Here is a 128744-nt window from a genome sequence, read left to right on the forward strand (position 1 = left end):
GAGAAATAACATTTTTATATATAGTCTCCCTGACATTTAAGAAATGATGTATCTTTCCTCTCAAGTTTTCCGTTGTATTCTGTACCAATATTTGAAGTTTATACTTAAAATTAATTGATAATTTCTTTTGTTACTATTGTATATATGATCTTTTCTTCCAGTATCTCTTCTAAGTGGTTTCTATATAAAGTTTATTCATCGGTATATCAGTCAGAGTTCTTCAGAGAAACAGAACCAAAAGGATATGTATAGACATGAAAGAGTTTTATTTTGGGAATTCAGTTCAGTTCAGCTCAGTCACTCAGCCATGTCCAACTCTTTGCGACCCCATGGACTGCAGCATGCCAGGCTTCCTGTTCATCACCAACTCCTGGAGCTTGCTCAAACTCATGTCCATTGAGTCAATGATGCCATCCAACCATCTTATCCTCTGTTGTCCTCTTCTCCTCCTGCCCTCAATCTTTCCCAGCATCAGGGTCTTTTCTAATCAGTCAGTTTTCACATAGCTCCACTGGAATTCCATCACCCCCACTAGCTTTGTTCCCATAGTGATGCTTCCTAAGGCCCACTTGACTTCGCATTCCGGGATGTCTGGCTCTAGATGAATGATCACACCATCGTGGTTATCTGGGTCATGAAGATCTTTCTTGTACAGTTCTGTGTATTCTTGCCACTTTTTCTTAATATCTTCTGCTTATGTTAGGTCCATACCATTTCTGTCCTTTATTGTGCCAATCTTTGCAAGAAATGTTCCCTCGGTATCTCAAATTTTCTTGAAGAGATCTCTAATCTTTCCCATTCTATTGCTTCCCTCTATTTCTTTGCATTGATCACTGAGGAAGGTTTTCTTGTCTCTCCTTGCTATTCTTTGGAACTCTGCATTCAAATGGGAATATCTTTCCTTTTCTCTTCTGCCTTTTGCTTCTCTTCTTTCCTCAGCTATTTGTAAGGCCTCCTCAGATAACCATTTTGTCTTTTTGCATTTCTTTTCTTAGGAATGGTCTTGATCACTGCCTACTGTACAATGTCACAAACCTCCATCCATAGTTCTTCAGGCACTCTATCAGATCTAATCCCTTAAATCTATTTGTCACTTCCACTGTATAATCGTAAGGGATTTGATTTAGGTCATAACTAAGTGGTCTAGTGGTTTTCCCCACTTTCTTCAATTTAAGTCTGAATTTGACAATAAGGAGTTCATGATCTGAGCCACAGTCAGCTCCTGGTCTTGTTTTTGCTGACTATATAGAGCTTCTCCATCTTTGGCTGCAAAGAATATAATCAATCTGATTTCGGTGCTGGCCATCTGGTGATGTCCATGTGTAGAGTCTTCTCTTGTGTTGTTGAAAGAGGGTGTTTGCTATGACCAGTGCATTCTCTTGGCAAAACTCTATTAGCCTTTGCCCTGCTTCATTCTGTACTCCAAGGCCAAATTTGCCTGTTACTCCAAGTATATCTTAACTTCCTACTTTTGCATTCCACTCCCCTATGATGAAAAGGACATCTTTTGGGGGTTTTAGTTCTAGACGGCCTTATAGGTCTTCATAGAAACATCCAACTTCAGCTTCATCAGCATTACTGGTTGGGGCAGAGACTTGGATTACTGTGATATTTGGTTTGTCTTGGAAGCAAACAAGGATCATTCTGTCATTTTTTAGAATGCACCCAAGTATTGTATTTTGGACTCTTTTGTTGACTATGAATGCTATTCCATTTCTTCTAAGGTATTCTTGCCCACATTAGTAGATACAATGGTCATCTGAATTAAATCTGCCAATTCCAGTCCATTTTAGTTTACTGATTCCTAAAATGTCAATGTTCACTCTTGCCATCTCTTGCTTGACCACTTTCAATTTGCCTTGATTCATGGACCTAACATTCCAGGTTTCTATGTAATATTGTTCTTTACAGCATCAGACTCTACTTCCATCACCTGTCACATCCACAGCTGGGTGTTGTTTTCACTTTGGCTCTTGCTCTTGATTCTTTCTGGAGTTATTTCTCCACTTTTCTCCAGTAGCATAATTGGGCACCTACCGACCTAGGGCTTTCATCTTTCAGTGTCCTACCTTTTTGCCTTTTTATACTGTTCATGGGGTTCTCAAGGCAAGAATACTGAAGTGGTTTGCTATTCCTTTCTCCAGTGGACCATGTTTTGTCAGAACTCTCCACCAGCACCTGTCCATCTTTGGTGGCCCTGCGTGGCATGCTTCATAGTTTCACTGAGTTAGACAAGGCTGTGGTCCATGTGGTCAGTTTGATTAGTCTTCTGTGATTGTGGTTTTCATTCTGTCTGCCCCCTGACTGATAAGGATAAGAGGTTTACGGAAGCTTCCTGATGGGAGAGACTGACTGTGGGACAAACTGGGTCATGTTCTGATGGGTGGGGCCGTGCTCAGTAAATCTTTAATTAAATTTTCAGTTGATGGGCGGGGCTGTGTTCCCTCCCTGTTGTTTGGCCTAAAGCCAAACTATGGTGAAGTTAATGAAGATAATGGTGACCTCCTTCAAAAGGTCCCATGTATACACTGCTGTACTCAGTGCCCCAGACCCTGCAGCAGGCCACCACCAACCCACACCTCTGCTGGAGACTCCTGGACACGCACAGGCAAGTCTGGGTCAGCCTCTTGTGGGATCACTGCTCCTTTCTCCTGGTGCATGTGAAGTTTTCTTTGTGCCCTCCAAGAGTCTGTTTCCCCAGTCCTGTGTAAGTTCTATAATCAAATCCCACTGGCCCCCAAATTCAAATTCCCTGGGGGTTCTCAATCCCTTTGTCAGATCCCTAGGTTGGGAAATTTGTTGTGGGTCGCAGAACTTTCTGACCAGTGCGAGAGCTTATTTGGTGTAATTGTTCTGCAGTTTGTGGAAACAGTGAGAGACTTTATTTGGGGGGGGGGGCTCCAAAATCACTGCGATGGTGACTGCAGCCATGAAATTAAAAGACACTTGCTCCTTGGAAGAAAAGCTATGACCAACCTAGACAGCATATTAAAAGCAGAGACATTACTTTGCTGACAAAGGCCCATCTAGTCAAAGCTATGGTTTTTCCAGTAGTCATGTACGAATGTGAGATGGACCATAAAGAAAGCTGAGTGCTTAAGAATTGATGGTTTTGAACTGTGGTGTTGGATAAGACTCTTGAGAACCCCTTGGGCTGTGAGGAGATCCAACCAGTCAATCCTAAAGGAAATCAATCCTGAATATTCACTGGAATGACTGATGTTGAAGCTGAAGCTCCAATACTCTGGCCACCTGATGCGAAGAACTGACTCAATGGAAAAGACCTTGATGCTGAAAAAGATTGAAGGCAGGAGGAGAAGGGGACAACAGAGGATGAGATGGTTGGATGGCATCATCAACTCAATGGACATGAGTTTGAGCAAGCTCTGGGAGTTGGTGATGGACAGGGAATTCTGGCATGCTGCAGTCCATGGGGTCGCAAAGAGTCAGACACAACTGAGCAACTGAACTGAACTGAACTGATATCTATAACCATGAGTCCAGCTATGAAAAAGAGAAAAGCACTAATAAATGCAACAACACAGATGAAAATCAACTAATTACACTGAATGAAAGAAGCCGGGAATAAAATACTATCTATTACATAATTTCAATATATGAAATTCTGGAACAGTCAAAAGTCATCTATACTGACAGAAAGGAGATCAGTGTTGCTTGGGGAGTGGGAGCGGGAAAGGGGAGTTGAACTGGGAAGGGGAACAAGAGAACTTTTTCAGGTGATAAACATATTCTAGAACCTCTGGTTTCTAGTCTGCCATGTAAGAAGCTTGGAGGTTACCGCTCCATTCTAACATGAAGCAAAAACCTGAACAAACTGAAAGATCGATACCTCTTCTTAGATTCATCAGAGAAGTGAGGTTACAGAGCAACAGAAACCTCCATGGGAACCAGAATAGGAAAACTAAATAGAAATTGATGGGTTTCTTGTGGATAAATCTGAAAGTTAAAAACTACAGAGGGACCCCGTAATGGATGGGGGTGGAGGGGGTTGGAGTGAAGGGGGAAGCAACACACTTTTTTGAGTTTTATCTCCTGGAATTCTCACAGTGAGTATCACAGAGAAATCCCCTAATCCTTATGGCATCGGGAGGAGGAAAGGAACCATTTTGGAGTACACCAGAGCATTGTATGTTTTTAAGAATAAGGCCTTCCCTCATAGGAAACCACTGAGCCAGAGTCTAACCTGCAGGGTTCTATCACAGTCTAACAGACATGGGTGAAGGTAAGTACACAACTCTAGCTCACTCTAGCCAGCCTTTCCCACCTAAGGGGGTTTGGGGATGAGAAGCACTGGTGAAGTTCATAGTCCAAAGACACAGGCTCACCAAAAATCTGAACTCTTGTCATAGGTCTACAAAACACTTTCCCTCCCACTATGCCTCACCACCCTATTGCTAAAGGTCTATTCTCAGCAATTCCTTTCACCTAGTGAATCATGTCCACCTTTCAACAAAAAGATTACAAGGCATAAGAAAAGACAAAACCCACAATTTTAAGAGAGAAGCAAGCACCAAGAGGGACTTCCCTGGTGGCCCAGTGGTTAAGACTCCATGCTTCTGCTGCAGGGGGCGTGGGTTCGATCCCTGGTCAGGGAACAAAGATCCTGCATGCCATTTGGTGCAGCCAAAAAATAAAACTGAAAAAAAAAATCAAAACAGAGTTACATATGCCAGAGACATTGGAATTACCAGACTGAGAGGTTTAAACAGCTGACTAAAATGCTAAGGGCTCAATGAATAAAGTAGACAGCATGCAAGAACAGATCAGCAATGCAAATAGAGATGGGAATTATAAGAAAGAAAGCCCAAAATGCAAGAGATCAAAAACAATGTAACAGATATGAAGAGTGCCTTTGACAGGGTATATGAGTTGAATGGACATGGCAGAGGAAAGACATTCTGATTTAGAGACTGTTGTTGTTCCGTCACTCAGTCATGTCCAACTCTTGCAACCCCATGGACTGTAGCCCGCCAGGTTTCCCTGTCCCTCACTGTCTCCTGGAATTTGCTGAAACTCTTGTCCATTGAGTCGACGATGCCATCCTACCATCTATCCTCTTGTTGCCCCCTTCTCCTCTTGCTCTCAGTCTTTCTCAGCATCAGGGTCTTTTCCAATGAGCAGGTTCTTTGCATCAGGTGGCCAAAGTATTGACAGATTTAACAAATAAAAACACAGGATCCCTGTTCAATTTGAATTTCACATAAACAAAACTATGCATAGGATATGTTATTATTGTTCAGCCACCAAGTCGTGTCCAACTCTTTAAGACCACATAGACTGCAGCACACCAGGCTTCCCTGTCCGTCACCATCTCCCAGAGTTTGTCCAAGTTCATGTCCATTGCATCAGTGATGCTCATCCTCTATCGCCATCTTCTTCTGTCTTCAATCTTTCCCAGCACCAGGGTCTTTTCCAATGATTTGGCTCTTTGCATTAGGTGGCCAAAGTATTGGAGCTTCAGCTTCAGCATTAGTCTTCCAATGGGTATTCAGGGTTGATTTCCCTTAGGATTGACTGGTTTGATCTCAATAGAAACTTCCAGAACTGAAAAACAAAAAGAAAAAATCCCTAGAATATATAAGATCTGCTGGACAACTGCAAAAGGAGTAACAGATACATAATGGAAATATCAGAAGGAGAAGAAGCAGAAAAAGTTGTTACTTTTTTCAAGGCAATATTTGAAGCTATAATGAGAAAATTGCCTCCAATTAATGACAGATACCAAAATGCAGATCCAAAATCTAAAAGAATGTCAGCATGATAAATATGAAAAAAATAATCCACAATCCATATTGTATTCAAACTTCAGAAAATTAAATATAAAGAAAATATTTTTGAAAGAAGTAAGAGAGAAAAAAACCCACCTTACTTACAGAGGAGCAAAGATAAGAATTTCATCATACTTCTCAGAAACCATGCTAGCAAAAAGAGAATGGATGAAATCTTTAAAGTATTAACAGGAGAAACCCACAAAGCTAGAAGCATGTACCCTGCAAAATTATCCTCTGTAAGTGAAGAAGAAATAAAGACTTCTCAGACAAGCAAAAATTTAAGGAATTGGTTGCCAGTAGAACTGCCTTGCAAGAAATGCCAAAAGTTCCTTAGAGAAGAGGGAAAATATATAGATCAGAAAACTGTATCTTTTGTGCCCAGAAAGACCATAAAAGAAGAAATGAGTGTGGGTAAAATAAAATTTTTATTATTCTTATTCATATTGAGCTAACAGATAACAGTTTGTTCAAAATGATAATATCAATGATGTACTTGATTTTATAAATAATAATATATACAAGTATATATTTATGCATGCTTATGTTTCAGGGAAATGAATGATAGCAATGATATAAGGAATAGGAAGGAAGAATTAAGATTATTTTGTTCTTACAATGTATTGACTGTTCTTATAATGTATTCACTACTTGTGAAGTGTTATAGTGTTATTTGAAAACAGACTTGGATTAGTTATAAACATATTTTGCAAATCTAAGGTAACTATTAATGAAAGTAAAATAAGAAATATAATGGATATACTAAAAAAGAAGAGAAAATGGAATAATACAAAATGCTTGATTAAAACAAAAGAATAAAAAGGTGTAGAAGACAAAATTAGGAACAAAGAAAAAGGACTACAGATAGAAAATTGTGACAAATGTGAAAGCTATTAATCCCATTACATAATAATCACTTGAATATCAATAGACTGTAGTAGCGTAGTGAAGTCACTCAGTCATGTCCTGACTCTTTGTGACCCCATGGACTGTAGCCTACAAGGCTCCTCTGTCCATGGGATTTTCCAGGCAAGAGTACTGGAGTGGGTTACCATTTCCTTCTCCAGGGGATCATCCCAACCCTGGGATCGAACCCAGGTCTCCCACACTGTAGGCAGCCGCTTTTACTGTCTGAGTCACCAGGGAAGTCACACAATACACCAATTAAAAGAGATCATAACAACATACAAAAATCAGTATGCTTCTAAACACTAACAAGAAATTATTTTAAAAGGTAATTAAGAAAACAATCTTACTTACAACGGCATCAAAAAAATAAAATGCTTAGGAATAACTTTAACCAAGAAGATGAAAGACTTGTACACTGAAAACTATAAAACACTGATGAAAGGAAGCAGACACAAATAAATGGAAACACATCTTGTGTACATGGATTGGAAGAATTCATATTTTTTAAATGTCCGTATTATTCAAGATAATCTATAAGTTCAATGCAACTTTTTTCAAAATATCAATGGCATTTTTTTTTTCAGGAATAGAGAAACAATCCTAAAATTCATATAGAACCACAAAAGTCCTCAAAGACCCAAAGCAATTTTGAGCAAGAACAAAAAAACTGGAGGCCTTACACTTCTTGATTTTGAGATATCAGTATATTACAAAGCTACAGGAATCAAGCAGTATGGTAGCAGCATTAAGAAAGACATACAGACAAATGAAACAGAATTGAGAGTCCAGAAATGATAATCTCTTCTAATAAGTGATGTTGGACAAACTGGATATTCACATGCAAAAGAATGAAACTGAATCCTGTCTTATACCATATACAAAATCCAACTAAAAATGAATTCAAGACTTAAATACAAGACCCAAAACCACGAAACTCCTGGAAAAAAAGAAAAACATAGGAAAAAGGTTTTCTTGAAATTGATCTTAGTGGTTATTTCTTGGATATGACACCAACAGCACAGACAACAGAAGTGAAAGTACACATGGGGGATTCTACCAAACTAAGAAGCTCTGAGGGGCGCAAGAAAAACCAACAGTGAAAGACAACCAATTCTACAGAGTGACAGAAGACATTTGCAAACCACATATCTAATAAAGGGTTAATAACTGAGCTATCAGGGAAGCCCATACAACTTAATAGCAGAATAATAATAACAACTAACTGATGCTAAAATGAGATGCCAGAATTTTGTCAAAGAAAGAGATAAACCTCTCCTTATTTACAGATGACATGATTGTCTGTTGAGAAACGCTGAAAGCATAAACCAATAAAAGTTTCCTAGAACTGATAATTATATTAAGGTTGCAGGATACAAAGTTAACATTAAAATGTCAATACTTTACAACATGCCATCAATGACAAGTAAATTTTGAAATTAAAATACAATACTGCTTATCTTAACACCCCACAAGAGTAAATACTTCAGTATAGACCAAACAAAATATGTTTAAGAGCTTTATGAAGAAAACTACAAGATTCTGGTAAAACATAAAACTAAATAAGTGAAGGACTATGAGGTTTCCTGGGTGGCTCAGATGGTAAAGAATCTGCCTGCAATGCAGGAGACCCAGGTTCGATCCCTGGGTTGTGAAGATACCCTAGAGAAGGGAATGCCAATCCACTCCAGTATTCTTGCCTGGAGAATTCCAAGGACAGAGGAACCTGGTGGGCTACAGTCTACTGGGTGGTAAAGAGTAGGACATGATTGAGTGACTAACACTTTCACTTTTATCCCATGTTCATGGATATGAAGACCTAATACTGTCAAGATATCAGTTCTTTCAAACTTGATCTATATACTCTACGCAATCTCAAGGAAAATCTCAGTAAATAATTTTGTGGATTTTGACAAACTGATTCTAAAGTTTTTACGGAGAGGCAAGAGACCCAATAGCCAACACAATCTTGAAGAAGAAGGACAAAGTTGGAGGACTGACACTACCCAACTTCAATACTTACTGTAAAACTATGGAAATCAAGACTGTGGTATAACCAAAACAATAAATCAGTAAAACAGAATAAAGAGCCCAGAAATAAACTCATATAAAGACAACTGATATTTGACAAAAGTAGCAAAGGTAATACAGTGGAGTAAAGATGGTTTCAGCAAATAACACTGGAACTACTGGACATCCACATGCGAATAAATGAACCCAGACCCAGACCTGACTTTTCACAAAATTAATTCAAAATGGATCACAGACTGAAATGTAAAATGCAAAGCTCCTAGACAATAACATAGGAGAAAATCTAGATAATCTTGGCTATAGTGATGACTTTTTTGGATACAAACCAAAGACAGAATCCATGAAAGAAAGAGACAAGCTGGGCTCATTATAATTAAACTTTCTGGCTCTGCAAAACACTATGTTAAGGGAATGAGAAGGCAAGCCACAGACTGGGAGAAAATATTTGCACAAGATATACCTGAAAGGAACTATTATTCAAATTATACAAAGAACTCTTAAAACTCAACAATAAGAAAACAAACAACCTGATTTTAAAATAGACCAAAGACCTTAATAGATCTCTCTCCAAAGAGGATAAACAGATGGCAAGTAAGCATATCAAAAGATACTCCACAACATATATCATTAGGGAAATGCACATTAAAACAACGAGATACTGCTATATACCTCCTAGAATGGTCAAAATTCAGAACACTGACAACACTAAATGCTGGTAAGAATGTGGAGCTGTGGGAACTCTCATGCCCTGCTGGTGGAATTCAAAATGGTACAGCTACTTCGGAAAATAATTTGGCAGTTTCTTACAAAACTAAACATATTTTTCTTATATGATCCAATAATTGTGCTCCTTGGTATTAACCCAAACAAATTGAAAAGCTATGGCCACACAAGAGCTTGCACACAAATGTGTATAATACCTCTATTCATAACTGTCAAAACTTGGAAGCAACCAAGACGTCTTTCAGTGGGTGAATGGATGAGTAAACTGTGGTACGTTCAGAGGATGGAATATTATTCAGTGCTAAAAAGAAATAAGATACCAAGCCATGAAAAGACATAAAAGAAACTTAAATGTATATTACTAAGTGAAAGAAAGTAAAAGTGAAAGTTGCTCAGTCGTGTCTGACTTTTTACGACACCTTGGACTATATGGTCCATGGAATTCTCCAGGGCAGAATACTGGTGTGGGTGGCTTTTCCCTTCTCCAGGTGATCTTCCCAACCCAGGGATTGAACCCAGGTCTCCCGCATTGTGGGCAGATTCTTTACCAGCTGAGCCACAAAGGAAGACCTAAGTGAAAGAAGCCAGTCTTAAAAGCTTATATACTGTATGATTCCAACTATGCAACACTCTGGAAAAGGAACAACTATGGAGACTCAAAAGGCCAGTGACCTTCAGGGGTCTGGGGGCAGGGAGGATGATTAGCGAGAACACAGAGGACTTATTTATTTTTCAAGTCATTTTTTTAAGTTTTAATCTTTAAATTATAAACATAGCATATGAACACATTTATTAGAAAAACTCAATCATTACCAAATATATAGCAGAAAAGTGAAAAGCCATTTGCAAATCTCAGGCTCTGCCTTATATACAGACATCAAGCAGTTTGATGGGTTTGCAAGTTTTCATTTTTACAATAATTTTTTAATAGTAAATATATGCTAATAGTTCAAAATTCAAAAGTTACCAAGTAGTTAATAGGAAAAATTGTCTCTTTCCCTGTTTTCAGCAATTAAATTCCCTCCGTTGAAGAAAATCTTACTAACAGTATATATATTTGGGGGCTTTTTAAAAAACTTTTTATTTTATAATGGGACATGACTGAACGACTGGACTGAACTGAAGGTGATCCCTGGAGAAGGCAATGTCATCCCACTCTAGTACTCTCGCCTGGAAAATCCCATGGACGGAGCAGCCTGGTAGGCTGCAGTCCAGGGGGTCGCTAAGAATCAAACACGACTGAGCGACTTCACTTTCACTTTCACTTTCATGCATTGGAGAAGGCAATGGCAACCTGCTCCAGTGTTCTTGCCTGGAGAATCCCAGGGACGGGGGAGCCTGGTGGGCTGCTGTCTATGGGGTCGCACAGAGTCGGACACGACTGAAGCGACTCAGCAGCAGCATAGTGATCGCTGGCGGCTCAGTGGTAAAGAACCCACCCGCCTGCCAATGTAGGAGACCCAGGTTCAATCCCTGAGTCACTGAGATCCAGTGGAGGACGAAGGATCCCCTGGAAGAGGGAATGGCAACCCACTCCAGTATTCTTGCCCGGGAAATCCCACGGACAGAGAAGCCTGGCTGGTTACAGTCCATGGGGTCTCAAAAGAGTTGGACATGACTTAGCGACTAAGCAACACTTGTGGTTTTTAAAAACTTTTTATTTTATATTGAAGTATAGGTAATTAACAATATTGTGTTAGTTTCAAGAGTACAGCAAAGGAGTTTTAGAGCAGTGAAACTAGTCTGCAAAATGCTATAGTGGTGAATACGTGTTAGGTTGTTGTTGTTGTTCAGTCCCTAAGTCATGTCTGACTCTTTGGGACCTCACGGATTATAGCTTGCCAGGCTCCTCTGTTCATGGGATTTTCCAGGCAAGAGTACTGGAGTAGTCAATCCCTGGGTCAGGAAGATCCCCTGGAGTAGGATACATGTTATGCATTTGACCAAACCCACAGAATGTACAACATCAAGAGTGAGCCCTAATATAAACTTTGGGTGATAAGGGTCTGTGAATGTAGGTATATCAAGTGCAACAGATGCACTGTTCTGGTGGGAGATGCTAATGGTAGGAGAGGCTATGCATGTGTGGGGATAGGGGAACACCAGAAATTTATATATTTTCCTCTCAATTTTACTGGGAACCTAAAACTGCTCTTAAAAATAAAAATATTCTATATCTTGATATGGTGATGGTTACATGAGTGTATGTACTTGCCAAAATGCCACTTTAAATGTGGAGAAGGAAATGGCAACCCACTCCAGTATTCTTGCCTGGAGAATCCCATGCAGGCTATAGTCCATGGGGTAGCAAAGAGTCGGACACAACTGAAGCAACTTGGCAGGCACACATGCACGTACTTTAAGTGAGGACACTTTTTCTTTTATGTAAATTATATTTAATAAAGTCCATTCTTGATGAGATGACAGATTACACTGGCCTCTGTCTGCAGAACAAAGTAAAGGATAATTAAAAAAAAAAAAACTGCAGTAGGAGGATAGGTGAGAGATAAAATCATTCAAACTCTGGCCACGGAAACAGAGTATATTTAGAAGTAAAATCAGCAAGACGTGGTGACTAGCTGAGGGTGAGTGACAGACGTGTCAAGGACAATTCCCAGCTGTCTAACCTGAGTGATCAGGTAGAGAGTGGTGGGTGGGCTGTTCTCGCTGAGCTCAGGAGCTGCAGGGGAGAAGCAGACTGGGCTGGAAAATCACAGCTTCTGTTTTGGATTAGATGGATATGATGGGCCTGTGAGCCATCTCCAAAGATGTTGATTCCGTGAGGCTGAATGCAACAGAGCCTCTTGTCTCAGGAGAAATTGAGATTCACGATATAAGACATAAGAAGACCAGACCCCATGGAAGTACCCTAGGCTCTTACTGGCTGGGAGCCCCTTTGGAGCGAGGTAGTCTCTCCCTTCTCTTGGTTTTTCTGTCATCTCGGATGGATGAGCAAGCTGACCTTTCTGAGTCATCTGGCAAATTCCAACAGCATCCTCATCTGAGACTCTCTGGCCTCCAATGGGCAAGATCTGAAGACAAGCTTCGTTTGGATTGGAGAAAAGCGTAGTGGAATTCTAACACTTAGAAAGCCAGGGAAAAGAAGGCTAAGGCCCAGATACCTACTCTAGCAGATAAAAAGCATATGCTGAGCCTCTAGCAAACTTCACTTCTACAAATAACACCACCGCCTTGGGGAACAGCAGAGACATTTGACCAGGCGGCAGCTGTGCAGAGAGTGCTATTTAAAGACACAGCTTTTGCAGCCCAAGGACTCTGGGCTTAAGATTTGATTGGAAGGCGGAGAGAAGACTGAGGAAAGAACCAGATTTGGGGAAAAACATCACCAGGTGGTTGGCTGCTGATATGAACTCTGAATATGTTAAATGAGCTCATTTTAATAAAATCATGTCTATCCATCTCTTTCTGAGTAAATTAAATGTGTTAATTCACAGAAAGCACTCGGAACAGTGTCCAGCTCATGGTGCTTATTGAAAGAAAACTGTCCTTATTACCATCATTATCTCCCCATCTACCTACCTACATATATTTGCTCAGAGATGGAGAAATACTCATCTATAATGATATGTTACTGCTAAGTGGTAGGATTTAGAGTGATTCTGTTTCTAACTCTCTTCTTTATAAGTTTCTGTAATCCTTGAACTCTTTATAACAAACACATATATTTTGTAAAACCCACAAGTCATTATTCTGGGGGCGGAGGGAAGTGAAGGCTCTGGAGTCAGACTTCCTAGGTTTTAACCTCAACTCCACTGATTAATCGCTGTGTAACCTTGAGCAAATTATTTAGCTCCTCTGAGTCTGGTTTCTCCTCTATAAAAGGAGGTAATGATATTAGTTACTTCATTTCGTGGCTATGGGAATGAAATGAGATAATCTAGGTAGAACTTGGCATGGTACCTGGCAGCAAATAAGAGGGAGATAAATAATGACTGTTATTACCAGTGGTAGAAGTGGTCCTGGCTGTGTTATTTCCTACTGGGGCAAGGCTGATGTTCTACTTACCTCAGTGTTCTTGGCCTGAAGTAGTCATTCTGGAGACAGTTGGCAGTTTAACTAGGGCCACCTCAGGCATCGGCCTGGGAACATTTTCTGTCAAGGTAGAAAAGAGAGTGAAGAGACCTCAAGCACCTTTCCCTTCTTGGTCAAGAGCTATGTCTTTTCTGGTGATTGAGAAGTACAAGTTATTTCTCCAAAACTCTTGAGACTCTCCCAAGAGAGGAGGTCCTGAGAGAATCCACCTTTGGTTTCATATTCTCCCATATGATGGCTGGCCAGAAGCCAGGAACACTGCTCTCCATCACTTTATGCTCTTCTTCATGGGCTGTAGGCAAGTCATTTTCATGAGAATTTCTAATAATATAAAACCTCAAGGGAACAATTATGGGGGAACTGCTGCCATTTTCCATTGACTGTGTGTGAGCATGTTGGGGAATTGCGTTCATTGTTATGTCTAAAGCAATCCTTCAATATACAGATGACCAATGGGCACATGAATTCCAGCTGATCTATTTAAAATCCTAAATGATGATGCTGTTAAAGTGCTGCACTCAATATGTCAGCAAATTTGGAAAAGTCAGCAATGGCCACAGGACTAAAAAGGTCAGTTTCCATTTCAATCTCAAAGAAAGGCAGTGCCAAAGAATGTTCAAACTGTCATACAATTGTGCTCATTACACATGCTAGCAGGGTTATGCTCAAAATCCTTCAAGGTAGGCTTCAACAATATGTGAACTGAGAATCCAGATGTACAAACTGGATTTAGAAAAGGTAGAAGAACCAGAGATCAAATTGCCAGCACCTATCGGATCATAGCAAAACCAATGGAATTCCAAAAACAACATCTACTTTTGCTTCACTGAATACTCAAAAGCCTTTAATTGGGTGGATCATGGCAAACTGTGGAAAATTCTTAAAGAGATGAGAACACCAGACTATCTCACCTGCCTCCTAAGAGACCTGTATGCAGGACAAGAACCAACAGTTAGAACTGGACGTGGAACAACAGACTCGTTCAAAATTGGGAAAGGAGTATGTCAAGGCTGTATATTGTCACCTCCCTTATTTAACATATATGCAGAGTCAGTCACTCAGTCAGTTCAGTCGCTCAGTTGTGTCCAACTCTTTGCGACCCCATGAACTGCAGCACACCAGGCCTCCCTGTCCATCACCAACTCCAAAGAGTTCACTCAAACTCACGTCCATCGAGTCACTGATGCCATCCAGCCAACTCATCCTCTGTAGTCCCCTTCTCCTCCTGCCCCCAATCCCCCCCAGCATCAGGGTCTTTTCCAATGAGTCAACTCTTCCCATGAGGTGGCCAAAGTACTAGAGTTTCAGCTTTAGCATCATTCCTTCCAAAGAACATCCAGGACTGATCTCCTTTAGAATGGACTGGTTGGATCAAGAGTCTTCTCCAACACCACAGTTCAAAAGCATCAATTCTTCGGGGCTCAGCTTTCTTCACAGTCCAACCCTCACATCCATATATGACCACTGGAAAAACCACAGCCTTGACTAGAGGGACCTTTGTTGGCAAAGTAATGTCTCTGCTTTTGAATATGCTATCTAGGTTGGTCATAACTTTCCTTCCAAAGAGTGTCTTTTAATTTCATATACAGAGTACATTATGCAAAATGCTGGGCTGGATGAATCACAAGCTGGAATCAAGATTGCTGGGAGAAATATCAACAACCTCAGATATGCAGATGATACCACTCCAATGACAGAAAGTGAAGAGGAACTAAAGAGCCTCTTGATGAAAGTGAAAGGGGAGAGTGAAAAAGCTGGCTTAAAACTCAACATTCAAAAAACCATGATCATGGCATCTGGTCCCATCACTTCATGGCAAATATACAGGAAAAAAGTGGAAACAGTGACAGATTTTACTTTCTTGGGCTCCAAAATTGCTGTGGATGGTGACTGTAGCCACAAAATTAAAAGCTGAAACTCCAGTACTTTGGCCACCTCAGGCGAAGAGTTGATTCATTGGAAAAGACTTTGATGCTGGGAGGGATTGGGGGCAGGATAAGAAGGGGACGACCGAGGATGAGATGGCTGGATGGCATCACGGACTCAGTGGACACGAGTCTGAGTGAACTCCGGGAGTTGGTGATAGACAGGGAGGCCTGGTGTGCTGCAATTCATGGGGTCGCAAAGAGTCGGACATGACTGAGCGACGGAACTGAACTGAACTTCTTGGAAGAAAAGCCATGACCAACCTAGACGGCATATTAAAAAGCAGAGACATCACTTAGCAGACAAAGGTCCATATCGTCAAAACTCCCCCCCCCTTTTTTTTTACATTTTTCCTGTGGGCATCCCTTGTGGCTCAGCTGGTAAAGAATTTGCCTGCAATGCAGGAGACCTGGGTTTGATTCCTGGGTTGGGAAGATCCCTTGGAGACGGGAAAGGCTACCCACTCCAGTAGTGGGGTCACAAAGTGTTGGACACAACTGAGCGACTTTCATTTTCATGCTTTTCCTGTAGTCATGTACAGATGCGAGAGTTGGACCATAAAGAAGGCTGAGTATTGAAGAATTGATGCTTTTGAACTATGGTGCTGGAGAAAACTCTTGAGAGTCCCTTGGACTGCGAAGAGATCAAACCAGTCATTCTTAAAGGAAATCAACCCTGAATATTCATTGGAAGGACTGATATTGAGGCTTCAATACTCTGGCCACCTGATGTAAAGTGCTGACTCATTGGAAAAGACCCTGACGCCGGGAAAAATGGAAAGCAGGAGGAGAAGGGGGCAACAGAGGATAAGATGGTTGGATGGCATCAGTATCAGTTATTAGTTCAGTCACTCAGTCGTGTCCAACTCTTTGTGACACCATGGACTGCAGCATGCCAGGCTTCCCTGTCCATCACCAACTCCCAGAGCTTACTCAAACTCATGTCCATCAAGTCGGTGATGCCACCCAACCATCTCATCCTCTGATGGGGTCACAAAGAATCAGACATGACTGAGCAACTAAGCACGCATACATGCACTCCTATGTTCACAGGAGCAGCATTTACAATAACCAAACATGAAAACAATCTAAATGTCCATTGACAGATGAATGGATAAAGAAGATGTGGTGTATATGTGTGTATACACACCACACACACACACACACACACACGTACCAATGGAATACTGAAAGAAAGTTAAAGTGTTACTCAGTCATGTCCAGCTCTTTTCCACTCCATGGACTATAGCCTACCACGCTCCTCTGTCCATAGAATTCTCCAGGCAAGAATACTGGAGTGGGTTCCCATGTCCTTCTCTATCCAATTGAATATTACTTCACTATAAATAAGAATGAAATAATGCCTTTTGCAGCAACATGGATGGATCTAGAGATTATCATACTAAGCAGAGTAAGTCAGAAAGAGAAAGACAAATTCCATATGCTATCACTTGTATGTGGAATCTAAAATATGACACAAATAAACTTTCTATGAAACAGAAACAGAAAGAGACTCACAGACATAGAGAACAGACTCGTGGGTGCCGAGCAGTGGAGTGGGGGTAGGGGTAGGGATTGGGAGTTTTGGATTAGCAGATGCAAACTATTACATACAGAGTGGATAAACAACAAGGTCCTACTATAACGCATGGGAAACTGTACTCATTTTCCTATAATTAACCATTAATGGAAAAGAATATGAAAAAGAATATGCATCAATATTCATAACTGAATCTCTGCTGTACAGCAGAAATTAAGACAACATTGTAAATCAACTATTCTTCAATAAAATTTAAAAAAATAAGCAAACCTTTAGATGGAAAGAGTTCTTTCTATATTTTCTATCAGTTCAGTCACTCAGTCATGTCTGACTCTTTGCAACCCCATGAATCACAGCACACCAGGCCTCCCTGTCCATCACCATCTCCCGGAGTTCACTCAGACTCACGTCCATTGAGTCCGTGATGCCATCCAGCCATCTCATCCTCTGTCGTCCCCTTCTCCTCCTGCCCTCAATCCCTCCCAGCATCAGAGTCTTTTCCAATGAGTCAACTCTTCCCATGAGGTGGCCAAAGTACTGGAGCTTCAGCTTTAGCATCATTCCTTCCAAAGAAATCCCAGGGTTGATCTCCTTCAGAATGGACTGGTTGGAGCTCCTTGCAGTCCAAGGGACTCTCAAGAGTCTTCTCCAACACCACAGTTCAAACGCATCAATTCTTTGGCGCTCAGCCTTCTTCACAGTCCAACTCTCACATCCATACATGACCACAGGAAAAACCATAGCCTTGACTAGACGGACCTTAGTTGGAAAAGTAATGTCCCTGCTTTTGAATATACTATCTAGGTTGGTCATAACTTTTCTTCCAAGGAGTAAGCGTCTTTTAATTTCATGGCTGCAGTCACCATCTGCAGTGATTTTGGAGCCCCCCAAAATAAAGTCTGACACTGTTTCCACTGTTTCCCCATCTATTTCCCATGAAGTGATGGGACCGGATGACATGATCTTCATTTACTGAATGTTGAGCTTTAAGCCAACTTTTTCACTCTCCTCTTTCACTTTCATCAAGAGGCTTTTTAGCTCCTCTTCACTTTTACAACAAATGCATACTCCTTAAAATAAGAAAGAAAAACTTATTTAAAACATCATCCTATTCCATATAACCATAATCCCAGGAATTCAACATATCCACATTTCTCTTGCTTTCTTCTTCTTGTCTCTGTAGGATTCAGTCTTAAATAGTGAACATAGATTGTGTCTGCACTTATTCCTGTTGCTTGAGAATAATAAACCTCAAGCCAGCCACATTTCCATACAGTAACTTGACAATAACACTGCTCTTTAAAAATTTGACTGATTGGATAGATATTTCAACAGCACCTACTATGCGTCAAGCACCACTCTATGTGTTTGTTAAATCTGACAATGTGGTATTGAGTGCTCCCCCCAAAGGAGAATGCAGAGATCGTGAAAATACGTGATTAGGAGACACAATAGCTATAGGTGTGAGTCTAATGATTACAAAAGTGACTGTCATGTACAGTAAATTTGACTCTTAATGTGATAGTGCCATACGACTATATTAATGAAAGTGACTAAGTGGGCAGTAACAAGGACTCTGTACACCCAGTTGTGTGTGTTAGTCTCTCCGACCGGTCCAGCACTTTGCGACCCCATGGACTGTAGCCACCCAGGCTCCTCTGTCTATGGAGTTCTCCAGGAAGAATACTGGAACGGGGAGCCATTCCCTTCTCCAGGGGGCATCTTCCCGACCCAGGGATCTAACCGGGGTCTCCTGCACTGCAAGCAGATTCCTTACTGTCTGAGCCACCAGGGAAGCTCACTTATCCAGCTGGGGTCTGCTGAGTGATAATGATGGTGAAAACAACTGAAAGGGTGGCAGCTGAGCACACATTCCAATCGCTACACTGCACAGGAACTGTTGGAAGTTTGTGGTCACCGAGTGGGGAGGTCGCATACTGGACAGTGACTGCAGAAGATAATGAACTGGATGGCAACAACAACGCAAATGACAGTTTTGCCCAGTAGATTGAATTTATGATTAAAAAGGTGATGGGAGTGGGTCCAACAATGACATCCTTCAGAACGACTGAATATTGACACTGGGAGGGAAGAGCTGTAACCAAAGCGGGAACTCGGGCTTGTACTGAGACAACTAGATTCGAGCAGCATGACTGGCAGTGAAAGAAAGATTTGCTGCCTGTCAGTGACAGAATGACACTATGGGGTCCAGTGGGCCAGCATCCATGTGACTTAAGTTATCTGACAGTTTGGATATGATTTCATCTGTCCGGCTGCGTGAAGGTGGCAAGAGGAGCCCCCAACTGGAATGCGTAGGGTGCGACAGCATGTTAACAGAAAAACAGAGCAAAAGCAAAGCTATCACTTCACCCCAAACCCATGCATCCTAAAATGGCCTCTTAGGCGTTTGGGGACGCGGCTCGGGTCACGTCTCTGTCTTGCAAGTGAACTTGTTGTCTTTGGAAAAGTGGAAAGAAACCTTTGGTACCTAATGCTCTCCGTGGTTTGAAATGAGAGAACCTTAGCGCGGCCTCACCCAGGCTAGTGGAAACCCGTTAGAATTTCCTCAGAAAGTGTAGGGAGGGGAACGAAGGGTCAAGGGTCAGAGGTCGGAGAAGGGGTTAGCAACCGGCGGGTCCGAGCGTGTCTGTATTGGTAGAGAGCACGCGCGCGCGTGACGCAGGCCACGCCCCCCGGAAGGCCCACCCCTCCCCCAGCACGTGACTGTGGCGCGCGAGGCAGGCCGGGCTGCCCCCTCCCCCTCTTCATACGCCTTCAGCGCCGGCCTCAAGATGGCCGCCCTCTGGCGTCTCTAGCGCTGTTGAATGGAGAAAGCTTTATTGTTCCCTTCGGGTAGGAGTGTTCGTGTCCTCTATGGCGCTGTCAATAAAGAACGGCAGTTTGAATCGGTCCTGAACAGGTAACCATAGAAACGGGGCCGGGACTCCGCGTTGGAGACCCCTTTTGCGGCTGAGGGCCGGGAGGCGCCCCAAACGAGGGGCGCGCAGAGACCCTTCGGCCTGGCGAAGCCCGCTGCGCCCTGCCGAGTGTCCCAGCCGTCTGTTCCCGCCCCGGGGGGAACTTGGAACTCCCCTACCGCACCCCCGGAGCGGCCCACACTCCTGAGCGCAGGCTCCGCTCTCGTCTCCGGCCGAGGGGTATGCCCCGGGGTCCCAACCGGGATGCTCGTCCGGGCCTAGGCCCCGCTTGGGGCCCGCCCTCTGCCGGGGACTTGCCCTCGCCCAGCATTGCCGACTGCTCGGCGCGATCGGAGGCCTACTCGCAGCTGCTCCTCGCACTTCCCCCCCCCCCCCGCCCCCCTAAAATCCCTACGCCTACCCCGGCCTCGCAAACTGTGGCCTTGGCCCAAAGCCACCACTCCGCTCCCCCCCCCCCTTTTTTTTGTCTGCCGGGAGCTAAGAAGGTTTTACTTTTTTTTTTTTAACTGGTTGAAGGAGAAAGTATTTCGCATAACTTGTGACAGTTAACAGGAAATCAAATTCCAGTGTCCATCAGTGAAGTTTTCTTGGCACACAGCCTTGTTCGTGGTTTCTATATTTGTGCATGGCCGCTTTCCTCGTGGAAGAGCGAATTTGAGTAGTTGCAAGACTTAAATCTGATGGCTGTGATGCTTTGATCCCCAAAGCCGACGCGGTCTTTGGTCTTTCGCAGCAGTGTGGCAGGCCCAGCTGTAGACACAAGTAGGCTGGGTCAGCGTGTCCTTCAGGCTTCAGGGACTCCTCAGGCCCCTTCTCACGCGAGTGGGAAACTCGAGTTACTGCCCTGTGTACCCCAGAGCTCTGTAGTTAACCACACACTCTGGCTTCCATTACTTCTGGTTTTATTGGTTTATTATTCCAAATGGAATTGTTTCCCCTCCTTAGAATAACAGTACCATCTACTGAGCACCTGCAGCAAGCCAGATGCTTATTTATATTAATGCACAGTGCTTTTGTGCCAGCAACTTGTGTCCGTCCATGTGTCCGTTTTGCGTGAGTTGAAAGCCCAGGTTCTGAGAGGTTAAGCTGTTTTAGAGCCTAAATAGATTACGGGTCTGGCAAGTTGCTCCTGGGAGCCACCTGCCTAGGAACCCATGTCATTCTGTTTGGATTTTATTCTTTTAGATCTGTCCACCTGGCACTATTGGTTTTTCCTTGGAGTGGAAGCCAATGGTTTGTGGATTTTAATTACAACCTCAAAATGAAAATTTCCTCTTACTTGGCTAAACCATCAAACTTCTGCTGCACCCCCACTTTCTAATTTAGACTTTGTTCTTTTATAGGAGTTGTTCCCAAACCCAACTATTCATCACTAGTTTAACTAACAAGTAGATTCAGAGTACCCCATGCTTGTATGCATGCATCTGTTAAGCATTCAGTATTTGTGGAGTGCCTACAAAATACTAGCAATGATTCAGACTCCTGGAAATAGAAATACAATGGTGAACAAGATCAATGTCATCTCTGCCCTTCCGTGGAAATAAATTCTGTAGAGGCTTGGACAGATGGCATACAGGCAATCAAAGATAATTTCATATACAGCTGTCATAGCATCTTTATAGTAAAATTAGTAGTTAATTTTATTGAGTGATTCCTGTGTGCCAAGGACTGCATTATGTGCTTTATTTCCATAGCCTATCATTTACTCCTCACACCAACACTATGGCATAGGTTGTATTAATAGTCCTATTTTAAAGATAAGGAAACAGAGTCAGAAGAGACGTCCAAGGTTACATAGCTAATGCCTAAGGGAGCTGGGATCTAAACCTAAACTGATCACACTAACCGCCCTGCATTAGCCATCTGTTTATTATCTTTCCTACTGCTTGGGAGGTCTTCAGGGGCAGGTACCACACTTTGCTTGTTTTTACATCAGCTGCTAGCCAGTGCCCACAACCTGGCATTTAGTAAATATTAAATAAATGCAGGTCATTCATTGAGCAAATATTTGAGTGTCTGCTGTTTACCGGACAGCACTGCGACTGGGATTACCAGGATGGAACATGGACCTAACACAGTGAAGGGGTAGCCGAGCTCTTCCAGGCTGCGGCAGCTGCTGTAACGGAAGCAGAGCCGTGCTGGCTTGGGAGACCGCCTGTCGCCAGAGGTGTCCCTTTTGGGTAGTTTAGGCTGAAACTCGTGCAGTGACCAGGATCCAGTTCAGAAGAAGGGAAAGGGGAAGGAGTTGAGAGGAAGAACTTTTCAGCAGTTCCAGCACTGTGAGATGGCAACAACTTGGAGAGTACAGGGCTGAAAGAAGTCAGTGACTGTGCTGTGTTCCACAGTCCTGTGCTCTGAGTCCTGGCCCTGTTCCCAGCTTTATTGCTGAAAAAGGGACATCTCTTGGGCCAGTTGCAAGTCATCATCTTATCTGATACATGTGGATAATGGATAATGGTACCAGAGGGCTCTTGTGTGTTTTTTGTTACACATGTTGCTGAATTCCAGTTAGAGTAGTCAAGTTTGGCCCCAAATGGAAACTTACTTAAAGTGCTGGAAAGTGAAAGTGTTAGTGGCTCAGTCCTGTCCAACTCTTTGTAACCGCATGGGCTGTACTCCACTGGCCCTTCTATCCATGGAATTCTCCAGGCAAGAATACTGGAGTGGTTAGCCATTCCCTTCTCCAGGGGATCTTCCTGATCCAGGGATCAAACCTGGGTCTCCTGCATTGCAGGCAGATTCTTTATGGTCTGAGCCACCAGAGAAGCTCACTCAAAGTGCTAAATAATAATAATTCAGAAGTGCGTTAGAGTTGAATTTGAGGGTGTGTTTGTGCGTGGGTGTATGTGTGGATGTTTTTATCTTTGGGGGTGGGGACAGGTCTCGTTTTTTTCTTAATGTTTATGTTAAGAGGGCAACATTTCCAAATGGGATTTAATTTATTTTAATAAAATTGCACAGCTGTCTGTAGAGTGTATTTCATCATTTTGGTGTTTTAAGCTTGAAAATATTTGCATTCCTTCGTTCTAAGAAAATGATAGGCTTCTTGTAGTTGGTAGTAGTTTTAGAATTTGTTTGCAAATAATTTGGGGTTTCCTCTAAAAGTTTTCAAAATAATGTTGCATACTGTGAGCAGAATGTTGAATGCTTTAAAGCAGGTAGACTTTTTGCACAGGTAAAGACACATGATGATGTTTGGGCTCATAAACATGAAAATTGACAGAGGCAGTAGTAAATCAGACAGAGTATATAGGAAGACCAGCAATGTCGAGTTGTACTTTTAAACTCTCTCCAGTAAGCATACTGCATAAGTCCCCAGAAGATGTGACCCAGCCCAGCAAATGGAGCAGGGAACCCAGCAGAGAGTGGCATGTTAATGCAGTGTTAACCAGCAAGCCCTGAATTAAACTGCTATTTTAGGTTTGGGTGGGACCTTCGCATTTAAACGCTTGCAGTTTTCCTCTGTGATTTGGGTCTGTTGGGTTTCAGTAAAGAGTAGGTGGTAACACTATTTGAAGGATAATATAAAACTGCAGGAAAAGCCGGGGCACACCAATTTGTTTTTCAATCTATTTTATTTCAGTTCAAAGCATCATTGCAGACAGGCAGTGCAGGGAAACACGCCACACTTGGGCAATACTCACCTGCTTTTGGAGATTGAGGAAGACTGAGTATAACCAAAGTGTGGCTTGTTTTCTTGGGCTATCTGTCTGCAAAGATGCTTTGAACTGAAATAAAATAGATTGAAAAACAAATTGGTGTGCCCTGTTGCCTCGTACTGAGTATTTACATTACCCTTCTGGAGTACTGCCTGTGCCAGCACCCTGGGGGGAGGCGGTGACCCTTCAGCCTCTTTCAACTCTTCAAGAGCATGAGCTCTTTGATTTTCACAAGGAAATTGAATTGGGATATGTGGTTTTCTGGATCTCCAATAGCCTGCCTTCTAAAGCCATCATCCTAATAATGTGGAGAAAGCAAGCTCTAACCACAGAGAGGAAAGAATTAAATATTAAGGGCATTTAAATTCAGAGATGAGGTTGTCACTTCCTTTAAGTTGTGCAGAGGGTGCGGTATTTCATTCACACAGAGTGCAGTTTTAAGACTCCTACAGCTCTCTAGGGAGAGAAGGGTAGGGAAAGAAAACTATCTTTCCTAACATTGCCCTGATGATGTTATTTAACTGCATATCCTCAAAATCATGACATCAAGTATTTCATTTCCATAGATAAAGTAAATATGTTACTGCTGATCTGCATCAACTTGTTAATCTGGGGTAGATGGTCAGGTTGCAGGGGACCTATGAAGCCTTTGAATTTGCCTGCAGACTTGTGTAAATGCCATTTTTATTTCTGGGAAAAGAGCCTGTTACAGGCATAGTGCGGAGATACGGCAGGTTCAGTTCTAGATCATCGCAATAAAGTGAGTCACATAAATTGTTTGATTTCTCAATTTTTCAATTTTGATTCTTAATTTCTCAAACATGACATGTAAAAGCTATGTTCACACTGTACTAGTCTGTTAATTGTGTAATAGCATTATGTCTAAAAAAAAGTACATACTTTAATTTTTAAAAAACTTTATTGTTAAAAAATGCTAACCATCATCTGACAATGCATGATTGCCACAAACCTTCAAATTGTAAAAAATGCACTCTCTTTGGACCACAATAAAATGAGGTATGCTTGTACTTTAGTCAGATCGCAGGGGGTGGGTCCTAGACCCCTCCAAAGTTCAGAGCCGACGATGAACATACAATCCACCACTGAACTGAAACAGCGAGGAGAATCCCCCTAAAACCAGAACTTTCTGTTTTTCTTTGCCCTTGACCTAAAAGATGGAAAAGTATCTTTTCTGGCTTTGTTTGCTGTCTAAACCGGTTGAACATAGTTGAGTGTTTGTGCAGAAGCCTTTACCCAGCGAAGTGCTTCAGACGTGCCTTAGCGATCCTTGCCGTTGTTTCACGTGAGCCTGGTGAGTGGGGACGTGTGGTCTCGGCTGCCTGGTAAGCAGATAAAACAGTTGTTTCTTCCGACAGGTGCAGGGAAGAGCACAGAAACCCAGTGCTTTGTCTCTAGGCATCAACTTTCTGCGTATAGAGTCAGTTCCTCAGGGTTAGAAAGCAGGGATAAAGGGGAGAGAAGAGGAGAAGGGTAGACTCAGAGAGGCAGCACGAGGGGAGAGGGTGCCGCCCTGCATTTGTCCTGGGGCTCCTCTGACAGCAGAGCTGCTGCTTTGAAACCAGACTCTTCTCAGACTTTAGCTACTGTTAGGGCCTCTGAAAAAGTCAACTTGTAGACGTGTTTTCTGGTTTCATTAGTACCCAAAGCGGGGTGGGGAACAGGGAAGAAGGAAATACCTTTTACATCTTTATGTTCTGTGTGTTCATGCTCAGTCGTGATGACTCTGCGACCCCATGGACTGCAGCCGGCCAGGCTCCTCTGTCCGTGGGATTCTCCAGGCCTGAATGCTGGAGTGGGTTGCCATTTCCTCCTCCAGGGGATCTTCCCAACCCGGAGATCAAACCCGCATCTCCTGCATTGGCAGGTGGATTCTTTTACCACTGAGCCTCCTGGGAAAGCCCATCTGTATGTTAGGATACATATTCATTTAATGGGACCTTAGTAGAAAACAGTTTAAGCCAGAGTTTGGGCCATGTAGTGTTTACCAATTAGTTGCTTACTTTTAAACATCAGAGATTTTATGTCTGTGACCCCTGAAGGTGTTTGCGTAAGTGACCTCTGCTGTAACTAGAATCTGATTCTGGGACATACCATAGAGTATGTTTTGTGAAGGAAAAGACCCAGGAGTGTTGAGGGAGATTAGAAACAAAGGATCACAAGGCTAAATAGCTTTTTAGGCTCCAGATACTGGTTGGTTGACTTTTTAAAAAATATAAAATTGTAAGTGAACAGTATATGGTTCTGTTTCTGACTTTGAGAAAATTTTACTGCAGGTAATTAACTCTCCAGTTTCACCTGTTTCCCATCCTTCTAGGACTGTGGCCTCACAGTTGGGTCTTTTCTTCTTGACTTCCTTAGCTCCCTGCCCCCATGAGGGGCTCAACAGCAATGACCTTGCTGTTTTTCTTTCACCTGCCACTTCTCTTGGGTTCCCCGTCTCCATGGATGGCACCACAGGGTTGCCAGAGGTAGAAACCCGGGAGTCGGCCAGGGTTCCTCCCCTTCTCTTCAACTCTCCATCTCCTTCTACTCCCCATCCACAAATGGCACCCACTTGTTTACACTACAAACCCATTGAAGCCCCCTTTCTCTTTGGGCCAGAGCTGCTGTAATCGCTTGTCTTGAATTACTGCCACAACAGTATTCTAGCTGGCCGGCCAACTCCCCAGCTTTGTTCTCTCCAGCCTATCTGTACACTGTTGCTCGGGATCTTTATAAAGCACAGATCTGAACATGTTACTCTCCAGGCTGAAACTCCTCTGCACTGTTCCTTGGCATGGCTTCGGCTGCCCTCAAACCCTGGCTGTGCCTGTCTCAAGCCTCAACTCTTAGCACTGTCTCCACTCACCTCTCACCTTTCTACTTGAGTGTCAGTCATTAACACTCAGTGGGCCATGCTCTGGGGCTTTGAGGCTATTCATTCACTCTGGATTTCTCTGGTCACGTTATTAACCAGGCAAGTAGCAATGCTGTTATCTGTACTGACCATTAGATTGCTGAATGTTTTCCTTTTCTCTGTGATTTCTTTTGTCCTTTGAATATACACTATTTGAGATGAATGGTCAAACACTGTCCCAAAGTCCCTTGATATAATTATTTTCTCTATGTGGTTATGCCACCAACTTGATAATCAGACTGATTTTTGTTTTAAAATATAAGAATTGCCTTTTAAATTTTAATTTTGTGTTTTTAACTGTGAAAACCACGTACATGGTTCCAAAATCAGAACTATATAACAAGGGACATTCACTGAAGTTTTTATTTCATGCCTGACCCTTCTTTTCTTTTTCTGTTAAGTCTTGCTGCCAGAGTTTTTGGGGTTTTGTCAATCTGATATGTAAGTAATAATATTTCAGTATACTTTTAATTTGTTTTCTCCTTTTATGAGTTCAGAATATCTGCCCAATGTCTGTGGTATAAGTTACAAAATATTTTTTCCGGTTTGTCACGTGCCTGGCTTTTACATATGTTGTGTTATTGCTATAAAGTTTTACATCTTTATATAGTGCTAATTATCCTACAGTGTATTACTTTAGATTTTGAGTCAGAGTTAGGAAGTTTGCCCCACTCTTAATTTATGAGGAATTCATTAATGTTTTCTTCTAGAAAAATATATGGTTTCACCTTTTTTAAAAAAACATCTAAGAGTCTGATCCATTTGGAATTTATCTTGGCATTTGGTTTGAGGAAGGGTCGAATTTTATATTTTTTCCAATGGCCAGCCATTTATTGTAACACTACCTATTAAAGGCTCTTATTCTTTCTTCACTGACTTGAGATGCTGTCTTTAGCAGACACTACTAAACTCTTATGTGCATTTGGGTTTCCTCCTGGATTTCTTGTTTTGTTCCATTGGTTTGATTGTCAATTAATACGCCATTACAAAGCTATCTTAATTTTAGTGGCTTGAAATTTGTTTTGATATCTGGAGGGATTAGTTTTTCCTTTTTAGAGTTTTCCTGGCTGTTTTGCTTGTTTATTCTGCCATATGAGCTTCATAATAAGTTTGTCTAATTTCCAGATGAAACACTTGGTGGTATTTTTATTGAGATTATGTTTTAATTTATAAAGTAGCTTAGGGAGTACTGACATCTTTATGAAGTTGAAATTTTCTATCCAAGGATCATGGTCCATCTTTCTATTTTCTCAAGACTAATTTTGTGATTTTTCAAGAGCATTTTATGTTTTTTGCTTATATAAATTTTGTTTGCTTCTTGCTCAGTTGATTATACTTTTCATTCTTTAAAAAAAAAATCATTTTAGAATCCCTCCAAAACTTCTCAGAGAAGTTATATACACCCACATACTCAAAAAATTTGCATATCATTTCTGAATGGTTCATAGATACCCTCCTCCAAAAGCCCATCCCATTATATTGTCCCCTCAGAATCCCTCCTCTTCTCTCTCTTTCCCACTCTGAGTACTTAGCTCTGTGTCCTACATACTGTAGGCAGTCAGTGCATGTTTGTTGAATGGATTGAATAAAGCAGTAGGGGAAAGGAAAGAGAATAAAAGAGTGGAAAGGAAGCCTCTAAGACCTACTCTAGGGAGGTGTTCCTTCTACAGATGTTGCTGCTGCTGCTGCTAAGTCGCTTCAGTCATTTCTGACTCTGTGCGACCCCATAGATGGCAGCCCACCAGGCTGCCCCTGTCCCTGGGATTCTCCAGGCAAGAACACTGGAGCGGGTTGCCATTTCCTTCTCCAGTGCATGAAAGTGAAAAGTGAAAGTGAAGTCGCTCACCCGTGTCCGACTGTTAGTGACCCCATGGACTGTAGCCTACCAGGCTCCTCTGTCCATGTGATTTTCCAGGCAGGAGTACTGGAGTGGGGTGCCATCGCCTTCTCCGGCAGATGCTAGATGCCCCTAACACTCAAACGCAAAGATCACGGCATCTGCCCCCATCTCTCAGGCAAACGGGAAAACAATGGACACGGCGACAGACTTTGTTTTCTCCAAAATCACTGCAGGTGGTGACTGCAGCCATGAAATTAAAAGGCACTTGCTCCTTGGAAGAAAAGCTATGACCATCCTAGACAGCATATTAAAAAGTAGAGACATTACTTTGCTGACAAAGGTCCGTCTAGTCAAAGCTATAGTTTTTCCAGTAGTCATGTGTGGATGTGAGAATTGGACCATAAAGAAGGCTGAGCGCCAAAGAATTGATGCTTTTGAACTGTGGTGTTGGAGAAGACTCGTGAGAATCCCTTGGACTGCAAGGAGATCCAATCAGTCTATCCTAAAGGAAATCAACCCTGAATATTCATTGGAAGGACTGATGCTGAATCTGAAGCTCCAATATTTTGGTCACCTGATGCGAAGAACTGACTCATTAGAAAAGACCCTGATGCTGGGAAAGATTGAAAGCAGGAAGAGAAGGGGACGACAGAGGATGAGATGGTTGGATGGCATCACCGACTCAATGGACATGAGTTTGAGTAAACTCCAGGAGTTGGTGATGGACAGGGAGGCCTGGCGTGCTGCAGTCCATGGGGTCGCTAGGAGTTGGACACGACTGAGCAACTGAACTGAACTCCAGTCTTAATTCACTGGTTCATAGCATTTTGTTCTCCTCTAATCCCCATCCCAGAACTTAAAAAATACAAAAAAATACCATGTTGCTAATAAGAGTTACCATTTGTTGAACAGCTAAAAAGTGCCAGACACTGTGCTAGGTGTTTACCTAATTATTTCTTGTAATCCTCACAGTAACTAAGCAATAGAAACTGTTATCCCAGTTTTAAAAACTATGATGGAAATTTCAACCATAAAAGTGAGTATAGCATTATGAACTCCCATATACATGTTCACTCATTTTGCACTTGAGAAAACAGATTGTGAAAGGTTAAGTAACTCATGGTTTCAGAGCTAAGGTCAGGCTTAGAACCCAACTCTTTTTATTTCCTTATTAAGATTGTTTTTTACATTTTCAGCTGCAACCAGCCAGGGAAAAGCAGAAGCAAGGCAGATGGTCAAGAGCCACGCTTCTAAATGCCTGCTAGTTGTTGTCTAGTCGCTAAACCATGTCCGACTCTTAGGACCTGAGGGACTGTAACCCACCAGGCTCCTGGGATTTCCCAGGCAAGAAGACTGGAGTGGGTTGCCATTGTCTTCTCCAGGGGGTCTTCCCAACCCACAGGTTGAACCCCTGTCTCCTGCATTGGCAGGTGGATTCTTTACCACTGAGAGGTGATATTGAGGTGGATTCTTTACCTCTTTACATTCTAATTCACATCACAGTGTTTCACTCAGTCCACCGTTTGCAAACAGTAAGGCGCCTCTCTTCCTCTTTACTGCTTCTCTTAGGTTCTCTGCTTTTGCTCTGCCTTCTCTTTATCTAGTCGTCTTAGTGCAGTTGACACTAGCTGATTTTTAAAGGCCTGTCACTGTTTTGAGTACCTAGCTGCTAGCATGATGTTTGGCATATAGTAAAAACATATAAATTTAAATAACAGTGAAAGTTGCTGCTCTTCCTCGTTTAGCCCGTACTCGTAGGTTTGGTGTGGTGCTATAACTTTTGAGTGATGCTTAGAAGCCCCAGTAGTCATTAAGTCTGACCACCTAGACACAAGCTGCTCTTCTAGCTGGTACTTATAGCTGCTGTCAGCTGCCCTCAGTTCCAGTCAGATTTAAACCAGAGGGAGACTTTCTAAGGTCAGAGTCCAAGACAGCAGAATAATTGGCCCCTAGAGTTCTGTTTTTTTTTTTTTTTTTTTTCTCCTGGGCAGCAAAATGTTGAGGATGAAATTTTCCATGTATGTCTTTGAACATTTTTGAGCAAATATTATGGAATCCCATAGGCTCTTTACAAAAGTTAAAGGCAAGAGAGAAGTTACTTTTTTTTTCTGAGTTATCTCCTTAAGTTAACCCTCTTGTCATAATCCTTGGTGATGAGTGAGAGAAAGATTGAGATGAAAATAATTGCCACTTCTTCAAAGACAAGAGAAAAGGCTTACAGCACTGAGAGGAGAGGCCCATGGAGTTCATCTGTGAAATAGACACGGCGGTGTCAGGTCACAGGGCGGCCTGAGTAGCAGAATAGGACAGTCTTGCAGGAAGCTGGGGCTCCACAGTCTCTTCAGTGTTTCTACTGCTGAACTACAAAGCAGAAGAAAAGAAGGATCTTAAGCTGAAAGTGGTCTCTCCTTCCCAGCTTTGCCGTAAACTCCTTGAGAGCAGGGAGTGTGCTGAACCTCTTACTCCGTGTAGTTTCAAGCCGGTTCCGGGCCTTTGGCTGAGCTCAGTAAAGATCTGCTGGTCAGACAAGGACACACTGTCCACTGACGAGTCTAGGAAATGGGTCTTGGAGCTTCGCTGGGGCAGCATGTGGTTCGCATCCTCCACTGGCACTTTTACCAGCTATGTGGCCTTGCACAAGTCAGGGGGCTAGAGTAATGTGTGAATGGTGCTTCTTCAAATAGCAGGGAATACGGGCTTCCCTCATGGCTCAGCTGGTAAAGAATCCGCCTGCAGTGCAGGAGACCTGGGTTCAATCCCTGGGTTTGGAAGATTCCCTGGAGACAGGAACAGCTACCCACTCCAGTATTATGGCCTGGAGAATTCCGTGGATGCTTAGACCATGGGATCACAAAGAGTCGGACACGACTGAGTGACTTTCACTTCAAGTAGGCTCTAAATCAAGGTCATCTGTTCTTCCTTAAAAAACCACTTCATTTGCTGTCTGTCTCGGCACTGCCTCTGAACCGAGAAGTTACTAAAAAAAAAAGTAGGAGAAGGACTCAAGGATCAAGAGCTTCCATGCTTTTTAAATTCTCAAACTTGGGCAATATCCAGTGGAAAAGGTTCTGGCTGCAGAGTCAGACAGCATGGGTTCATTTACTGACTCTCCCTCTCACTGGCTTTGTGAGTTGGGGCCAGTCATTTTATCTCTCTAGGCCTCCACTTTCTCAGTTAAAAGGGGAGTTAATAATAGTAACTACCTCGCAGGTTTTGCAAAAATTATATAAGGCCACCCATGCAAAATGCTTGTCACAGTGCCTGGGCTATAATCTTCATAAAATGTTCACTCCTGTTGTTAGGTTGCTGCCTTAACCCTTCCAAACTATATCAGCCTTTTCCCTTTTCCATCATGCCTTCCTCATTGTTTTCCACTTAAAAAATACGTATCTGAGTCAGAGGATTCAGAAGAGTCTGATTTCTGACATTAGTGAACTGGAAGATCTTAAAACACTTCTCAGGCCCTCGGTTTCTTCATCTACAGATGAGAGAACTAGAGCAGATGGTTTCAGTTCTTTGTATCTGCTATTAATTTTCAGTGAATTAAGGGCTTTCTGTGAAATCTCTCGGCTTACAGTCCAGCATGCTGTTATTGAGAGGCCCAACGCTCTCCCTTTCTTAGCTGATTCAGCTGTGAAACTAGCCATGTGATTGTCTATAAATTCTTTTTAAGAAATTATGTAATATTTGACATATAGCATTTAGAAGATACTGATACACGTGTGATTTATACAAGTGGTGAGGCAAAGTGATTACAAACAAGTAACTCTATGAACTGACCACACAACCAAAAACTGTAAAAAGAATATTTGGCAGGTGTATTTTTATGCTTCCTTTTAACATTTACTAAATGTTTACAATGTTATGGGAAAGGCTTTCATGTCTGTTGACTCATTAACAGTGACTTATTAATGCTCGGGCTTCCCTGGTGGCTCAGATGGTAAAGAATCTGCCTGTAGTCAAGGAGACCTGGGTTCCATTCCTGGGTTGGGAAGATCCCCTGGAGAAGGGCATGGCTACCCACTCTAGTATTCTTGCCTGGAGAATTCCATGAAATGAGGAGCCTGGTGGCGTACAGTCCAGGCTTACAGCTATCCCATGAGATATGACTAATAATTATCCCCATTTTACATATGAGGAAACTGAGGCCCAAAGCGTTAAGCAACTGGCCTAAATTTGTATAGCTGTTAAGAGAGACCGGACTGTGACTGTGCGCCAAAGCTTTACTGGTAAACACACAGCCTCTGGAGTCACATGGCCTGTTTTGGTGTTCTTTAGCTGCCTGAGCTCTCTTACATTAGATGGGTATCTTTGAATTTGAAATTTGCTCCCGAGTGGTCCAGACTTACTCCCTACTGCAGAAAGTGTATTCTCATAATCAGATTGGCAAAAAACTTAGAACTCATCCACATTTTCAGATCAAGGTAGAAGTACGGTGACAAAGCCGAGGGTCCTTTGTAACACCTAAGAGGTTGGCTGTGAAAGCACTGAAGTGGTGATTGCTTGTTGAGACTCTGCAGGCTGGGAGGGTCGGCATTAGATGTGATGCAGTCACAATCCCCAGCACTCATTAGATGGACGTGTTGCTCGGGCGATTTTGCAGTTTGGCCTGTGAAGAGTCATCTTGGGTGAACTACTGGATCAGAGCAGCGTGGCCCAGAAAGGCAGATAAGCCTCTCAGAGCCGCCTTCCGTTACAATAGCCTTGAAAAAAATCACTTGTTTCTATGAATTAGACAAAAGATAAGAGGACACAAGCAGTTTGTTATGCCGAACAGTTGGATGTTGTATTTCACAGAGCATCTCAAAAATAGAGTTTCATTAGAGATTGAGAGAATCTGGACAAAGAAATTAGTTGAATGTAACAGTTACTGTAGGCTTTAAGAAGCAGATGCAGGCAGCCAGTTTTGAGATGTGGAAAACCACCTTTCTAGGGGTGCCTAGTCTTCCGTGTCTCAGCCTCCTTGAGAGCATGCTGGCGAGGTGGTGGTAGTGATGCTGACAGCGAGGCTGATGCTGCAGCTAGCCGCTCATTAATTTACTGAGCACTAACTATGTCCCGAGCGTATAATGCCGGTGCTTTAGCTGTGTTAATTCTTTTGATCTTCCAACAGCCCAGTGAGAGAGGTACTGTTATTACCGCTATTTTGTAGATGAGGAAACTATGCCGCATGGAGTTTAGGTGATTTTCCCAAGATCACACAGCTTGTAACTGGGCGTTCAGGCTTCACACCCAGGTAGTCTGACTCTGCTTCCAGCCTGTAACCAGAGAGCTACACCGCTGCTCGTGATCGTCTCCCAGAAAGTTTGTAGCTGAACACTGTTGCGTGTTAGGTGATTTGAAGAGCCTATGGATGCATCTTCGCCTTCCTCATCCATGGACTTGGGCCCAGACCCCACACTAGACGTATGTAAATTCCTGTGGGCACTGATTTTATCTTACTTAACTTTGCTTGGTACATGGTGGTGGTGGTTGTATTTATTTACTTGTTCAGTCATGTCTGACTCTTTGCAACCCCATAGACTACAGCCTGCCAGGCTCCTCTGTCCACGGGATTTCCCAGGCAAGAATACTGGTGTGGGGTGCCATTGCCTTCTCCAGGGGAATCTTCCCAACCCAGGGATTGAACCCATGTCTCCTGCATTGACAGGGGAATTCTTTATCAGTGAGCCACCAGGAAAGTCCTGCTACCTACTGCTGCTGCTAAGTTGCTTCAGTCGTGTCCGGCTCTGTGCGACCCCATAGACGGCAGCCCATCAGGCTCCCCCATCCCTGGATTCTCCAGGCAAGAACACTGGAGTGGGTTGCCATTTCCTTCTCCAATGCATGAAAGTGATAAGTGAAGTGCAGTCGCTCAGTCATGCCCGACTCTTAGCGACCCCATGGATTGCAGGCTACCAGGCTCCTCCATCCATGGGATTTTCCAGGCAAGAGTACTGGAGTGGGGTGCCATTGCCTTCTCCAGGGGAATCTTCCCAACCCAGGGATTGAACCCATGTCTCCTGCACTGACAGGGGAATTCTTTACCAGTGAGCCACCAGGAAAGTCGTGGTACCTGGTAGGAGATAAATAAATATCTAATGAGTGTATAGTGTGTTGGAAATGACACTAGCTTTGAAGCTGGGCAAACATACCTGGGTTTTTTAATTTGCAGATTATAAAAATAATTTATGTTTTCTGTAGAAAAATTTGAACTATGTGAAGAAGAAAATAAGTCCCCCATAGTGATACTACCTAGGGACAACCACTGTTAGCATTTTAATATATTTTCTGTCTTTTTTAATGCATATGTATATATGCATTTACATATATTTTAAAACCACATTGGAATTATATATACAGTTGCATGCTGCTTTTTTTCCTTTTAGTATGTTGAAAGCGTTTCACCATGTTATTAAAAATCTTCAAGAGCCTAATTTAAAAAATTTATTTAGATATAATTCACATACCATACAATTTACTGTTTTAAAGTATACAATTCAAAGCCTGTGTAACTATCACCACTTTCTAATTCTAGATCATTTTCATCACTCCAAAAGAACCCACACACCCATTAGCATTCACTCCCCAATCCCTCCTCCTCCCGACCTCCAGCAATCTCTAATCTACTTCCTGTCTCTGTGGATTTGCCTATTCTAGACATTTTACATAAAGGGATCGTGCTCTGTGTGGCCTCTTGTGTCTGGCTGCTTTAACTTAGCATAAGGTTTTCAAGGTTTTCCCCTGTTTGTAGCACCTTGAGTATTCCATTCCTTTTAATGACTGAATAATATTCCACTGTATAACCATACACCATTTTATTTGTTTATCAGTTGGTGGACACTTGAGTTGTTTCCACTTTTTGGCTGTTATACATACTGCTACAGTGAAAATTAGTGTACAGGTTTTTGTGCAGACATATATTTTCGTTTCTCTTGGGTATATACCCAGGAGTGGAATTGCTGGGTCGTTTGGGAACTCTGTCTTTAACTCTTTGAGGAACTGTCAAGCTACTCTTCACAGTGGCAGCACCGCTGTGCATCCTGCCAGCAGTGTGCAAGGTCTGCAGTTTCTTCATGTCTCCGGCAATGCTTAGATTTTCTGTTTGTTTTATTTAGCATCCTCGTAGGTGCGGAGTGCTGTCTCATCGTGGTTTTGATGGGCATTTCCTCTGTGACCGCTGGTGTGGGGCATCTTTTCATGTGCTTATTTGCCATTTTGTATGTCTTCTTTGGAGAGATATCTATGCAAATCCTTTGCCCATTTTAAAATTGGCTTATTTGTCCTCTTATTGTTGAGTTGTTATGAATTCTGGATACTTTGTTCTGATATACTATGTTTATATATTCTGGGTACCAGACCCTTATCAGATACATGATTTGAGAATATTTGTGCCTATTTTGTGGGTTGTCTTTTTACTTTCATGATCATGCCCTTTGATCCACAGAAGTTTTAAAATTTGATGAAGTCCAATTTACTTTTCCTTCGATTACTTATGCTATCTATAGGTATCATATACAGAGCCTGATTTTTAATGGCTGCATAGTATTCCATAGTGTGCCTGTATGCCATATTTACTTTAAAAATCTCATGCATCTAAGTTTCCAGTTTCTTTACCATTAAATCTATTACTGAGCATAAATATTTTATATCTCCAATTGTTAAGTATGTCTTTATAGATAGATTCCTAGAAGTAGGTCTAAAGAAATAAACATTAAAAAAAAAACTTTTTTCTTCTAATATCATGGGACTCATTCTTTTTTTAAATCTGTAATTATATAGCTGATATATGTTACAGATATATTCTGTAAAACACATTCTGGTAAAACTTTCAAACAATGCATGTAAAGTGTATTCTCTCCAATCTCCCCAAATTCTCATGTCTCACTCCAAGGACATTTTTTATAGCTTTAGCTGAGCAGGTTGCCTACTAGATTACATCCCTAAAAGATTTTTACCAGTTTAAACTTCCATCAGCACTGTATGGGTACCTGCCTCATTGCCCCCTTCCCTCTGTTACGAGCACAAATATTATTTTTATCATAATAGGTAACACATATTGAGCATTTACTGTTGACAGGCACTTTGTTAAAACATTTCAAATGCATTGTCTCATTTCATCTTCACACCAAGACTGTAGAGACATTGAGGTTCACGGTGATTGAAGTGACTTGCCCAGGATCACTGATTGAGTGTCCAAGTTAGGCTTCAAACCAAAGTCTAAATCAAGAGTCCATGGTCTAAAACCACTGCTTCCCACTGAAATACTATCATTGCAAAACTTTTCCAAATTGATTGCCCCTAAATAGTATTGATGTTTTAATTTGCATTTCTTTGTTCATCAGGGTGAACTTTTCTGTTGGGTTGTTAACTGTTTATTTCTTTAGTGAATTATTTTTTTCTTTGTCCATTAAGAAATATAAATGCTGAGATTTTTCTTATTTTTGTATCATCTTTCTATTCTAATATTAACTGCTTAGTTTTCACTTCATGTGATATGAAGTGTTTATTTATGTTTTAATTTTGCTAGTGCTGATTTTTTGGGAAGTTTTCATTTTTATGTAGTCAAACCTATTGGTCATTTGTAAATTTATTCTGTTTCTTGCATGCATAGAAAGGCCTTCTCCACCCTGACCTTAGTTAAGTATTCATTAATATATGTTTTAAATATCTTAGTCATTTAAAATTTTTTTGGTTTTTTGGTTTTTCTTGTTTTTGTTAAGTCACAAATCCACCCTACTACAATTCTTCCTTTGGCAGTAGATTGGGAAATTTGCAGTTATGTATTCCCTGAGATACTTTTGGGCAGTTCTGTGGCTTGGGAATAACTATTTTCTCATTGTTAGAGCTATCAATGATTGATATTTAAATCAACATTCAAAGAAAAAGAAAATAGTAAACCAGATAACATACCTTCTACTAGCGGCTGCCAGTTTGTCAGACACACAGAAAGCCCTCCCCACTGAGGGCCTGTTTGTATGCACTTAGGAGTTTGATACTTGGTTCACGTGCTAGCTTGAAAGCCCAGAAACCTAGATCCTGGCTCTAACCCTACCATTGCCTAGATAACATTACTTGGCAGGTCACTGAATTTCTATCCATTTCTTCACCTGGAGCATGAGAGGGCTAAATTACACAGTCTCTACAGATAATTCTCGTTGTAAAATTCTCTGATTTTTTTTATTATCCTTCTGATCAGAAATCATTCATGTTTGTTTTATATATATATATATATTTAAGTTTTAGCGGTTTGTGGCAGTGGTCTGAAAGAATGCAGAGTGATAGGTGAACGAAGTGCATGGGAGGAAGGAGGAGGTGAGTGGACCAAGGGAAAGGGAGTAAGGACTGAATCTGGTTCAGCGATGTAAGGCAGATGACCCAGATAGAAGTTGGAAGGTGGATGAGTTTGAAGTTGAGCACTTCCTTGGGCCTAGCCTCCTTGAAGCAGGAGTAGTTCTGATCTGCTATGGATAGAGGTTTGGAGCATCGGAAGAGAAGCCTGTGGGTGGGAGCAACCAGAGGGCCCTCCCTGTGTTCTACAAGACTGAAAAATTAGCCCATGGTCAGTGCTATTAGATACCTGCACAGGGTCACCTCAAAGGCAAAGCTGAGTTCAACTGTATCGGAACAGAGGCTAGAGCCACAGTAGAAACGAGGAACTTGAGAGTGGAAGGGACAGGCCAGAATGTCAGTGGCCATGCAGTGGACATTGACCCTCAGACTCTACCTGCCTGGTCTGGGGCCCACACATTGACTTCCATGGCAAAGACAGATACACCAGGCCACCACTGGATGTTGAGAGATGCAGTGTCTTCTGGGATTTCTCATTATACTTGACCTTACTGCTGTAATTCTTTCACAGGTGACTGCAAAGAGTAGGCATATTTCACTAATAAGTGAACTAATAAATTGACTTTCTGATTTATATTTCTTCTCTTGTAAGTTTAGACAGTGCTATCCAAATTCTCAGATGCTTTTGAACTGTGGTATTGGAGAAGACTCTTGGACAGCAAGGAGATCCAACCAGTCCATCCTAAAGGAAATCAGTCCTGAATATTCATCGGAAGAACTGATGCTGAAGCTGAAACTTCATTACTTTGGCCACCTGATGCAAAGAACTGACTCATTGGAAAAGACCCTGATGCTAGGAAAGATTGAAGGCAGGAGGAGAAGGGGATGATAGAGGATGAGATGGTTAGATGGCATCACCGACTCAGTGGACATGAGTTTGAGTAAACTCCAGGAGTTGATGATGGACAGGGAAGCCTGGTGTGCCGCAGTCCATGGGCTTGCAAAGAGTCGGACATGACAGAGCAACTGAACTGAACTAAACTGAACTGATCCAAACTCCCCAAGTCTGATTAACTTTGAGACCTAGGGTATTTGTATCTGTGAGGTTGATAATCAAACTAGACCTTTGGTAAATGAAATTCAAGCCATCAAGGGGAAGTCCCTTGCTAGTCTCTTCCTGGCAAGCCAGCTGGTCTGTTCCAGCATCACTTTTCCCCAGATATGCATTTCCATCCATCTTTTAGCAGAGATCACCAAAAGACAAGACATCTCAAATTCAGGTGGTCCTGTTGAACCTTCCAGCCACACATCTCTGACTGTGAGAGGGGTTGAGGAACAGTGGCATTGAGCCCAGAAATCCTCTCGAGACTAAGGTAGTCGTTAAGAACAGGTAGGTCTGCATTTGAGCTCTGCTCAGACCTGTATGGTCTTGGACAAGGTCTTGCATAACCTTGTTGGGTAGTTTAGCTTCATCTGTGTATTAGGGATAATAATGAGATCTACCTCATAGGGATGTTAGGGGGATTAAGTGGGAAAGTCTGTGGACAGAGCTTAGAACAAATGCTGGGCGTCATTATTGTCATAGAGCAGTTGATGACCTTGCCAATTAAGAGATTCAGGGATAGAGAAAAGGGCAGAGACCAGTGGATTGGGCAAAAAGGAGATAAATAAAATGGTTGAATCACTTCCTCTTCCCCCCGTTGAGGAAGGAGGGATTCCTACCCTAGAGCTGTGTGGCTGGCTGAGCACACGGCAGCGGACTCCGGCAGATGAGACTGAAAGCGTGTAGAAGCCACTCACACTAACAGCCCAGGGAGGGCACAGCGGGTGTGCCAGGAGCAGAGCGAACAGCCGAGGGCTGTGGGCGGCAGGCTTGCAAGTATCGAAAAGTGGATCCTTCTCGGTTATGCCAGAAGATGCGATTGGCTTGTTTGAGTAATTCTGGGGGCTGGCCGGGAACTGAAACTCACTGCCCAGGAATAAACAGAAACAGGACCTGCCCTCTCTGATAAGGAAGATTGTTTGGCTAGGGGACTGTGCCCACGGGAGCAAAATGGGTATTGGAATTTGTGGTTAGGACATTTGAGGCCCTCCTGATTTTACCAGCTGTCAAGGCAGCAGAGATTATTAAGCCTTGATCTTTAGACTTGATACCATAAAAGAGAATATAGGCCTTGAAATGCTGTTTGATACAGCTTTCAGGGGATTTGAGTAGAAGGCCGTGGAAGACAAGCACGGTTGTCTGGTTCAGTGGGAGAAGACAGATGGGCATAGTAGTTAGAATGGAAATGTCAGAGTAGGTCACACATGGTGTCGTGAGCCCAGAACTGTTCACTCTGTCCAGTTCAGCCTGCATTTATGGACTGGCTGTGCCATCCCAGGACGTGACAAGGCTTAGCCAGGTTCAGCTGACCACTTCACTCTAGACCAGGAGCAATTTGAGTTCCATTTACTTTGGCAGCAGCCAAGGAGGCTTGTCTACCCCTGGAAGTCCAGGTCTCTAGAATGCATTCTAAAGGAATTTGGGTTGGTTCCAGGCCACAGAGCTATCCTCCTAAGGTTATTAGAATCCTCCATATTTTGCAGGTTTTGTTCTTAGAGCTGTCCTGACTGGAGAAAAGGGCAGGTGCAGAAGGGAAGGTTTTGAGGACGACTTAGAACTCTTTACGGGTGAAGGGTTGCATTAACATATTTGATAATAATTAGATGTGAAAAAATGTGATTTGAGAAGTGTGTAGTATAGTGTTTTGCTAGTCGGAGAAGATTCCTTGGACAAACAACATCTGAATCAATTCAGAGCTTATTAGAAATTCAGAATTCAGATCCCATCCTAGGCCTTCTGGGTCAGAATCTTTTTTTTTTTTTTTTTTTGGCAAGATCCCAGGTGATTCTTAACATACATTGAAGTTTGAGAGACTGTTCTAGTGGGTAGAAGGGCATGAGCTTTAAAAGGGCTCAGGCAGACTGGATTAAAATGTCTATTCTTCTACTGATTTGGCCCTGTTGCTTAACCTCTCAGCTTATTGGAACTGAATTGTAAATTGGCTTTAGCTATCTTGCTGGGTTATTAGTATTAAAGAGGGTAACATGTAAAACATGCTTAGAAGCATAGTATGATACTTTATTAGCAGCTCTTATTTGTCATTATTTGATAAATAATATCCTTGTGAAATTTGGTAAAATATGAAGAGAGAGAGCAGGTACCATCAGCGCTAACTCTGTTCACGAGACGCGTGTTGGCAGTTTAGAGAATATGGTCTCCTGAGCTGACAGGCCAGTGGCTGTGGTGGGCTCACTAATCAGTTCCCCTCAGGGCACTACTATAAGTGTCCTTGTTAAGTAACCAAGAGTTGATAGCTATACTTCTTAATGGCCACTGAGCTCTTAGAAGGGAGAATAATCTGCAGAAGTGGTAGCTAAGTCTTGGCCTCCAGCGAGCCCTTCACATTATAGAGAAAAGAGCTATGTCTTGAGAATAGTTCTTCTGAAGAGACTTGGGCTCCTTTATGCCCCTTGTTAGCTGTGTGGCCTTCAACAAGCCATTTGACATCCCTGAGCCTTAGTCTGCATTTGTAAAACAAAGATAAATGGAGTGCCGAGTTATAGTAGACAGCAAGATACTATCCCTGCTTGGTATGTACCATAGAGCTCCCTCGACAGCCTCCCAAATCCCCAAAGGTGAATCTTAGGCCTGATTCAGCTGCTTTAGAGTCTTCAGTACAGTAAATCCCCTACACTCTAACCTTCAAGGTGCTAACTTTCAAAGATACAAATGTATGCCCCTGTATGCCAGCTGTTGTACAGTACTGCTGTACTTTTCAAGATACTGTACTATAAGATTAAAAATGTTTTATGTTTTGTGTTGTATATTATTTGTATGATAAATATTATAAACCTATTACAGTACAGTTCTATTATAGCCAATTGTGTTAGTTGGGTACTTGGGCTAACTTTGTTGGACTTACAAATTGGGCTTATGAACATGCTCTTGGAATGGAACTCATTCAACTGTAGGGGACTTGCTGTACTGTAGTTCTTCAGAGCTGTTCCAAATCCACACCCGCATCTCCCAATAACCAGATTGTGCCTTAGGAAAGCACACAGGCCATTCAGGCATTGCTACAAAGCTGAAAGGTTGGAACAGTAGTAGACTAGCATTTGGGATGGATTGATGGTGATAGTGATGATAATATTAGAAACAGCAATGACAATACATATAAAAAGATGCTGTCATGAACCCAGGAGTATCAGATATAAAATCTCCATCCCTTACACTATATATTGCTGCCTTTCAGGCCCTCAGTGTAAGAAGAGACCAAATGACAGCTGCTTTTGAACTCGAGAAATGTGGGCCCGCTAAAAGCTACAGTCACCCTTTTGTAACCTCACCAATCCTACTTGCGTTCTCAGAAATAATTGCTAGTGGTTTTCTTTTAACTTAGCTGATTCCTTAGATACCTTACATTTTAAATCGTCTTTTTGTGTGTAGCAAATGCCCCATTTCTTGTCTCTGAATGTGTGATCTTTGCTCTAATTATGTTGAGAGTGCCGTTATTTCACCTGACTCTGGTTGTTTGTGAGATACTAAATAGCCATGGGGTTCAAGCTGACTTGGATCAAAGAGCGGCTCAGCCTCCCAGGACCTCAGTTTCCTCCATTAGAAAGGGGAGGGATTGAACTAAGGTCATTTGGTCGTGCAACAAGAATACGTGATAGATAAAGTAATGAACTTCTGTTTGCTGAAAGCAGTAAATAGGGCTCTCCAAGGTCCCTTTCCAGCTCTCTGGTTCCAGCAGAGCCCAGAAATTGAGACAGAAGTAAAGATTTTATTCTGGAGATGGGATTATCAATAGCAACAGTAAAAGCAGAACTTTAGGCAGATAAGGTTGCTTTGAGCCAGACCAGAGAGAGATCTCAGACCATGAGATAGATGTTCCCCAAAGAGAGTGCAGAATTGTTAGGAGAACCAGAATGTAGGACCTTGACCAAGTCTTAGAATGGCTTTTCTTTCTTGGGTATTGGGATACAGAAATCGAGGCAGAGGTGGGTCCAACTTGTGTTCCGTGGAGCTTTCTTTACTGTTAGACGATATGTACAGGATCCGCGTTCTTCCTTCCCGTTGCTGGTCACTTTCCCCTGTTAGACCGTGCCATCCGTCGCTGGAAAAGCTCTGCTTTGATTGTGCTGTTTCTGTTTGAGAAGCTCCTCCCTCAGTGCAGGCTAAGTTCGCCTGCTCATTTTCCACCCTCCCTAACCTGGGCCACATTTCCTCTCACGTGTGGAGACCCACCGTGGCTCGTGTCTAACGGCGACGACGACTCCCTGGAGGCCTTTCTAGGGGCTGCAGTACCAGTTGCCTGTACACACACATGATCCCAGAATATTCTCCCTCCCTTCTCACCCTTGCCTGTTGAAATTGTACTTAACTTGCATTGACCAACTCCAGCCCTTCCCTTTTCCTTTCCACTCACTGAGATCAGTCTGTTTTTTCCCCTCTTCTGTGTCTGGTGGATTGAGTCTTTTTAAGCCTTCCGTTTTCAGTCATTCCAGTCGAAATAAGCTGTCAACTCTATTATAAACTCCCTGTGGACAAGGACCTTGTTTTATATTTCAGTTGGCTTCCACACGGCACCTAACAGTGGGCTGAGTAAATGGTAGGCAATTGACCCGTAAATAGTTGTTGGTTGACACATGTATTGCTGGCTGAAGACCTACCGAGAAATAAGTACGGTGAATTGGGGAATGGTATGTCCAGTTCTTGAGGCCCACAGAAGTCCTTTCCCCTCCAGCACTGGCAGTGGAGGCTTTGGTTTGAGTCTCACTAAGGACGTTGCCATCAGTTGTGGATTTCAGAACATCTACTTTGGTTAAATGATGCATATCGAGACTATAAGTCTTTAGTGTTATATTACGTCTTCATTTTTGTGGGGTTTTTTTTAGTGTTTGTTTAGTTGGCTGCGCTGGGTCTTAGTTGTGGCATATGGGCTCTGGTTTCCTGACCAGGGATTCCATGTTTCTTACCAGCTCTAACTTAGCTTGTGTTTTTTCCGTTGTCGGTTTTTTTTTTTTTTTTCCCCTGTGTGTGTGACTGTTGTTTCTTTGTAACTTAAAGAATTCTCAAACTTTGAAATCCTTTTTTGGGAAGTAGACAGAATAAAAATTGAAATAAATAAATAAATACTCTTTGTGCTTCTTTTAGAAAGCTGGCCTAGTTTCCACTTTGTGTTGAATTCCCATTTGTGTTTTGGGTCATTATGCAGCACTTGGTTCAGCCAATTAAGTGTTTTCTTTCTAAGTGCCTTCCATATCAGTAGTCTTTTCTTGAGGCTTTCGTATTGTTCCTTTGAGTAACATCCATCTCTCTGGTGTTTTTTTGTTGCTTAAGTGTTCTTCCCTTGGGACCTCTGACAATTTTCCAAAGCCCAGCAATTTCAGTAAGTGCTTAATAACATAACTGAGGTTGCCTCTCTATAGGAATCTATGAGACTTCACTCACACAGTTCAACGTACTGTGTTCCACAGTAGTTTCTTAACTCTGAAAAGCACACTTTTACAGCATTATATTTAGTGCTATATTCTCTCCCCTCCATTTAACTTCCTTGCAAGTGGAGTCAGGAGGAAACAGTAAACTATGTGTTAAAGGCTTTTACATTTTAGTTGTGAGATTGGCCATATAGTTTAGCCTCTCTGTGTAGTACATTTCTGTAGCCGCCAAATCGCTGATGTATCCCTGATGATTATATATTACACTTACTTAATAACAGTATTCTGTACTTGAAAGTGATCTACAAAGATTATAAAGTTTAATTGTTTATGTGCAGAAATGTACTTTAGCTGTCATGTCAGATGGGTAGTTTCAAAACTATTTAATGAGGAAAATTCAGTCTGTCTTGCTAATATTAACACAGCTAACACATGTAGTCTCTACTCTGTGCTAGGCACTGTTTTAAGTGTAAACACACCCATACATTAATTCTCTGATAAGCAATGTATGGCTGTTTTTGTTTTTGTTTTTTAAGAATCCAATCAGAGAATCTCTGCCATTAATAAGAAAGTTTAATCTGCTTCTTTACTGTGATTACTAATACATTTGGACTTATTTCTGCCATCTTAAGTTGCTTTCTATTTACCACGCTTGCTTTGCCATTCTTTCCCCCTTTTTCTACTTGCTGTTGTGTCTAATCAGTCATTTCAGTCGTGTCTGACTCTTAGAGACCCCATGGACTGGAGCCCACTGGGCTCCTCTGTCCATGGGATTCTACAGGTAAGAATAATGGAGTGGGATGCCATTCCCTCCTCCAGGAGAATCTTCCCAACCCAGGGATTGAAACTGGGTCTCCTGCATTGCAGGTGGATTCTTTACCATTGAGCCACTGAGGAAGCCCACTTCAGTTCAGTTCAGTTGCTCAGTCGTGTCTGACTCTTTGCGACCCCATGAATCACAGCGTGCCAGGCCTCCCTGTCCATCACCAACTCCCTGAGTTCACTCAGACTCATGTCCATTGAGTCAGTGATGCCATCCAGCTGTCTCATCCTCTGTCGTCCCCTTCTCCTCCTGCCCCCAATCCCTCCCAGCATCAGAGACTTTTCCAATGAGTCAACTCTTCACGTGAGGTGGTGAAAGTACTGGAGCTTCAGCTTTAGCATCATTCCTTCCAAAGAAATCCCAGGGTTGATCTTCAGGATGTACTGGTTGGATCTCCTTGCAGTCCAAGGGACTCTCAAGAGTCTTCTCCAACACCACAGTTCAAAAGCATCATCGGCGCTCAGCTTTTTTATAGTCCAACTGTCACATCCATACATGACCACTGGAGAAAACATAGCTTTGACTAGATGGACCTTTGTTGGCAAAGTAATGTCTCTGCTTTTGAATATGCTATCTAGGTTGGTTATAACTTTTCTTCCAAGGAGTAAGCATCTTTTAATTTCCTGGCTGCAATCAGCATCTGCAGTGATTTTGGAGCCCCCAAAAATAAAGTCTGACACTGTTTCCACTTCCACTTACTATTGTAATAATCATATTTCCTTAATTCACTTTTATGTCTCTTATTTGCAAATATTTGTTCAGGTTTTATTCCCTTATTTCCTTACCTGTTAACATCCATCCTTCACTTAAGCCTAGGGCTAAAGTTGATCATTATTTTTGTCATCCCCTTGGCCCTTAGAACATTCTAACTCTCATTCTTCTTCTCTCATCTTCCATGTTCTTGTTGATTTTTCATTTCAGGGAGACTGTGGATTTTTATGAATGTAGACCTCAGAGCCAGACTGCCTGAGTTTGGAGCCCAGATCTGCCACATGCTAGTTGTGTGACCCTAGGTGAGTTATATGACCGCCCTGTGCTACAGTCTTCTTCTGTGTAAACTGAGGATGATAAGAGCACCTACTTTACAGTTGTTGAAACGACTAAAGGAATTAATAGATGCAGAGCACTCAGAACAGCGCCTGGCACATGAGAAGCTCACAGAAAGCGGCGGCTACTATGGTTGTCATTATTCTCCTGCATTTTTAACCTCCCTTCCCTATCCACGGGTAAATAGCTGGTATATTTTAGGTATACCTACACATTTCTTAGTTTCCTTTTTATTGAGATGGGATTAACACACAGTACCATGAATGCTACTTGAAGAGTTTTTGACCAATACCTACTCTTTAACCACCACCCAAAATAAGACACAGAATGTTTCCATTCCCTGAGAAAGCTGGCTTGTGTCTCTCTCTGTTTAATTCCCTTCCCCACACCAACCCCCCAGCCTCTGCAGCTGCTCTTTGCTTTCTGTCACTGTCGATCAGCTTTGCCTCTGTGTCTGTTTCCTATAGATTGGGTCCTAGATATGTACCCTTTTATGCCTGCCTTCTTTGATTTAACGTACTATTTTTAGGGTTTATCCATGTTGTTACTAGTATCAGTGGTTAATCCTTTATTATAAGAAACCTCCACACAGTTCTTCAAGGCAGTTGTAACATTTTGTACTCTCACCTGTAATGTATAGGAGTTTAGGCATTCCACATCCTCACATATTCGGTGTTATCAGTCTTTCTGATTTTAACTTTTTTAGGGCTAAAGAATATGTTTAGCAGTTTCTTTGCTTCTTGGTGTTTTGTCTTAAATTCTGTACCTTCTTTCCGGCGCAGTATCCTTCTTACAGTAATTCTGTCTCTGAGCCTCTTACCTTTGAAGGTGATTTTAGTTCAGTCTGTATATAGATACATGGTTAATTGTTATTTTCCTTAATATTTAAAACTGTTAACTCCATTTTATTCTGATATCTGTTGTTATTAATGAGAAGTCTGTATCAGTCAACTTGTCACTCTCTTGTTAATAATCTTTTCTTTTGGTTTGCTTACAGTTTCTTTTTCTCAGTGTTGTTGATATTTTCAAGTTTTTATTCTAAAGACTCATGTCTGACTTTAATTCTTGAACGGTCTCAGAAATTTTACATTCAAATTGCTTCTCCCACGAGTTCTTCAGTATTTCTACCAGGAACACCTATTTAGATGCACGTGAGACCTTCGTATTCTGTTTTCCATGTCCTTTAGCCTCTTTGATATTTCTGTTTTTTGGTTGTTGGATTTTTTTTTAACTCTGCTACCTTCTGAGTCATTTTCTCACACTTCTTTTCCTAATCAGTAATTTTCTGTTTCAGTTCAGTTCACTTGCTCAGTCGTGTCCGACTCTTTGCGACCCCATGAATTGCATCCTGCCAGGCCTCCCTGTCCGTCACCAACTCCCGCGGTTCACTCAAACTCACGTCCATCGAGTCTGTGATGCCATCCAGCGATCTCATCCTCTGTCGTCCCCTTCTCCTCCTGCCCACAATCCCCCCCAGCATCAGGGTCTTTTCCAATGAGTCAACTCTTCGCATGAGGTGGCCAAAGTACTGGAGTTTCAGCTTTAGCATCATTCCTTCCAAAGAACACCCAGGACTGATCTCCAGAATGGACTGGTTGGGTCTCCTTGCAATCCAAGGGACTCTCAAGAGTCTTCTCCAACACCACACTTCAAAAGCATCAATTCTTCAGCGCTCAGCTTTCTTCACAGTCCAACTCTCACATCCATACATGACTACTGGCAAAACCATAGCCTTGACTAGACGGACCTTTGTTGGCAAAGTAATGTCTCTGCTTTTGAATATACTATCTAGGTTGGTCATAACTTTCCTTCCAAGGAGTCAGTGTCTTTTAATTTCACGGCTGCAGTCACCATCTACATTTTGGAGCCCCCCAAAATAAAGTCTGACACTGTTTTCACTGTTTCCCCATCTATTTGCCATGAAGTGATGGGACCAGATGCCATGATCTTCGTTTTCTGAATGTTGAGCTTTAAGCCAACTTTTTCACTCTCCTCTTTCACTTTCATCAAGAGGCTTTTTAGTTCCTCTTCACTTTCTGCATAAGGGTGGTGTCATCTGCATATCTGAGGTTATTGATTGATATTTCTCCCAATAATCTTGATTCCGGCTTGTGCTTCTTCCAGCCTAGCATTTCTCACAATGTACTCTGCATAGAAGTTCAATAAGCAGGGTGACAATATACAGCCTTGACGTACTCCTTTTCTTATTTGGAACCAGTCTGTTGTTCCATGTCCAGTTCTAACTGTTGCTTCCTGACCTGCATATAGGTTTCTTAAGAGGCAGGTCAGGTGGTCTGGTATTCCTATCTCTTTCAGAATTTTCCACAGTTTATTGTGATCCACACAGTCAAAGGCTTTGGCATAGCAGAAATAGATGTTTTTCTGGAACTCTCTTGCTTTTTCCATGATCCAGCGGATGTTGGCAATTTTCTCTTTAGCTTTATCTAATCTGTTTAATTCATTGATGGATGAATTTCAGTGACTTCTATTCCTAGAAGTTCTTTTGGTTCTTTTTCACATCTGCCTTTTCTTTTTTCATATTATCTTTTTCTTTCTTTATGACCTCCCTTCATTTTGCCTGTTTATTAAAACTAAACAATTGATAGTGTTTTCATAGTGTTCTGTAATTTTTAGGGTTTTCAGTTCTTGGGGGTGCTGTGTGGGCTCTTTCCTGCATCTAATGTCTTTCCATGTGACAGTTCATTTCCTCATCTGACTTTTTGTTTTTTACTGTTTGCCTTTTAGGGGTGTACAGAAATCCTCCTCATCTGTGGCGCTCTACATCTGTCTATCTTGGTAAGGCTCTTCGTGTTTGATTTTTTTTTTTCCCCTCCCTAACCTCCAACCCCTACTCCCATTTCCCTCCCCTTTGCAGCACCCACTCTAATGTATTTGATAAAATGTCTTTGGCTGCAGTGTAACTTTATCTTATCTATTATTTCGATTATGTGTTTGTGACTCCCATACGTGGTATTAGGCTCCAGGTCTTCTTCTGGTTGTAGTTTTTTCCACTCAGCTGGGTATTTATTCTGTCTGACAGCTAGTTGTTTGCTTCTTTCCAATGCTGTCTGTTGCATAGTATGTATCCTGCCGTGTGTGCATGCTAAGTCACCTCAGTCATGCCCAACTCTTTGTGACCCCGTGGACTAAGGCCTGCCAGGCTCCTCTGTCCATGGAATGGATTGCCGTGCCTTCCTCCAGGGGATCTTCCCAATTCAGGGATCAAATCTACATCTCTCATGTCTCCTGTGTCGGCAGGCGGGTTCTTTACCACCAGCACCACCCGTGAAGCCCATATATTCTACACATCTATCTGCATATCACTAAATTCTTTTAATGATTGACATCTAAATTACTTCCTGTTTCCCTGCTACCAAAAACAATGGCTCAGTGGTCTTTCTGGCAATGTTTTCTTATGAACCTATGTGAGAACTTTTGAAGGAAATGTATCCAGGAATATGATTCTTAGGGCACAAGGCATATATGCACAGAAAATTTCACTAAATATTAATAGCGTTTTTCCCGAATAGCTATATGAATTTATATACCACCAATTTTTACCCTGGGTTCAATTTTATGTTCTACTATTTGTTACTGTGAGACCTTAGAGAAATTACTTGCCCTCTCTGGACCTTAGTTTCCTCATTAGTAAGAGAGAATAATAATAGCTTCTGCATCATTAGGTTATTAAGAGGATAAAATGAGTTAATATATGTAAAGCATATTCCTGAGAATAAGAAGTACTCCCTGAATGTATAATAAATATTACTGCTGTACTATTATACCAACTACTATTACTTGTTAGCCAGTTAAGTAAGCTTCTCTTCTGAATTGCTCAGTTACATCATTTGCCCATTTTTCTCCCCGTTGAATTTTTTTCACTGAAGGTTTCCAGGAATTTCTTATATATTCTAGTAATTAATTCCTTGTTGTCTTTAAGCTTTGCAGATATCTCCTGGTTCTACGATTTGTCCATCGTCTGTTAATCGTATCTATAGGCTAGAGTTCTTTGACAGAAACCTTTAATATCAGTATAGTCAAATTCATTTTTTTTTAAAGCTTTTGGGGCAATGTTTAAGAAGGTTCGCTGCTCCTGCTTCAAAGATCCCGTTTGATGCCTTTTACTGTCGCGTTTATAAATTTCCCTTTCACATTCAGGTCTTCCTCCTATGGTTTGTGAGCTCTTTTCTATCTATGTTTTCCTTTTTCCCTGTGTGTCTCTGTGCTTTGGGTTATGAAAGTATTCTGGTTTTTTTCTCCTGCGTGTCAAAGACCAGATTTTATGTTAATTTTTCAGCTCAAGATTCTTGTGTGATACAGAATATAGATTTGAATCCTTCACCCTTTATGTCATAGGCCTACGTTTTAGATTTCTTGGAAGTACCTTTTCCACTATTCAAGAACCAGATAATTAGCAACTTTTATTGCCGTTTCCCTGAGCCAGTGAGGTTTTTCAGACTGCAAATCAAGGAGGAATAGGTATTTGAGGCTCTGGGCTTTGTGCAAGGGTCTCAGTTCCAACTCCCCTAAATTCTACCTGCCTGAAGCGATATTTCCAGTCTCCACGTGAGCGTTAGTGCTTTCTCCTCCAAGCCTGAGTTCTGATTTGGAGTTTAAACCCTACGGGCCACCGTGGTCTCAAATCCCACTTACTGTTCCAGCTTTGACTTTGATGTTACTTTCATTTCAGGTGCCTGGGGATTTCCTTTTTTTTTTTTTTTTTAAGTTTGACTATATATGTTAAAAGCATTTTTGTTATGTTTTATCTAGCATTTCTGTGTGTGAAGTGGGAGGAAAAGGTCCATTTACATCAGCTCAGTGTGCCATTTTGCCAAAAGTCTTTCCTTAATTAGTATTCCTATTAATCTCAGTAAACTTTCAACTTTACCAACTCATATTCATTAAGTAACCTTTGATCACCCTTGAATTTATTCTGCTTTAACTATCCCCATTCTCCTTTTCTTGTTGAAGTTTATAGCCATGTTTTTAGTGTCTACTAAAATAGACATAAATTGGTTCAATTTTTTAAACCCTGCTCAGTTGCTTTTTCTATTACAGTTATTTTATTATTTTCTTATCTAATTTAGTTGTTTACAAAAATATGATATAACTGACCACAAAAATCCTGTAGTTAATGCTCAAAATGCCTCCCTCTGGATCATTGGTGGCTCTCTGTATTTTTTAATCTAATGAAAGACTCACCAACAATGACCAGGAGAATGCCCTCCAAAGCAACATTTTAAAGTTTTAGTTTATCCTAAAAATATAATCCTTATTAATATGTTTGTTTAAAAAGATTTATGGCTGCATTACTTTTGACATATAATCCATAGAGCCTATTTCTTGCCTTGGGAAGAAAATCACATTCTCTTGATATCATTTGTTCTTTAGAAAAACCACATCATGCTTAGTAGTTTTTACTTTGTTTTATTTGCAAATCAAATTCTGTTTTGACTTTTTATTCTCAGATATTAAAATAATGTACAGATTTTCAGAATTAGCTCCCCCCCCTTTTTTTTTTCTTCTGAAGCTAGCTCCTACGTTTGCCTGTTTCAAGTCCTACAGATTTTTTTTTTTCCCGTTTTCCTCAAGAATCAGGAGATATTCCAGTCCTATTCCTGCTGCTACTGCTATTTCAGCAAGTCAGTTAGCTCCTAGGCACAGCTTATCTGTCTTTACAAAGTATGTGTTCCTATAATACAGACGTTCAGACAAGCTGTTCACAACCAGTATAGCTAGATGGTCTCAAGATGCTCTTTTGAATAAACTTTTAAAAAAATTATATGAATTCATGAATGTACTACGGTGTTAGATACAACATACAGTTTGGGGTGATTAATACTGAAAAATGTACATTCCTAACTGGAAATTATTTTTTAAATAAAAGAGCTTTATGTTTTAGAGCAGTTTTTGGTTCACAGAAAAATTGAGAGTCAAGTACCGAGAGTTCCCATATAACCCTGTCCCCACACAACTTCTCCCACTATCCTGAAACAGGGTGATGCATTTGTTACAATCATTGAGCCTACATGGATACATGATTATTACCAGAAGTCCTTAGTTTGCATTCAGTTCAGATCAGTTGCTCAGTCATGTCCGACTCTTTATGACCCCATGAATTGCATCATGCCAGGCCTCCCTGTCCATCACCAGCTCCCAGAGTTCACTCAGACTCACATCCATTGAGTCAGTGATGCTATCCAGCCATCTCATCCTCTGTCGTCCCCTTCTCCTCCTGCCCCCAATCCCCCCCAGCATCAGGGTCTTTTCCAATGAGTCAACTCTTCACATGAGGTGGCCAAAGTACTGGAGCTTCAGCTTTAGCATCAGTTCTTCCAAAGAACACCCAGGACTGATCTCCTTTAGAATGGACTGGTTGGATCTCCTTGCAGTCCAAGGGACTCTCAAGAGTCTTCTCCAACACCACAGCTCAAAAGCATCAATTCTTCGGGGCTCAGCTTTCTTTATAGTCCAACTCTCACATCCATACATGACCACTGGCAAAACCATAGCCTTGACTAGACGGACCTTTATTGGCAAAGTAATATCTCTGCTTTTGAATATGCTATCTAGGTTGGTCATAACTTCCCTTCCAAGGAGTAACCGTCTCTTAATTTCATGGCTGCAGTCACCATCTGCAGTGATTTTGGAGCCCAGAAAAATAAAGTCTGGCACTGTTTCCACTGTTTCCCCATCTATTTGCCATGAAGTGATGGGACCAGATGCCATGATCTTCGTTTTTTGAATGTTGAGCTTTAAGTCAACTTTTTCACTCTCCTCTTTCACTTTCATCAAGAGGCTTTTTAGTTCCTCTTCACTTTCTGCCATAAGGGTGGTGTCATCTGTATATCTGAGGTTATTGATATTTCTCTCTGCAGTCTTGATTCCAGCTTATGCTTCTTCCAGCCTAGCATTTCTCATGATGTACTCTGCATAGATGTTAAATAAGCAGGGTGACAATATACAGCCTTGACGGACTCCTTTTCCTATTTGGAACCAGTCTATTGTTCCATGCCCAGTTCTAACTGTTGCTTCCTGACCTGCATATAGGTTTCTTAAGAGGCAGGTCAGGTGGTCTGGTATTCCTATCTCTTTCAGAATTTTCCACAGTTTATTGTGATCCACACAGTCAAAGGCTTTGGCATAGTCAATAAGGCAGAAGTAGATGTTTTTCTGGAACTCTCTTGCTTTTTCCATGATCCAGCAGATGTTGGCAATTTGATCTCTGGTTCCTCTGCCTTTTCTAAAACCAGCTTGAACATCTGGAAGTTCACAGTTCACATACTGTTGAAGCCTAACTTGGAGAATTTTGAGCATTACTTTACTAATGTGTGAGATGAGTGCAATTGTGTGGTAGTTTGAGCATTCTTTGGCATTGCCTTTCTTTGGGATTGGAATGAAAACTGACCTTTTCCAGTCTTGTGGCCACTGCTGAGTTTTCCAAATTTGCTGACAAACTGAGTGCAGCATGTTCACAGCATCATCTTCCAGGATTTGAAACAGCTCCACTGGAATTCCTTCACCTCCACTAGCTTTGTTCGTAGTGGTGCTTTCTAAGGCCCACTTGACTTCACATTCCAGGATGTCTGGCTCTAGGTGAGTGATCACACCATCATGATTATCTTGGTCATGAAGCTCTTTTTTGTACAGTTCTTCTGTGTATTCTTGCCACCTCTTCTTAATATCTTCTGCTTCTGTTAAGTCCATACCATTTCTGTCCTTTATTGAGCCCATCTTTGCATGAAATGTTCCCTTGGTATTTCTAATTTTCTTGAAGAGATCTCTAGTCTTTCCCATTCTGTTGTTTTCCTCTATTTCTTGGCATTGATCACTGCGGGAGGCTTTCTTATCTTTTCTTGCTGTTCTTTGGAACTCTGCATTCAGATGCTTACATCTTTCCTTTTCTCCTTTGCTTTTCACTTCTTTTCTTTTCACAGCTATTTGTAAGGCCTCCCCAGACAGCCATTTTGCTTTTTTGCATTTCTTTTCCATGGGGATAGTCTTGATCCCTGTCTCCTGTACATTAGGGTACAGTTTTGGTTTCATGCATTCTGTGAATTTTGGCATGTGTCTGATACATGAATTCACCATAGAGGATAGTTTCTCTGCCCTAAAGACCCTCCATGCTTCACCTGTTTATCCCTCCCTACTCCTAACCACTGGCAACCGCTGATCTGCTATCTCCATCATTTTACGTTTTCCAGACTATCGTATGGTTGTATACAAGTAGCCTTTTTGTGTTGGATTCTTTCACTTACTCATATGCATTTTAAGTTTCCTCCACGTCTTTCCATTGCTTGATACCTCATTTCTTTTTGCACGGAATCATATTTCATTGTTGAGATGTACCACAGTTTATCCATTTACCTGATAAACGATGTTTTGATTGGTTCCAAGTTTTGGCAATTATGAATAAAGCTGCCGTAAACATCTGCGTGCAGGCTTTTGTGTGACCGTAAGTTTTCAGTTTGTTTGGGTAAATACCAAGGAGCACAACTGTAGGATCGTATGATAAGAGTATGCTTAATTTTATAAGAAACTCCTAAACCATTTACAAAGTGCTGTACCAGTTTGTATTCTTGCCAGCAAAGAATAGCGGTTCCTGTTGCCATCCATCCTCACCTGCATTTGGTGGTGTCAGTGATTTGGGTTTTGGTGTTTCTAATAGGTTTTCTTTGCAATTCCCTTATAACATATGAAGTTAGACATCTTTTTATAGTCTTACTTGCTATCTGTAGCTCTTTCTTGGTGGGATGTCTGTTAAGGTCTTTGATCTATTTTTTAATCAGATTGGTTTTTTTTTTATTGTTGAGTTTTAAGAATTCTTTGCGTGTTTTGCATAATAGCCTTTTAACAGATGGGTCTTTTGCAGATATTTTCTCCTAGACTGTTGCTCTGTGGCTTGTCTTCTCATTCTCTTAACATAATCATTCACAGAGCAGAGGTTCTTTAAGTTTAATGAAATCCATCCTATGTGTGATTTCTTTCAGGGATCATGGCTTAGGCGGTATATCTAAAAAGTCGTTGCCATACTTGAGTTCATCTAGGTTTTCTGCTGTGCTATTTTCTAGGGGTTTTATAGTATTGTGTTTTGCTTTTAAGTCTGTGATTCGTTTTGAGTTAAATTTGTGAAGGTTGTGTCTATTTAATAGATTCTTCTTTTTTTTCACATACGGACGTCCAGTTGTTCCAGCCCTGTTTGTTGAAAATACTGTCTTTGCATCGCACTGTCTTTGCTCCGTTGTCACAGGTCACCTGGCTGTATTTTTGTGGGTCTGCCTGCCCTTCTGCGGGTCGCACACTGTTTAGCTTGCTGTGGCTCTGCCGCTGAGGATCGAAGCTGAGGGCTGAGCAGTGTGAGTCCTCCTGCTTTGCCCTTCTACGCTGATTCTGAGTTGGCTGTTCTGGCTCTTTGGCCTCTCCATATAAACTTTAGAATCTGTTTGTTAGTACCACAAAATAACTTGCTGAGATTTTGATTAGGATTGTTTTGAATTTATAGATCAAGTTAGGAAGAACTGAAATCTTGACACTGAGTCTTCCTGTCCATGAACATGGAATATTTCTCCATTTACTCAGTTTTTCTTTGATACATTTCCTCAGAGTTATATATATACATGTTATATATATTTTGTTAGACTTATTCTTAAGTATTTCACTTTTAAAATTTTACTTTTTGGGGTGTAGCTGAAATGGGAATGTTTTAGCTTCCAATTCCACTTATTCATTGCTGATGGGGAAAGCAATTAACTTTTATATATACCTTGTATCCTAAAGTTTGCTATTATTAGTATTAACTTTTTTTTATCAGTTCCTTCAGATTTTCTATATACCCTCTCATCAGACGCCATGTCATCTGTGAACAGGCTGTTTTGTGCCTTCCTTCTCATATGTACACCTTTACTTTCTCCAGAATGATATTGAAAAGCAATGGTGAAATGAGACATCCCTGCCTCGTGACCGTTCCTAGGTAGAAAGCTTTGACTATAATCGATACGCGTCTTTTAGTGGGTTTCTGATAGACAACATGAGATGGGTCTTATCTTTTGGTCCACTCTGACAGTCTGCTTTAACTGGCATATTTAGAACACTGAGGTGGTGAGGTGTGAGGAGGAGGAAGTGTGTGTCACAGGCAGTCGGTCTCAGTCTTTGGCAAGCCTGTGTCCCGGACTACGAACTTCAGCAGCGCTTTACCCGCCGCCCGCCACCCCTTTAAGGGGCTTAGGATGACTAGAATGGGCTGAAGTTGGGTGTTCCCCCTCCTCCAGTTAGGTTAGACTCTGGTAAAATATTTTCTCCTGATTCTACACCTTGTTGAGAAGAACAGAATGCTTTGTCATATTTTAAAATGATTACTTTCTCCTTCCTCCTGCCAGAACAGAAGGGAATTCTTCTCCAGGATATGCTGTTAGAACTCAGTAGAACTCTTGGAGTTAAAACTCACAAAATTATGCCTCCATCCCTCTGGGGTTTTTAGCTCTAGACTTGTCCACCCTGAGCCTCTATCAGTTTGTCAACTTAAGCTTAGTTTTCCTATCCTGGTGCTGTTTCCTATGAGCTTCTGCTGGTGGCTTTCTCTCTGAGGAGCTGTGACTCTGCCTGTCTCTCCAGTTTGGGGGCACTGCTTTTGCCCACTGACTTCACTTCTCTGACAGAGCTGAGAAGCGTTGTTGATTTTTCCGCTTACCTTTTCACCTGTTGTCAGGGTAGAATGGTGACTTTTAATCTCCTTACGTGCCAGACGAGAAACCTGGAAACCAGAAGTTGGAGATATTTTCACTTCTATTTGTCAGTTTTAAATGTGGGAAAATAAGGAAATAGTGGTAGAGTGATAAGGTAGTCATTCTCCTTCTAACAAAGGCAACCGTTGTTATTTTGATAAACGTCTTTCCAACCTTTCTGTAGTTTTTAAAAAATTTATACAAGTGAGATTATCTAGTTTTGCTATCATCATAATATCCTCAAACCCAAAACAGAACTGGATGTCTCCTTCCCTAAACTATCTCTTTCGTGTTATCTGGATCCTTTTGGATGACTCCCTCACCAAACCAGGAACCTGGGGATTGTCTCTGACTCCCCTCACATCTCTTCAGACCCTGAGTCATGACAGTTACACTTCTAACTATTTTTGTCTGCCTCTCTCTCTCCCCTCTATTACCGCTTCTGCTGGTCAAAGCCCTCAGTGATTTTTCCATGAACTTCTGCAGTAATAGAGCCTGACTCTAGCATTATCCCCTTCATATTCTACACACGTGTCACTTGGATGATATATTCCCAAATGCGTATCTGGCCACGTGACTGTCCTAGTTAAAGTCCCTCATAGCCGTCATTGACTCCTCACTGCCGTTGGGCTGAATCCAAGCCCCTGAGCATGGTCTGTGTGCCTCTCTGCGGGCGGAACCTTGGCCTACCCCTCCAGATTCGTGTCCTGGCACTCCCTGTCCCCTTCTTTATGTCCCACTATCACTGACCTCGTTATGGTCCCGCCTCCTGAACCTCCTTCCTGCCACTGTGAGATGTGTTCTTATCTGTGTGCTTCCCGCAGGCTTCCCTGCTTGGAATGCCTTTTTCCCGTCTCTTTTCACCTCATCAGTGCCTATTCATTTCTTAGGCAGGTTAGCTGTTAGCTCCTCCTCAGAAACCTCACTCTGACTTTTGGATATCCCTGTTCCCCAAGCTGGGCTTCTAGGTACAAATCTCTATCATTACATTTCTTCTCATTCATTTATTCATTCCACCAACTAACAAACAGTGTTCGTGTTGGGCAGAATTTTAAGCACTGGGATACAGCAGACAATGAGGGGGGAAAGCTCCGCTCCTAACGGAGTTTGTATTCCTAGTGAAGGGAGGTACCTAATAAGTAAGTAATAAAAACGTGTCAGTAGCTATGATGGAAAATAGAAGAAGAGGGATGGAACGTTCTGAGGTTGGAGAAGAGGCCACTGTTTAAAGAGCATGATCAGGGAAGGCCTCGTTGATCTGTGGCCTTTGAGCAGAGCCCTGATGGGCGCGGGAGTGAGCCACACACGCATGTGAAGAAACCTGTGCACAAGTGTGCTTCGTGTGTTCCATGAGCAGCAAGTAAGGCCTGGTGCTTTCAGCACATGGGTGAGGGGGAATGGGGCGGAAGATGAGTTCGAGAGCTAATGACAGCCAGCGTCAAATTCTGGCATTTGGCTTTTACTCTGAGACCAGGAACCACGGATTCTTTTGTACAAAGTGACGGTACCTGACTATGCTAAAAGATGACCTTGATTCCTGGGTTGAAGATAGAGTTGGGTAGAGAGAGGTCGGGCTCGGAATGGCAGAGGCACAGAGACCAGTTAGGACGTTGTTGCAGTAACCCAGATAAAAGGTGATGATGGCGTGGGCTGACCAAAGTAGAGCCAGGGGAGGTGGTGATTAGTGGTTGGAGTTGGGATGTATTTTGAAGATAGAGCCAACAGGATTTATAAAGCCTTGGATAAGGGACATGAGAAAAAGCAGGAGTCCAGAATGATTTCCAGGTTTTGTATCTGAACAACAAGAACGGACAGAGTTGCTGTGAAGTAGGGGGAAGATGGCAGGGGAGCTCGGATTTAAGTTTGAGAAGCTGATCGGGCCTCCAGTTGGAGATGCTCAGTAGGTAGCTGCAAGTGTGCATCTAGGGTTCATTGGGAGGGTCTGAGCGAAAGAGAGAAATCTGAAAGCTCTGAGCATCTACATGTTTCAAAGGCGTGGAATGAGATGGGAGAGAAGATAAGATGTGAGATGACAGTCCTGGAGCAGAGAAGACTGCAGAGGCCAGAGCGGTGCAGAGGCCCCTGCGCAGTGCAGGCGCAAGCGAGAGATGCACCTTAGAGGGCGGGGGGTGACGGCCCGTGTCCAGTGCTGCAGGCAGGCCGCTGCACTGCAGACCTGTTCATGGGTGTTTGTCTCCTCGGTTGGCTGAGAGCTCGAGAGCAGACACCTTTGGCAGTGTTGTGACTGACAGTTTTGAAATCAGTGAGACGTGGGCATGCCGTTTAGTGGCTATTTTTCCTTAGGCTGGTTCTCTCAGTCTCTTTGAGCTTCAGTCTCATCTGTGAAATGGGAAGGTTAGAGTATCTTGTAAGGATCAAATGAGATCATCCAGATGGCACACCAAGCAGAGTCCCTCTCATGCAGTCAAACCCATACCAGTTATCATAATGATTAATTCAGTGCACCCAGCCCTTCCTATTCAGCAGCATTTGCTGAATGAACCAGTGAACTGCATGTTCATCTTAATATTTCATTCAGGGCATTTCCCTGTGTGCTTGTGAAGCATTAACATGGCATTTCTGGGGGTTCCTCCAGGATCGCGTGCTGACCCTCACCAAGCGTTTCTGGAAGAAGAGAGGAAGGGGGTTCCTCGGACAGAGCTGACACGATGGAGCTCCCCAACTACAGCCGGCAGCTGCTGCAGAGGCTCTACACACTGTGCAAGGAGCAGCAGCTCTGTGACTGCACCATCTCCATCGGGACCATTTACTTCCGGGCCCACAAGCTGGTCCTGGCTGCTGCCAGCCTCCTGTTCAAAACCCTGCTGGACAACACAGACACCATCTCCATTGATGCATCCGTCGTGAGCCCCGAGGAGTTTGCCCTCTTGTTGGAAATGATGTACACCGGCAAACTGCCTGTGGGCAAGCACAACTTCTCCAAAATCATCTCCTTAGCCGACAGCCTACAGATGTTCGACGTGGCCGTTAGTTGTAAAAACCTTCTGGCCAGCCTCGTAAACTGCTCTGTCCAGGGTCAGGTAGTGAGGGACGTCTCCACACCACCAGAGCCGTCCAGGAAGGAGTCGGAGAAGCCTGAAACGGAAATCCTTTCCTCCGAGGGTACTGGAGAGCATGGCGCTTCCCCGGAGGTCTCCGCTCCTCCAGGGGGCCCCATGAGAGCGGAGGTGAAACACGGGGTCCATGCAGCGGTGCAAGAGATGAGAGCGGATCCTTCCGCTGCACAGGAGGTTCAGAGGCACACAGACACCCCAGTGGCTCAGTCAGCTGAAGTTTGTCCCTCCTCCCCTGTTGTACAAACCTTTAGGGAGGCAAAGGGAGCAGAACAAGGTAATACTCACTTGATCGTTATTTTGTAACCTGTCCTTCTATTATGGACTCAGTGACCTTTATGAGTTTTTTTGTTTCATTGATAAACTTGTCAAAGACCACTGTTAGATTGGAAACCAAGATCCAATGCAATAATCGTACTAGGGCATTCTTCTTTTAAGCACGTCTGTGGTTTTAAGTGTTGGAAGCCTGAAGGTGAACCACAGAGCAGAAAAGCAGTATTGTATTGAAGTAACCATGTACCGTTTTTTATTTTTACCCATTATCTTAACTAGGATGAAGATGACACAAAGGAGGAAGCTGTAAGAAATGGTGTTTTCTGCTGCTCATAATTGATATGTTAAATACCATTTATAAATGCAGTGTGTGACCTAAAAGTTCTCAGCTTACGCTTGTAAAAATCATTTCAAGTAATCAGCCACTGATTGTTTAAATTTTGTTTTGTTTTACATTCAGAGTATGAGGGGGAACATTACCAGCTGAATTTTCTTCTAGAAAATGAAAAAATCTTTTCAGATGCACTCTTGATTACCCAGGATGTTTTAAAAAGACTAGAAGAGTGTTCAGAAATTAAAGATGTGCAGAAGCAGGTAGGTACATGAGTTTTATTTGTTTGCTGGTTCCGTGTTCTCAGGATAGCATCAGGTATCAGGGTCTCAATTTTTTTCAAACCTTAAGTTTTTTTTTTGGCGGGGGAGGGGGAGCCATTTACCTGCTAAAAGGACAATCTTACAAAAGTGCTAGGCAAGGTACTTTCAAAACAAAGACACGTTTTGATCACTAGGTGAATCCCCAGTGTTGAACCGGGATGCTTAACTGAGGTTACCATTTCCTCCTGATTAATCAGGGATAAAATGAGGCAGAAGGTAGTCACAGATAACCCGAAATCATAGATCAAATAATAGAAAACAAAATAATCATAGATACTGAAAACATGATACAAAAAGGATTTAATGTAAACTTACATAGTAAATTGCATCCAGTTTTTAGGAATACATTTGCTATTTTCAGACAATAACGAAACTTTTATTGAATACTTTTCCTGTGCTATGCTTGGTACATATGTTAGTTATCTCATTTAATCCTCACAAAGATCATTGAAGTGGATACTATTTTATTATTTTATATCCCTGTTTTATGGATGAGAAGAAGTATCTCAAAGAAGTGAGATAGCTTGGCCAAGGTTGCAGAGGTCATGAAACTAAACTCTGAGCAAGAAATCAAACCTAAGCGTTCTGATGTTAGAGCTCTTGTGTTACGCACTGAGCTATTGCCTCCCAGCGGGGTAAAAATGATACATGTATGTCACATATGTATAAATGTTCAGTGTTGCCTGCAGAAAACTGGCAAATGCTTATCATCTCTGTTACTTGGTTGGCATTTTCTGTTTTTTCATCATCTCGGTGAGACGCATCCCCACCAGTGGGCTCCCTCACTACCCGGCTCCTCACACCTGACGGTGCAGGACTGACCACACGGCCACTTAGGACTCCCTTGCTTCCCCTTTCTCGTGGCCTTGCCCCTTATTCTGAGGGCTGCTGGCAGAGTGAGTGGGCGCTGCCCTGCAGGCTTGCTCATCTGACTGGTGTGTCTGGTGGGGAGGCCTCCTCTGGTGCTGTGGGCAGTTTAGTGGCCATTAGTTACTGCTGGTGACTGAGTTGGTAAAGAATCCGCCTGCAGTGCAGGAGACCCCGCTTCGATCCCTAGATCGGGAGGATCCCCTGGAGAAGGAAATGGCAACCCACCCCAGTATTCTTGCCTGGAAAATCCCATGGACAGAGGAACTTGGTGGGCTACAGTCCACGAGGTCGCAAGAGTCGAACACGACTTCGCGACTAAATCACCAGTTACTATTCATCCAAGCAATGCACGCCTTCTACTGTTTGAATAGTTCCCTAATTCATACAAGTTGCTTTTTATTTTATTGTTTAACTTTTAATTGGAGGATAGTTGCTTTATAGTGTTGTGTTGATTTCTGCTGAACAATGCAAATTGGCCCTAAGTGTGTGTGTGTGTGTATATATATCCCCTTCCTCTTGAGCCTGTCTTGCTCTGCCCCACCACAAGTTACTTTTTTGAAAAAACAAATTCAAGGTCAAGTGTTTACCACAACCATGGTTTACTGACAATTGGCTGTAAATTGTTTTCTTGAGAGAGAAACTGTTTGCAAGACTGCGTGGACCCTGATGACTCTCGTAGGGGAGGTTTCAGATTGTAAATCCTTGGTATTCTTTGTACTGATTATGCAGAAGGACATGATGGTTTTATATTTTTGCACTTGGATGTTCTCTTAACGGTCCAGTCCATCATTTTTGTCGCTAGTTTGTTACCTCGATAGCTTAGAGACACACCTCTTCGCTTTCTGTCATGACTTCCTGTCCACTAACTTGGGTTACAAGAGGGGCATCATCGCTCCTTAGACCAGTAGGCCTCAAATTATTAGTGCCAGCTGTGTACTCACTCAAACTGTGTCTGATGCATTTTTTTTCCTTAACACTGGTACCTAAAAGTGTCTGGCACATAACAGGTGCTCAAAAAATACTTGCTGTACAAGGATTCATTCAGCACTTCCCCCTTCTCCTTGCCCTAATCCTTTGATGGCAACAATGTTAATAGTACTTTGCAACAACACTGATTCTCCCTGGGTGATCTTTATAGGATTATGTTATTCCTTCCTCAGTTTTAGAGGTCAGAGTAAGAGCTCTACAAAACACTTGGTGGCTACACTTAAAACTTATTCTGTTTTATTCTATAATAAATTGTTCAGCTACAGAAAGAAAAAGGGGGAAATACTGTAAGAACATAAGATTAAATTAAATTAAACATAGAGTTGGAGGAGGAATTCCTTGGTGGACTTGCCGCTTCCACTGCAGGGGTCCCAGGTTCAGTCCTTTGTTGGGGAGCTAAGATCTGGAAAACCGTGTGGCAGCACAAAAAAAAAAAAAAAAAAAGTGTATATATGTAGAGCAAGCAAGCAGGAGAGAGTTAGGAGTCCCTGCCTTGTGCCTGGGCCCCGGACACTTCTTTCTCTCTCTTTCTCTCTCATACTCTCATTTCTTTCAGACAGTTTGAGGTATGATTGACATACAACAAAGTGCACATATTTAAAGGTTGCAGTGTGCTAAGTTTCGAAACCTGAAATCATCATCATAGTCAAGATAGTGACCATGTCCATCCCCTCTAAAAATATTTTCACGTCGCTTGGCAATCCGGCCGTCCTGCCCCTTCCCACTCATTCCTTGGCCATCCGGCCGTCCTGCCCCTTCCCACTCATTCCTTGGCCATCTGGCCGTCCTGCCCCTTCCCACTCATTCCTTGGCAATCCGGCCGTCCTGCCCCTTCCCACTCGCCCCTTGGCAATCCGGCCGTCCTGCCCCTTCCCACTCGCCCTTCCCCAGGTGACGCTGGTCTGCTTCCTCTCTCGATGAACGTGCATCTTCTCAAGTGTTACATAAATGGAGTCCTGTAGTCTGTGTTCCTTTTGGTCTAGCTTCTTGCATTCAGCGTAACTATTTTGAGGTTCACCCAGGTTGTTGCATATTCATTCCTTTTTATTGCTGAGCAGGTTCCATTGTATGTATATACCATTTATTTATCTAGCTCTACTATTTACTAGCTCTGGAGTAGAAAATGGCACCCCACTCTGGTATTCCTGGCTGGAAATTTCTGTGGGCAGAGCAGCCTGGCAGACTATAGTCCATAGGGCCGCAAAGAGTCAGACAGGACTGAGTGACTGAGCGCGCGCACACACACACCCCATTTACTAGCCTTGTGACCTTCATCAGCTTAATCTCTGTAAGTCTTGATTTCCTAATTTGTAAAATTTGGGAGTGTTATCACCTGCATCATAGGGTCATTGTGAATTAATTAAGATTTATGTAAAACTCATACTAAAATGCCAGGCACATAGAAGGAGCTCAACAGGGGATGACTGCTGTTGTTTGCTGATACATTAACTCAGTGTTTGTGGACCCAGTCAGCCTTGAAACTCCTTTTTCACTTAATGCCTTGTAATATCCTAGTACTGCGGTCACTTCGTTTGACATGAGATGGTTTGCTGTTGATGTTTAAGCTTAATTTGCAAGTCATGCTTTCAAATGGGTGCCATTACCGTTGAAAGTAGTTTCCTGACCTGCCTGTGTAGTGTCTCACATGAAGCCATCAGTCTCTAGAATAACAATTCAGTGTATATAAAAATGATCTTGTTAAAATGTACGCCTCCAGACCACATTTCCAGAGTCTGAATCTTACATTCTGGTAGAGCTTGGGAATCTCCATCTTGAACAAGTTTCCCGTGGATGGCTTTTTTGGTACCTCTAGACTACATTTTGAGAAGCGTTGCTGGAGAAGTTAACGGCCTACAAAATTCTTAATGTGTGATGGCAGATGTCACAGCGTCGATGCTGACAGCTCTCAGTGTTTTGAGGAGTTGCTGAATACCCATTTTCCCAAGTGTTATTCTTTGCTTTCCTCTTGATTCAGCAAATATTTACTAAGCAACTGGTATGTGCCAGGCATTGAGCTGGTTACTTGGAAAAAACATAAATAAGGCTGGATCCCTATCCTTATAGAAGGTCTTGACAACAAAGAAATCCTGGCACATAGGCATTCTGCATTTCAGCTACAGTTTGTTTGCTGTTGTTCTGTTTATACATTTCTAGCTCCCAGATAGCTTTGACTGTATTTTTTGTGGGTGGTGGAGGTGGTGGTGATTTGGTTAATCATCATCACATTAAAAAAAAAAAAATTAGCTTGGGCCTCCCTGGTGGCTCAGTGGTAAAGAATCCGCCTGCCGATTCGGGAGACACAGGTTCGATCCCTGGTCCAGGAAAATCCCACATCCTGCAGAGCATGTAACCCCGTGCACCGCAGCTACTGAGTGTGTGCTCCAGAGCCCAGGAGTTGCCACTCCTGAAGCCTGTGCAGCCTAGAGCCTCTGTTCCACAAGAGAAGCCGCTGTAATGAGAAACCCATGCACCACAGCTGGAGAGTGGCCTCTGCTCATTGCAACTAGAGAAAAGCCCACTCAGCCACAAAGAGCCAACACAGCCAAAAATAAACTAATAAAGTTATAAAAAAAAAGATAGCTCAATGTTAAAAATAATTTACACTTAGATGTGTAATTTTGAGGCCTATTAAGGTTATAAGTGATATTCTGATTGAGATGGACCAGTCAGTTCCTTTTTTTTTTTCCTAAAACACAGATACGAGATAGGCAGTTGGCCTGGATTGAGTTAAGGGAGGACGCATGAACCAGTGTCCTGACTGTTTTATTTCCTGAGATAAGTGATGAAAGGTGGCAAAGCCATTGCCTGAGCAGTGATTGCAGCAACATGAGAAGAGGCTGGGCAGCTTGACTTGTGTGAAACCAAAGCCAACACTGATTAAGGAGAAATCTCTGGGGTGCTGGGATGGGAAAGTGTCTTCCGCTTGTCTTTATCTCAGTGAAGTATCTCTGACCCATTAGAAAAAGCAGGTACTGACCTAAAGGGCTTCTGGCTGAGCTGAATAAAAGAAAAGCGTGAAAGTGTTATTTGCTCAGTTGTGTCTGACGCTTTGCAACCTCAGGGACTGTAGCCCCCCAGGCTCCTCTGTCTATGGGATTTCCCAGGCAAAAATGCTGGAGTGGGTAGCCATTTCCTTCTCCGGGGATCTTCCCAAGCAAGGGATGGAACCTCCGTCTCCTGCAAGGCAGACAGATTCTTTACTGCCTGGGACCACCAGAAACTTATACTTTTTTTTCAGCTTTTATGCTAAAACTTTAACTGTCTGCTTTCTTCATTCCTAGCCATGGCCCTGCTTTTTAAATCATTGTGTACATAGCAAAGTGAGTCTGACTAGAATAAGGAGATATCTCTTTCTACTACTGATTTCCTTGATGTTTGATCTGCTTTTCACCTAAAGTTCTAGAAAGACTTCCCAAACCAAAGGCCTGGTAGCATCCTTTTTTTCCTTCACCTTTGTTTCGAAGGCAAACAACATTGAAGGCTCTTATGTGAACCTGGTATTTTCAACTGTGTCATGACCTCAAGGGTTTATTAAGAAGTGCAGGTCTGTGTTTTGTGGGCTGTGCTCACTGACAAAATTAGGTTACTTTCTTGAGAAGTGAAGGGGTACAATTCACTTTACAGATCTATGAGAGATAAACGTAAGTTGTTTTTTCAAATATCTGCTAATTATCAAGTCTAAGATATGCAGCTATAGCTCAAAGGGCTGGTGGTCTTATGGGAAGGGAATTTCATTCAGTTAAACAAGTATTTATTAAACACCTATTTATACCAGTCTCCGCACTAATCATTGAGACCAGGAGGAATGGTATAGATTGTCTGGAGGCTAACCAGTGTTCCGTCTGATGTTGATCCTAATAAGTCCAATAAAATCCAGTGAAATGGATTTGGTTACACTCAAAGTCTGGAAGATGAACCTTGTGAAAGAGGTGCCAGGTCAGTGAAGTGAGCTGGCGTTTCATCCTGGTATTCTGCTCACCAGCCATGCAACCCTGGGCAAGTTACTTCGCCTCTCTGACTCTCCTTTAGGTAGTCGTGGTAATGCCTGCAGGCCCTGGCATGAGGAGTAAAGTAGATGGCATGTATTGCGCGGCGTCTGGGGTGGCACTGAGCTGTCGTGGTGTGTCTCGTTGTTACCCTTGTCTGGCCCTCAGCATTCAGGGAAGGCCTGAGCAAACAAGAGTATGGTGTAACCCAGACAAGTCCAAAGGCAGTAGGCAGGCAGTTGGGAAAATAAGTAAATGCCATTAAAAGATCTGAGTGTGAGGGAAACATTTTTTTCACAGACAACAGAGGGAAAGAAAACTGTTCCGTCTTGAAATATATTGACCTGTATTTCACTCATAGATTAAAGTTCTTTGAGTACTTGTGTGACCATGAATTGGTATGAATTTATTGAAGTGCTTTTAACTGTAAGAATCAAAGGGGTTCTAAATGTCTGGTTGAAGAATAAAATTCTGTTTTGGTTCATTTTCCTAGAGTTCTGTTCCATGATAGCAATCAGTGAGTTCCAGCCTGTTGCAATATGTGACACCCTTCTGTTTAGGCAGATTCCCTATTTCCAGAAAAGGGCTTACTCTGCTGTGGAGCCCCAGGCAGCCTAGGGCGCTGATGGAGCTAACAGTTAACTGCGCTGGCTCTGATGCAGGTCTGCAGTAGGTTCTGGAAGAAAGAGAAGGGAGCAGGGCCGTCCCGGCAGCTGACTGCTCACTCCTGGCCCTTTCATCAGCCCAGCCCCGCTTCTCTTCCCAGATGGCCACCCTGGTGTCACTGCTGAGCAATGAAGTTAACAAATGTTTTAATTTCACTGCTGAGCAGTTCGGCAGAGGAGGAGACGGTGGTGAGGATAATGAGCAGCACGTCAGATCCCACCATTGATGAAAGCTTCTCCTCCCCACCAGCTGAAATGATAATGCAGACAAATTGGATGCTGAGAGAGGCGGACCTGGGATATCCGGAGAGCTTCGGGTGAACGAAAAGTGGCCTAGGATACAGTGAGATAGCTGTAGGCTGTTATCAACTACGGGCACGAGTAGGTCGGAGGGAAGGAGGGAGGAAGTGGAAAATAAAGAGGAAGAAGCCAGTTTAAAACTAAGGGTATGAACAATCGTGGATCTTTAGGAGATACCTGTTCCCATGTTCCTACGTTGAACGGATTTCTCTTAAACTTCAGCAGCTTTAAAGAATAAGCATCTATGCCCTCACGGATTCTGGGGGTCAGAAATCCAGGCACAGCTCAGCTGAGTCCCTGGCTCAGTGTCCCTCACGGAGCTGCCCTCAGGGTGTGAGCCTGGACTGCAGACGCGCCGAGGCTCAGCTGGGGACGTCTCTTCCTAAGCTCATTCATTTGTTTGTTGGCCAGGGACTGACTTTCTTGCCACGAGGGCCTCTCTCTTGGGCATCTCCTAGCATGGCAGCTTGCATCCCCCAGAGCAAAGACGCTGAGAGAGTCCACACAGGGGCGAGATGGCAGCCACAGTGACCCAGCCTCACGCTTGCCTGCTCACTACCTGGCCCCTATTCTTTTTCTTAGAAGCGAGTCACGAGGCTCAGCCAAGGGTGTGAAAACCTGGAGGCGGGCATACTAGGAGCCATTTCAGAGGCTGCCTGCCGCAGGTCCCTACTGCTGTCAAAGAAGAGGCGTTCTAAAGAGACTGTAGGCCAACTGCTAAAAGCCAGAAAGCCTGAATAAATGAGACCAAAGAGAATTAGGCGTTCAACCTGGTATCTTTATCTTATTTATTATTTTTAAAATAGAGACAAAATGATTTATATTTTGTTCATGAAAGTTGCTTATTCCAGTAAAATCTTAGTGTGGATTATGTATTTTATCTCTTTACTTTTGGAGATGGCCGAAAAACATAGAAACCTTTTTTTTTTTTTAAGTTAGCTTTATGCAGTCCTTTCTGATCAGGGATCAAGCTCGAGCAAACTTAAGAAACACAGAGTCTGACTCATTTACAATCCTGTTTATTTGGGAGGCAAGGAGATCAAGTCTCTCTAAACAATAATTTTAAACATGTAATTACTGTCAGAATATGTAATAACTGGGTGAACTTTGCCAGTGTACATATTCATGAGATCCTTTTGTGTTGTGTATATTGCTGTGTGTGTGTGTGTCTAGAAAACCTTAGATTTTTGTTCTCTAAAGGCTCTCCTTAGAAAACTATTTTCTTTTGTCGTATCAATACGAAAAAGCATGAGAGGTAGGTTGTAGTTTTGCCAAATAGGAATATAAAGATTATACATAATGCTATCCACATGAAATTAAGTTTTGATTACCACATTTTTCATTACTGCTGAGATAGAAATATTAATTCTGCCTTCCAGCTGGCCTTCCTCCCATCTGCCTGAGATGCTCAGTCGAATGTTAACATTGTTTATTTTACCCCTGGAGTTGTTGGCGTTTTAGGGCTCTAGGTTTAAAGAGTCGTGGAGGTAGGTTGGGTGTTAGGCATATAGTGCTGAGACCCCTGGAGGATTAGCCGTGTCCAGCAGACACTGTGGCTCTGGATTGAAACAGAGTTCAGGACAAGCACGCTGGTTTTCAGGGTTGTCTTCATAAAGCGACATGTGTGAGAGCTTTTCAAAAGGAGAGTGTATAAGGGAGAAAAAACAGAGTTGAGACCAGTCTCAGGTACTGCTTTTGGTTACGGATTTGAAAGAAGAGCCATCGAGGAAGGCAGAGAAAGAGTGTCCAGAAAGGCACTGGGCTGTGGACTTCCCTGGTGGCTCAGACGGTAAAGCGTCTGCCTGCAGTGCGGGAGACCTGGGTTCGATCCCTGGGTTGGGAAGATCCTCTGGAGAAGGAAATGGCAACCCACTCCAGTATTCTTGCCTGGAAAACCCCATGGTCAGAGGAGCCTGATAGGCTACAGTCCACGGGGTTGCAAAGAGTCGGACACAACTAAGCGACTTCGCTTCAGTTCAGAAAGACAAGTTCTTACCAAAACACTTCCAAAACACTTCTGTGTCAGGCAATCAGAGAATTGTGTTGGAAAAGCTATAGTAACATCAAATGTCATAGAAAGGCCATGTCACCCGGGATCATACTGTTGAGGGCCTGCTTGCCCAATCCAAGAAGCATAGGATTCCTGCCTCATCACTTTCTGGGCACTTGTGTTCCGCAGACCATAATGGGATGCCTTGAGGGAGAAGGACAATCAGCATTTCAGAGAATCCTGGATAAAGTGAGAAGTGAGAGCCTGGATGTTCAGACCGTTGTGTCCCTGTTGCGGCTGTACCAGGATTCCAATCCTGCAGTCAAGACAGCACTGTCAGACAGAAAGCCGGAGGCTGTAGAAGCAGTGCAGCCAAAAGGTAGGAGAAACCCCACCCACCTGAGTGACTGCATTTTGTTCTGGGAAGATGCTACAAAGCTTGCTCGAGTGATCCCATTTTTCAGTGGCTTATTATTAAGTGATTTGCACATAAATTTCTACCTGTAGTTCCAGAGGCTGCGTGTTAACATATACAAACTGAATTTGAGTTTTCATTTCTGCCCCCTAGTTAGCTAAATCTGACACCTTGAAGTTGCAGAATATCATCCGTGTTCTCCTGCCCTTCAAAAGCCACACATCCAAATCAGTGTTTGGCGTGCCCAGGGTGGACTGGTTTCCTGACAGCACGTAAAGGCTGAGGTTCCTCGTTTGGGTTAGGTACAAAGCGGTGGCCTTGCCAACCAGACGTTAACCTCTGGCTGGCTCTACCGCTTTGTGTTTCGACAGATAAATGAAACATTTTCCCTTTCATAGAAGAGTTTAAACGGAATAATAAAGTATTTTCCTCTCCAAAAAGAGATTCTGTGTTCGGGTGCTCAGAACAGGCTGAGAATCACTTTACTATTCTGTTAGATCTCTCTTGACAAACCACACTGTCATTTTCTTCAAATTGACTAGCTTCCCTTGTCCGTCTCCAGCTCTTTCTCCCCCAGGGAGCACAGAGGAGGGAAAGACCTTGTCTGTTCTGTTACTGGAACACAAAGAGGACCTGATCCGGTGTGTAACACAGCTGAGACCCATTTTGGAGTTCCTGGAAACAGTGGAAGAGGAATTCCTGCCTGGCTCTGAGAAAAGGGTAACTGTCCAGTGTCTCTTGCTCCCTCCTGAACTCATGTGACACTTATTTTTAAGCCTCTCTTGTGGCACAGAGCACCTTTCCCCTTGCAGTATTTCTTCACATGCTACACGGTAAGCGCCTGAAAGCTCGGGTTCTTACTTCACGCCTCCTGTATCCCCTGCGTCTTTAGATGCATGGACGGATGGCTGTCCCTGCTCTGACTCCGTAAGATTCTGACTCCGTAACTCTTTTGCCCCCAAAAGAGTTAGGTATGTGTGTGTTGAGGCACATTTCTAATTATTATGACACTTTTTACAGAAATGGTAACACTGTTCATCTTTAGTGATGAAGTCACTAAAGTAAGTAAGTACTAAAGTAAAGAAGTCACAATTGGGAAAGTAAGCAGAAAGGAGAAAACCTAAACCTCCCAGCATCTCAGCAGTCAGAGATCGTCACTGCTAACATTTTGGAGCCCGTGCTCCCGCTTTGCTTGTCTAAATCACGCTGGGACGGGAGTATCATATAGTTTTGTGAGTTCATTTCCTAACTGAATATATTGTGAGTGTATTTCCGTGCCTACAGTATGGATCATGGTAGCTGTATGCTGTTCGAGTGGCTGTACCATGACTCTCTGATGCTTCCCTGCTGAGCACCCTTGTCTTATTTTTTGCTGGTCCAGTATTTTGCGCTTGTAAACGATGCTGCCCGGGTCATTTTGCACATAGGTCTTCGCATACATCTCAGATTATTTTCTCAGAGGAATCTCTAAGAAGTGAGATTTCGGAAGAGAGAGTGTCAAGCTTTTCAAGTGTTTGATCTATATTGCCAAATTGCCCTTCAGGAAGGTTGTACCAATTTGCTCTCCCACCAGCCAGCTGCTAAAATCCTCATAAAACTGCTGGCATGACTTCTCAAGCCAACTAGATAACTGTATTTGTTGGTGTTATCGATTTCAACTTTGTGCTAAAAATATTTTGATATTGGGAAGGAAGAAATAGGGAGATAGAACTTAAGTGCCATCAAACTGTGGAAAGTGGTTTAACTGTTCAGGAGAGAAAATGTTTATGAACCTTGGTGTGATGGCTGAGTATTGGATTGACAGTGAGGCAATGGATCCTAGATTTTCTGATTCTCGACGATATTGCATTGCCATTTTTTTCATATACAATGGGAAAACTTTTCATCTCAAAATTGTATTTTGAAGATTATATTTTTAAAAATTTAACTCCTTTGAACTTCTTGAGAAAGATGATATGCACACAGGATAAGATTAAACCCCTGTTTTCTCCTTAGACTTCAGATTAAGTGTAATTTTAGGCACTCAGTTTAAGTAAGTTGCTTCTAGCTCTAGAAGTGCCCCATTCCTTGTTTAGTGATTTCATTCAGTTACTCATTCAAACCTTTTCCTCATTAGCTAGATTGAATGTGTCCTCTGAGCTGTTTCATTATCTTGGTAAAGTAGCACTTCCAGGTAGAGCCCACGCTCAGCCTCACTCTCCGCAGCCCGGCAGGCCACACCGTCATTGTCTTCTGTCACTTTCGGTTTGCTTGACAGAAAGGGCTGAAGCAGAAGAACTTAAATTAGTTATAAATCACAAAAACACTTCTTAGGATTGGGGTTCCACCAGAGCTTCATTAAGCTACTCTTTCTCGCTAAAATTGAAGGAGCGTCATAAGGCAGGAGTGCAGAGGTGGACGTCGATCACATAGGCACAGTGTTTTCATACCATCGGGAACGTGCTGTTTCGGGCCTTTGGAACTTCCTCTCTTCTGGAGTGATGCTAATCACGGGTACCACGGCCCTTCTGCAAACATGCCTTGGGCTCTGTAAGAAGTGGTAGATAGGCATTTCTTCAGGCTTGGAGACAGATACAGAAATAGTGATTACTATAGCTGCCATGCATTTATTGTTTCCTGTGTGCCAAGCAACGTGCTGAGGACCTTTTAAGCCTTATTGAATTCTACCCTTGTAGTAACTTTATGGGGGGAAAAGAAAGTGAAAGTGAAGTTGCTCAGTCGTGTCCGACTCTTTGCGACCCCATAGATAGTAGCCTACCAGGCTCCTCCATCCACAGGATTTTTCAGGTGAGGGAACTGGAATGGGTTGCCATTTCCCATATTACCCTAATTTAAAGATGAAGAAACAGAAGCTTTAGAAGTGTGAGCAGTGCACCCAAAGGCACAGTTGCTTGGGGCCAGCACGGGAAGCCAGACTTCTAAACAAAGCACATCTGGGGCGTCCCTGCTGGTCCGGTGGCTAACGTTTCCCCTTCCAATGAAGGGGTGCCAGTTTGATAGCTGGTTGGGGAGCTAAGATCCTACATGCCCCCTGGCCAAGAAACCGAAACATAAAACAGAAACAAGATTGTAGCAAATTCAGTAAAGACTTTAAAAATGGTCCACATTAAAAAAGATTTCTTAATCCCCTGTGCATCTTGGTTCCTATTAATATTGGTAACCACTGTCATTTACTAGCAATCACTTGTCCTAGGAGTTAGGCTTGGCTCTACAAATGGGAACTTCATTTTAGAGAATCCTCATAACAACTATGTAAGAGTTGGTATTGTTATTTTCTTTTGCAGATGAGGAAATTAAGGTTTAAAGACTTAAATAACTTGCCCAAGGTCACAGAGGACATACATTTTAGAACTTGGTTTTAAACTAGGCCTGTCTGGCTTAGCAGTTCCTTCTCACTCTTACCAGTATCCGCCCGCCTCATTTTGGATCAGGTTATCGCTTAGGATCTAAGAAGTAACATGGAAATCAGAATAGCTTTTAGATACAAGCCCTTATTTCAAATTATGTCTCATTTAGTAGATAGAAATGTGATATGTATGAGACCTTCGTGTTCTATACGGACAAGAAATATGACAACTTAATTTATTAATATATATGCATGCCTTTCATGGATATAATACTCCTTTTACATATATAACACCAATTTGGTTTTATACCTGAATTTATTATTTTTAAAATGGGAGTAATTTGATAGTGGCATCCTCTGACATGCAACAATGACTGATCTGCCTAACTCTTTCCCCTGAGAGCTGGCATTTTCCCAAAGGAAACCTCAGGATTCAGTTACTGTGAACCTATAGACTACATGTACTGAAATAATCCCCAAAGTCATCCACAAGAACCAAGTTATATAGAGTGAATTGCAGCCCATGAAGAATTAGTTCTGTAGCTGTAAAGTAACTGTCGGGGATTTGGCTTTTCACCCTTTTGCTGGAGCCCTGTGCCCTGTTAACTCAGAGAACCCTCTAGCACACCAGGGAAGAACCAGTGGGTAGAACCGTGGGGTGATGCCTAGAACTGGTACCTGTGGCCACTGGGGAGGAGAGGGGCAATGAGGAACCCACAAGGAAAATAATCCGGAAGTGCACTTTAGATCTGTTATTTCGGAGACCAGACGAACAAAGTATCTGGATGTTCAAATTGCTGTATCAGTAAAGGAAGGAAAGTAACAGAATTGCTCTGAACTTGCAACTTCTGGCCACTTTATTGAATAAAACGGGAAAACACTGTAGCCATGTTTATTAATTGGAGTCGATTTCTCCATCTTAGTGTCTGAACAGACTCTGTCTAAAGCTTTGATGTAAACTGCTCGCTCTGTCACGTAGGCCTAGCATAAGAATATTTTTGCACAATGCAGTGAGGCAAAGAACATGCACAGCCCTGCAGCTGAAAGAGAAGGATTTCCATAGAGCTGTTTATTTGGAGAAAGCTTTGGATTTTACTGAAACAGAATAAGGAAGAGACTGTGACAGCTAGCTCTAGAGATGAGCAGGAGAAGACCTGGAGATGGGGCAGCCTGTAATGCGGTCTTGCTGGGCTTTCCAGTGGTGTGTCAGACACACTTAGAATTGCCAGTAACTGGTGTCGGGTTGATTGCTCGCCACTGCAGGTGATTCTGAATTGCTGTGAGGGCCGAACACCCAAGGAGACAATAGAAAATTTGTTGCACAGAATGTCTGAAGAGAAGACCCCGAGTGCTGAGAGTCTGGTAAAACTGCTGCAGGCTGTGAAGATGGCGTTCCCCGACTTGGGCCTTCTGCTGGAGAACTTGCAGAAATCAGCCGCTTTGCCGAGCACCACAGGTATAAGTTCATTATTGACTCTCTGGACTGGCATCACTGTTAACAGAAAACGATAGCTTAAAACTCCCCATTTGGCTCCTCACTGGGGAGATAAGACAGTGTTAGGAAAGGCCATTGTGATAGAGAAACTTGCCATCTCCCATCAGTGATTCTCAGTGTTCCTGCAGTTAGGATTGGAAATCCGAGAATTTCTTCTCCATTAAACTCCCCTGTGATGTTCCCCTGGTTCAGGGTTTACGAAAGTACGGCTTTCCCGGGGCTGAACGCCTGTGGAGCAGATGGGTTCACAGACATGAGCAGCAGGAACTCACTTCCCGACGCCCTCACGCCCACTGGAGTGCTGGCTGCTTCCAGCAGTGCCCAGAGTGGACCACCCCTCGTGTCCAGCCAGTTTGGGTTAATGGGCCCACATCCCATCCTTTAGAAAAACAACCCAGCGCTAGCCAATCCCACTCCCACCCCCCACCCCCACCCCACCTCCCATCCCAGAGCATTTGAGACTGAGATGGGTTTCAGAAAAAGGTATTTGGGAAGTGAGACAACTTTTTTACTAGCTGATAGAAATAACATATCCTTATACAAACCTGAACCGTTCAAAAAATAAAGAAGGAAAGAACCTCAAATCCCACTTGATGATGTCAGTATTAACACATTCTGTCGCATTATTTTAACAGTGTTGAGATACTCTACTGCATTTTATCATTTCCCCCACCTAACAGTGTAACCTAAACATTCTCCAGATTTCAGAATGCTCCCTAGAGTTCTGGACTCTTTTTTTAAGGCTGTATAGTTTCCACCATCAGGATACATAGGCCGTTTTGCCTGTGCCCGTATCCAGGAGCACATGTAACCTAACGGCGGAGTCTGGCAAGATTCCCAGGGTTTGCATCCTGCCTTCTTTGGTAGCTGTGTGATGCTGAGTAAGTGACTTAACCCTTCTGAACCTCATTCTTTCCTCCATGAGATAGGGGTGAGAAGGGTACCTACTCCTTCATTTTCATGGCTACTATGAGATAATATGTAAACATTGAGCCCAAAGCTCAGCACATAATTTTGTCCTTGTCTAGTTGCCAAGTCATGTCAGACTCTGCAACCCCATGGACTACAGCTTGCCAGGCTTCCCTGTCCCTCACCATGTCCTGGAGTTTGCCCAGGTTCATGTCCATTGAGTCAGTGATGCCATCCAACCCTCTCATCCTCTGTTGCCCTCTTCTCCTTCTGCCTTCAATATTTTCTAGCATCAGGGTCTTTTCCAATGAGTTGGCTGTTTGCTATCAGGTGGCCAAAGTATTGGAGCTTCAGCTTCAGCATCAGTCCTTCCAAAGAGTACTCAGGGTTGATTTCCTTTAAGGTTGACTAATTGGATCTCCTTGCTTTCCAAAGGACTCTCAAGAGTCTTCTCCAACACCACAGTTTGAAAGTGTCAATTCATCAGCACCAATGGCAACCCACTCCAGTATTCTTGCCTGGAGAATCCCATGGACGGAGGAGCTTGGTGGGCTACAGTCCACAGGTCGCAAAGAGTCAGACACGACTGAGCGACTTCACTTCACTTCACTACACTTCCACCTTCTTTATGGTCCAGCTCCACATCCGTACAAGGCTAGTGGGAAAACCACAGGCTTCAGTACACACATGATAGGCACTCAGTAAATGTTAGTTATCTTCTTCATCATCATCATCTCAAGTTTCTTAGTGGCAAATATCTTTTTTTTAATTGGAGGGTAATTGCTTTACAATATTGTGCTGGCTTTTGCCATACATCAACGTGAATCAGCCACAGATATACATAGTGACAGAAATCTTTGTACACTTTTTTTTTTTTTTTTTGCCTTCAGATCATTTCTTAAGGCTAGATTCCCAGAAGTGGAGTTACTGGGCCAGAGAGAATAAATTTTTAAATATCTGCAAAGCTAAAGGGAATGCCTGATAGTTTTGATTTTTCTTTGCTTTCAAATAAATACGACCTCTTGAAAGAGAGCCGCTAACAGATTGGCTCCGAGGGCATCCAAACAGAAGGATGGGTCAGCTTCGCTACCGCACTCGCGACTCCTGCCTGCCTGTACTTGGGATCACCACGTGGATGCTTTACCTCAGGCCTGATGGATAATATCCCTTGAATCTGTACATCTGAATCTCTTACAAGTGCAGCCTTCTAATTACCCCCCTGTTGAGCAATCACTAGCTTCTCCCACTGGGCGCTAACTTTCAAAGTGCTGGTGGGTTTTGTGGCCCTGCAGCAGTGAGTGATTAAGTGTAGCCCAGAGGAGACGTGAGCACATGCGTGTGAGGCCCCATGCCGGGAGCTGCAGTCGTGCTCCAAAGGAGACCAGGCTCCCACACCGATCTGCTCCTCCGCCTGCATTTGCAACTCCCCTCACGTCACCTGGAAGAAGCCCTTAAGGAGGCTTTGTCGCATCAAACGTTGTTGTTTTGCTAATATCCTTACAGCCCAAGCAAACCCTGATGATTATGGGATTGAACTATTGAGACGGTATCATGAGAACCTCTCTGAGATTTTCACAGACAACCAGATGTTACTAAGAATGATCCCACACGTGAAGAGCATAGTCCCTGGAGAAAAAGAGGTAAGAGAGAGGGAGGAAGGGTGGGCATAATGAGAGAGAAGGGAAAAGATGAACATATATATTTTGTTTGTTTGTTTGTTTAATACATATTCTATATAAGCACCACAGCCATGTTGAGAAGTGATGGGCTAGGAAGTCAGCAGAGAAGGAGAAATAGAAGGCAATTGCGTTTCTAAGGCAGAGTGACAAGTAGGGTAGTTGTAATGTCTGCAGTGGTAAAAGGAAGGGCTTTCCAAGAGGAATGGAAAACCATCTCATGCATCAACATCTCTCAGGTTGAAGGAGGTGAAGGATGTTGAAAAACTCCCAAGAAATACATTCACTGTGATGCAGCGCCCAGACGCGCAGTTCTGTAGCTGGACCGCCAGCTAGAAAGGGCCTTACGTGTGTGTCTGTGCTGCGTCCTGAAGGTCATGGAGAAGCTTGTGAGACGTGGCACTGGTTCTGGTGGTTTCCATGCTCTGATGTCAGCAGTTCTGGAGAAGCACACGGTGTCTGCAGCGGCCATCTGGCAACTGCTCCTGGTGGCTCAGGAGATGAAGCCCTGCCCGTTGAGTCTGCTCATGGAGGAGATACGAAGGGAGCCCGGCGCTAACGCTTTCTTCCGGGCAGGTAGGGTGTCAGGGACTCTGTGCTCACTTTGCCCCTCCAGAGGTTATTGTCAGTCTTGCCAGAAAATAGAGCTCTCTTTCAGTCTTCCACATCCCAACCAGTAGAAGTGAGGACCAGCAGTTTTGTTCAAGGAAATGGGAGTTTGTAAACCTTTTAAAGTAAAATATGGGCAGTTATTCTACACTGCTATTAATAATATCGTTTCTCCCACTTCAGTGCTGTTTGCCATTCCCCCACCCCCGGCCCCCGCCAAGGTGGGAGCCAGATAAAATAGATTCTCATGCTAGAGAATTGAGTTGAGAAAAGGTGAAAGGGGAAAATGGAGCTCAGAGTTCTGCTCATGATTTTTCAATCCTTCTTTGTTCAGTGATGACCCCAGAAAGTGCTGCCTTCGAGACCATCCTGAGGCATCACAGGTTGATCCTAGAGGCCATCCAGCAAACAGCTCAACTCAAGTGCCTGGCCTCAGAGGAAGAGCAGCTGGCAGAGACCGTGAAAGAGGTGCACTGGGGATGAAAACGCAGCGTCTGGGGGAGTTCTACAGCATTGGTGCCCAGGACTGTGTTCTCTCCTAGGGGAGAAACCAGCTCCTGTTTAGCGACTGCTGTGGGCGGGCCGGGGCCCAGCGGCATTTGTCACGCTTTTGTGCTTAATCCTCCCAACTCTGCGTGGCAGGTGCTGTCACCCACGTTTTACAGATAAGGGACCTGGGGCTCCGAGGGGTCGATGGCAGATCCAGGATGTGCCAGCCGGTCAGAGAAGCAGTTGGGATTGGAACGCAGGTTCAGGTGACTCAGATGCAGGTTGAGTCTGATTGCAGACTGAACCTAGGAAACTCAGAGGGAACCGTGATACTCTCCAGTCACATGTTCTAAAAAGCAACTTTCTTCAGAGGAAGAAAAGTAAAATTGGTCTTATTACACGCTCTATTCTGGCTTCTAGAAAGAGCCAAAATAAACATAGAAAGAACAAAGCTTTTGCCCATATGGGGTAGCAAATAGTGCCAACTCATTTTCTGTAAGGCTTCTCGCAATGTGGCCAGCATCCCAGAAAAACCAGGTGGGTATGGCGGGGGGAATTCACGGATGTTCATCCCAGGATCGTGTGCATCTTGAGTGCAAAAGAATCATAAAGGAACATGAAATTTAGCTACAGATTCACCTATGGTGCTTTTTGATCCAGATGGGTGTGGCTGTGGTGTGTAGAAGGGCAGTTTCTAACCCTCCACACAGGTGACAGCCCCACCTTGGTCTGACTCTCAGATGGGCAGAAGATGGCACACGTTTCTGTGGGGCTTCAGAGGAGAGATCCGTCTGCTAGACCCTCTCCAGCATGCCTCGCACTTCAGAGACGGGACTTCTGCCGTTGATCAGTTTTAGCCTCACTAATTGGTCTCATGCCTGCCTCCAGGGACATCAGGTTTATTTAGACAGACTTGAAAAGAGCAGAAATAAAATATCCCCCAAAATGAAAATTCCATTTGGCCATCTGCGGATGGTTTAGTTTTATTTCCCAGCATACTGATTCTTTCAGCTGATAGCTCTAACATTCTGAGAGGGTGGCTTTGAAATAATATTCTTGGCCTCTTTAAAGCCCCTATTTGAACCTTCTTTAAAAAGCTGAGTTTCTTTATGAAAGAAAATGATGTTTAAAAGGGTACATCTAAGTATCTAAAAATGTGGAGCCTGCACTGATCATGCAGAATTGCTTCCCGACACTGAGACCATTGTATACAATGAAAAATTATCTCAGTCTTCAAGACAGAAATGCCAACAGCCACATCCTATAGCTCTCCCCAAGCATTTGATACTGAGATCTGGAAAAGTTCTTTAGGAGACTCCTGCTTTCTGAGAAGATATTTCTCATAGAAAATCGTCAACGATGCCTTGCTCGCACCTTTGCATTTTCACAGTGGTCTTCACATGTGTCTCCTGGTTTAAATTTTGTGAATTTCCCTACACTTGGAGAAAAGGGGAGGCGGGGCTCTCTGCTATATGTATAGCGAGAAATGTGTTATTTGTTATAGATGGGGCAATGCCTCTCTGAAATTAGCTTTGTTTTCTAAATTGAAAACCATAGAGAAAATCTGCTGATGTTAACCACAAACCTTGGTCTCGTGGTATTCATTTAGATTCTGAGCAGCTCCTCTGAGACAGCCAGCCCCGAAGCTTCCCTGGGAGCACTGCTGAGCAGAGCCGCGGAAAAATCCATCTCAGCCACTGAAATATGTCAGCTCCTGTGCAGCATCCACAGATCCTCCCCAGGCCTGCAGCCCGTCATGCAGGAGTTAGCGTGCACTGGTAAGAAATGGTGGGTGGGGTCCTGTTCGGCCCCCAGCTCGTCTCCTTGTTGGAGAGAAGAGGCAGCAGTTCAAGGACGAGTTCATCCATCACTACCTTATTTATTCTGTGTGCTCGTGAATACTTAGAGAAGTCACAGACCATAGATCTAATTTGTGTTTGTCGGAGAGAAGCGATGACAATGATATTTCATTAGAGTTTGATGAGGGTCCTAAGTAGTTTCCAGTCTCCCCCAAAGAAGGAAAGTTAGAAAGCGAAGTAGAAGCCAGGAGAATTCCCAGAGCCATGCGGTCTCTCTCCTGCACAGGTTTCCTCACTCAGGAAAGGGGAGAGGAGGAAAGGTGGACAGGTAGTGGTAAACTTCACTCTGAAGGCAAGGACGGAGCAGGTGAAAAGCCAGCTGGAGAAGACTGCCAGCCTGGAAACCAGGACGGTCAAGGAGAGACGGCCGCCTTGCCCGAACAACAGGAGAAAGACGCGCCCACCTCCCCAGACTCGGCCAAGAAGAGCTTCGTCTGTAAGGCCTGCGACAAGAGCTTTCACTTCTATTGCCGCCTCAAGGTGCACATGAAGCGCTGCCGGGTGGCCAAGAGCAGGCAGGTGCAGTGCACGGAGTGCAGCGAGACCAAGGACTCCAAGAAGGAGCTGGAGAAGCATCAGCTGGAGGCCCACGGCGTGGGCGGAGAGCCCAGCGTCCCCAGGAAGAAGAAGAGGAGGCTCCCGGTGACCTGTGACCTCTGTGGGCGAGAGTTTGCTCATGCCTCAGGTACGTTCAGGAAGGCGTGGTCACAGAGGATGATGATTCAGACACAGTGAGCCCCCTACATACGAACGACTCCTGTTCTGAGAGCACGTGCATTAAGTCCAGCACAGTTAGCCCAGGTACCCCACTAACAGGATCGGCTGTGTAGTCCTGTATTATAATGGGTTTATAATACTTTTCACACAAACAGTACATAAAAAACAAACAGAAAACATCTTAAATCTTACAGTACAGTACCTTGAAAAATGCAGTAATCCAGTTCAGCAGCTGGCATACAGGGGCACGTTCGCATCTTTGAAAGTTCGCGACCCGAAGAATTGTATGTAAGGCACTTACTGTGTTGTAGTTTGGATTCCAGGCCTTGCCTCCAGAATATGGGAAGGACTGTGTAAGTGCTTAGAAAATACAGCGGAGGCAGGGGACAGTTTTGAGAAGAGCAGGAGCTTGGGAATCGGCATCCTGAGCTTGCATGTCCCCCTCTGTGAAATAGGTGCCCTGCTTAACACCCACTGTTTTGGATTGTTATGAAGACTTAGGGCCTCCCTGGTGGCTCAGCTGGTAAAGAATCCGCCTGCAGTGCGCAAGACCTGGGTTCTTTCCCTGGGTTGGGAAGATCCCCTGGAGAAGGGCAAGGCTCCCCACTCCAGTCTTCTGGCCTGGAGAATCCCATGGGCTGTACAGTTCATGGGGTCGCAAAGAGTCGGACACGACTGAGCGACGTTTCGCTTTCATGGAGATTTAAGACAGTGTAGCTGAAACACCTGGAGCAGTGCCTTCAGTAGAGTTGGTGCTCAGTAAACTGTGGCTGTTGTTATCATAACGACAGCCAGCTCTTTCTGACCTGATACTCTGGCTTCCAAGTGTCACTGGTTTCTGGAGAGCAAACAAGCGTCCTAGAAACCAGCAGAAGTAGATTGTTTTCCCTTGCCTGAGACCTAATGAAACAGAAAAGTGAGTTCACGCCGTGCTCTCTCTCGAGGCCTGGCCTGGCAGTGCTCAGGTGTGTCCTGCTGGACTCAGAGCTCTCATCACTTGTATCTCTGGTCCCTTGCACGGCTCCCCTAGGCATGCAGTATCACAAACTGACGGAGCATTTTGACGAGAAGCCATTCTCCTGTGAAGAGTGTGGGGCAAAGTTTGCGGCCAATTCTACCCTGAAGAACCACCTTCGCCTTCACACGGGAGACCGGCCGTTCATGTGCAAGCACTGCCTGATGACCTTCACCCAGGCCTCTGCCCTGGCCTACCACACCAAGAAGAAGCACTCAGAAGGTAAGGCGTGGAGAATGTCTTCATTCTTCCTGCAAACCTTAACAGTGTGAGCTGCCTAAAAACCCACTGGAAATTAGGCATGATAAAAAAATCTCAAGTAGATCAAAAGCAGAAACAGACACAGAATCTCCAGGACCACAGACGATGGGAATACCTTTGTGCACAGACATGTAAGATGCTTATGGTGAGAGTCTCTAAAGAGTGGCCAGCTGACATAATATGATGACCTTACGGTTACAGAATTTACATAAAGCCAGGAATCCCATGGGCTTCGAGGTGGAGGTCAAGCATAAGAAAAGCAGGGCAGTGGTGGGTGCTAAGTGTCTTCCTTGGAATCCCTAGTGTCTCTAGTGTAGCGACAGAGACCTCTGGTGTGAGGTGGAATAAAACCATTACAGGGACACACGGGAGGCAGGTGTAAGGGTTTCTAGTCCAGTGGGAGGGGAGGAGGTGTGTGGTCGGGGAAGGCTTCCCGGAGGAGGCTGTGCATCTTTTGGAGCAGATGCGTGTGAGCACGATCGCCGCCATCACCTCACCTGGGTCACTGTTGTCACGTCCTAACTGGTCTCCCCCCTCACCCCCTTTCTCTGGGCAGCATTCTCAATGCGCAGGCTCAAGTGAGCCTCTGAAAGCTAAACCATAGCAGGCCACGTCTCTGCTCAAAGCCCCACAGAGGTTTTTCACCCCAGTTGGTGTGAACTCTGAAGATAGCCTGCTAGTCTCCTGAGCAAGTCCCCAGATGCCCCTCCGACCTTATCCCTCGCTGCTCTCCACTCGCTCGCTCTGCTCCACCTTTGCAGCCTCCCTCGCTGCTCTCCGCTTGCTTGCTCGCTCTGCTTCACCTTCGCAGCCTCCCTCGCTGCTCTCCGCTTGCTCGCTCGCTCTGCTTCACCTTCGCAGCCTCCCTGCGAGGCCTCTGGCCGGCGGGGCACCTCCTGCTGGCCTGTGTTCTGGCTGTCCCTCTGCTTGGAAGGCCTTCCCTTCAGACACCTCCAGGCTTCACTTCCTCCCCGCCTGCAAGTCCTCACGCATGCCTCGCCTTTCCTGTGAGGCCTCGCCTTTCCTGTGAGGCCTCTCCTGCCCACCCTGTGTGAACCCTCAGCACTCCGGCCCCGCTGTGTTGGTTTTCTCCATAGAGCTTACCATAGGCTCAGTCTGTCATCTGCCGCCTTTATTTTGTTCATAGTTGATCTCCCCCTGTTAGAATGCAAGCTGCAAGCTGTAGAGCACTCAGTCTTTTTGCCCCCTCCTTCCGCTGTGTCTGTGGAACTTAGAATAGTACTCAGCAAGAGGAGGGCCTCAGTAAACGTTTACAGAGGGAATGAGTTTCTTGAGCACCATTCCAGGCGCTAGAGATAGTGCAACTGTACACACCCTAGTGGAACTACCTTCCAGTAGGTAAAACCGACCATATTTCAATGTATAACATAAAGTCAGATAGTGGTCATTGCAGTGCGGGAAAGTAAAGCCAAGCAAGCAGTGGGGGTGGGGGTCGGGCCCTGTATATTTCTGTCTACAGTGAGGGCAGGTGAGATCGGAGTAGAAAGCCAGATGCAGTGGAGATGGGCCAGTGGAAGAGCTGCGAGGGCGTCACAGTGCGGACCACACCCCCTACATCCTGCACGCGAGTGAGAGAGCCTCACCTGCGCGAGGGGCCTGAGCGAACGAGAAGGGGCTGACGCACAGTCCACGAGGGTCCAGTGTTGAGAAGTAAGGTCAGAGAGGTCACCAAAGGCCGGCTCTTACAGGATCATAGGAGCCAAGGTTAGGACTTGGCTTTTAATGTGAGGAGTGTTAGTTTCTATTGCTGCTGTAAAAAATTTCCAGAAACAGTGGCTTGAAACAGCATCAGTGTATTATCTTTTACCATTTTGAAGGTTAAAAATCCAAAATGGTCTTAGGAAGCTTAGCACCCAAGTTTCAGTGGAGTGCGTTCCTCCTGGAGGATCTCAGGGAGTTTGTTCCCTGCTTCTCGCAGCTGCCAGAGGGGGTTCCGTAGCTGCAGTCTCTGCCTTGTCATTGTGCCCCCCCTTGCCTGTCCTCCCTGCCTCTTCGAAGGACCTTTGAGATTCCAGTTGGGCCTACTGGGGTAACCCAGGGTGCCCTCATCTCCTTAGTCACATCTGCCAAGTCCCTTTGCCATGTAAGGTGACGTGTGCACAAGCCTTAGGGGCGAGGGTGTGGACCTCTTCGGGACCTTTGTTCTGTCTACCGCACGGAGGGGTAGGATCTGACGCACAGTCTGTCAGGTGAACTCTGACCACTCTGGACAGTAACCCTAACAAGCAGGCGTATAGTATAAACAGAGATGGTGAGCCCATTGTGGAGGTGCTGGGCTTCAAAGAGATGGTGAGTCCATTGTGGAGGTGCTGGGCTTCAAAGAGATGGTTAGTCCATTGTTGGGGTGCTGGGCTTCAAATTAGAGATGGTTAATCCATGGTGGAGGTGATGGGCTTTAAAGAGATGGTTAATCCATTGTGGAGGTGCTGGGCTTCAAAGAGATGGTTAGTCCGTTGTGGAGGTGCTGGGCTTCAAATTAGAGATGGTTAATCCATTGTGGAGGTGCTGGGCTTTAAAGAAATGGTTAATCCATGGTGGAGGTGCTGGGCTTTAAAGAGATGGTTAGTCCATTGTGGAGGTGATGGGCTTTAAAGAGATGGTTAATCCATGGTAGAGGTAATGGGCTTTAAAGAGATGGTTAGTCCATTGTGGAGGTGATGGGCTTTAAAGAGATGGTTAATCCATGGTGGAGGTGATGGGCTTTTTGATGAGAGCTGTGTTGGGGAGGTGTAAAAAGACGTTCTAGTTGGGGGCTGTATTGTTGAAAGTGGAAGCGACAGGATGGAGAATGGATTAGATGTGGGATGTGAGGGAATGAGAGGCGTTAAGGATGGCTTAGGGGTTTAGACAGGAGCAACCAGGCAAGTGATGCTGCCCTTTAAGGAAAAGGGGGAAACTGGAGAGGGAGAAGGAGAGTGTGTCGGGGTTGGGGGGTAGAGAACCCGGAGCTCTGTCTTAGTATGTGATAATTTGAGATACCTCTTAGACCTCCAAGTGGGGAGGAAGACTGGTAGGCAGTGACTCCAAGTCTGGAGCTGATGCTCTGAATGTGGGAGTGGTGAGTGTACAGATGGAATGCAAGGTTCTGAGATGAGATCATCCAGAAGGTGGAGGTGGAGAAGGCCTAAGCCTGAGTCCCGGGCTTCAGATAATTTCAGCTCTTGGTTCTAGAAACCCTTTTCTTTCCTAACAAAATTTTATTCCAAAGGGATAAAAAGTGAAAATGAGGCTGATCCCCCTAGTTAAGGTCGACCCTATGATCTGGGGGGTCTGGACCCTAACCGTATAGGTTTTCCCACTTTGTTGTTGGCCCGTAAGGGAGATTGGAGGTACAGTTGTTCTAGCTTTTTTTTTTTTTTTTAACAAGTACCAGGTTTCCAGACACGCTCTTTACCAGTGTTTTCTAATACTCTTTGGCAGTCTAGTCTGGTCGTTGTATTTTCATTCCATGCATGAGAAAATAGAGAAGGCAAGAGAATCTTGAGAGCAAGTTGCTGGCAGAAAACTTTGATTCCTCTCTGAGGCCGTGTCTGCCATTTTTATGTGCATTTCTGCCCTATGTGTTTTCGAAGGGGTCCAGACTCAGGTGTTCCTGGGCTCGAGAATATATCTGTTTCCTGGGAATGGAATAAGCTCTTCCACACTCGCAGTGGCCGGATTAACAGACGGCTAGTCTTGTGTGGTGAGAACTCTGTCCTTCGCCTCGGCAGGGAGACCACACTGCCACCCTCTGTGCGGTCAGCTGTGTTGGTGCGGTGCCGTCTGATCGGATGGCCCAGACCTCGCACCCAGTGCGTTGCACATTGCCTGGTGTTCTCCTGTCACCTCCCAGGTTGTATTTCCCTGCCGTGCGCCTTAGAGCGTGACCGTGCTTTCGTGAGTGCCCTGCGTGCCCACTGCTGGCTCTGATAGACTCCCATGTGTTTCCAGGGAAGATGTACGCCTGCCAGTACTGTGATGCTGTGTTTGCCCAGTCCATCGAGCTGTCCCGCCACGTGAGGACCCACACCGGCGACAAGCCGTATGTCTGCAGAGACTGTGGCAAGGGCTTCCGGCAGGCCAACGGCCTTTCCATCCACCTGCACACCTTTCACAGTGCGTACTGAGGCTGCGGATGTCGGGCACTGGGCACTGGCCAGGCCCTGGGAAGGCACGCAGTGGTCCTCACAGCAGCTGTCTCTCCGCCCTCCTGGGCCCCCACTCAGTGCCTTCCCCTCCCCTGTCCTCCTGCAAAAAGCTGGAGTCCCTCTCTGCTATTTCCGGAAGAATCCCATTTTCCCGTGTCTCTGTGTGGTGCCTCATTTCCCCGTCTGGGCCATTTCCTTGTCTTCTGGTTCAGCCCACCTGGCTCTGCTTGGCCAACAGAGGCCAGTTTTGTTTGAAGGAAAGAGCCTCTGTGACAGACAGGCTCGCAGGGCCCCAGAATATTTCCCATTTGCCCAGTGAGCTGCTTTCTCCTCCCACCCCGCCTCTCCCCACTCTCCTGGTCATAACCTGCCTTTCCCCCAGGAGCAGCCCGGACACTTCGTGAAGTAATGTGTAGCGTGTGGCCCCTCGCGGTACTCCTTAAAAGCTCCCTGCCCAGCATCCTCTTCTGGATGCCTTGTGTTCACTCAGTTAGTGGAGTCTGCCCTGTCTTTGTCCCCTTCGACTAGAGCTGCTACACGTAGAGACACACGTCCGTTCTACACACACAGCAGGGAGGGAGAGGAGATTTTGTGATCCCCCGTCATCAAGAAAGGGCTTCTTCCCCAGTGCTCAGTGGGTAAAGAACCTGCCTGCAGTGCAGGAGACACAGGAGGTGCAGGTTCAGTCCCCAGGTCAGGAAGACCCCCTGGAGGAGGAGGGCACGGCAGCCCGCTCAGTATTCTTGCCTGGAGAATCCCACGGACAGAGGAGCCTGGTGGGCTACAGCCCATGGGGTCGCCAAGAGTCGGACGTAACTGAAGCAACTGAGCACGCACGCGCGTCATCAAGAAATCAGCAAGGAGACATGGGCGGTCACCCCGTCTGCAGCGGCTCTAGTTGTAGGAGGCACGTGATCAGCAGAGTCCAGCAGGGGCTTAAGAGCCCAGGTCTGAAATCACACGGGCCTGGGTGTGAATCTTGGCTACTCTGCCATTTACTTCCTCAAGCCTTAAACAGATTTCCTTATCTCGCTAAGCTCCACCCCTTCTGTAAGCTAGAGGAAATCCTAACGCTGCCATACCGTGTTGCTGGGAGAGCAGAAGAGATCTCACACATAAAGCGTGAGGCTCCACGCCTGACACCCAGAAAACGCACAGTGAATGCCAGATAGCGTTGGTGACGAGAGCAGCCGTCTCCGGTGCCATCTGTCACCGTCAGAGCCCGTCTTCTTTCTCACGCCCCGCACCTTGCATCCCCTTCTTCCCTTTTCCCCTCCCTGCCTCTGTTCCCCACTCACCAGTTTCTAGCTGTTGGCAAATACAGTATCTCACAAACATGTGCTTTCTGTCAGCACATTCAGGCCTGTTGTCAGGCGGCCAGCAAGGCACTTGGCCAGAGCTTGCGTGTGCCCAGCATGCGGCTGGACACTGGGCAGGGCAGGAAACATGAAGTGCCCCCCTCCCCGACCCCCATCCCCCTCAGGGAGTTTCACAAGGTTGCCCAGCAGGTCTAGTTGCGGTAGCTCGCAGACGAGTGAGATCTGGCTTAGAGCCGACGCCGCAACTGGGAAGTCCTCCCAGCCTCTCTCAGTGGCCTTCTGCTCCAGTCACGTTGTCCCAGTAGCGTCATGCGGGGTCAGCAGAGGGGCAGATTTCGTCAGTTTTCAGAGTAGAGCAGACCCCGAACACTCTGCCATGACTTGGCACACAGCGCCTGCAGCGGGTCCAGCATCCAGGCCCCTCTCTCGTTGGCTGTTCTTGCCTGTTTCATGGTCTCCTCCCTGCTTCTGGAGAATTCCGTCAGGTGTCTTAGAAGACAGTGTGACTCTGAGATCTCACGAGCTCATGTCCGCGGGGAAACCAGTTGACGATCCCGAGTGCTGCTGCATGTCAGGATTCCCAAGCCAGTCTGGGTCAACGCACACGGGAGATTGGCTTGTGGGCTGGGTCTTTCTTGTGGGCAAAGGATTTTATTATTAAAACATCTTACTTTCTGTTCAGAGAAAGGACTGAAGTCTCCTGCCACAGGACTGGCAAATGAAGCCTTCGTCAGTGCTAGTTCTAATTCTTGAGGTTCCCCCGAGGAGTTGCCTTGTCCGGTTAAGCATGCAGTGCAGAGGGGGGCCTTGTTACCCAGCTCCGCGGCATCCTACTCACGCCATTCTCTAAAGCTCGATTTTCCTAATCTGTAAAGTAGGACTGATCATAGCATCTGCACATAGGGTTATTGGAAGGGTTAAGTGAATGAGGACATGGAGGGCACTTAAAACTCACCCGTCATATGGCACTTAGTAGACACAGCTTAGGAAAATGTTTCTGTCATTGAATCTAAAGTGGGGATCAAGGACGCATTCCTCCTCTTGAGTCATCCTACTGACCGCAAAGGAAGTAGTGATGCTTCAGGAGTGATGTGTGGGTAGTGTCTGTAGAGAATTCGAAAACTTGACAACAACCCCCACTGTCAGGGAAGGGAAGAGCCATACTTCCTGGAAAACAGTAAAATGAAGTTTGGCTTGTAGGATGCGAAGTGAGGAATCAAGGTAAACTGCTTAATGCTCAGTTCAGTTCAGTCTCTCAGTTGTGTCCGACTCTTTGCCACCCCTTGGACTGCAACACCCCAGGCTTCCCTGTCCATCACCAACTCCCGGAGTTTACTCAAACTCCTGTCCATTGGTTGGCGATGCCATCCAACCATCTCATCCTCCATCATCCCCTTCTCCTCCCGCCTTCAATCTTTCCCAGCGTCAGGGTCTTTTCAGATGAGTCAGTTCTTTGCGTCAGGTGGCCAGAGTGTTGGAGTTTCAGCTTTAGCATCCGTCCTTAAATGCTCAGTCTTTAAATGGTGCTTGGTCCAGAAGCCTCGGAGGAGCCTCACCTCCGCCCCAGGACGAGGGTAGAAAGTGGCTGCACGGTAAATGCAGTGACTCCGGCCCTTGGCTCCGTGGCCCCGCGTGACCTCTGAGCAGTCTTGCCTCTGGAACTGTACACAGCCAGCCGCTCCTCACTGACTGTTGCCTGTGGTGTCTCCCCTGCCCACCAGACATCGAAGACCCATACGACTGCAAGAAGTGCAGGATGAGCTTCCCCACCCTGCAGGACCACCGCAAGCACATCCACGAGGTGCACTCCAAGGAGTACCACCCCTGCCCGACGTGCGGCAAGATCTTCAGCGCCCCATCCATGCTGGAGCGGCACATGGTGACCCACGTCGGGGGGAAGCCTTTCAGCTGCGGGATCTGCAACAAGGCCTACCAGGTGAGCCTGGCCCCCGCGGGAGCCCACCCGGTGGCCCCCCCAACCCTGCCTCCCTCTGGTCTCCCTCGGCCCCCCGGGGCTGGCGGCTTGTGGGACACCCCTGGCCTCCAGGATATGACCGGGCAGCTGGCTCTCACGAAGCATGCAGCTCGTAGCTTACCCAGCTCCTCTGCTGTGACTGGTCAGAGTGGGGCTGGCTAGGAGCTTTTATTGGAGCCAAGAGTCCTTGCCCTCCTTCTTTTAGAGTTCAGCCTTGTCCTGTACTGAATGCTGCTTTTCCCCTGGATACTCAACATTCTTTGGAACCTATTGATCTGTGTGTCAAGGGATGTGAGGATGACAATAGCTGGAATTATCTTGTTTAGCAGAATTACTGGTGTTTTGTGGATTTCTTTTTTTTTTTTTTTCCTTAACTCCTCGGGAAGAGCTCTGTTTTTGTTTTGGTTTTTTACCTTAGAGTTTGCTATGTAATTAAGTGAAACCCCCTATGGATCTAAAAAGAAACCGCATCTATGAAACGCTCTCTGAGACCACAGAGCAGAGGATGGCCCTTGCTGGCATCTGTAACATTTGGGTGCAGAGAGATACCCAGCAGCTCATTTCAGCTCAACTGAAATGGACAGGTAGCTTTGTTCTGAGCCTTGTGCTGAGATGTTGGATTTGCAGAGCCGGGTGAGACCTGAGCTGAGTCTCTAGGAAACCCTGGAACTGTGGGGAGAGTGTCACAGCACCGCTCCGGTACCTGGGAAGAAGGGACACTGGCTTTCGGAGCTGGCATAGCAGCCTCTCTCCAGAAGGTTTCCCGGCTGCACTCTGGGCCTCCAAGAGACAGCAGGCCAGGGTGTGACTCCTGGTGCTTCTGTTTGCTAATCGTGTGAACTTGGGCACTGCAGAGAGCCTAGCACCTCCCTCCTAGACTTACTGTGAGGCTGCGTTTCTGAAGGGCCCAGCCCTGCCCTGTAGTGGCCTCAGTAAATACACGGGCACCTTGTTCCCATGAACACCAGCCTCCCCTCGCCTGTCAGCGCTCACGGTGATGGGTAAGAGTAAGACTCCAGGTCGAATAACTAACTGGACTCCCCACTCCTCGGAGCTCCTTTCTGTCTGCTAAGATTGGGTGCTGCCTTATTCAAATCAATTTTTGCTCAAGTAGACTCCTTAAAAAAAAGAGAGTGGGACTCCAGATCATAAGCTTCCCTGGGAGCGCCTGCCTCTCTTGAGTCTTTGTGAACCCTCCAGCTTGCCGGAACATTTAAGACCTGACGCTTGCCACATGCCTTTCAGCAACTGTCCGGCTTGTGGTACCACAATCGGACCCACCACCCAGATGTGTTTGCTGCTCAGAACCATCGATCTTCCAAGTTCTCGTCCCTCCAGTGCAGCTCCTGTGACAAAACCTTCCCCAACACGCTTGAGCACAAGAAGCACATCAAAGCAGAGCATGCAGGTGAGGCTGGGGCGCCCCGGGCAGGGAGCGGGGGCTGGCGGGTGGGAGGGGCTCGGTGGCCTAGGGCCCTGGCCTCCAGCCCCAAATCGGTCCTCCCCGTGCCGGAGCGCGGGGTGCTTCGGTGGCTCCCCGTCGTGCCCCGGCGCACCCGCGGGCACCACGTCAGTCAGTCCACCCGTGACACTGGCTTGAGTAGCAGAGGTCCTGGAACCTCGAGCAGCGTGACACCCGCCGTCCCCGGGTGGCACGCAGGCCGGGGTGGGAATCCTGACTCCAGTGTGTGACCTTGGAAAGTGACCCCTCGCTCTGAACCCATTTCCTTCTCTTCAGAAGGTCAATTATTCACACCTGTGTGGCTGGTAAATGGGGGCATAGAGACAGCAGCTTGCACTCAGGGAGGGTTTCCTGAGCGCATGGCATGTTTCCTCCGGGTGTTTCCTCCTTTGATTCTGCAGTGATCCCCTTTACATCCAGGCATTCTGGCGCTCTTTACCACTCATTTCGCTGGTGTATTGGGTTTGCCAGCAGCCAACATCGGGCAGAAAAATCGAACAACCTTTTGGGGCAGCCCCTAGTGTGGGTGTCGGGTTCCTGGCACTCGGCAGATGCCCGCTACTGTGCGCCCTCACCCCGGCCCCGCTGCTCCCCAGCCTGCGAGAGTCTTCCTTTCGTTCTTTCCATGCCTCTGCTCGTGCGCCGCGCAGACATGAAGTTCCATGAGTGTGACCAGTGCAAGGAGCTCTTCCCCACGCCAGCGCTGCTGCAGGTCCACATCAAGTGCCAGCATTCAGGTCGGTGCCCGCGAGGCGCCCCAGGGCAGGGCGGCCCGGGGTGTTTCCCTCCCCGTGCCCTTACAGCTGCGCAGCCCAGGCCAAGGGACAGCCGAGTTGTGCCTCAGCTACAGCACAGGGCCGACGGTACTGCCTACCTCGCAGGGCAACTGTGAGAGCCGAACACGTTAGTGCACGGAACGCTCTCCAGGCCCTGCACAGGGAGGCGTCTTACGCGTTGCCTGTGATTAGCGTTCCTGCTCTGTCCCATCAAACCTAAATGCCAGTTATTTAAAAGGCACCGTTTTTAACAAACCGTTAGAAAAACTGGTTATCCTAAGTTCTGCTCTGGGCTCAATTTGACGTAGATTTTTATGCACTCTCGTCTGCCATTAAGTAAGTTGATTAACATAAGAACTCAGCTTCCCAGAGTAGCACTCAGGTGAGATTGTTGGCATGCGTGTTATCCCACATGTGATTGTCCTCTGCCATCAAGGGCGCCAGTCAGGGAGCGCGTGGTAACGCGTGCAGTTTTGGTCTCCTGAGCATTAAAGTAGAGCTAGTCTCTTCTGATTCCTGCTTTGGGAATGCAGCTGACCATCCAACCCTGACCTCTCATTTACTCACGTTTGGTTCCTGTGAGTTAGAAACACGCACCGCTGCCATCTCAGGGCTTTTCTTTCAGGCAGTGGACAAGCATCCTGCAGGTCTCCATGCTGCCCCTTTAGGCGTGTGCGCACAGGCACTTGTGGACAGTTACACCCGGCCTCCATGGCTTGCAGCAGCGGTAGCTGTCATTGATCCCATTTCAGAGATGTTAAAAGTGACAAAATAGCATCATTACCATTAAATGAATGAATAATAGGCTTTGGCAGAGGCAGATTTAGCTTGAATCGGATGCTAATGAAGCTGGACTTGGGGCCTGTCACTGGCAGGACTTTTCCAAAGCTCTACCCCTAATCCTGTTTGTGTAAATTTGCACTCATTTTCCTAAAGAGACCTCTCCAAGTTGTTCAAGCTCCAGGCCCCACACAAGCTGAAGAGCTGCCCCTGGACGCCCCGCCCCTTCCCGGCCCTGCCCCGCTCTGGCTGCCCCAGCCACGCCTCTGTCCCCCTCCTGCAGGGTCGCAGCCCTTCCGCTGCCTGTACTGTGCGGCCACCTTCCGCTTCCCGGGGGCCCTTCAGCACCACGTCACCACGGAGCACTTCAAGCAGTCGGAGAGCACCTTCCCCTGTGAGCTCTGCGGGGAGCTCTTCACCTCACAGGCCCAGCTGGACTGCCACCTGGAGTCTGAACACCCGAAGGTGCTGGGCGCTGAAGCCCAGTCGCAGATGGTGCAGGTGACTGTGGGGCCTTGGATGCGGGGTTGCGGACCCAGGGGTCTGGAGGCTTCTCTAGAGGCAGCCCCTTCAGACAACTAGCCTTTCTCCCTGGGACTCCCAAGGGGCCCCGTAAGTGATGACTTCATGACCAGGAGGATCTTGCAGAAGTTTCCCTGGACCACCTGGTGGCTACCTGTGATACGGCCCCTGGGTATAGAGAGGCTGGAAAAAGAACTCTAGAAGCAGAATGACCTGGGCCTGTCCTTGCCATTCACACCCTCGCTCACCCTCTGCGGACCACTGTCGGGTGTGGTCAGAGTTGCAGGAACCCTGGGAGGAGGTGGGTGAGCTCTCGGTCGGGAGCTCCTTTGGTTGAAAGCCCTAAGCTTGATAGCCCCTGTGGGCTGGGCTCAGAGCATGTTTGAATGTCTGGGCTTTTCTGGGGGAAAACCCGCCTCTTCTCGGTCTCAAGGCTGTGTTTGCTCCCGCCCCTCTTTCTGTCTCTGGAACTCTTACTGTTCTTCCCATCTTCTCCAGAGAGGGTGGGCAGAAGAGGAAATGAAGCTCCATTCTGTTGATTGACAGTAAATTGCAGATGGACCAGAGAGGGCCTGTGAGCTGGCTGGGCTGCACCCCATCCCGTCCCGTTGAGCAGTCCCTTTAGCTGAGTTCCTGCAGGCCTCTGTGCAGAGCAGAGGGCAAGGCAGGTGCCCAGGGTTCTGGGTGCTGCTCCTGCTGCCATTTCAAGAACAGCTCTGCTTTTATTTATTTATACATATATAAATATATATGTTATATATATATAATATATATATATATATTAGGATTCTTGGTAAGATGTCCTTTGCAGGGGGGAAACAGAAAAGAGCCCGTTGCTAAAAGAAAATGACAATTTGAAAGCTGCTGTCCTAGATGATTTTTTATTGAACGTCGCACACAGTCAGCCTCTTCCCTCTCACAGCAGAGACGTGGCTGAGCTTGGCGTCCCCGTCTCTCCATTCCTGTCTAGAGGAGGACACTCTCCGCTCTCAGCCACCCCTCAGGAATCAGGGTGGCTGAGCCCTCTGCGGGTGCTCCGCATTAACAGCGTCAGCTATTCCGAGCTCCATGGCTCAGAAGGTTGAGGTTCAGGCAGGAAGTAGGTGCTCTTAAGCAGACTAGTTCTCCCAGTGATGGGGACGTCATCTCTAAACGCTGATGCCCATTTGAAAGGGGTGCATGTGGCCTGTAGAAGCCTGTGCCTCCAGCCGGGGGAGCTGCGTGGGGGAGCTGACAGAAGCCGCATTTTGCCCACCTGTTCTTCCTCCCGTAGCCACCTAGCCTCCCAAGTGAGGCCCTCCGCCTGATCAAGGCCCAGACATGCCACCTATGGCAAGCTGAGGCTCCAGTCAGCCATCCCTGTTTCCCTGGTCCAAGCGTGACACGAACCACCTTCGTTCAGGAGCATTCCTTTCACATGGCACTTAGCTCTGTGGTGTAATCCCCGAGACGGGAAAACCAGTGTGAGAAACCGAGCCCACGTTCACTGGTGTGTAATCACAGAGTCCGGGCGCCCTGAGATGGCGCACTGAGCTAAATTATAGCAATTTAGCACACAGAGTTATTTAAATTGTTTGCCTGCCTTCTCTTTTGCATCACGGGTGTGTTAGACTTGCCTCTTCCCATTAGGCACATGTAATTGCTCTCCTCAGGTGAAAACATAAATACCATCATTACAGCGTGAGAGGAAAACCATGTAAATTCTGGGGAACCGGCTGTGGACACTGCCCAGTGCTGCCTCACGGTCTTTCCCTTGCAGGTGATCCAGACCCCGGAGCCTGTGGCCCCGACGGAGCAGGTGGTCACGTTGGAGGAGACCCAGCTTGCTGGCTCGCAGGTGTTCGTGACATTGCCGGATTCACAGTCAGCCCAGACCAGCTCTGAGCTCGTGGCCGTGACCGTGGAGGACTTGCTGGACGGGACTGTGACCCTGATCTGTGGGGAGGCCAAATGAGTGGCTGCTCGTGGCGAGGGGGGTCCTGCGTGTGCCGTGGAGGAAAAGCTCCACACTTGCCTGTTGCCCTTCCTCCCTGGCACAGTATTGAGCATCTTAGCTTCGCACCAACCCAAGTGGTCTCCCTTGGGAAGGGGGCAGAAGCACGGCTATTCTCATAAAACCAGCTTCTGAGTCATTGGCAGCCAACACGACCACCCCCCGTGGCCGGCAGGCCCGCTCCCCACAGGCCTCCTGCGGTGGCCTCTGTGACCCTGTCCTCCTGCAGGCGGAGTGAGGCTTCTGAAACAGAGGCTGAAGGAGCAGTGGAGCCAGGGCCGGTGGTCAGAGGGACAGGTGTGACTCGCCGGCAGCCCGCAGTATGTGGAGGGGCAGTTCCAGGTGGGACCGTGGCCCGCGGAGTGGGCCAGCACACGCTGCCAGGGCCTTCTGGCCATTGAAAAGCGAGAGAACCGCACCGCCAGGCCGTGCAGGATCCCTTTCCTCATGTCTGGCATCCTCCCAGCCCCCGGCATGGCAGCCGTAGGCCTGGTAACAGCATGCCCATCAGGAAGGCCTCATTTCCAGGCCGAGGCCCACCCCGTCGGTTCCATCGGCCCTTCCCATAGCCGTGCGGGTGTCCAGTGTGAGGCCACGTAGCTGCAAACCACGCCTGCCCTCCCGGAAACTCCTCATGGTGTTCTGTACTGGAGGCTGGTTCCCACAGTGTTTCCGTGGTGTCCTTATCCCCTTTCCTTAATCAAAGCCTCACGCTTCCACCCAGCCTGGAGGCCTCGGCCCGCGATTCCTCCTGCTGCCCTGGTCTCCCCTGCCTGTGTGTAGCCCCACTCGGAGCACCCTTCCCGGCTGCCATGGGGAGTGCTGGCCAGCGGGCCCCTGGAGTCTGAATTTCACAAAGCTTTTTTTTTTTTTCTTCAGTTCCCAAAATATAATCCGATAATTAATGGTTTGTGGAATCCATTATGAAGTGCAATTAGATAGATATAGGTTCCCGCCGTTCAGAGGGAATGGCTAGCATTTATCTTCCTTTCCTTGATGCCAGAAGGTTGATGTCTGCGAGGGCAGTGTGTCCACGCCCAGCACGGCTCCCTGCCAGCTTGTGCGGCTGACCCCCTGTCTGATCCCTCACCCTCACGATACAGGCCACCCGAAGACAAGGCCACTGCTTCTCTCTAAGCACATTTCACATCACCAGACACCAGCGTGGGGGGGGGGGGGGGGTCGATTCGAGTCACAGTCGGTCCTTTTATCGCCATCACTCTTTGCCGGAAGGGCCATAGTATGGCCCTCACCACCGGCCCGCTCTCTGCAGGCAGCTCGGCAGCTCGCTCCCACCTCCAGCCGCGTGCTCATTTTCTGTGCAAATCGCTCGAGCTTGTCAGTTCAGGGATCTTCCCGTTAGGAAGTAAATGAAGTTTTCAAAGGCCAATGACTGACCAGAAGATGGTGCTCAAACCTTTAAGACTTGGCCTCCCTGTGAGGCCCTCGCTGCCTCTGCCAGGGCTGTCTGTCTTCTTAAGTTTTCTCAGCCCCGTGAGCCGTCAGACCAGGACTGCTCTTGATCAGCAAGTGGCGAGATGACACCAAACCTCCGCTTGGCACCAGATAAAACCCCAGTGAAATTATGGAGCTGCCCAACCTGCAGGGCATGGAGGCCGAGCCTGGCAGATAAGAAGGCCCGGCTACTTGGAAATCGCAGCAGCATCAAAACTTCTTCCAGCCAAAAAAAGAAAAAAATGTAAAAATTAATGACTGGGGACCTGTAGGGGAAAGTGATTTTTTTCTTCTTAAAAATGTCCTCTGAATAAAGAAAGCTGTAAACTTTCGACCCAACTTTCCGATCCTTTTCGAGTACCAAGACAGCCTTTTCTCAGGTTTCAGACAGAGACCCCGGTGGAGGCAGGATGCTCCTTCGCCTCAGACTTGCCGGACCTGCAGCTTGCTTTGCCGAGAGCAGGCAGGGAAGCGGGCCTTGCCGCCAGCTGCACTCTGAACCCCAGCACAGCCAGCCAGCGGGAGCACAAGGCCCGTGCTAGTTCTGGTCAGCACGAGGGGAAGGTCCAGCTGGAGTGTCGTTTCTGCTCCGAGCAGACCTCTGCGAGATGCCGCATCAACAGTGACTTTTTACACCATTGCTCCCTGGAGACCCCCAAGCATGGATCCCATTGTAGGAAGATTTTCCTAGTTCTGTCTGCCCGAGACTCTCTGGATTGCTGCCAGGGAGGACGCTGCTACCCGGGTCCCTTTGTCCACGTCCTGGCTCTCATGTGGCCTTTGCTGCTGGGTTGCTGCCCCGATGGTCTCAGGACTGAAACTTGGGCCACTGGCCATGGTACCCAGGAGTCTGTGGCCTTTCTTGGAACACTTGGATTTATTCATGAGACCCCCACCCCCACCTTCTCTAATCCCAGAGCTCGGGAAGCACCTGGTGAGGAAGAAAGGGCAGGCAGATTCCAGGCTGGAGTCTGACTCCATGAGAACAGTGGGGGATCCGTGATGGAAAGGTGTTTGCTCGTCACAGGTGAGTAAGTCAGACAGCAAATAGATGCTCAGGAGCAAGGCCCGCCCTGGGAAGATGGGCCCAGGCAAGTGTGTGAACAGAGCCTGAAAGGGAGTGAAGCTGAGACGATGGTCTATACTTGTTTATTTGATAAAGCCTGTCTCTTCCATCTCAGGAGCTTTTTGTTTGGGAAACTCTGAGCCCAGAAAGCACCACAATGTACGGTGTGAAAGCAGGTTCCCCTGGTGGTTCAAGTCCTCTCTGAGGAAGCTGTCTGACTCTCCCCACGCCCTCCTCCCCAACCAAGGAGTGTTCTTCAGCTTCATCCCCTGGAGAAGAGTCCTGAGGGCCGCGGGCTGAGGGCGAAGGAGAGACCCAGTCAAACAAGGACTCACAGGGAGACCAGGAGCCTATTCTCTGCCAGTGGTATAACTAGCACCAAGGAGAAAGGACGGGCCCAGAGTTTCTCTATCCCAGGCGCTGCTGCAGCCGCCATACCATAAGCTAACTACATAGTACTGGAGGCAGGGGGATTGTTTATATCTCACATCCCTGAGGTCTACGAATGGACCAAGGGCTGGAGGAACTGCCAGCCATACACAGAATGGTTCCAGGGACAAGCGGTATCGCTGTGAAATTGGGGTAGATAGTTGGACAGCGGTGGAGAAAATCCTGGGGTGCTTTCATCACAGGAGGGCTTGAGCAGCCCCTGCCCAGCTCCACTGGGCCCAGCGTGTTCCAGGGTTCTGGGGAGTCAGGGAGAAAGTGGGCACGAAAGAATGATCTGGGGTCGAAGGGAGTGTCTTGAGGCCATGGAAAACCTTGGGGCTGGTAGGACTTGGGCCCAAAGCTCAGCAGCACAGCCAGAAAGATGTCGGAAAGTTGCTCCCCTCTGACTCGGCCTGGGAAGAAGGGAGAAGACGTTGTGCTTTGGGGATGACATTGTTGGAAAAAAGAAAAAAAAAATTATCCCCTGGGCTAATTTAGATTTCTTCCCAATTGGGGAAATGTTTGATCACGTGCCTTACAAAGGCCAGCCACACCGGCTACCACCCGTGGTGAGGGCAGCTAGCCAGCACAGGATGCTGTTGAAACGATTACAGACCATTAATTCGCATTCAACTTGCACTACTCTATATAAATAAAATACGTACTTTGGAAAGAATTATGCTGTGTGAGTTTCAAATGGACTGTGATAATAGACCCGTGTTCTCTGTGGTTGCGGGCAGCTGTCAGATGGGACCAGGCTGGACAGGCCTGCCTTCCTAGGGGCTCTTGAACCCGCGGACTGTGTGAGCGCAGCCTGGGGGCGGCCAGGAGCTCGCCTGTCGGGTGGAGTCTCCTTTTCCTGGGCCCTCGCTCCCAGGGAGCAGGCTTGGTGTCCAGCTTACAGAGACCAGCCTCGGCACATCCCAGCGCTGTCACTTTGTGACTGACCTTGGTGAGATCCTTACCCTCTTCTAAGCTCCCTCCTCCCAGCGCTCATTCACAAATAGAGGAAATTATTGTATTCACCCCACAGAATTGTAGTTCTAATTAAAAGCCTGGATTTAATGAATTTGGTGTTGAAAATTGTAGTTGTTATTAATAAGTCCTTCACATACAGGTCAGCCGTTCCCTACATTTTCCAGCACTGGGGAGAGCGTTCATCCCTGCCCCTTTACACCTCTCACCTCTTCCCCTCTCTCTCTGCATCCTTGGGGATCTTGAGAACACCCACCACTTTCCATTTATCTCTTGAACCTCAACTGCCCCCAAAGCGCAAAGTGCTGAGCAGATAACTGTGAAATAAGCAGAAACCTTTCGCGGTGAACAGCTGAAAATGTCACGTTGCTGGCAGCCAACACGGAAACGAGAGGTAGACACGCGGACAGGATGTTCATAATTTCCACAGTGAGAGTCCTGCGGGGAAGGCGGGGCCATCATATCCCGCAGCCCCCTAAGCTCAGGCCCACCTGAGGCGGGGGTAGGGGGTCTCTGCTCACGTCTGGGGCAGTCCTGACCCTTGCCCAGAGCCCACGAGGCCTCTAGGATGTAGGCCCTTCTGCCTGAGCAGTGTGTTTGGGGAGAGGGGCTGGAGCCATTGGTCGTGTCTGGAGCAGTGATCCTGGGGTATCCCCAGGAGCTGGGCTCTGGCCGTGGAGGTGAGTGTGTACAGAGGTGAAGTGCTGCTCTGGGTCAGGAGTGGCTGAGCAGAGGTGGGAGAGGGGCCCAGCGATTCCCCGGCGGTGTCGTTACCTTCAGTCTGGGCCAGGGGATCGGCTGCTGGAGGCAGAGCCGTGGTGCAACTTCCCAGCCCCAGCTCCCAACTGACCGTGACCTTGGGTGAGTCATTCCTGACCATGGCTGGAGGGGGAGAGTCAACATCTGTAAAATGCCCAAATGGTACAGATGCTTCATAGGTGACGTCTGTTCCTGATTCTAGTGCTTGAATCTGAAGGAAGAAGGCAGAAAAGGGCAGGAAATGCCCTAAGACGGAGGGCCTGGAGCAGAGGGCAGGGGAAACCCAGACCCAGACCCGGACCCAGACGGGCCTGTGGAGCTCCCCAGGCCACACTATAGACAACAATCCAGAGCCTCTGTCTCAGGCCAGGGGGGACAGCGATAAGGGGGACAGGACCTGCCAGGAAGGAGACGGGATTCTCGGAGCTCCTTGGCTCCACAGCCTAGGGCTCCCGTCCGAGGAAGGGCACAGACTGGAGCTCTGGTGGGCACGCATCCAGCAAGAGGGCGGGAGGCAGAAACACCGAGGATGCGATGGTGTCCGCCGTCCTGCCTTGCCTCTGGAGCTCTCAGATTCATTGTTCATCTTCCCTTGCACGAGCTGGTACTCAAGCACGTGTTTGGGTAAAAAAGAAAGAACTTACAGCTCCACGTGCCTGCCCTGGACCTTTGCTGGGAAGCACTCCAGGACTCACGGTTTTACCGAGAAGAGAGAAAATAGGACGTGGCTGGGGGTGCTGGGGCGGGGGCGGCGAGCTCAGCCTCTTGTGAATGCTCGCCGGGCCTTTCTGTGCGTCTGTCCTGCCTTCTGCTCTGTCACCCGGTGCTGCCAGAGCGTTGGTCCCACGTCCACTGGACACTTGTATTTCCCACACGCCTGGCCCCAGATAGGGAGCTTTGGGAGTTTGGCGGGTGCCCCTCCTGCCCAGCCAGGGACCCGCAGAGCCCCTCCAGTTGCCCTCACACTCTCAGGCAGGACCCGCCTTCCGCCTCTCCCCACCGCCAGTGAGTGGGCCCCCACCCCGTCCCGGTTACCTATGGGCGGGTCCATCAGGACATCCTCCTCTCTCTGTCCTCTGAGAAGAGCCGGGCAGAAGGCTGACAGCAGCTCGCCCAGCCCAGAGCTCCCCAGCTGCTCTGATCAAACACCACTCCTGCCGGCTCTGCGTGCACTGGTTCCCCCAGCGCAGGCCGGAAACAGCTGATCAAACACATCAGGACAAGGTCAGTCCAGGGACCCACAGTCCCCCTCCAGGAGAGATTTCACAGACCTGCCATCAGGAGGGTCTGATAAAAACAGACAGGGGGTGGGAAAGCGGGCCCGCGGGGCCGGCCCGGGACCAAAGAGCTTCTCACTCCATTTTGAAACCTCTGTGCTCCACGCAGAGTTCAGACCAAAGTCCACATTTCCAGACAGGCCACGGCCAGCGCTGCCTGTGAGCCCAGGGAGCCAAGGGCACGTGTGTGTGCACACAGGCCTGTGGGGGTGAGAGAGACGCCAGGTAGGAGCGTGTGGGCGTGGGAGCATGGGACTGGTAGATTGTCACAGGATGACTTGAGATCCTCCCTTGCTAAACTATGACCCTTTCAAGGGCAAGAACTGTGTGTTATCCTTTCTGTTCACACACACACACAGTCAGGCTGGCACAGCAGGTGTCCTTCGAGCTGAAGTTCTGGAGCCTGTGGGGTCCTACTGCGTATACGGTCCCATGCCTGACACTGTGGAGGTTGAGGATGGATCAACCTTGCTAATACAGCAAGGAGATCACACCAGTCCAGCCTAAAGGAAATTAACCCTGAATATTCACTGGAAGGACTGATGCTGAAGCTGAAGCTCCAATACTTTGGCCACCCAATGGGAAGAACCAGGACCCAGACCTCGATGCTGGGAAAGATTGAGGGCAGGAGGAGAAGGCGGGTGGCAGAGGATGAGATGGTTAAATAGCATCACTGACCCAGTGGACCATGAGTTTGAGCAAACTCCGGGGATAGTGAAGGACAGGGGAGCCTGGTGTGCTGCAGCCCTCGGGATCACAAAGAGTCAGACACCACATGGTCAACACGCCTGGACAACAGCAACAACAGGCTAACACAGCGTGCGATGCCTGCTTCGATGGGGCTGCTAACGTGGTCGGCCAGGCAAGCGCTGCGTATGAGAAACAAGCATGAAGAGCAGCAAGCGGTGCAGATGCGCGGCCTAAATGCCCATAAACGCATGTTCCTTTGTCTCCTTTTTATTTTTCAGTTTTGTCTCTTTCACTGGTGGTGGTGGGGGATTAATATTTTCCAGAAGTGCTCTCATAATTAATGATTGGTGTTAGTAAGTGCTCGGCACATGACAGACACTGGACGGAGAGCTTCATGCACGTTTTACTTCCCCAGCACCATGGTGTAGGGGCTGTTGTTGCCCCACATTTCAGGCAAGGACCCCCACACCAGGAAAGCCGCCTGACGGGTACACGGCCAGCGAGCAGCTCAGCTGGGACGTGATCCAGCCTGCCTGACTCCAGAGCTCGATCTTTTTTTTAAACTTTCTATTTTGTATTAGGGTATAGCCGATTAACAATGTCGTGATAGTTCAGGTGAAGAGCCAACGGACTCAGCCATGCATATACATGTGTCCATTCTCCCCCAAGCCCCGCTCCCATCCAGGCAGCCCAGAGCTCACTCCTAAGCGCCAGGCTACATCCAGGCATGTCCTGCTTGACACCCAGTTAGCCAGAAGAGACCCGGGCCGCCAGCTTCTCAGCCTTGGGCGGCTGGCCAGGCCACCTGGACAGTCACAGACCTACCGCATCCCCTGACCTGCCTTCTCCTTGACCGCCCCCTCCGTCTCTCCTGCCTGAGACAGCCAACCAGGCCGGAAACTCTGCTTTTATCAGCTGGAAATGTGTCCGGTAGCAACAGGAGTCATGCCCTTTGCCTTGTTTTGGGACTGATCGTTTGAGGTCTAGGAACTGTCACTTTGAGAGGCCCCTGCTACCTCTCACAGTGTCACCAGTCCTCAGTGGACCCTTGATGGCTCAGCCGGGGCTCTTCCTTCAAATCAGAGGACCATCCAGGCCCTGTCTGAGCTCCCGCTGAGCCCAGCTTGGGGTGGGGCACGAGTGTGTGAGGGTACCTCCCCCCTCACAGCCTCTCTGCCTTCTCCATCTCTCCTCTTCTCCTGGGATCCTGAAGGAGGCAGTGTTTCCCAGAACAGCAGTCATTGTTTTTGAGAACTCAGGATCAGGAGACAGTGGAGACTGCAGTGGTTCAGAGCCCGTTGTAGAGCTGCTCAAATCTGAGTTCAGATCCCTGCTGTGTCCCTTGATAGGTGTGTGCTTTGGGCATGTTTGCATGTCTATTCCTGGTTGTTTTCCTTCTCTGTAAACTGGAGGTAATGAGAATCTCAAGGTAATCGTGGAGATGAAAAGGAACACCTGTGAGATTCTGGTATAGGTCATCCGGGTGTCGCTAGTGGTAAAGAACCCACTTGCCAATGCAGGAGACCTGAGAGACACCGGTTCGATCCCTGCATTTGATAAGATCCCCTGGAGGAGGGCGTGGCAACCCACTCCAGTATTCTTGCCTGGAGAATCCCATGGACAGAGGAGCCTGGTGGGCTCCATTCCACAGGGTCGCAAAGAGGCAGATATGACCGGAATGGCTTTGCATGCACGCATAGGTCATGGTATGTAGGAAGTGCTCCCTAAAAATGATACCATTCATCAAGGGACCCAAAGCCTGGGGCTGTCCTTGCCCCAGTGCAGAGATCCCACGGGGTGCTTCCAAAGCTCAAGTAGGGTAGATTTCTGTGGGGGAGTGGAAGGTGAAAAAGAGGGCCAGCAGGACAGGGTCCCTGGAGGGCAGGGCCCGGCCTTGGCGTCTCTCCGTTCCCCGTTTCCTTGATGTCTGGCATCCAGGGAGCACCTTATGTAAGACTGAAGAGCAGCAAGCCCAGAGCTGGGGTCTGGATGCCTGGAACCGCGCTCCTGCTGCTCCTCCCTGCTGCACCTCGGGGCCACCTGGAGCGAGATCCTACAGCCCAAGGGACGGGTCACAGGGGCAAGTAGACTTCCTGGATAGAAGCTGGCCCTGTGGCCCCAGTGGGCTCGCTGTCTTGTCCTGGCATCAGCAGAATAGGTCGTCTCGACCCATTTCTGTGCCAACCTGGTCTCTTGGCTTGGAGCAGGAAAGCCCTGGGTGGGTGGGGAGTGGCTGGAGGAGAGAGGGCGTGGAGCACAGAAAGGAGACGAGGTGGCAGGTCCTTGGCCCGGAGACTGGGCCGCCGTTGGGGTGTGCAAGAGCAGCGGACCCGTAACGCCTTACGCTTGAGGAGCACTCAGCTGCTGTCAGATCACCTCCATCTGCGTCACCCGTCCTCACGGCAACGTGAAAGCGTAGAGTCAGTATCTTCACAGTTACCCTTTCCCAGTGAAGAAATTCAGATGCAGCCTCCTCTGAGGACCTAAGGGTCCTCAGCTAGTGAGAAGGTTTGGATACCAGATGGAGTCTTTCCCCACCTCACCACGCTGCCCTGTGACGCTCTGGTCCCCCCAGTGACTTCATGACTTGGAGTCATTGGCTTGCTTGACTTTGGGCAGCATTGCCCTGAGGCTGGAAGGGCTTGAATGAATATTTTGCAGATGAAGAAACTGAGGTCTCAGGAGGTGACGTCACTCGGTCCCGTGGGAAGTCAGTAGCAGAAATGCAGTCAGAGCAGCTGGACCCGGCATTACCTTCGCTTTGTAAGGAAGGGCACACCTGAGCCCAGGTGAGGGAGGGGACTCGGGGCTCAGCCGGAGTCCCCCAGGAGGGACAGGCTGAGCGTCCGTTACCGCCCTCTGCCCTGGCCCGGCCAGGTGTCCACCCCCCGCCCAGTGCAGGTCACAGGTGAGCCCCCTCCAACAGGACTCTCTCTGAGGATGGAGCTGGTCTATCCTGCACCATCCCATGTGGGAGCCACCGTCCCATGTGGCTTTGAGCACTTGAAATGTGGCCAGCGTGGCCAAGAAGCCGGATTCTGAATTTTAAATGGTCGTGTGTGGCTAGTGGCTGTTGTCTGGATGGCAGAGAAAGGGGTGGAGGCTCAGAGGTGATCACTGCACAGAAGTGGCTGAGCCTGTATTCAAACCCAGGTCCATCAGGCTCCAAAACCCACCACCTTTCCCCTCCTGTCAGGAGGGAAGTGCAGTAAGCAAGTGGTGAACATTGGCCTCGAGGTTCAGAACAACCTAGTTCCCTTCAGTAAGGCTTCCCTGAAGCCTTCGTGCTTGCACACTCGGTGTCTCCCCTGCTCTGGGCCTGCCCCGTCTTCATCCTCATCCTTGTCCACACCCTTTGTACCGGGGGCTCTACCTCCCTGCTGACTGACCCTGATACATCCTCTGCAGTGACGGTCCTGCCATCCCATTTTACCGATGAGTAAGTCCGTGGATGCTCCAAAGGGCAGAGAAACTCGTCCAAGCTGGGTGATCTCTTGCTGGAAGACTCACACTGGTATGAATACACAATGCCCAGTTCTTGCTCCAGCTCCACACTAGAGCTGAATTGAACTTAGAGGGTGCCACAGAGGCAGCCAAGAAGCTCCCGTCCTTGAGAAGACATGGCACTGAGCTCGCCGCCTGGGCACCAGCCACTGTCTACCCCGGAGGGGGGCGGTGTGGGCTTCAGCATTCATACCCTTTGTGTGTCTCCTATTGCAGTAGAAGGCACTTGCCTCAAACACGTTTTTGTTTTTTTTAAAAAAAAGGCTACCACAATCTCAAATGCAAGTTTTGTTTATCTTGGAACCAGCAGGATTTGTGGCAGCAGGCCAGCACATTTATAATGAGAGTCATGAGAAAACTAAATTCATTGTCACTCATGAGCCGCGTGACCTTGGACAGGTCTCCTCTGCCCCACCCCAGCGAGTGGGTTAGATGACCACTAAGGGCCCTTCTCCAGCATTCTGTGACTCCTTATAGAGCACAGGTGGTGGAGAAATCAGGATTCGGGGCCGACTCTGCTACTTCCACATTGTGTGACTTGTCTCTGAGCCCTATGGCTCCTCACCTGGGCTGGCGCTGCCCCTGCAGAGCGGAGGCCTGGGCCAGGCATGGGGCTGCCACGTGGTGAGGGGGCGGGGTGCTGCTGGTGGGCTTCGGGGGGCTTACACAGTGCCCAGCAGTACCTCATCACCCTGCTCTTGAGGAAGGGACAATGGAGGAACTCCCGCGTCCCCTTCGGGCCGAGGTGCTGAGAGCTGTGCCAAAGAGAGCCTCCCAAGGCGCCCTCTGTCCGGTCCAGCCCCGCCTCCCCCCCCCAGTGGGGGCCACCCGGGAGGAGCTGGCGGGGCAGGTGACAACAGCCCCCAGGCCTTCCTGGAGCTTGTGGGAGGAGCTGCCCGGGAGGGGAGGGGATGTTAGCACAGTGGCCCTGGCAAGCCCTGCGCCGGGGTTGCCCCAGGGCTGAGTGGTCAGGGCTGTGGGGTCACGTGGTCAAAGGTCAGCCCTGCCACTGCCCAGTTCTCTGGCTCTGGGCAAACCACATAACCTCTCGGGCCTTATTCTCCTCATCTATGAAATGGGGGCTTCCCTGATAGCTCAGTTGGTAAAGAATCTTCCTGCAAAGCAGGAGACCCCGGTTTGATTCCTGGGTCAGGAAGATCCGCTGGAGAAGGGATAGCCTACCCACTCCAGTATACTCGGACTTCCCTTGTGGCTCAGCTGGTAAAGAATCTGCCTGCAATGTGGGAGACCTGGGTTCAATCCCTAGGTTGGGAAGATTCCCTGGAGAAGGGAAAGGCTACCCATTCCAATATTGTGGCCTAGAGTATTCCAGGGACTGTATAGTCCTTGGGGTCTCAAAGAGTCGGACACGACTGAGCGACTTTCACTTCACTTCACTTCACATGAAATGGGGAGGATAATAGTCCTTGCCTGCCTCTTAGGATTATAAAATAACCCCCGTGAAGGCCCTGACCTACCCTGCAGAGCAGGGACTCAGTGAGTGGTTATTAGCTTCCCTGGCCCCTGACCCCACAAAGGTCAGCTGTTGCAGGACGAGGCTATGATTCACAGCCGGGACTCGGAGGCCCATAGGGTAAGAGCAGAGGAAGTGCCTGCCAGGAGTTCCACCCTTGACCTTGGTTAGGCTGCGGCTTTTGCAGTGATAGGGAGAGGCCTGAGAGGCTGGGCAGTGGAGACCAGAACCCCAGGTTTATGAGGGTCTTCCTTACCCCAGCCGTCAGGCAGCCTGAGGAGAGAGGATACCTGGCTCCCACAGACTGCCCCCATCTCCCTGTCAGAGTCTTCCCCACAGGCCGTCTTGGGGCCTCACACCCAGGCCCTGAGAAGGGACAGGGATTCAAGGCTCCCAGCATGGCCCATGGACCCCAGCCAAGCACAGATATTCTTGACCAAACTCACCTCCAGGCCCAAGCTGGCCCCATGGCCCACCCATGCCCGCTGTGGACCTTTTCCACCCAGCTTCTCCCTATTCTTTGAGGACCAGCCTGAATGACTCCCACTCTAGAAAGTCTCCACCAGTCGTCCCAGCCGAAAGGGTTGGCCTCTGGACTTCTCTGATCCCTTATATGATCCACAATATTAAAGCACTTGATAATATGTGTTCATGCCTTCTCTTTTTACTTTTTTTTTTTTTTTTTGGTAGCAAAATAAATATAACATTCACCCTCGTGGCCATTTGTGGAGGTTCAGTGGCAATAACTGCTATACTCACATTACTGCACAGCCATCACCGCTGTCCGTCTCCAGAACTTTCTTGCCACGTCATACTGAAACTCTGTTCCCACTGAACATTTTCATCACCGTTGAAGGCGGCCCCGTTCCTGTGAGCATCAGCCCTTGGTCCCCCTCCTCCTGGACACCACCATTCCACTCCCTGTCTCTGACTGGCTGGTCTAGGTTTCTCATCAGTTCAGTTGCTCCATCATGTCCAACTCTTGGTGACCCCGTGGACTGCAGCATGCCAGGCTTCCCTCTCCATCACCAACTGGAAGCGGAATTAGTGAAATTATGTAGTGTCTTTGTTCATGGCTTAACCTGCCATGGAGCCCTGTGCCTCTGCTGAGTGACTGGGGAAGGGGGGCAGTGAAGGAGCAGAAGACCAAAGGTGATGATGCCTAAGGCTCCCAAGACAGGCCTGGTCCCCTGCCACGCCCCCTCACACCACGAACCTAGAATCCGTTCGTTCAACAACGGGCATCTATTAAACTCACTGTGGCCAGGGCAGGGTTCTAGGTGCTATAGACACGGCAGTGAACAGAACAGAATAAAATCCCTGCTTTCATGGAGCTCATATTTTAGTAGGAGAAACTATCCATGAGTCAACAGTCTGCTGGATAATGTTGAGTGTCCAAGAGAACAATTAACAAAATAAAATTTTTTAAAAAAAGAATGATTATATCAACAGGGAACAGAGGGGCCTGGCAGAGGTGTGGATAGGAGGCTGGGAAAAGCCTCAGTTTTTAAGTGACTCCAGCGAAGACCTGATGACTTCCACGGCCTGGCCATGTGAATGTTAGTGTCTACAGCAGAGCTTCCCCAGCAGTGGGAACAGCTTGTGCAAGAACCCCGAGGCGTGTGCATGTGGCTGGTGTGAGGAGTATGGAGGAGGCCACTGTAGCTGGAGCAGGGTGGGCCAGGGAGCACCTAGGAGGAGAGCCAGTTAGAGAAGTAGTTAGGGGGACCTCCCTGGTGGCCCAGTGTCTGAGACGCCACGCTCCCAGTGCAGGGGGCCCCGGCTCAATCCCCGGTCAGGGAAGTAGATCCCATGTCCCGCAATGAAGATCGAAGATCCCGTGTGCCACAGATAAGACCCTCGCAGCCTGATAAAAAATAAAAATAACTATTAAATGAAAGAAAAGTAGTCAGGCCAGATTACCTAGGACCTTGCACGGCCTTGTAAGGGTTTGGCCAGTGGCAGGTTTTGAGTGAGTGCTGCGGCTCCTATGTAGAGAATAAATATAGGGAGAGAGAGTGGATGCTGGGAGATTACTTAGGGGTTATTGCAGTATCTCATCACAGAAGAATTTCATAAAGATTAAAAATTAAAATGAGGCTGCAACCTAAATAAGTTTCAGAGTGGCTCATTTGTTAGCCGAGCAGGGAAATGATGAGGGCCTGGACCAGGGCGCTGGTGAGGGGTGGGCAGATGCTGACAGTGGAGCAGACAGGGTTTGCTGATGGATTAGGCGTGGGATCTGAGAAAAAAGAGAAGGCTCAAGAATGATTCCCAAGCTTGGTCTGAAAGTGGGAGCATGAAGTCGCCATAGGCTGTGGAGGGGAGAAGAGCGAGGGGCAGGTTTTGGAGGAAAGAGAAGGAACACAACTGGGGGCGTGTTAAGCTTGAGGTTTCAGTTAAACACCCAAGGAGGCACCTGAAACATGAGTCTGGAGTCAGGGACCTTAGTGATCACCCTGCCCAGTGCTCCTATTTTGTTTTCTGAGGCCCAGCTGGCACCTGGCATCAAGAGAGCTTTCTAGAGACCCAGGTGTCACAATCTACCATCCTTTGCACATCTGTCCATCTGCCCGTCCATCTATTCATCCATCCATCCATCCACTCATCCATCCATTCATCCACCCACTCATTCATCCACTCATCCATCCACCCATCCATCCATCCATCCATCCATCCATCCATCCATCCACCCATGCATCCATCCATCCATCTGCCCATCTGCCCATCTGTCTATCCATCCACTCATCCACCCATCCATCTGTTCATCTGTTGATCCACCATGCCCTGTACATCTAACCTGTGTCAGACATGGTGTCAGGTGCTGAGAATACAGGAATTAGGAAGACACGTCTTCCCCTCAACAGGCTCACAGTCTTGTTACAAATTCTCTAGGTCTTCCACTCTTCCCTTGGCCTCAATCTCTCCATCGGTAAAATGAGTTTGGGCCAGACAATCTTGAAGGGCTCTGCCAGCTCAGATCTCCCATCACCTCACAAGGCCAACTTGCCCTCGCCCTCCTCTGGGCGATGGATCTAGGGTGGATGGATCTAGGCTGGGGTCCATGTTGCCTTCCTGCTCCTATGACACCCACCTGACCAGCAAAATTGCCCTAACCTCGGTCTTGCCATGTTCATCTTCAACCAAGAAGTGATTAACTCTTGGTGAAGCAGTTAAGTCAATCGAGCAAGCGTGGTTTGCAGGCCACGGGACTCGCAAACGACGTGGGTTAAGGTTAAGGGGGATGTGCTCAGTCACTGAGTCATGTCTGACTCTTTGTGACCCCATGGACTATAGCCCGCCAAGCTCCTCCATACGTAGGATTTTCCCAGCAATAACACCGGAGTGGGTTGCTGCTTCCTTCTCCAGGAGATCTTCCCAACCCAGGGATCAACCCACATCTCCTGCATCTTCTGTATTGCAGGAGGATTTTTTTTTTTTTTACTGCTGAGACAACGGAAAAGCCCAATTAAGGGGGATGATATTTGGCAATTGGAGGGTGAAAAAAATCTTACTCTTTTTGTGTATAAAGTGCATAGATGTGTAGAGTACATAGGCAAACATACAGTGTATCTATAGTATGAAAATTTCATGAGCATGGAGAATTAGGGAGGAAGATGTCTTAAAAGGCTCCTTGGGGAGCAATCCTGGAAAAAATAGTGAGAAGCACCAGGTTAAGAGAGGGAGGGAGGGTCAGAGTCTGGAGCAGACAATAATAGGGCTCAGTCCTCATGCTGCGGACAGAGGTGACCAAGCTCAGAGACTCTTCCCTGCAGCTACAATCTAGTGAGGGACAGGCGGGAAACTAGACAATCATTATACACGATGACAAGCGCTGTGCTGGGGCCAGGGTAGGGCTGGGGGTGGGGCTAGCACCAGGAAGGCTCCAGGGACGTTGCCAAGCAGACAGGGCTGGATGGGTGACCAGGCAGCTCTGGGCAAGGGCAGCCTACTGACCTCAGTTCCCAGTCCTGGGGGCAGAGAGAGCAGATGCCCACACAGAGTGATTCCTCTGGGGAAATGGAGGTGCAGGCTGAGAATTTCCTGCTTTCAGAGCCTCCGCTCAAAAATAACATCATTGGGTGACACCCGGATTCCTCCCATCAGAGCTCCATCAAGGCAACTTGAAATATTACTCTTGATGGTACTGGAAAGCATTCAGACCAGATGCCACAATACCTGACTCCCAGCAGTGCCCCTGGTGTACATGGAGTCAGTATCCTCGGACAGGCCATCTCCCTCTCTCTCTCAGCTTCCTTGTCTCTAACGTGGGAGGTTAAGTACCGTCTCTCCCTGCACCTCCTTCACAGGGGTGTTGGATGAGGGAGGCACGCAGGAGCCATGAGTCACACTCCCTAGACACATGAACTCTTCTACTCACACGCACCCACTGCTCAGAGGAGGAGATTCCTCCCCATTGTACAGATGAGAAGACCGAGGCACACAGGAGCTAGTCACCTGCCCGAGGCCACACGGATAGTAAGTGAGGGAGCCAGGATTTGGCTGAAAGCGTGTGGTGAGAAGACACAGACAGGGGTGGGTTTAGGGAGCCAGACATGCCGGGTGCTCTGAGCTGTCCATCTAAGAGCCACGCTCCCTCACTCCCCTGGGCCCCGTTTGCAAGCAGGGCACATGCTGAAGAGACGGCCTCGGATGCAGCTGGAGATCCCAGGCCAGAAAAGGGAAGGCCCCCGGGGCCCTAGAGCTGTCTTCCCAGGCCTTCAACCGTCAGCAGGATCTGCTTACTACAGGGATGGGGTCACATTGTGCCCTGGCTCCAGACCCACAGAGTGGCCGAGATGAAGTCCTAGGGGCTCAGCCAGACAGCCAGGGCACTCCACGACTCATCACTCACAAGTCCCAGCCTCCAACCTCCCTCTCCAGGCTACCAGACTGCCAGCAGCCCCCTAAATGCTGTGCCTGTCCTGCTTCTGTGGCAAGAAGGAAGCATGGCTCCCTGTGACTCTGCTCGTGGTCCCAAAGGCCAGGGTGCCTGGCCTTCCCTTCTTCCTGGCCGACTCCTGCTTCCACTGGAAGGCATCCTGAGCTGTGACTGGGATGCCGGCTTTTTCAGGAAACCTCCTTTGTGCCTCCGTTGCACCCTCACCTTGCCCTGACCCCAGGGGTCACTGTGTCGGGGTCAGCCTTGCTGGATAGGCCTGGGCCGGAGTCGCCATCTGTGGGTGGACCAAGCCCCCCCCCCCCCCGGCTGTCCCGGGAGGCCAGCACCACCTTGTCCTGTGTTATCATCCCCATGGCAGAGAGGAAGGAATAGGAAGTCAGCCAAGGTCACACGGCTACTAGGAGGTGGAACTGGGATTGAAACCCAAAAGTCCAATGTCAAAGCTGTCATCTCGGCCTTGCAGGAGGAGTGGGCCCCAGGGAGGCGGAGGGCCGGAGCTGTAGAGCCTTTGTAGAACTTTCCAACAGCAGGGCTCTCAGATTCTAATAATATCCACAGCAGCTGAATGTCACTGTGCAGCGAACCACCCGTCCACACAGCCTCAACCAGTGTGCCCATGTCTCTCTGTCCCCTCACCCTAAGGTAGCTGTCTTCACCGCACCTGTCGCCGTCTACACGTTCATACAGTCTCTCCTCACTGGTCTGTCTCCTCACCTACACGGAAAGCACCGTAGGGGCGGGCACCTGGCTTCCTGGCTCGCTGTTGCATTCCCGGCTCCTAAGACAGGGCAGGTGCAGAAAGAATGAACACCTCTCATGGCTGTGTGCCCACAGGGCCCGAGCCCTTCACACCTCTCACCCACCCACCCACCCTCCCAGCAGTCCTTGGATGTAGGAGGTTTTTTCAAAGAGGAAGGGGAGCCCCAGAGTTGTCAAGTGATTTACTCAGGGCCTCTGGTAGGCGACAGAGCCAGCCAGTGGTCAGGCCCATTGGGTTCCAAAGACTACCCTCTTGGACTTGTTGTCATTCAGCTGCTAAATCACATCCAATTCTGCGATCCCACGGACTGTAGCCCGCCAGGCTCCATGGGGTTCTCCAGGCAGGAATACTGTAGCAGGTTGCCATTTCCTTTTCCAGGAGATCATCCCAGACCAGGGATCAAATCACGCCTCCTGCACTGACGGGCAGGCCCTTTACCACTGTCCCATTAGACACTAGGCCACTAACAAGGAAGCGGGCACCAGAGAGGCTGACGGACTGGCCTCACCCCCCAGCCAGCTTCGCCTTTGTCCTCTGCACAGCCCGCTGGTGGGTCTCTGAGGTTCTGAGGCCCAGACCTGGGCCTATCTGTAGTACTTCTGCTCTGCCTTTTGTGAAGCATGTAAGGCCTGCAGCCTTCACCCCTGAAGACTGAGTCCAGAGCTCAGCTTTGCCTTTGCCTTTTGGCCCTTTCTAAATGAGCGCGTCCTTCAGCGGCTATGCTGTCCTTAATTCACTGGCCTGCCCCTATCCTTGATGAGTTCTGGATACTCCTTTTAGGCTGTGTGACCTGGAGCAAGCCCCACCCCCAGCCCCCAACCTATACCACAAGAGCTAATGGTTCCTCCAGCTCAGATGTTCTGAGACCAAGAGAAATAGAACACAAGCCACATGTGTCGTCCTTATAAAAATATTTGTACTATTTATCTATTTGGCGGCCCTGGTCTTAGTTGTGGCTCGCTGGATCTTTAGTCGGGGCATGTGGGATCTGGTTCCCTGACCAGGGGTGGGACCCGAGCCCCCTGCTTTGGGAGCTTGGAGTCTTAGCCACCGGACTACCAGGGCAGTCCCCACAGGTGCCATTTTAAATGTTACATTAGCTGTGTTAAAAGAATAAGAAACAACAGATGAAATTAACGTGACTGTATGTATATTTTGGGGGGGGGGGAACGTGCTGGGTTCCATTGAGAAATAATGAGAAATTATTCTCATTTTAACATGCAATCAATATAAAAATACTGACGAAATAGTCGACATTTTCTTCATGCTAAACCATCTCAGTTCAAACTACCTGCTTTTCACGTGCTCTGTAGCCACACGGGGCTAGTCGCTGCCTGCGCGCCGCATGCTGGGCTGGAGTTCTCATCTCGTCCTGGCCCCAGCCTCTGCTCTCACTGACTCCCCAGAGCCCAGTTGGGTGACAGCTACACAGGGCCTGTGACACCCAGAGCTCTGCTCTGAGGCTGGGGGGATGGTCCTTGTGGCCTTGATGGTCTGTGTGACCCTATGAGGCTTTCCCCCATGCTCCCCATGCCCACTCAGCCTGGGAGGAGGGGACACAGAGGAGAAGGGGCACTGCCTTCCTCTCCCCCAGGAGGGGAGACATCACGAGGAAGACAGATCTCAGAACCCGGGGTCTCTTTTGAGGCCATGGGTCCCCTTCAGCTCGGATTCACTTGAGCCAGGTGCTGGGCTAAACCCTTTACACGACTCATCTCATTTAGCCTGGCAAGAGCCCAGTGAGAGGTGGAAACTCGGATCCTGGTTTTTCCCAGAGGAAGAAACTGAGGCTCAGAGAGAAGGAAGGACTCTTTGCCTTGCTCCTCGATTCCTCTTTCATTCGGCCTCTCCCTTTCTGGCTCCTTCCCGCCCATCGTGAGTGTGTGTGTGTGTGTGTGTGTGTGGGTATGAGGGGCGGTGGGGAGGACGGGTTGGCTACAATGCACACGGGACCCACACACAGCCTTGGCACCAGGAGTTATCATCCTGCTCGCGAGCTGCGCCATTGCTGGGGGTCGCGACAGTGGAAAGAGGCTGGGTTCAGAGCTGGACTCTGGGACCCAGAGACACAGGACCTAAGACCCTCAGCTAAGGCGGGGGCGGCGGTGGGGGGGTTGGGGAGCGCGGGGCTGGGAAGGGAGACTGGGAGACGGAACCAGATTTCTTCTCCTGCCGCACCCAGCACCCTGAGCCGCGTCTCACCCCCAAGCCCCGTTTCCCCTGTCTCATTCTCTGGGACCCCAGAGCCCCAGGCCTGATCCTGCGCACGCTCAGTGAAAGAGCGTCTGCCCGTAATTCTCGTCTGTCTGTCCGTCCATCCTCCCCGCTCCCTCTCCCGCCCTCCCCTGTCCTCCTGCCAGTTCTGTCTCCACCTCCCTCCTCTTTCTCACGCTCACCCCCCCCGCCCCCCCCCCCCCCCCCCCCCCCCCCCGAGCCTGGCTCTTGGCCTGTCTCTCTGTTTCTTCCCGTCTCTCTCTTTCTCTGTCCCTTCGCTCACCTTTTTCCCTCTGGGCCTTCCCATCTTTCCCCGCATGTCTGGGGTGTCCTTGGGGGTCCCTAACCTCACCCTCAGCCCCTCCAGCCTCTCCGTCCTCTCTCTCTGTTCCTTGGTGTCTGTTCTCATCGCCCCCCAGCCCCCTCTCTCCCTGTCACTTGTTTCTTCTCCTCCTCCCTGAGCTTCAGTGGCACTCCGGCTCCCGGCTTCTCCGTCCCTCCTCCCCGGGAAGGTGGGCGGCCAGCGAGAGGGCCCCAGCGGATGACAGCCGAGCCCCAGCCTCCCTTGGAGCTGTCACAGAGGAAATCACACACCAGCGCCTGAAATTCAAATTAGAGTTTTGCTGAAGCTGCTAAAACTCATCGAATACTATCTTTGAAGTCCCCGAGCAAGCTGGCCATTGCTCTTAAACGAATCTCTGTTGGAAACTGAGGGGCGAGTGGAGGGTTTGAGCCAGGCCACCCTCCCTGGGGACCCCTCCCTCCCAAGCCACCCCAGACCTGCCCTGACACATGGGTACCCCCCCCCCCGACCCCCGGACACTCCCGGGTCAGCCACCAGGCTCAGCTGGCTGAGATCCTACTGCCCCACAGGCTCCCCACCCCTCTCCAGGGGATCACCACCCCCCCCCCCCCCGCCCAGGCCACGGTGCAGGGAGCATGACGGACAGCCAGAGGCAAGGGAATGGGTGGGGCATGACCTCAGCTCTGCACAGACTCTGCCTCCAGGTCCCTCATCTCCTCCCCAGCTCCCTGCTCCTCTGACCGCCCCAGGGTGGGTGAGAGTATTTACCCACACGGTGTGGCAAGGATTAAATGAGCCATCACATGACTAGGGCCAGCTCATGGCTTGATAAAGAACCACCATCACGATAACAGCAAGAGCAAAAACGTGGGCAGCCAAGCAGCATCTCAGTCACAGCAAACACGTACACGCCAGGCCTGCCTCCCAGACCTGGATCTCTGTGGACTCAGAGCTACCCTGGGAAGAGCTGCACAGATCCCCTTCATGTTTCAGAGAAGCACAGCAGCTCGCTCAGTCTCCTCCGCAGGGCTCTCCCCCACCCACCGCTGCTGGCCCCTCAGTGTCCCCGCCCCAGGACCTAGCGCTTGGTCTTGAGCCTGTCCTTCGCCCACGGCCAGCCCTTAGTTTCCCAGCAGCCTTTGGCCCGCCCCTGTGACCAGATGTCTGGGCAGACGAGGGCCCGTCACCATCCCCTCCTCCAGCCTGGCCTCCCCTCCCCTCCCCGCTCCGGGCCTCCCTGCTCCGGGTCTGCCCGCTTTCCCGCCATTCCTGTCCCCTCACCCATCTGACCTTTCCCACTGCAGATAATCCTTTGCATCTGGTCTTGTCACAAGCAAGGACAGGCAGTTTTCTGCCTAGGAACTTTCAAAGTTCTTGGACTCTGCTTCCGGTTATCACTGAAAGATGCCCCCTGGAAAGGGCAAAAGTCATGAGGCTGAGATGGGGAGACAGAGCCCCGAAGATCTTGGGAGCATGAGAGAGGGAGTCCACTGTGTTTGGAAAAAGCATACCCAAGAGGGCATGGCTGGCTTTTGTGACTAGCCCTGCACCTGGTGCTGTAGGACGGCCCTCAGTTGAGCTTGCCTATGGCACAGGGTTGGAGCCCTCTGGGCAGGCAGCCCCAGGGAGGGGCCTTAGCCCCAGAAATGGCCATGTTTGGCAGACGCTGAAGAGCCAGGTGGATGCTCAAATCATGAGGTGGGAACTAGTGAGGGCAGGAGGGAGTCCAGAACCCACCAACCCTGAGTTTCCCTTGAAGAGGACGCCAGCCCGCTCTCCCCAGTTCTGGGTGGCTGGAGAAGGCACCTCACGTGGACACGTCACCGTGACAAGTGATGGCAGACGTCCAGGACGCTGAGAGTCTGAGGACGCACCCAGGAGCAGGGAGCCAAAGAAGGCTTTCTGGATGCCTGAAGCTGGAGTAGCTTGAAGCTGAGTTCACCAGGCAAAGGGGTGGGGCTAGGGGAAGAGGTGTGTACCCACTGAGGGACTGGCAGAGGGGAGCCAGGGAGACTGTGGCAGCCTGGGGACAATGAAGGTCGAGTGGTTATTGCTTAGCATGGGCAAGGAGGCGTGGTGAGACCCGTGGCTGAAGAGGTAATCAAGAGCCAGGATATAGAGCTCTGTAGGTGGAGAATTGATACAGAAGAAGCGTTTTCCAAATGCTGCCTGAAAATTCACTCTTCCAGGATTTGGTGGCTGAGTTCAGACTAGCCAGACTACCCTGAGTACCTACTATGTGCTCTAAGTGCTATGTGAACAAAAATGACTGTCGACATAGAAACAGCCCTAACAAAGCCTCCTTGGTCCTGCAGGCTCTGAGTGCCCACAGCGGCCAGGCCATCATCCTTGGTCAGGCTACAGGGACCACAGGCCAACCAACATTCACCACGTGATTCAGGCAACCATCACCAATGCTCTGGCAACCAGGGCAGCCCGAGGACCTTTCAGATAAGGAAGCTGACACTACAGAGGAGGATGCCTCGGTCACACAAGAAGCCAAGGTCACATCCGAGTTAGTGTCAAGGCCAGAACTCAGAGCCCAGAGCACTCATCCAGCACTTTCAATTCATTCGAGTGAGCCTCAAAGCACGAGGGTCTCGGTTAGGAATTTCTGATGCTGCTGAAACCTAACGCATTCAGCCTACACACATCTCTTTCTGCCAGCTGTGTGCTGGGCACCGTGCTGCACGTTTGGAGGCTGTGCTGTGGACAGGGAAGGGGCAGGGATCAGACAGCGTCTGAGCCACACCAAGGCCCTTTCAGAAGCATACCGGAGACAAGTGAGTGCTGTGTAAAGATAAAGTGTGATCTGAGAGGGGAAGAGGCCATGGGGGATACAGACTACGAAAGGAAGCCTGGACCCCCAACCCTGGACCCCACCCTTCCAACCCTGAGGCCAGGGGGATTGCTGAAACCATCTGCCAGGGTTTCCTATTCTGCCCTTCTGTGCTGCTGCTGCGCCTGTGTGCGTGCATGCGTGAGCTCGGCTCGCATGTGCACGTGTGACAAGCAGGAGCTGCTGACAAGTGCCCCAGGTGTATTTCGGGGGCCGTTAAAGCTCCGTGTTTAATGGCTGGAGCCACAGTGGTCACGGCTGTCATCGGAGATTTCACGGGCTCGTTTACATCTTTAGCTTCCTCCTTCGGAGACGACTTCATCATCCCCAGCCCCCCCACCCCCCAGCCCCTCGGCGGTGGTGCGGAGAGGAGGTGGGGTTCAAAGCTCTGGTAGGGGAACAAGCTGGCAGAACAAGCCCAAAGCCCAGGCTGAGGGCGGGGCAGGCCCTGGGGTGGGGTCCCAGGTCAGGCCAATCCCCAGCTGCCCTGCACAGAGCCAGCGGGCTGGAGGGAGCGGGGTCAGGGTTGGGGGGGAGCCAAAGGCGGGATCTGCACGTGGAGATAGGGAATGGGGACCAGCAAGAGCCAGGATCTGGAAACCAGGAGGTCACAGCTCGGTGAGGTCAGGAACTCTGGAGTCAGTTAAGGGGCTACCAAAATGGAGCTGAGAGTCCCAGGAGTAGGCTGAGAATTCCTGGCTGCACTGGGAAGAGTGTATGCCCTTCCCTGAAAGCTGCTCAGAACTGTCAGGTCCCCAGAGGCCCAGGGCTGCCAGGAGGGATGGTCCTGGCAACAGTCAGACTGCCCAGGGCTGCTTCCAGCCAGAGCTCAGGACCAGCCCCCAGAAGCCAAGATATCAAAGTAAGATGCACACTCCGTCTCTGTCCGACTCTTTGCAACCCCATGGACTATACAGTCCATGGAATTCTCCAGGCCAGAATACTGGAATGGGTTAGCCTTCCGCTTCTTGAGGGGATCTTCCCAACCCAGGGATCGAACCCAGGTCTCCCATATTGCAGGAGGATTCTTTATCAGCTGAGCCACCAGGGAAGCCCAAAAATACTGGAGTGGTTAGGCTATCCCTTCTCCAGTGGATCTTCCCAGTCAGGGATCAATCCCAGATCTCCCACACTGCAAGCAGATTCCTTACCAGCTGAGCCACAAGGGAAGCCCAGGATGTGAGCTAGAAGCGGGTAATCAGGAGTTTTGAAGTCTTGGTTTACATCAGCCACTTAGCTGCTGGTGCCTCTGAGGACATCATTCCCATCTGGAGCCCCCCATCCCCTCCTTTAAAAAGTGGGTGATCGCAAGGCACTCAAGTATTGTAAGGAGCATGCCACAGACAAACAGGCATTTCCCACACTCTGGGGGGTGCCAGGGTGGAACGAGGCGACGTGAACACAACGCTGAGCACACGCCCTGCACAACTTGAGACTCCACCCGCAGTGAGCTGCTGTAGGATGGTGAGGATGATCAAAGGGGTAAATGCCAGGATGCTGGGACCCTACCTAGACTTCTGGACTGCAGTTCAGGGAAGGCTTCAAGGAGGAGGTGACGTCCAAGCTAAGACCTGCGGGAGAAGTAGAATTGGGCCCCTTGGGGAAATGGCGAGGCAAAGAGAGGGTGCACAGAGGCCCAGGGCAGACAGGAGAAGAGGGCAGGGAAGGAGCAGATGTCAGACTTCGAACGGCTTCGCTTCTCAGGCCAAGAAGCCAGGGCTTTCTCTTGGGACTGCAGGGTACCTGCAGCGGGTAAGCAGGGCAGAGTGGTGCTTGAGCAAGGTCACCTGGCCTGCTGTCGGAAGCGAGATTGGAGATGGGGCACCCGGGGCAGACACCCGCGGCAGACACCCGCCCTGGCATGATGGAGTTAAAGAGGGGGTGGATTCACTGGGTGGTCCCAAACCAGAAGAGGGCGATTCCTGGGGCTCCTGGGGAGGAGGCATGGAGAGGCTGAGAGCCCCTGCTCATCGCCATCTCCAGGCGAGGGGCCAGGCTGTCTCCCCCTCATCAGCACTGTCTCCACAGCCCCAGGCCTGTCACCAGCAGCCCCCGAAAACATCCCCTCGGAGAGGAGACGCTAGCCGAGGCGCCTGATGGACCTGTCAGCACGGTGCCGCCCCGCCCGCCGCCCTATGCCCGGTAATCTGCTTTCACCAGAAACGTCCTTCAGTCGCCAGCTCCCCGCTCAGAGCTGCGAGGGCGGGGCACCCAGGGCGGAGAAGCTGCCTCTCTTCCCCAACAAATGACCTTGGGCCAGGCTGGGAAGAGCTTGGCCAGAATTCAAACAGCCCAGGCCCCCACCTCGCCCCAACCCCCGGCATCCCTGGGCTCTCAACCCCTCCTCCAGCCACCTCCCCCAGAGTAAATCTGCATTTGGGACCATTTCAAACTAAACTGGACTCTTGGGAGCTCTGGCCACTGATGGGTCTCCAGCTCCCACTTGACTCTCTGTCTCAAGAAGCCCTCCCCCCGAGGATCGTCTGGCCAAGAGTGACACACACCAGTGTGAGCATCAGATATCCTCAGTTCACATCTCAGCTCGGTCGCTTGCTGGCTGGGTGAACTTGGACAGCTTACTCTCCCTCTCTGAGCCTCCAGGGAGACCAATGTACATGGTGTGATACTCTTGGTGTGGGGTTCCTGGACAGCGGAACTGCAGAGCATCCCAGCAGACACCCCATAAACGATAACCCCCTTCCAGCTGCTGATCTCCCCTTCCCGCGTGGAAGCCGCCTGCAACCCCCACCCCACCGCACCTCTCCGTTACCTGTGATCAGACCCTCGGCCTGGCCCCCTCTCCACATCCTAAAAAACGCTCCATGTGAGGTGGCCTTGTGTAAGGGCCCTAGCAGTGGACAGGGGGCCAGGAGATTGGGTGCTGGTCCCAGACGTGTGGCTGCTGCTGGCTGTGTGACCTTGGGGGGATCACCTGCCCTCTCTGAGCCTGTGATTCCCCCCCTCCTCCTCCTCCGCCACAAGCGCACCATCATCTCCCTGTTTAGCTGTCCCTCCTTTGGGCCCTTTGGCAGCTGGTCCGTGTTCCTGCTGCAAGGCCCTGAAAGGATCTATCTAGCTCTCTCAGACAGGCAGAGACTGGAGGGCTGCTGGTGTATCCCCCACCTCGCCCCACCATCCTAACACTCTGGACCTCAGAAACCTGGGTGGAGGGGATGGGGTGGGAGTGTCACAGTGCCCGGTGGCAGAGGAGCTGGTGGGGCCAGGAGGGAGGGAGAGGGGGATGGGTGGGGTGCAGTGCCCCTCGGTTTGGAGCAGCCGTGATCACCGAGGCTGCTCAGTGACCCAGCAATGCAGGGCCAGGGCGTCCCCCGTGCTGTGGGTCCTCGGTGACCGCAGTGACGGTGGCGCCCACGAGCGGGTGAGGGTGTGGCCTCGGCACTGGTCATGACCCTGGGGGGCTCCTGTAATCAGATTCTCCCAGGCAGCCAGGGAGGCCCTGCCCCTCCCATCACACCTCTGCCTCCGCGGCTTTAATGAAAATCAGACAGAGATCTTTAGAGCTGCTTAGCATTTCAATACATTCGATATTGGGTATTACCAAGTCACCCTCCTAAAGCTATTCCCTGCTCTGGAGAGGTGCCATCCCCACCCACCCACCCCCAACAAGTCATGTCACCCAGGCACTCTCATTCTCTCTCTCTCACACACACACACACACACACACACACACACACACACACACACACACACACACACGCGCGCACACACATACACATAGGGCTCTCTCTGAGTGTCTCTCTGCATCTCTCTCCCTCCCTCCTTCTCTGACTGTCTCCCACAAACACAGAGAGCTGCTCCCGTCTGTCAGAATACCGATGGGGGCTCATCTCCTCCCGACAAGCAGAATGATGATGATAAGGTTATTTTTTTAATATCAGGGATATTAATGCTCCTCTTTCTGATAACAAGCCACAGCCTGATCACTTCTGCCCGCCCCCACCTCCCCAGAGGATGGTCTCAGGGCTGGGCAGGGAGCAGAGGCAGGAGGGCCTACTGGGTACCAGGCACCCTCTAAATCATCAACCCCCCTAAACAGCAGGTGGTGGTGTCCCGTTTTTCAGACGGGGACCTGAGGCTGAGACAGGTGAAGTGGCCTCCCAAAGACACACAGCTCTGGGGACAGCCTGCACCCCACCCCAGCCCCTGCCTCTGTAACCCACAGATCATCACCCGGGATAGCCTCTGCTCGCCCTTGCTGCCCACCAGGCCCAAGTCAGCAGCTCCCACTCATCTGACTATCCCTCTCTCCCCTCTCCCTGCCGCCTCACCACAGCGGGAATGCGGGCTCTGAAAACCACAGTTCTGGGTTTGAACCCTGGGTCTGCCACTTCACAGCTGTGGCATCTTGGATGGATCATGTCGCCTCACCTCCACCTGATTCTCCTCGTTTATAAAGTGTAGATAATAATAGAACTTGCTTCAAAGGGCTGTTATTAAGATTAATAAGAATAGTGAATATCCTGCCACATCATCCCAGATGTCGAGAGCCCGTGGAGGCCTCCCCACCACGCTGAGCTGCGCTCCCAGAGAGGTCACGTCATTTGCCTGCAGTCACACAGACAGGTAGGGGGCAAAGAGGATCTAGCCCCCTTCCCGGGCCTGCGCTAGGCCCTCCCCCACAAAGGGTGCTGGGACCAAGGCAGAAAGTCCTCACGGAGGCGGCTCTATACTGCGTGTTGAAGGTTTGGTGTGCAGCGCCAGCTGAGATGAGCCCTGCTCTCGTAGGAAGGGGGCAGGTGGATTCCCCATCTGAGCTGAGCTCTGCAGGGCTTTGCTAGAGAGCGGACTTGGGCCAGGGCCCGGGGATGGCTTCTCTGAGGATGAGCAGGAGGGGCTGGAGGGTGGGGGGGAGGTCCAAGGGAAGGCGCTCCCCAGGCAAAGGCTGTGCGTGGAGGGGGCGCCGTGCAGACAGGGAGGAGGTGGTGCCTGGAGAGGTGGCCGGTCCAGACGGCCAGGACAGGTCCTGCAGGCATGGTAAGGATCTGGGTCTCTGTCTGGGGAGAGCAGGGGAAGGCTCTGGAAATGCTCTAATCAGGGAAGGAAGCCCCTGGGGCAGGAATGGAACTTGAGAGTTTGCACTGGCTGGTCTTTCTGGCCACGGCATGGAGCTCCACCGAAGGGGCTTAGAGGGTGTGGATGGGGGCCAGCCGTGTGTCCTCAGAGCTGTCCCACTGGGGCTGATGGAGGCGCAGCCTGGACGCTGGAAGTGGTGAGGAGCAGAAGCGGTCATGATACATTTTGGTGCCGAAGGACAGTCACAGAGGGAAAAAGCAAACATAGGGTTACCAGGGGATTGCGGTTCAGTTCCCTTCAGTGCAATCGCTCAGTTGTGTCCGATTCTTTGTGACCCCATGGACTGCAGCACGCCAGGCCTCCCTGTCCATCTCCAACTCCCGGAGTCCACCCAAACCCATGTCCATTGAGTCTGTGATGCCATCCAACCATCTCATCCTCTGTCATCCCCTTCACCTCCCGCCTTCAATCCCTCCCAGCATCAGGGTCTTTTCCAATGAGTCAGCTCTTCACATCAGGCAGGCAGAGTATTGGAGCTTCAGCTTCAACATCATTTCCTCCAAAGAAATCCCAGGGCTGATCTCCTTCAGAATGGACTGGTTGGATCTCCTTGCAGTCCAAGGGACTCTCAAGAGTCTTCTCCAACATCACAGTTCAAAAGCATCAATTCTTCGGTGCTCAGCTTTCTTTATAGTCCAACTCGGGGATTGGCGGGGAGAAATAAATTGAGAGGCTGGGATTGACACGTACACACTACCACACACAAAATAGGTGATTAATAAGTTTGAGCCAATTCCAAGAGACTGTGAAGGACAGGGAAGCCTGGCGTGCTGCAGTCCATGGCGTCGCCAAGAGTTGGACATGACGGAGCAACTGAACAACAACAATAAGAACCTACCATATAACACAAGGGGATTCTACTCAGCACTCTGCAATGGCCTATATGGGAAAAGAATCCAAAAAAGAGGGGGTATATGTAAACGTATTAACTGATTCACTTTGTTATACACCTGAAATTAACACAGCATTGTACATCAACTATACTCCAATAAAAAAAATTTTTTTTTTAAAGATTTGGTGTTAAAATCAAAGGACTTGGAATGTCCTGGATACACAGCTGATGGAGAAGGAGGAAGAGGGTTAAAGTTCAGGTTCCTGATACGTGCAACTGGGCGGATGGTGGTGTCGGATGAGGACCGGCCATGGGACAGAGAATCACGGAGTGTGCATCTGGGCGGGGGTGTTTGGGGGACCATGGAGGTGATGATGAACAAGGAGGGACAGAGAGAGTAAAACGTGGAGTCCGTGAGGACAGATGATTCAAGAAATTTGCTGGGAAGGGGAGGAGAGGAGGATGGGCAGGGGGGATGTGTAATAAAGAAAGGGTTGGTTCTGTTTTTCCAGGACAGGAAAGACTTGAGCATGAAGGATGGAGCAAACCCAGACCTTTGAGGCTCATCCCAATTTCGTCATCTTTCTACTCCATTCTGCTGCTTGCCACTGGTTCCAAACTGTGGAAGTGATTGATTATATGTAAACAAGAGGAAGCAATTAGTCTGTGCATGCCTGGCCATTAATAAGCCACTTATGTATTTATAACAACACCTCATTTACCCTCCAACCTGAGAACAAACAGCCCGGAAGGAGCAGAAGAGACCTCTGAACAGCCACGACCGCAGACATTCATCTCATGTTCCTTATTCCTGGGAAGATCCCTTGCTTAGAACCCATTGACTCTCACTTTACGTACAATGCTAATCAGCGTTCGTTTTTAAGTCCACAACAGATTAGAAGCAGCAGTTTAGGAGGAAGTTGGGAACTGTCAAAGGCCCAGAGAGCAGAGGCAGCTGACAGCCTGGACAGAGAGAAGAGAGAGAGATGCTAGCAAGCAGAGAAGCCTGGGCTCATTCAGCGGACAAGGGAAAACAGGCCCACCCACGTCTGAAACACTGAGGGCACCTCTGTCTCCTCCGGCCCCGCCAGCAGTGGCTGGACAACTCGTCTCTAGGTCCTCTTCCACATCAAGGTTCACTGATTCTTTGTTCACACCATGACTCTGAGCGCCTGAGAAAGGGCTGAGTTACACTCGGTATGTTCTGCTTCAAGAGAACTTTTTTTTTTTAATATTTTAAATTGTAAATTTTAAGTTTTGGTGCCTATGGTTCCTGAAATATTCCCTTACGTGGAGGGGGATTTGGTAATTGCCTCTTTAATGATCTGCTTCCCCGTTAGACCGCAGCTCGGTGTGGCCTGCCTCCTTTATTCCCAGCACCTGGCACAGCCCCACAGGAGGGACTCAATACATCACTGTTGAATTACTGAATTGATTAATAAATTAATATCACACACCGGGCAACATGCCTGCAAGAAATATATTATTACACTTAATTCCACCTCTTTTAATTTTTTAATAGAGCGGCTAGGAAAAAATCAAGTTATACATGTGGCACACACTCTATTTCCAGCTGACGGGGCTGGCTTAGGCACTCCTGCCCTGGCTCTAGAAGTGCTGCTGCCGCTGTTTCAGTCGCTCAGTCGTGTCTGACTCTTTGCAACTCCACAGACCGTAGTCCACCACCCCCTCTCCGTCCATGGGACTTCCCAGGCAAAAAATACTGGAGTGGGTTGCCATTTCCTTCTCCAGGGGATCTTCCAGACCTAGGGATCGAACCTGCGTCTTCTCCTTGGCAGGCAGATTTTTACCACTGTACCGCCTGAGTTTAAATGCCTTTCCTGTGGTCCAGGTGAATTGCTGCTATGTCATGGAAGTGACTTCCTCCCTTGTCCCCAGGAGGCTGCCTCCCCTCCAGCCTGGGAGCACATCACGAGCAGGGTCCTATCTTATGACCTGGGAACCCCAGCACCAGCCCAGTATGGTGGGAGGCAGCTCCATGCTCCCTTCAGGACCATTCAGTTCAGTTCAGTTCATTTCAGTCGCTCAGTCGTGTCCGACTTTTTGTGACCCCATGGACTGCAGCACACCAGGCCTCCCTGTCCATCAACAACTCCCGGAGTTTACTCAAACCCATGTCCATTGAGTCCGTGATGCCATTCAACCATCTCATCTTCTGTCGTCCCCTTCTCCCGCCTTCAATCTTTCCCAGCATCAGAGTCTTTTCAAATGAGTCGGTTCTTCACATCAGGTGGCCAAAGTATTGGAGTTTCAGCTTCAGCATCAGTCCTTCCAATGAATATTCAGGACACTTGGGAAAATGAGTAGAGCCAGCAGGTCACACATGGGGAAACTGAGGCCCTAAGCAACATGGGGTCTCATGTTAGGAAGCTGGCTCTTCCTGAGATCTCCAATGGTTCACCCCCACCCCTGGCTCATCCCTGATCCTGGCCCTGGGGAGAAGGAGAGGTTTCTATGCAAATGTGAGGAATGCTTACCCCCTCCGGTCCCCTCACAGGGTGAAGCAGGCAGAGGCTGAGAAGGGGCAGCAGGGCAGGGGTTTCTCTGCAGAAGTCTAGGCCCTGAGTGGACAGCTTGGGGCAATAAGACATCCAGGGTAGGGGTCAGGGTGGCTCAAGGGTGAGCGAGGTCTCACCACTAGCCAGTGCCCTCCATTTACCCATCTCCTGCTGGACATCTCTTCTCCCTGTGCCTGAAGGGGCACTCTGCAGGGCCCATCCCTCAAGGGCAAAGGACAGCCCGGCTCCCGCCCCCTCCCTTAAAGAACAGCGACGCCTTCCAACCCTAGCTGTCTTGACAGGTCTCCAAGCACGTTTGCACCTGTGAACTCACGTGAGCCTCAGAGCAACCCTCTTTGGTGGCATATCCATCCTCATTATGCATTTTTCTCCTTATTCTCATACAGTTGGGGAAACAGGCTCAGAAAGGTGCAGTGAAAAGAAATACTCCCGGGAGGGTATTTCTCCCAGAAATGGAGACTGTAATGGAGAACGTAACAGGGGGGCTTGCCAGATACTCCTGCGACTTCTCTCCTCACTCCCAGAAGGAAAAGATGAGGGTCAGAAAGGGGCCCTGAGCTGGAAAAGGACTGGCTCCGTGGCCTCCCTGCTTGGTCAGGTCCAGCCCTGCCTGCCCCACCTCCATCTTACTCTGTATAGTAAAGTCCCAGAGCGCCCCTGAGCTGATGGGAGGGCTGAGCGTTGTTCAGATTCACCCCCCGGGAAGAGCTGAGGTCAAGCTCATGTAGCAGGTCTGGTTAGCACAGCTGTACAGCAATCCAGAAAGCAGGATGTCCTGTAAACCAGAAATGGCCTTCCAGCAACGATGGCCTCAAGCACTGGGCCAGCAGGGCGTGGGTCCCCACGCATCTGCTCGACATGTATGGGATCATTCAGCAAACGTTCTCGGGGCACCCACTGTGCACCGGGAAAAAGCATCAGGACGCAGCAGGGACCCTGCTGTGGGCGCTCAGAACCGGATCAGGAGGGGCGACACACACCCCAAGCATCATGGAGCCCGCTCATGTGCCTCGTAGAGTTTCCCGCTCCAGCAGTCAAGCCTCACAAAACTCACGCTCCTTTTGAAAATGGGGGTGGTGGCGGAGAATGCAGGGATTCTATGAGAGAGGGACGCAGGGTCCAGCCTGGGCGGTACACAGCGAAGGAAAGCTGCAGGTGAGCTGAAGATGGGTGGCGGGGGCTGGGATGGCGGTGGAGGTGGTCAGTGGCTGCTTCCTCCCCACGGGCAGGTTGGCCACTTGCTCCTTGGAAACTCGGGGCAGGCAGAAGGGAAGGTGTGGGAGGAGAGACCCCAGGAGAGGTCATCGTGGGGGTGTCAGAAGCTCAGCTAGATAAAAGAAAGCAAACTGCTCTTAGCCCGTGGAACATCTGGTGGAATACATTTCTCACTTTGCCCAAGAGGATTCAGAATATGGAGCAGGCCCCTGACAGAGAACACCCCCTCACGCCCACCAAGTCTTTCAAGGCCTCTCCGGCTTCCTCACCTGCAAAATGGATAAAGCCTAGGTTCAACGGGCTTGGCCTCCACTTGGGGATGGAGAACCCCAGCCCCCTACAAAGTCTCCTCCACCAGCGAATATTTCCGGGAGCCCTGGCTGGGGTAGGGGATGCCCAGGAGTGCCGTGATTGCATCCGGAACTGCCTGCTTTTTTCTGCCCTGCCTGGCCCACAGCCCAGTGGCCCAGGAGCCGGGGGCCAGCCAGAGACTCTTCTGTCTGAAGGAAGCTCAGAAGCAAGGTCAAGAGTACTGAGTCCTATGGCCACCTCTCCGCAGATTTCCACACATTTGTAATTAAAATGTTTGCATTAGTAACTTTAAATACTAGGAGACACCACATAAAAATCCCAGATATACAGCTTCTCTTGAAAATGCAGAAAACTGGGCTGATACCCCCAGGGCAAAGTTGACTGGAGCTGGGAAACTTCCCTTGGCAGGTTTCATTAGCGTGCCTGCCTGTCTCAGGTGGCCATTTGAGTCTGCCTCTCTGGGTCCAGTGCAGTCTGCTCCCCTGACCCCCAGCCTCCCTGAGCAGTCTCTAGCCAGTGCCAGTTTGAATGCCTCTGGTAACAAGGGGCTAACTACATCTTTGAGGCTGTTGGTCTGAGCTGTTCAAAAAGGGCTCCTAATGCAAGCTGTCTTCCCCTTTCTGTAACAAAGAAATACGCACAGGAAAAGAAGTGGGCTTTGGAGTCCGGCAGATCTGGATCTGAGTACCTCTCTAGCGTTTAGCCAGCTGTGCGATCTCAGGCAAATGATGGCCTTTGTGCACTTCAGCTTCCTTAGCTGCGCCTCCCCTGCAGGGCTGTGCGAGGCTTAAAGTAGAGCAAGTCTATAAAATGCCTAAAGCAGGGTCTCCGACACCGCATGGACTCCCCAAATGGCCTTTATCATCCTGTG

The 128744-nt window shown here is 47.5% G+C and overlaps 1 protein-coding gene and 1 long non-coding RNA gene across 5 annotated transcripts; one reads left to right on the plus strand and one right to left on the minus strand.

Moving 5' to 3' along the window:
• On the plus strand, positions 19723–97018 carry ZBTB40 (zinc finger and BTB domain containing 40). Of its 4 annotated transcripts, XM_013974525.2 has the most exons (20): positions 19727–19887; positions 45820–45911; positions 48691–48741; positions 59263–60017; positions 60474–60607; positions 69655–69844; positions 70443–70600; positions 74490–74682; positions 77134–77270; positions 77681–77882; positions 78250–78383; positions 80014–80182; positions 80490–80948; positions 82011–82217; positions 86208–86372; positions 89445–89659; positions 90944–91106; positions 91811–91897; positions 93000–93217; positions 94998–97018. In XM_013974525.2, exons 4-20 carry the CDS (start codon positions 59336–59338, stop codon positions 95190–95192), a joined length of 3708 nt encoding a protein of 1235 aa, XP_013829979.2. In that variant the 5' UTR covers positions 19727–19887; positions 45820–45911; positions 48691–48741; positions 59263–59335; the 3' UTR covers positions 95193–97018. The 4 variants fall into 4 exon arrangements, with proteins under 4 accessions (XP_013829997.2, XP_013829979.2, XP_013829984.2 ...); XM_013974543.2 differs by lacking the exon at positions 91811–91897 and having other exon boundaries at positions 19723–19887; XM_013974530.2 differs by lacking the exon at positions 48691–48741.
• Positions 97104–101275, minus strand: LOC106503564. Its single transcript, XR_001297261.2, has 4 exons — positions 100951–101275; positions 99931–100126; positions 99493–99594; positions 97104–98594 (listed from the first exon to the last, which is right to left on the minus strand). It is a non-coding gene; the product is annotated as an uncharacterized LOC106503564 (long non-coding RNA).

This window comes from Capra hircus, chromosome 2 (assembly GCF_001704415.2).
Source record: "Capra hircus breed San Clemente chromosome 2, ASM170441v1, whole genome shotgun sequence".
In the NCBI taxonomy this organism is placed as follows: Eukaryota; Metazoa; Chordata; class Mammalia; order Artiodactyla; family Bovidae; genus Capra; species Capra hircus.

Excerpts from the sequence above, each read along its gene's own strand:
- ZBTB40 (XM_013974525.2), top strand. The coding sequence starts at position 59,336 with ATGGAGCTCCCCAACTACAGCCGGCAGCTGCTGCAGAGGCTCTACACA. Across the intron at positions 78,384-80,013 it reads TGGCAGAGACCGTGAAAGAG|ATTCTGAGCAGCTCCTCTGA; the intron begins GTGCACTGGGGA and ends GTATTCATTTAG. Across the intron at positions 91,107-91,810 it reads CATCAAAGCAGAGCATGCAG|ACATGAAGTTCCATGAGTGT; the intron begins GTGAGGCTGGGG and ends TGCGCCGCGCAG.